This window comes from Littorina saxatilis, linkage group LG2 (genome assembly GCF_037325665.1).
Source record: "Littorina saxatilis isolate snail1 linkage group LG2, US_GU_Lsax_2.0, whole genome shotgun sequence".
Classification (NCBI taxonomy): Eukaryota; Metazoa; Mollusca; class Gastropoda; order Littorinimorpha; family Littorinidae; genus Littorina; species Littorina saxatilis.
The window spans coordinates 21,272,257-21,385,032 of record NC_090246.1 but is presented as its reverse complement, the minus strand read 5'-3'; the positions used below and the strand labels follow the sequence as shown (position 1 = coordinate 21,385,032).

Here is a 112,776-nt window from a genome sequence, read left to right as displayed (position 1 = left end):
CATTGTCTGTTAATCAAAATACTGTCATTTTAGCAAAGGAAACATGCCCACTTACGCACGCACGCACGCACGCACGCACGCACGCACGCACGCGCGCACATTCACACGCACGCACACACACACGCACGCACGCACACAAACCCTTTTCTTGGAAAATGTTACCTAGAAAAAGTGGTATTACCACCCAGAGTGGTGAATGCTCCGAGGTAATTTTTTGATGTTTCTACGTTAAGTGCTGATCGTATGGGTGGCAAAAACCAATACTCTCCACAATTAATACATTTAGTGAATTTTGACGATTTTCCAAAGTTTGGTTGCCTAACATAAAAATATGCATCAATCAATCTCAGATTTTAAAACCCAGATATTGAAGGCAAATGGGTCGTAAAATTGTATTTTGAAGTCAAAAATTTTGTGTGTTTATTCCATTACCACGACATTTTCGTGGTAGTAAAAAACATGCTCACCTGGTATACACATTATATTGGCCTTGTACTTGAAAAACGAAAAACTGAAACTTGTTGGGAAAACAATTATAATTCTACTTTGATAAAAGATTTTGCCAATCTTTTTTGTCAGTGTGTTCTTTAGGCTTAATATCAACTTCGGAAAAAGTCCCTTGTTTTAAAGTTTACAATAAACTGTCTTTTTTGAGTGTTTTACTTTGCCTCAAAAATCCGTGGTAATAACTTGGATTGGTTACTTGGGAATTTCGAAGATAACCGTTTCAAATTATATTTTCCCACACCCATATCAGTTTGACATCAAGAGATTAGCTGATCAAAGCATTCTACATTGTCTTTTTTTGAAATGGTAATTTTGTATCCTTTTAATCGTGCTTAAAGCATTTCACAGGTGACCAAATCCAAGCAAATTTACTACAATGGACACAAAATTGAAAATAATACACTTTTTTATCAACCACCTGTACCCATTTAGTTTTTTCTGACTTCCAAATCAATTCAGTTTTCAATGTAACAGTTGAAAATCAGAGGTGGTCATTTCAAACTTTGACAAAAAAATAGTTTATACGTATAAGGCAACCGTTGTAATGGAAAGGAAGAAAGGCGTGCGCATTCTGCAGTTTTGTGAAGTTGTGATTCTTAAAATACCTAGTGCTTCTCAAATAGTTTCTGTAGACAATATGAATGAAAAAACTTCTTTCTGTTACACTTTATCCAGTTATAGTTGGTTTAATGCAAGAAAATGCATTTTGGATGATTTGGGGGGGATTAACAAAAAAAGCGGGAAAATTTGATTTTTTAAAAATAATGAAATCTGATAGAGAATCGTTTGTAGAGCATAGGCATGGTCTTGGTTTTAAAAACAAAACAATTTTTGCACGTTTAATGTGATATTTTGTGTTTTATAGGTAACCGTGGTAATGGAAACAAGTTAGGCCTATCTCCCTGAACATATAGGCCCCTACACATTAAAGTTATTCTGTTCTTTTGAGTGCTGTTCTTTCTATTATTCTATTTAGGTACACTGTGCATAATACTTTCAATGATTAGAATTGATTTTTGAACATTTGATGCAGTTTTTGTTTTCCAGATATTCTGGTATTTAAACGTCATGACTCGAGAAACGTGACTGTAAAGTCGGATATCAGAAGGGAGAAAAATTGCTCAAGATTCAAGACGGTTTTTTGTTCGGTTAACCGTTATACTTTTTTGGGGGGGGGGGGGGGGGGGAGAGGTGAGAAGATTGCACATTTAGTTTTGATTTTATCAAAAGATGAGACATTCTGCCCGGCGACCGTGAGCTGGAGTTTTTTGATAAAGTAAATTCATTATAAAATCTGTAGATTTGTTACGAAATGTATTTCGTTCAATTTCATCCTCAATTTAGAAAAAAAAAACCATTCTGATTTGTTTTTAATTTAGATAAAATGTATTCCATTCATAAACATGCATACAAATATGGATCCGATTGCTAAATGACGAGATTAGCAGCACTAATATATATATTTGTTATTACTTTATAAGCTTGGCTACTGAGTGTGAAGGCTTTCTTCATATAACTAAACAATTATCATACAATATTTTCGTGTGAAGTTTGAGCTGTGAGAGATATATATCATGAAAAGACGAGCTTTCCCAACCGGGCAAAGAAACCCATCGTGTCCACGTTTTACGTGACCTATATTTCGCGCATGCGTTATAGGGAGCGACGCGCCGGTGACTGATGAACAGCCATGGCTTCTGGAAATGAGAGGTGTTTTCAAATCAAACAAATTCTTGCCAGACGACATGATAAGGTAAGACAGTTTTCTCTTTAAACTATACATTTTCAGAATTGAATGTTTTTCCTCTTTCGGTAATTCTAACAGTAAGGAATTTTATCAGTAGTAAACAAGCGTTCTCTCAAGTTTCCTTGGGCGAATCGATGATTACGTGAAGTGACACCATTTTTAAAGGCAGAGTAAGCCTCCCGTAAACCATCACAGATACGGTCAGGCTTTTACACACAGTACAAACACCCTTTCATTTAAACACTCACCAATTGAGAACATCCTAGGTGCCCTCCGTAAAGAGCGAACAATTTTCAAAGAATTTATTTTTGCGTGGTTTATCTTACCCCTGAGCCATCGTGAACCCGTGTGATCCAGTTTTCCCTTTTCACAATGCAGTCGTCATAGTTAGTCATTTGAATGCGACTCGACGTGAGCTTATCTACAATAGCACGTTTTTTTATGCACGAAACAACGGCTGTGGTTCACAAGAACTCTAGCGATGGCTTTTGACTGTTGAGAGGAACGGCGATTTGCACTGATAAACCGGCCGTCGTCTGCTACGACCCTTGCGTGACCCTGCTTCCGGGCTTTTCTTTTTATATTTAGTCAAGTTTTGACTAAATATTTTAACATCGAGGGGGAATCGAAACGAGGGTCGTGGTGTATGTGCGTGTGTGCGTGTGTGTGTCTGTGTGTGTGTGTGTGTGTGTAGAGCGATTCAGACTAAACTACTGGACCGATCTTTATGAAATTTGACATGAGAGTTCCTGGGTTCGAAATCCCCGAACGTTTTTTTCATTTTTTTGATAAATGTCTTTGATGACGTCATATCCGGCTTTTCGTGAAAGTTGAGGCGGCACTGTCACGCCCTCATTTTTCAACCAAATTGGTTGAAATTTTGGTCAAGTACTCTTCGACGAAGCCCGGGGTTCGGTATTGCATTTCAGCTTGGTGGCTTAAAAATTAATTAATGACTTTGGTCATTAAAAATCGGAAAATTGTAAAAAAAAATAAAAATTTATAAAACGATCCAAATTTACGTTTATCTTATTCTCCATCATTTGCTGATTCCAAAAACATATAAATATGTTATATTCGGATTAAAAACAAGCTCTGAAAATTAAATATATAAAAATTATTATCAAAATTTTTTTTTCGAAATCAATTTAAAAACACTTTCATCTTATTCCTTGTCGGTTCCTGATTCCAAAAATATATAGATATGATATGTTTGGATTAAAAACACGCTCAGAAAGCTAAAACGAAGAGAGGTACAGAAAAGCGTGCTATCCTTCTCAGCGCAACGAATACCCCGCTCTTCTTGTCAATTCCACGTGCACTGCCTTTGCCACGGGCGGTGGAGTGACGATGCTACGAGTATACGGTCTTGCTGCGTTGCGTTGCGTTCAGTTTCATTCTGTGAGTTCGACAGCTACTTGACTAAATATTGTATTTTCGCCTTACGCGACTTGTTTTAAACTTTCACAACTTCGAATTGTTCTGATCTTGTCTTGATGAAAAACGAATTCTTTTATGATTAAAGAATGTTTGTGTAACAAGCTGTCAATTTATTATTTAGATTTTAAAAGTTAGGTCTAGCGCAAAAACGAGGCGCCGTTGTTGTTAACGGAACAAGTCTACGAAAATAAATTCTTGGAAAATGTCTCACGCTCGACAGAAAGCAGCCAGGATGTTCCCGTTCGGTGAGCGTTCAAATGGAAGTATGCTTGTACTGTATTTAGACGCTCGGGGAGCTCTGTGATGGTTTACGGGAGGCTTACTGTGCCTTTAAATTGGTAGGGGCTACTGTTACGCCTTTTCAAGTCGTAATTCGACTCAGAAATTCTCTAGTTACGGCATCATGTCATTTTACTGTCGTTCCCCGCTCATTGCAGGCTTCGGTTACACATTTTCCACGAGTCGTAGAGTCACTCGGCCAGACTGCTTTGATAACGGCGCGGCGTGATCCTACGTTATGTGACTTGTAGTTCAGTTGTACCTATGGCTATGTACTGGTGGTTGATTTTCCATGTATATCCTCTCAGTGATTGAGGCTTATATGAGGCTCAGTCAGTGATTATAGATTTCACTGTTCCTTTAACGGGTTTATTCCGTATTCTTCTTCTTCTTCCATTTAACGCCCAGGGTCAACATTCTGACTATTAGTGGCGCATAGAGACTTAATGCCGTGTGAGATGGAATTTTTTTTTAACTTTATTCCAAGTCCCACGGGTATTTGATGGACACTTTTTATCTATGCCTATACAACTTTGCCAGGAAAGACCCTTTTGTCAATCGTGGGATCTTTAACGTGCACACCCCAATGTAGTGTACACAAAGGGACCTCGGTTTTTCGTCTCATCCGAAAGACTAGCACTATTTTTGGAATTATCTGTACTAATGGTACAGGTGAATGTGGGGAGTGAAGTAGACTAGTTGTTTGTTCAACCCATCCTGTTATTTTGTTTCTCCAAACAAGGAATTAAGGATTGAATCATTTGTGTATGATTTGTGGTGGAATTTCCTCCATGGTGAGTACTAGGATGTACTGTACTGAATGTTGGGTTATATTTTCCCTGTATGTGTACTATGCGTACAGGTTAATTGGAGGGAACATGTAGTGGTTGTTTGTTTACATCAGATGGTTTCGTCCTCCATTGATGCAGGCATAGTCCAACTCGCCAAACTGCAATGCTTCGTTGAAAGTCTTTCTACTGTCAAATCTGCTTCGCTGTGAAGTCCGCTATCCATGACTAAAGTAAACGGGCCTGCATATGGGTAGAAACGCACAACCACTACTAATGAACTGTTGAACACGTCTGTCCTCACTCGACCCACGCTTTAAAATGGCCGCCCAAACCGGAAGTAGAGCGCGGCCCTGGCGGGGAAATGCTTTGTGGCATAATCAAAGCAAAGAAGGGAAAAGTTACGGGCGGCGTAAGTGTAGCCACTGCGTTTTAAATTTATGAACGTAGGTGATAGTACTAGTTTATACTTTTGTGATTTAAAATGCGTGTGATATTTATTTGTTGCAGCATCTAAGTACTATTACAAAGTACGTTGGGAAGGTTACTCTCCAGCAGATGACACCTGGGAGTGGGAACCAAGAAAACACTTGCCCCAACATATCTATCGAGCATTTGATGAAGTAAGTACCAAGTAGAATCATGGCTGCATAGGAATTATGGGAGGAGGGGTTTGTTTTCATTTTCGTTCTGGTTATTTTCATTTTCGTTCTGGTTATTTTCTACATGAGTGTTAAAAGTCAGTCAGTCAACCATTTTGTCCAGATTGTACGCAAACTCACAAGGAACTTATCGAGTTGATCGACTTAATCACTTAGTGGCATTAGCCCCCCCCCCCCCCCCCCCCTCCACACACACACACAAATAAATTGGATTAGGGTAATATGACCCCTAAAAATAGAGTTGTTAGGTTGGTTGGAGTTAAAGAAAAAAGAAGAAAACTTAGTTGAAGATTTTGACTGCATTGTATTGCGACGTGGAGTGAGGTTACTATTATGATTGTTTACTTCTCTTAGTCTTATTCTCAATCTCAGTAAATATCCCTGTGGGGGTGTAATTATTCCTGGTGCATTTCCTGGAGGTAGAGTTCCTGTGGGAACATTCCCCGTATACGCTAATACAGGGAATGCGGCGAGAGCATTTCAGTCTGATAGTGATATCGCGCCAAACACGCGACTGACTCAAAGTCAAAGTCAAACCAATTTGAATCAGTTCAGCATTACATCTAGGATGTGCCAACTGCCATAGTGACTTACTGACTACACTACAGTGTGTGCCTAACACTCTTCTGACAGTAATTTTACGCTTCAAATCCCTCTGTGTGTGCCAGTGCCGTATGTATGCAATAGAAAATACCCAGCATGCCTCCCCCGAAATCTGCGTATGACGGTATGCTGCCTGAATGGCGGGGTAAAAACGCAAACAAATCCACTTGTGCTAAAAACATGGGTGAACGTGGGTTTCTAAGCCCAAGAACGAAGAAGAAGAGAAGTATGGTGTGGAAAATAAGCCAAAAGCTTTATTACATTTTTCAAACTTTTTTCTTCTGCTTTGTTGTTAGAATTAGAAATGGAAAAAGTTTAAGGGTCGCAGAAAATAAATGAAATTTAAGTTGAGGAGTTTAGTTACAGGTCCCAAGACCGATCCCACTTTATTTTGAGTCCACTGGCCTAGTCCACCTTTCTTGTCATGATAGATTCGCTATCAAGGGTCAAGGCCACTTCTCAAAAGGGACGCTACAACACTGACAAGTTCCCGCAGTGGGGCACTGCGGTTATGAAATTAAAAGCCCCTCCTGTTTTTGGAACCGCAGGAGCTTTCTAGTTTGCTGTTTGGTAGATTTTTGGTTCCTCTTTCCTGTCATGCTCTCTTTTTCTTCATGAATTCTTTTCTTTTTTCTGCCTTCTTGCTCATTCGCCTGTATTTTTTCCAAAAATCTCTTCTCTTGCCGCTTGTCTCGCGATTCATGTATAGTTTAATCTGTTAGTGTTCTGATGTAAGTCCAGCAGTAGATAGGTTAAGCCTATTTTAACATACTGGAAACTGGTAATCTTCCAGTAGGTATTAATTTAGTTTTACTAAAGCCTGCTGGGACACAAGTAATGGGTTAGTGCATTTGTAAACAGGAATCGCTTGACAAGTGGCCCCCTTCATCCCCCCCCCTTCCTCATCCTGATATGGCTCTGCGTGGTCGGCTGGACGTTAAGCAACAAATAAACAAACAAACAAACAAACACTGACAAGTTGTTTCATCGAAGGGGAGATTCGACTTGGTTCGAAGGAATAAGTACTGAATTTGATGTTTTTATGTGGTCAAGTTATAACTTGTAAGGTGTAGGGGTGACTGACACAATTGTTTGGGGAAAAACTGTGGTTGCAGTGTAGTTAGCGCTGTGCATAACTCCAGGTCTTCGTTCCGAAAACAATGGCTAGATCAGCGGAATCTGGGTCATCCTGCAAGTGTGGAAATATCATGGTGTACAGTCATTCGTTTGTGCGAAGACTTAGCGAGCGCGGCTATTTTTAGCCGCGCTGTGTTTGCAGGAGATTTTTGCAGAAGCACGGGCCGGCGATCAGCGACCTACTTTCAGATAGGTTACACGTTGAAGGCTCCGACTTCTTGGGTGGTACTTACGCGTGGCGGCTATTTGTAGCCAGGGCCACGCGACACCTGATATTTTGTGTTGCGTTGCAGGGGGGATGGACGCAAGCTTTAAAATGGCAGTCTACCAATCCAATAAGTATAATTATGTTTTTTAAATATTTTAACAAACTTCCGACATGTAACATTCCAATGTTGATAACATGCCAATGTTGATAATGAATCTTCGGCCGGTGTCTTCACGGCACCGGTTGGTTGAAAGCGCCGCAAAGCAAAGCCCACGATTGGGCCTCAGAATTTCGCGGCGAGGGGCTGGCCCGCTGTCGTCAGCGCGCTACGTCACAGACATTCCCCTAAAGTAGCGTATAGCGCCTATGATTGGTCAGGAACTAGCTATCGCTCTGTAGCGTATGAATGTACTGTGTTGTACGTCTTGTTTTATTCATGTACCTCTTTTTATCTTCAGGCAAGCCAGTCATATGTATATTATTATTATGTATATTATAAACATTCAGTTTTTAAACTGCTGCGGCAGAACAGATGCTTTTGCAATCTGAACGTTTTTAAAACCAGTGGCTCTGATTTGATCACTTTTAAAAAAATCTATTGGATCGAATAAAAATTGAACTCTTTTATACCCCCTTTCCCTCTGACACAGTATAGGCACAGCAACAATATTGACCACGGGCGTTACTGGTACGTGCCCAATATCGAATTCTTAACAATTTTATCAACGTAACTTTTAACTTTTACAGTCCCTCTCCCGTCATCCTCCCGGCCCCACCCCCACACACGCATCTTTTTCCTGGCATATAACCACGTTAAAATAAATAGGGTTGGTCAGATTACCCTAATCCAACCTACTTGAACGCTCTTTTTTTGCATCTCAGCTTGTATGTAAGTGCATGCAACAGTTGTCACAAAATGTATGGAAACATGTGGTGGTGATGCAGAAATATATTACACAAAGATATTAGAGTATAAAACTTGATTACAAAGGGGCATCAATCATTGCTTACATTCATTTTTATAATAAGAACACTTGTTTTTGTGTGTGTGGTACAGAAGCTTGCCTGTGAATCCAAGAAGGCAGAGGCAACTCACTCGTCTGTCGCTACAGCCAGTACAGGTAACATTGATTATTTGGGTGATCACACTATCTTGATTATAACTGTGTTATTAATATGACTGTCATACTCTTATGAGTCATAATGGTTTGAAGCTATTGTGAGCATTATATCCTTGAGAAAAGCTAAATTATATTGGCACTGACCATCTTGATTTAAAGGCAGAGTAAGCCTCCTGTAAACCATCACAGATACGGTCAGGCTTTTACACACAGTACAAACACCCTTTCATTTAAACACTCACCAATTGAGATCATCCTAGGTGCCCTCCGTAAAGAGCGAACAATTTTCAAAGAATTTATTTTTGCGTGGTTTATCTTACCCCTGAGCCATCGTGAACCCGTGTGATCCAGTTTTCCTTTTTCACAATGCAGTCGTCAGTTAGTCATGAATGCGACTCGATGTGAGCTTATCTACAATAGCACGTTTTTTATGCACGAAACAACGGCTGTGGTTCACAAGAACTCTAGCGATGGCTTTTGACTGTTGAGAGGAACGGCGATTTGCACTGATAAACCTTCGTCTGCTACGACCCTTGCGTGACCCTGCTTCCGGGCTTTTCTTTTTTTAAACTTTCACAACTTCGAATTGTTCTGATCTTGTCTTGATGAAAAACGAATTCTTTTATGATTAAAGAATGTTTGTGTAACAAGCTGTCAATTTATTATTTAGATTTTAAAAGTGAGGTCTAGCGCAAAAACGAGGCGCCGTTGTTGTTAACGAACAAGTCTACGAAAATAAATTCTTTGAAAATGTCTCACGCTCGACAGAAAGCAGCCAGGATGTTCCCGTTCGGTGAGCGTTCAAATGGAAGTATGCTTGTACTGTATTTAGACGCTCGGGGAGCTCTGTGATGGTTTACGGGAGGCTTACTGTGCCTTTAAACCACTGTAAACCAAGCACAGATCCCCCTATGGTCACTATGTCGCGTTACGGCTTGAGCTGAAACTTTTACAAAGATCTTTGATGTTACACCGTTGCTAGATTTGTTTGCCAGTGCTTCAAGTTGAGGGTATTTGTTTTGCAGAGGTTTGCACCTTGTTTATCGGCCAGCTGAACAACACGACATCAGAGGGCGATGTCAAGTGCAAGGAGGTGCGCAAGGTGGAGAACAAGACGTTCTGCTACGTCAACCTTGCTGGCGTTGATGACCTCGACAAAGCTATCGGCCTCTCCGGTGGTGACATTGATGGTGCCACGGCCACCACTGAGAAGGCCCGACCCAAGAATAACACTTCCAACGCGAGACCACCAAACACACCGCATGGTGGTAAGGACTCATCGGGTAAGAAGTTTAACTTGTCGTCATGCGTTGGATACTTTTTTGAAGCATGGTACTAGAATAATAATAAATCTGATTTGACTATATTGTGATGAAAACATGACTCCATGGATATCGTCTGTTTAAAGTCACAACCACACATCTCAATTTTAGCCATTTTGAGTAATGCTCGATTGAAATGTTCAGCCACACTCCAAAATTCCAGTTTTTCAAATAAATACACAGATTCCGCACATTGGTAGATATTTATGCATTTGTATTACTGATACAGTTTTTTTTGCTGAAAATGTGTACAAGAAAGATACACAATATACATTTAAAACTTATATTTGGTTCTGATTCTGAGAAGACAGCATGAACAATGAGTTGCTGTTATGCCACAAGCAAACACCTCCCCGTTGTGGGGTTGTGCCTTTTCTGTGAGCACCCAGCTGAGATCGGGCTGTTAGTGTTATGCCACAAGCAAACACCTCCCCATTGTAGGGTTGTGGCTTTTCTGTGAGCACCCAGCTGAGATCAGGCAGTCAGGCCACAAGCATCGATCTCCCCGTTGTAGGGTTGTGGCTTTCAGAATTTTACCTCACTGTTAAACTGGTTTCTGGTCAATAACCTACTAGTGTAGAGAAATATGACTGTGGTTTAAGCAGAATACTGATTAATTTGGGGTGGTAACAACAACAACAACATTACAATGAGTCGATGTGGGCTTTATATTTCATTTCCACGGACTGTCATTGACAGAGTCAGAACCTAACACGAGACAGTTGCAGGGTTATGGTTGCAAACTTTACTTTGATTATTATTGTTTACTTCTCTTAGTCTTATTCTCAATCTCAGTAAATATCCCTGTGGGGGTGTAATTATTCCTGGTGCATTTCCTGGAGGTTGAGTTCCTGTGGGAACATTCCCCGTATACGCTAATACAGGGAATGCGGCAAGAGCATTTCAGTCTGATAGTGATATCGCGCCAAACACGCGACTGACTCAAAGTCAAAGTCAAACCAATTTGAATCAGTTCAGCATTACATCTAGGATGTGCCAACTGCCATAGTGACTTACTGACTACACTACAGTGTGTGCCTAACACTCTTCTGACAGTAATTTTACGCTTCAAATCCCTCTGAGTGTGCCAGTGCCGTATGTATGCAATAGAAAATAACCAGCATGCCTCCCCTGAAATCGGCGTATGACGGTATGCTGCCTGAATGGCGGGGTAAAACCGGTCATAAACAAACAAATCCACTTGTGCTAAAAACATGGGTGAACGTGGGTTTCTAAGCCCAAGAACGAAGAAGAAGAGAAGTATGGTGTGGAAAATAAGCCAAAAGCTTTATTACATTTTTTAAACTTTGTTCTTCTGCTTTGTTGTTAGAATTAGAAATGGAAAAAGTTTAAGGGTCGCAGAAAATAAATGAAATTTAAGTTGAGGAGTTTAGTTACAGGTCCCAAGACCGATCCCACTTTATTTTGAGTCCACTGGCCTAGTCCACCTTTCTTGTCATGATAGATTCGCTATCAAGGGTCAAGGCCACTTCTCAAAAGGGACGCTACAACACTGACAAGTTGTTTCATCGAAGGGGAGATTCGACTTGGTTCGAAGGAATAAGTACTGAATTTGATGTTTTTATGTGGTCAAGTTATACCTTGTAAGGTGTAGGGGTGACTGACACAATTGTTTGGGGAAAAACTGTGGTTGCAGTGTAGTTAGCGCTGTGCATAACTCCAGGTCTTCGTTCCGAAAACAATGGCTAGATCAGCGGAATCTGGGTCATCCTGCAAGTGTGGAAATATCATGGTGTACAGTCATTCGTTTGTGCGAAGACTTAGCGAGTTCGCTGAGAGGGATGGTCTAGTGGATAATCACTTTGGATTTTAGCAATGCATGTGCAAGGTGTCCATGTAGGGGGTCGGAGGCTGGAAGATAACACATCTTTTTGAGGCTGCCGACCATATCATGATCAGTCACTCGACTGAGTTGTTGATTTTGTTGAGGGCGGTCGGTCATAGACTCAGAGCATGTGTGTGTGCTATGGAGCCAAAGCCGGGTGTGTGCTGATGACATGAGACCAGGTAGCAGCTGTAAGAACATTCAGGGCGGTCAGTCATGGATGATAGACTAAGACCATGTGTGGTTGCTTATGACTAGTAGAGTTAATGGAGACAAATCTACCAATAAATTACATCTGACATTGACTATTACAGGGAGAAAGCAGTTGGCAGCGGTGCAAAATTTTTGGATTTGGTGAACATTTTTAATTCTGTGGTGTTTTTTTTTACGATGTTACAAGCATTGGTTTTTGGTCATTCCATTTGCAGACGTTTGCGGGAATACATTGAGTCGGGATGCGATCCTCGCATGCGTCCTGATTTCAAACTTGATAGCCAAATGTACGTTAACATTGTTGGCAGGGAAGGCTTACGCCTCCAGCAATTGGTTGCGAAAAAATGGCGCCGGATCCAACTACTTACGACAGATGTTTCGCACTAGACCTGACATTGTGATCTTACAACTTGGGGGGAATAATTTCAGGTTTTCAGAACCTATGAATGCTGAGGAGTTTGCCTTGTGGCGCCGGATCCAACTACTTACGACAGATGTTTCCCACTAGACCTGACGTTGTGATCTTACAACTTGGGGGGGGGGGGGGGGAATGATTGCAGGTTTTCAAAAACTATGGATGCTGAGGAGTTGCCTTGACGATGCTGGCATTCCCAAGTTGTGGTTGGTGGCAGTCTCCCTTGCTTCTTGCCAACCGCCGATTACAGAGGATTGCGGGGCTTATCGACCACAATAGAGCAAGTTCTATCACGCCTGGGGTCAAGATATTAACGCCAGGCTGGCAGAACACAGTGCTGACTTGCATGACGTTACGGTTTGGTGCCATGACAAAATTTCAATTTCAGGAGGAGAAAAGAGGCTTGTTTGCGGCCGACGGCGTACATTTGTCTCAACAGGGCAGTTACCTAATGTACAAATCGCTACAGGGCTGGGACTTCTGGGGTGGGACTTGCGCGTGGCGGCTATTTTTAGCCAGGGCCACACTACACCTGATATTTTGTGTTGCGTTGCAGGGGGGGGGGATGGACGCTTAGTGGCGTCTGAAGCCAGCGGTCATCGGGTGCCTGTGGTCGAGCATTACATTACCGTTTGGTGCTATGACAAAGTTTCAATTTCAGGAGGAGAAAAGAGGCTTGTTTGCGGCTGACGGCGTACATTTGTCTCAACAGGTCAGTTACCTAATGTATAAATGGCTATGGGGCGCTCTGATCGCGGCCAGCAAACTCTGGGGGGGAGGGGAGCGGGCTATCGGCGCTGCTAAGTAAAGCTTTCTGTGCAGGCAGCCTCAGTGCAGCGAGCAAGAGCACTGTATACATGCTCGAGACGCGCGGACAGCGTGACCTGTTGGTTGGAGGCAGACAGTCTCCAGCGCGGCTATTTTTAGCCGCGCTGTGTTTGCAGGAGATTTTCGCAGAAGCACGGGCCGACGATCAGCGACCTACTTTCAGATAGGTTACACGTTGAAGGCTCCGACTTCTTGGGTGGTACTTACGCGTGGCGGCTATTTGTAGCCAGGGCCACGCGACACCTGATATTTTGTGTTGCGTTGCAGGGGGGATGGACGCAAGCTTTAAAATGGCAGTCTACCAATCCAATAAGTATAATTATGTTTTTTAAATATTTTAACAAACTTCCGACATGTAACATTCCAATGTTGATAACATGCCAATGTTGATAATGAATCTTCGGCCGGTGTCTTCACGGCACCGGTTGGTTGAAAGCGCCGCAAAGCAAAGCCCACGATTGGGCCTCAGAATTTCGCGGCGAGGGGCTGGCCCGCTGTCGTCAGCGCGCTACGTCACAGACATTCCCCTAAAGTAGCGCCTATGATTGGTCAGGAACTAGCTATCGCTCTGTAGTGTATGAATGTACTGTGTTGTACGTCTTGTTTTATTCATGTACCTCTTTTTATCTTCAGGCAAGCCAGTCATATATTATTATTATGTATATTATAAACATTCAGTTTTTAAACTGCTGCGGCAGAACAGATGCTTTTGCAATCTGAACTTTTTTAAAACCAGTGGCTCTGATTTGATCACTTTTAAAAAAATCTATTGGATCGAATAAAAATTGAACTCTTTTATACCCCCTTACCCTCTGACACAGTATAGGCACAGCAACAATATTGACCCCGGGCGTTACTGGTACGTGCCCAATATCGAATTCTTAACAATTTTATCAACTTTTAACTTTTACAGTCCCTCTCCCGTCATCCTCCCGGCCCCACCCCCACACACGCAACTTTTTCCTGGCATATAACCACGTTAAAATAAATAGGGTTGGTCAGATTACCCTAATCCAACCTACTTGAACGCTCTTTTTTTTGCATCTCAGCTTGTGTGTAAGTGCATGCAACAGTTGTCACAAAATGTATGGAAACATGTGGTGGTGATGCAGAAATATATTACACAAAGATATTAGAGTATAAAACTTGATTACAAAGGGAACGTCCATGTTCATGGCATCCTCCAGATTCCGAGTCTGACACAACCGTCGTACGAAGAAGAAGAAGAAGATTACAAAGGGGCATCAATCATTGCTTACATTCATTTTTATAATAACACTTGTTTTTGTGTGTGTGGTACAGAAGCTTGCCTGTGAATCCAAGAAGGCAGAGGCAACTGACTCATCTGTCGCTACAGCCAGTACAGGTAACATTGATTATTTGGGTGATCACACTATCTTGATTATAACTGTGTTATTAATATGACTGTCATACTCTTATGAGTCATAATGGTTTGAAGCTGTTGTGAGCATTGTATCCTTGAGAAAAACTAAATTATATTGGCACTGACCATCTTGATTTAAACCACTGTAAACCAAGCACAGATCCCCCTATGGTCACTATGTCGCGTTACGGCTTGAGCCGAAACTTTTACAAAGATCTTTGATGTTACACCGTTGCTAGATTTGTCTGCCAGTGCTTCAAGTTGAGGGTATTTGTTTTGCAGAGGTTTGCACCTTGTTTATCGGCCAGCTGAACAACACGACATCAGAGGGCGATGTCAAGTGCAAGGAGGTGCGCAAGGTGGAGAACAAGACGTTCTGCTATGTCAACCTTGCTGGCGTTGATGACCTCGACAAAGCTATCGGCCTCTCCGGTGGTGACATTGATGGTGCCACGGCCACCATTGAGAAGGCCCGACCCAAGAATAACACTTCCAACGCGAGAACACCAAACACACCGCAGGGTGGTAAAGACTCATCGGGTAAGAAGTTTAACTTGTCGTCATGCGTTGGATACTTTTTTGAAGCATGGTACTAGAATAATAATAAATCTGATTTGACTATATTGTGATGAAAACATGATTCCATAGATAATTATGATGAAAAAAGCCTATGAAGCCCCCGAACCCCAATAAATTTCAGCTGATATTTTTAAAAGCCAATTCCCATGCCTGAACTTGCATAGTGTTTCATAATTTACTACTTAGTTTGATTCACTAAACGAGTGGTTGACCTCAAAGGCCAAAGGCTGTTTCATTGAGGATAGATGTATAACAAAACTTGGCATCAAATTTAATGTTTAATAACCTGGCTTGTTCCAGTGATGGACATGGACACGGACACTGAAGACTCAGGTAAGAATATCAGCCTGGAAGCCTTTAGTTAGGCTGAAGTAGTTATCATCTCTCTGTCACTCTCTCTCCCTATGCTTGAATTTGAGTATGAAGCTCCTTCGGTCATGAACAATTATTGTTTTAGGTTTAAAGTTGGGGGGTAATGATGTGGAGGAGATATGAGACCGTTTATAATGGGAATTGCTGCTTATAACCTCTGACCTTGCTTATAGAATTACTTTATTTCCCCCCTAGTTGTTGCCATGGGCCGGTATGTATGAGTCGCGGATAGATAGTTTAGCACCATGATAAACCATACTGGTGCTAAACATTTTAAGTCTATTTGCAGCTAGTAAGTATAGCGCGGAGATAAACTATCCCGGTGCTTAACCCTCTCGTCCAGTTTTGCACATAACGGCCATTGAATTTTTTTCATTGAGTTAGATCTGCTTTTTTGACTCACCTGTCAAATTGGTCGGCTGGAAACTTTTAGGGTTTGATGATCTCATGAAGAGAGGTATGCCAAGTTTGGTTGACCCTTGTCAAATTTTGGGGTCACAGCTGTTCATGTTCGTTACATAAAAACTTAACTTGAAAGGTTATTTCGGATGTTTTTGAAGTTAGAACTGTGATACTATGTACACTTTTAGGGTTTGATAAACTCCATACTTGAAGTAACGTTTGATTGACCCTCATCATGTTTGATTCATGATAAATTAAATTTGAAGTTATCTCAGGCGTTTTTGAAGCTATAGTGCTTTGGTTCTTTGAACACTTAAGGTTTAATAGTCTACCGACATGACCATAGTTTGGTTGACCCTCGTCACATTTTTGGGTCACAGCGGGTCATGCTCTTAAAAGTTCATGGGTGCAACTCTGCCGGCTACATGCCGGCAGCCGGTTTTTGGTTTCATCGGCTGGCCGTGCCGGTTTTTGAAAAGTTGACGAGCATAATAAAAAAAAAACGCGTTAAAATCGGTCAATTTTAGGATGAATAGTATGGTTTACTTTGTATGTTTTTGTTCCAGGAGAGGTTTTTTTTTGGCATTTTAAATACTAAAAAAGCTTCAGCTTCTGGGGGGCTTCGCACCCCAGACCCCCCCAACGGGGCGCTGCCCCTGTACCCCAACTTTTGCAGGTTTTTGGAATTTTCCAGGTTGCACCCATGAAAGTTTTATGTTGATGTTTTCTCAGTTATTTTTTGTTGAGATGGGATGTTCCACTTCGTATATAATGTAATTTAGTGTCAGTGTAATGGGACATGACAAAGGGGAGTTGTAATAAGCATTTGTTCTTCAATTGTTCTGTAAACCCGAACCGAGGCGGAGTGTGGCTTTAATATATTTCAATAACCAGGTCACAAGGAACTGACTATACATTTTGACATATTTGGTGCAGGCCAACATTTAATTTTTTTTATACCCGGAACAGATTAATTTTAAAGGTTATAATTCTTTGGCTGACATGTCACGTCTCCACAGAACATGAACACTACAGAATTTTGTCTTTTAAGCCCATTAATATTGAGTTTTAACTCAAAGTCGGTGAGCCATGGTGATCAATTTTTTTAACATATAATATAGCTTTTATGTTGATTGGTGTCTGGGTGGCCGAGTGGTAACGCACTTGCACTCGGAATCGAGAGGTTGCGTGTTCGACCCTGGGTCGGGCCGCTATTTTCTCCCCCCATTCCTAACCTAGGTGGTGGGTTCAAGTGCTAGTCTTTCGGATGAGACGAAAAACCGAGGTCCCGTGTACACTACATTGGGGTGTGCACGTTAAAGATCCCACGATTGACAAAAGGGTCTTTCCTGGCAAAATTGTATAGACATATATAAAAAAAATGTCCACCAAATACCCGTGTGACTTGGAATAATAGGCCGTGAAAAGTATATACTCGCCTAACACGCTTGAGATTTACTGGCCGATGTGAATGCGTGATATATTGTGTAAAAATTTCCATCTCACACGGCATATTGTAAACGCCATGAGCCTCCCTCTGGGAGGGTATGTGCGTAGAAATACTCACTAATAAATAATAAAAAAGATTGAGAATGTACAGACTCACAAATATAATCAGGGTCAAAGTCACAGTAAATTGAGAAAACAAGGTGCATCATTTGTATGTCAACAAAGATATATTAATTTTATGTCTGCAGGAAATGGTGACCAGGACGAGACAGAGCTGACAAAGTAAGTTTGTTTACCTACTTACTGTGATGATAAATGAGCCTGGTGGTAAAAACCTTTTTTTCTTAGTGGGATTTATGTGGTTAGAGTGCCCCTTTTGCCTACCGTACTTTTGGGACAATAAGCCGCAACAGTTTTCTTGAAAATTGACCCCTGCGTCCCATTGAAGCAGCGGTCTCATCTTGTTAATCATACCAGTCCGATCTGTGCAACGTGTGGCAGGGCTTCTTATTTTCTCCTATTTCATGTTATTTTGTGTTCCATAGGCGAGTGTTATTCCGAGCGTGTTCGATAATTTCACAGCGTGAACATAGCTCAGAACTGACCAATGAGATGTGATGCTGGCTTTGGTGACCTTGCCAGCATCACGTCTGATTGGTCAGTTATTTCGCCCGATGCAACTGTGTTACGCGCAGGTGGGACCACGCAGCTGATACTTATGCTATGAAATCACAATAAGGTGATATAAGCTGGTCGGAACAACGTATGAATAACAAAATGAGACCGCTGCTTGAACGGTAGTGCCTTTGTGTAACTACAGAAGAATAGAGCCACAAATACAACAAAAACATTATTTCCACTCTATACTTCCTTTTTCTTGCGCCCTATTGTCTGGAAGCGCCTAATATGTGTTGTTTTTTTCATCTTATTTTTACCCCAAAAGTGGGGGTTGCACTGTTTACAATGAAGCGTCTTGTAGTCCTTTGAAAAAATCTCACTCTCAGAAATCGGTCAGGATGTCCCTCAGCGTTATGCGTTCAAACGAAAGTGTGTGTGTAGTATATGTGAAAGCTTGCGGTGCTTTGTGTCACGCGACTTACATTATGTGGACCCCTGACTCTCGCATTAGCTGATTAAGTTCTCACAAAACAAGAATTGTCCCTTTTACTTCCGCTGAATCTGGATCAGTGGGTCTGGACATGGATTACATGTTCTTCACTCTCTTATTGGCTGACGGAGTTCTCATCTGGCCAGAGTTGCCAGAGTTCACTTCCTGTATCCGTAATTGGGTCATGGAACAGCCCTGTGTTGCCTACACGCATCAGCTTTGGTCTCTTAAACTAAGTTAAAGTAAGCGAATCATTTTGAATGCTTAGCCTGAGCGGCCAATGAAAAAACGATTGCTTAATCACAGCATTGGATTGCTGCAGGTAGGCAACAAGTGGCAGACAATGACAAGAGCACAACTAAGCAACACGTACTAAGCTTTTACACAATGAATTCAATTTCTTTAATAGACAAAGACAACATTCATGATGACTTTCATTCTAAAGTTTCAAACACAAAACATTAACAGTTTGTTTGCGTATGTTTGTGAATAGAATGTGAATCGTCGAGTTTTAGAGACGTAGATCTAGATCTCACCGACACACCAGTACTAAGAAAAAACCAGAACATTATAGAGAAACAGGTGTGTATAGCAAATTGGAGCTGATCGGGTTTTCCAGTTATTAGTATTTAATTCATTGTATCACTCATGTTTTTCATTTGATTTAATGTCTGTCTGCCTGTCTGTCTGTCTGTCTGGCTGTGGGTCTCTCTACATGTCTGGCTGTTCTCTCCAATGTCCTCCCAGATCACAACAGCCAAGCTCGCTTGTGAAATGAAGAAACCAGCCATCTCAGTCATGGTTTGTTTGTTTATTTGTTTGTCTGTTGATGCTCATAAAACGTGTTATGGACATATTTCAAACTGAACTTTAATCTTGTATTTCCAGATGGCGGTCATCTTCAGTTCTATTCCGGGTTTCAGCAAGACGATTGTCGGGGAATTTGTGCTAGAGTGAGTATTCATCAACACACTAGATCCCTTTATACAGACCTGCCACATAAACAGCTTGATATTTTAACACTCTTCAAGAAAGACATGTGTGTTTAACAGTTCATGAATTTGAATGTTGGTGTTTGATAACCAAAGAAATCAAAACAAAAGAAAACGCAAAACAAAAACACCCAACAACAACAACGTCACCACCACTAACAACAACTACCACCACCATCACAAACAACAACAACACAACCAACACCTGCTTTCTCTCTCTTTGCAGGAATGGGAGACTCAAAGCGAGCGTGACTTTAGTCCTCGACGGCAGTTCTCTCAAGGTTTCAGCTAACAAAGTGGGCGAAACCAATCTGGAGGAATTCCTGCTGAATTCCCTCAGAAACGCAGCCTTTCCCCAGTACAACACAAACATCACCATCAACTTAAATGGGACGGACCTGAACAACACTGCACATTTTCTACTCTCCACAGATTGAAACAAACAACTTAAGGTTGTTGATTTTCACTAGTTTTGATAAACACTATGCAAGTAATTTTTTTTTCCTAGTTTACCTTTGATTTCAGAGAACTTCAACAATCTTAGAGACTTGAGTGTGCTTGCGTTGTGTATTGCTTTTGTCAAAGCTGCACACTGAAGATTTTTCTTGGAAAAGGACCTGAGGTGTTAATGTTAGTTACTCTTGTTTATGTTTCATAAAAGATGCTACAGTGTAACTTTGAAGTTTGCTTCACTTATCACTTGGAATACCCCCGTGGGCTAGGCCAAGGGGGAGTCCCATATTGGTTGGGACGAGAAAAAATTTACCCGGATGCTCCCCAGCATGTCGTAAAAGGCGACTAACGGATTCTGTTTAAGACTCAAATCATAGGGTCTTAAAAGGGAGCGAGTCTTAAATCATAGGGTCATAAAAGGGAGCAAGTCTTAAATCATAGGGTGTTTAATGGGGAGCGAGTCTTAAATCATAGGGTCTTAAAGGGAAGAGTCTTAAATCATAGGGTCTTAAAAGGGAGCGAGTCTTAAATCATAGGGTCTTTCATGGGGAGCAAGTCTTAAATCATAGGGTCTTAAAAGGGAGCGAGTCTTAAATCATAGGGTCTTTAATGGGGAGCGAGTCTTAAATCATAGGGTCTTAAAAGGGAGCGAGTCTTAAATCATAGGGTCTTTAATGGGGAGCGAGTCTTAAATCATAGGGTCTTAAAGAAAAGTCTTAAATCATAGGGTCTTAAAAGGGAGGGAGTCTTAAATCATAGGGTCTTAAAAGGAGCGATTCTCAATCATAGGGTTTTAAAAGGGAGCGAGTCTTAAATCATAGGGTCTTTAATGGGGAGCGAGTCTTAAATCATAGGGACTTAAAGGGAAGAGTCTTAAATCATAGGGTCTTAAAAGGGAGCGAGTCTTAAATCATAGGGTCTTTAATGGGGAGCGAGTCTTAAATCATAGGGTCTTAAAGGGAAGTCTTAAATCATAGGGTCTTAAAAGGGAGGGAGTCTTAAATCATAGGGTCTTAAAAGGAGCGAGTCTTAAATCATAGGGTCTTTAATGGGGAGCGAGTCTTAAATCATAGGGTCTTAAAGGGAAGTCTTAAATCATAGGGTCTTAAAAGGGAGGGCGTCTTAAACCATAGGGTCTTAAAAGGAGCGAGTCTTAAATCATAGGGCCTTAAAAGGGAGCGAGTCTTAAATCATCGGGTCTTAAAGGATCTTAAAAGGGAGCGAGTCTTAAATCATAGGGTTTTAAAAGGGAGCGAGTCTTAAATCATGGGGTCTTAAAAGGAGCAAGTCTTATATAGGGTCTTAAAGGAAAGTCTTAAATCATAGGGTCTTAAAAGGGAGGGAGTCTTAAAAGGGAGGGAGTCTTAAATCAAAGGGTCTTAAAAGGAGCGATTCTCAATCATAGGGTTTTAAAAGGGAGCGAGTCTTAAATCATAGGGTCTTTAATGGGGAGCGAGTCTTAAATCAGAGGGTCCTAAAGGGAAGAGTCTTAAATCATAGGGTCTTAAAAGGGAGCGAGTCTTAAATCATAGGGTCTTTCATGGGGAGCAAGTCTTAAATCATAGGGTCTTAAAAGGGAGCGAGTCTTAAATAATAGGGTCTTTAATGGGGAGCGAGTCTTAAATCATAGGGTCTTAAAAGGGAGCGAGTCTTAAATCATAGGGTCTTTAATGGGGAGCGAGTCTTAAATCATAGGGTCTTAAAGGAAAGTCTTAAATCATAGGGTCTTAAAAGGGAGCGAGTCTTAAATCATAGGGTCATAAAAGGGAGCGAGTCTTAAATCATAGGGTCTTAAAAGGGAGCGAGTCTTAAATCATAGTGTCTTTTAATGGGGAGCGAGTCTCAAATCATAGGTTCTTAAAAGGGAGCGAGTCTTAAATCATAGCGTCTTAAAAGGGAGCGAGTCTTAAATCATAGGGTCTTTAATGGGGAGCGAGTCTTAAATCATTGGGTCTTAAAAAGGGAGCGAGTCTTAAATCATAGGGTGTTAAAAGGGAGCGAGTCTTAAATTATAGGGTCATGAAAGGGAGCGAGTCTTAAATCATAGGGTCTTTAATGGGGAGCGAGTCTTAAATCATAGGGTCTTAAAAGGGAGCGAGTCTTAAATCATAGGGTCTTAAAAGGGAGCGAGTCTTAAATCATAGGGTCATAAAAGGGAGCGAGTCTTAAATCATAGGGTCTTTAAAGGGAGCGAGTCTTAAGTCAAAGGGTCTTAAAAGGGAGTCTTAAATCATAGGGTCTTAAAAGGGAGCGAGTCTTAAATCAGGGTCTTTAATGGGGAGCGAGTCTTAAATCATAGGGTTTTAAAATCATAGGGTCTTAAAAGAGAGCGAGTCTTAAATCATAGGGTTTTAAAAGGGAGCGAGTCTTAAATCAAAGGGTCTTAAAGGGGAGCGAGTCTTAAATCATAGGGTCTTAAAAGGAGCGAGTCTTAAATCATAGGGTCTTGAAAGGGAGCGAGTCTTAAATCATAGGGTCTTAAAAGGGAACGAGTCTTAAATCATAGGATCTTTAAAGGAGCGAGTCTTAAATCATAGGGTCTTAAAAGCGAGCGAGTCTAAATCATAGGGTCTTAAAGGGTCTTAAAAGGGAGCGAGTCTTAAATCATAGGGTCCTAAAAGGGAGCGAGTCTTAAATAATAGGGTCAAAAAAGGGAGCGAGTCTTAAATCATAGGGTCTTAAAAGGGAGCGAGTCTTAAATCATAGGGTCTTAAAAGGGAGCGAGTCTTGAATCAAGGTCCTAAAAGGGAGCGAGTCTTAAATCATAGGGTCATAAAAGGGAGCGAGTCTTAAATCATAGGGTCTTAAAAGGGAGCGAGTCTTGAATCATAGGGTCTTAAAAGGGAGCGAGTCTTAAATCATATGGTCTTAAAAGGAGCGAGTCTTAAATCATGGGATCCTAAAAGGAGCGAGTCTTAAATCATAGGGTCTTAAATGGGAGCGAGTCTTAAATCATAAGGTCTTAAAAGGGAGCGAGTCTTAAATCATAGGGTCTTAAAGGGAGCGAGTCTTAAATCATAGGGTCATAAAAGGGAGCGAGTCTTAAATCATAGTGTCTTTAACGGGGAGCGAATCTTAAATCATAGGGTCTTAAAAGGGAGCGAGTCTTAAATCATAGGGTCTTAAAAGGGAGCGAGTCTTAAATCATAGGGTCTTTAATGGGGAGCGAGTCTTAAATCATTGGGTCTTATAAGGGAGCGAGTCTTAAATCATAGGGTCTTAAAAGGGAGCGAGTCTTAAATCATAGGGTCTTAAAAGGGAGCGAGTCTTAAAGTATAGGGTCATGAAAGGGAGCGAGTCTTAAATCATAGGGTCTTAAAAGGGAGTGAGTCTTAAATCATTGGGTCTTAAAAGGGAGCGAGTCTTAAATCATAGGGTCATAAAAGGGAGCGAGTCTTAAATCATAGGGTCTTAAAAGGGAGCGAGTCTTTAATCATAGGGTCTTTAATGGGGAGCGAGTCTTAAATCATAGGGTCTTAAAGGGAAGTCTTAAATCATAGGGTCTTAAAAGGGAGGGAGTCTTAAATCATAGGGTCTTAAAAGGAGCGAGTCTTAAATCATAGGGTCTTTAATGGGGAGCGAGTCTTAAATCATAGGGTCTTAAAGGGAAGTCTTAAATCATAGGGTCTTAAAAGGGAGGGAGTCTTAAATCATAGGGTCTTAAAAGGGAGCGAGTCTTAAATCATAGGGTCTTAAAAGGGAGCGAGTCTTAAATCATAGGGTCTTAAAAGGGAGCGAGTCTTAAATCATAGGGTCTTTAATGGGGAGCGAGTCTTAAATCATTGGGTCTTATAAGGGAGCGAGTCTTAAATCATAGGGTCTTAAAAGGGAGCGAGTCTTAAATCATAGGGTCTTAAAAGGGAGCGAGTCTTAAAGTATAGGGTCATGAAAGGGAGCGAGTCTTAAATCATAGGGTCTTAAAAGGGAGTGAGTCTTAAATCATTGGGTCTTAAAAGGGAGCGAGTCTTAAATCATAGGGTCATAAAAGGGAGCGAGTCTTAAATCATAGGGTCTTAAAAGGGAGCGAGTCTTTAATCATAGGGTCTTTAATGGGGAGCGAGTCTTAAATCATAGGGTCTTAAAGGGAAGTCTTAAATCATAGGGTCTTAAAAGGGAGGGAGTCTTAAATCATAGGGTCTTAAAAGGAGCGAGTCTTAAATCATAGGGCCTTAAAAGGGAGCGAGTCTTAAATCATCGGGTCTTAAAGGATCTTAAAAGGGAGCGAGTCTTAAATCATAGGATTTTAAAAGGGAGCGAGTCTTAAATCATGGGGTCTTAAAAGGAGCAAGTCTTATATAGGGTCTTAAAGGAAAGTCTTAAATCATAGGGTCTTAAAAGGGAGGGAGTCTTAAATCAAAGGGTCTTAAAAGGAGCGATTCTCAATCATAGGGTTTTAAAAGGGAGCGAGTCTTAAATCATAGGGTCTTTAATGGGGAGCGAGTCTTAAATCAGAGGGTCTTAAAGGGAAGTCTTAAATCATAGGGTCTTAAAAGGGAGCGAGTCTTAAATCATAGGGTCTTTCATGGGGAGCGAGTCTTAAATCATATGGTCTTAAAAGGAGCGAGTCTTAAATCATGGGATCCTAAAAGGAGCGAGTCTTAAATCATAGGGTCTTAAAAGGGAGCGAGTCTTAAATCATAAGGTCTTAAAAGGGAGCGAGTCTTAAATCATAGGGTCTTAAAGGGAGCGAGTCTTAAATCATAGGGTCATAAAAGGGAGCGAGTCTTAAATCATAGTGTCTTTAACGCGGAGCGAATCTTAAATCATAGGGTCTTAAAAGGGAGCGAGTCTTAAATCATAGGGTCTTAAAAGGGAGCGAGTCTTAAATCATAGGGTCTTTAATGGGGAGCGAGTCTTAAATCATTGGGTCTTAAAGGGAGCGAGTCTTTAATCATAGGGTCTTAAAAGGGAGCGAGTCTTAAATCATAGGGTCTTAAAAGGGAGCGAGTCTTAAAGTATAGGGTCATGAAAGGGAGCGAGTCTTAAATCATAGGGTCTTAAAAGGGAGTGAGTCTTAAATCATTGGGTCTTAAAAGGGAGCGAGTCTTAAATCATAGGGTCATAAAAGGGAGCGAGTCTTAAATCATAGGGTCTTAAAAGGGAGCGAGTCTTAAATCATAGGGTCTTAAAAGGGAGCGAGTCTTAAATCAAAGGATCATAAAAGGGAGTCTTAAATCATAGGGTCTTAAAAGGGAGCGAGTCTTAAATCATAGGGTCTTTAATGGGGAGCGAGTCTTAAATCATAGGGTCTTAAAGGGAAGTCTTAAATCATAGGGTCTTAAAAGGGAGGGAGTCTTAAATCATAGGGTCTTAAAAGGAGCGAGTCTTAAATCATAGGGTCTTTAATGGGGAGCGAGTCTTAAATCATAGGGTCTTAAAGGGAAGTCTTAAATCATCGGGTCTTAAAGGATCTTAAAAGGGAGCGAGTCTTAAATCATAGGATTTTAAAAGGGAGCGAGTCTTCAATCATGGGGTCTTAAAAGGAGCAAGTCTTATATAGGGTCTTAAAGGAAAGTCTTAAATCATAGGGTCTTAAAAGGGAGGGAGTCTTAAATCAAAGGGTCTTAAAAGGAGCGATTCTCATTCATAGGGTTTTAAAAGGGAGCGAGTCTTAAATCATAGGGTCTTTAATGGGGAGCGAGTCTTAAATCAGAGGGTCTTAAAGGGAAGAGTCTTAAATCATAGGGTCTTAAAAGGGAGCGAGTCTTAAATCATAGGGTCTTTCATGGGGAGCAAGTCTTAAATCATAGGGTCTTAAAAGGGAGCGAGTCTTAAATAATAGGGTCTTTAATGGGGAGCGAATCTTAAATCATAGGGTCTTAAAAGGGAGCGAGTCTTAAATCATAGGGTCTTTAATGGGGAGCGAGTCTTAAATCATAGGGTCTTAAAGGAAAGTCTTAAATCATAGGGTCTTAAAAGGGAGCGAGTCTTAAATCATAGGGTCATAAAAGGGAGCGAGTCTTAAATCATTGGGTCTTAAAAGGGAGCGAGTCTTAAATCATAGGGTCTGAAAAGGGAGCGAGTCTTGAATCATAGGGTCTTAAAAGGGAGCGAGTCTTAAATCATAGGGTCTTAAAAGGGAGGGAGTCTTAAATCATAGGGTCTTAAAAGGAGCGAGTCTTAAATCATAGGGCCTTAAAAGGGAGCGAGTCTTAAATCATCGGGTCTTAAAGGATCTTAAAAGGGAGCGAGTCTTAAATCATAGGGTTTTAAAAGGGAGCGAGTCTTAAATCATGGGGTCTTAAAAGGAGCAAGTCTTATATAGGGTCTTAAATTAAAGTCTTAAATCATAGGGTCTTAAAAGGGAGGGAGTCTGAAATCAAAGGGTCTTAAAAGGAGCGATTCTCAATCATAGGGTTTTAAAAGGGAGCGAGTCTTAAATCATAGGGTCTTTAATGGGGAGCGAGTCTTAAATCATAGGGTCTTAAAGGGAAGTCTTAAGTCATAGGGTCTTAAAAGGGGGGGAGTCTTAAATCATAGGGTCTTAAAAGGGAGCGAGTCTTAAATCATAGGGTCTTAAAAGGGAGCGAGTCTTAAATCATAGGGTCATATAAGGGAGCGAGTCTTAAATCATAGGGTCTTAAAATCATAGGGTCTTAAAAGGGAGCGAGTCTTAAATCATAGGGTCTTAAAAGGGAGTCTTAAATCATAGGGTCTTAAAAGGGAGCGAGTCTTAAATCAGGGTCTTTAATGGGGAGCGAGTCTTAAATCATAGGGTTTTAAAATCATAGGGTCTTAAAAGGGAGCGAGTCTTAAATCATAGGGTCCTAAAAGGGAGCGAGTCTTAAATCAAAGGGTCTTAAAAGGGAGCGAGTCTTAAATCATAGGGTCTTTAAAGGGTGCGAGTCTTAAATCATAGGGTCTTAAAGGGAGCGAGTCTGAAATCATAGGGTCTTAAAAGGGAGCGAGTCTTAAATCATAGGGTCATAAAAGGGAGCGAGTCTTAAATCATAGGGTCTTAAAAGGGAGCGAGTCTTAAATCATAGGGTCTTAAAAGGGAGCGAGTCTTGAATCATAGGGTCTTAAAAGGGAGCGAGTCTTAAATCATATGGTCTTAAAAGGAGCAAGTCTTATATCATGGGATCCAAAAGGGAGCGAGTCTTAAATCATAGGGTCTTGAAAGGGAGCGAGTCTTAAATCATAGGGTCTTAAAAGGGAGCGAGTCTTAAATCATAGGGTCTTAAAAGGAGCAAGTCTTAAGTCATGGGATCCTAAAAGGAGCGAGTCTTAAATCATAGGGTCTTAAAAGGGAGCGAGTCTTAAATCATAGGATCTTAAAAGGAGCGAGTCTTAAATCATAGGGTCTTAAAAGGGAGCGAGTCTTAAATCATAGGGTCTTAAAGGGTCTTAAAAGGGAGCGAGTCTTAAATCATAGGGTCTTAAAAGGGAGCGAGTCTTAAATCATAGGGTCTTAAAAGGGAGCGAGTCTTAAATCATAGGGTCTTAAAAGGGAGCAAGTCCTAAATCATAGGGTCTTAAAGGGTCTTAAAAGGGAGAGAGTCTTAAATCATAGGGTCTTAAAAGGGAGCGAGTCTTAAATCATAGGGTCTTAAAAGGGAGCGAGCCTTATATCATAGGGTCATAAAAGGGAGTGAGTCTTAAATCGTAGGGTCTTTAATGGGGAGCGAGTCTTATATCATAGGGTCTTAAAAGGGAGCGAGTCTTGAATCATAGGGTCTTAAAAGGGAGCGAGTCTTAAATCATATGGTCTTAAAAGGAGCAAATCTTAAATCATGGGATCCAAAAGGGAGCGAGTCTTAAATCATAGGGTCTTGAAAGGGAGCGAGTCTTAAATCATAGGGTCTGAAAAGGGAGCGAGTCTTAAATCAGGGTCTTAAAAGGGGAGCGAGTCTTAAATCATAGGGTCTTAAAAGGGAGCGAGTCTTAAATCATAGGGTCTTAAAAGGGAGCGAGTTTTAAATCATAGGGTCATAAAAGGGAGCGAGTCTTAAATCATAGGGTCTTTAATGGGGAGCGAGTCTTAAATCATAGGGTCTTTGATGGGGAGCGAGTCTTAAATCATAGGGTTTTAAAAGGGAGCGAGTTTTAAATCATAGGGTCATAAAAGGGAGCGAGTCTTAAATCATAGGGTCTTAAAAGGGAGCGAGTCTTAAATCATAGGGTCTTAAAAGGGAGCGAGTTTTAAATCATAGGGTCTTAAAAGGGAGTGAGTCTTAAATCATAGGGTCTTAAAAGGGAGCGAGTCTTAAATCATAGGGTCTTTAATGGGAGCGAGTTTAAATCATTGGGTCATAAAAGGGAGCGAGTCTTAAATCATAGGGTCTTGAAAGGGAGCGAGTCTTAAATCATAGGGTCTTAAAAGGGAGCGAGTCTTAAATCATATGGTCTTAAAAGGAGCAAGTCTTAAGTCATGGGATCCTAAAAGGAGCGAGTCTTAAATCATAGGGTCTTAAAAGGGAGCGAGTCTTAAATCATAGGATCTTAAAAGGAGCGAGTCTTAAATCATAGGGTCTTAAAAGGGAGCGAGTCTTAAATCATAGGGTCTTTAATGGGAGCGAGTTTAAATCATTGGGTCATAAAAGGGAGTGAGTCTTAAATCATAGGGTCTTAAAATCATAGGGTCTTGGTTTAAGCGTGTTTTTATTAATTCCTTGTATACTGTTATATACAGTAACAACATTAAGAACGTTAACAAGCAGACTGCTTCTGGACACGTTCCAAAACTAATAATCAATACACATTCTGATAACAAGACATGGCGAACAAGTGATAACTTCAACCCTTTTATTTCATATTTTATACAAATAAAGAGAGAGAGAGAGAGAGGGTCTTAAAAGGGAGCGAGTCTTAAATCATAGGGTTTTAAAAGGGAGCGAGTCTTAAATCATAGGGTCTTAAAAGGGAGCAAGTCTTAAATCATAGGGTCTTAAAAGGGAGCGAGTCTTAAATCATAGGGTCTTGAAGGGTCTTAAAAGGGAGCAAGTCTTAAATCATAGGGTCTTTAAAGGGAGCGAGTCTTAAATCATAGGGTCTTAAAAGGGAGCGAGTCTTAAATCATAGGGTCTTTAATGGGGAGCGAGTCTTAAATCATAGGGTCTTTAATGATGAGCGAGTCTTAAATCATAGGGTCTTAAAAGGGAGCGATTCTTAAATCATAGGGTCTTAAAAGGGAGCGAGTCTTAAATCATAGGGTCTTAAAAGGGAGCGAGTCTTAAATCATAGGGTCTTAAAAGGGAGCGAGTTTTAAATCATAGGGTCTTAAAAGTGAGCGAGTCTTCATAGGGTCTTAAAAAGGAGTTTCTGGAAGTTTTCAGACAAAATCGCGATTGTAAGGGAGATAATTGTGGGTTCGATGTCAAAATAAAAGCTGACTCATGGTTCCTGTTTATTTCAGGTAAGAATTAACTTGGTGCGTAATTACACAACAGGTAAAAGATAAATGTAAGTACAAAATCGGAAATATATTTAGTTTGATAATCTAATTCAATAAAAAGCCTGATTTCTGTATTTTTAAAAAAAAATTTTCTTGTTCTTGTTTTGTTTACCCATGCATGTTTTTCCTTCTTTGAAAAGTAAGGTCATATATTGTACTACATTGCAAGCCCCTGGAGCAATTTTTTGATTAGTGCTTTTACCCCCCGCGGTTTAGGGGGAGTCCCATATTGGTTGGGACTAGAAAGAATTTACCCGATGCTACCCAGCATGTCGTAAGAGGCGACTAACGGTTCTGTTTCTTCTCTTCTTCTGTCTTATTTCTGCCTTACCAGTCCTTTCACCTATATTTCCTTCCAAGAAAACTCTCCCTACTATTCCCTGCAGTTTTCCAATTCTTTTCTTGTTGTCTTATTTCTACCTGACCGGATCCATCACCTTTATTGACTCACATGCGAAGCAAAAGTGAGTCTATGTACTCACCCGAGTCCGTCCGTCCGGACGTCCGGAAAACTTTAACGTTGGATATTTCTTGGACACTATTCAGTCTATCAGTACCAAATTTGGCAAGATGGTGTATGATGACAAGGCCCCAAAAAACATACATAGCATCTTGACCTTGCTTCAAGGTCAAGGTCGCAGGGGCCATAAATGTTGCCTAAAAAACAGCTATTTTTCCCATTTTCTCTGAAGTTTTTGAGATTGAATACCTCACCTATATATGATATATAGGGCAAAGTAAGCCCCATCTTTTGATACCAGTTTGGTTTACCTTGCTTCAAGGTCAAGGTCACAGGAGCTCTTCAAAGTTGGATTGTATACATATTTTGAAGTGACCTTGACCCTGAACTATGGAAGATAACTGTTTCAAACTTAAAAATTATGTGGGGCACATGTTATGCTTTCATCATGAGACACATTTGGTCACATATGATCAAGGTCAAGGTCACTTTGACCCTTATGAAATGTGACCAAAATAAGGTAGTGAACCACTAAAAGTGACCATATCTCATGGTAGAAAGAGCCAATAAGCACCATTGTACTTCCTATGTCTTGAATTACCAGCTTTGTGTTGCATGACCTTGGATCACCTTGACCTTGGGTCAAGGTCACATGTATTTTGGTAGGGAAAATGGGCAAAGCATGTGAGTCGTATGGGCTTTGCCCTTCTTGTTTCACTTACCAAAAGTCTTCTTTTCCACATCCTTATTTCTCTGCACCCCGCATCTCGTATGAGGCGACTAACGGATTATGTTTCTCCTTAACCCTTGTTAAGTGTTTCTTGTATAGAATATAGTCAATGTTTGTAAAGATTTTAGTCAAGCCGTATGTAAGAAATGTTTAGTCCTTTGTACTGGAAACTTGCATTCTCCCAGTAAGGTCATATATTGTACTACGTTGCAAGCCCCTGGAGCAATTTTTTGATTAGTGCTTTTGTGAACAAGAAACACTTAACAAGTGGCTCTATCCCATCTCCCCCCTTTCCCCTATCCCATCTCCCCCTTTCCCTCGTCGCGATATAACCTTCGTGGTTGAAAACGACGTTAAACACCAAATAAAGAAAGATTAGTGCTTTTGTGAACAAGAAACAATTAACAAGTGACTCTATCCCATCTCCCCCCTTTCCCCTATCCCATCTCCCCCCTTTCCCCGTGGCGATCTAACCTTGAATGGTTGAAAACGACGTTAAACACCAAATAAAGAAAGAAAGACAGAGAACTTCAACAATCTCAGAGACTTGAGTGTGCTTGCGTTGTATAATGCTTTTGTCAAAGCTGCACACTAAAGTTTTTTTCTTGGAAAAGGACCCTTTTTCTGATGTGTTAGTTACTCTTGTTTATGTTTCATAAAAGATGCTACAGTGTAACTCTAAAGTTTGCTTAACTTATCACTTTGTTGAATACATTTTTATTGCTTTGTGCCATCACAGAGACCTCTCTGTAAAATAACATATTTTGTACATTCTCTACTCTCCACAGATTGAAACAAAGAACCCAAGGTTGTTGATTTTCACTAGTTTTGATTAAAACTATGCAAGTAATTTTGTTTTTCCTAGTTTACCTATAATGTCAGAGAACTTCAACAATCTTAGAGACTTGAGTGTGCTTACGTTGTATATTGCTTTTGTCAAAGCTGCACACTAAAGTTTTTTTCTTGGAAAAGGACCCTTTTTCTGATGTGTCACTGTTAGTTACTCTTGTTTAGGAACAAATCTGCACCAAAGTGCGAACAGAAATTCGAAAAGTGTCTGTGTGCTAGAAATCAGATATCAGATGTCACTTGATTGAGATTTGAACTGTACAAGTCATTTCTTTGGATTGTATTTTGATGGTGCCTATTTTGCTTTCAACTAGAATTGTATGCAAAGCCTTTTGTCTCTGTCAAATTGAGTGTGCTTGCGGTGTGTATTGCATTTGTCAAAGTTGCACACTGAAATTTTTTTCTTGGAAAAGGACCCTTTTTCTGATGTGTTACTGTTAGTTACTCTTGTTTATGTTTCATAAAAGATGCTACAGTGTAACTTTGAAGTTTGCTTCACTTATCACTTTGAATAATTTGTATTGCTTTGTGCCATCACAGAGACCTCTCTGTAAAACAACATATTTTGTACATTCTCTACTCTCCACAGATTGAAACAAAGAACCCAAGGTTGTTGATTTTCACTAGTTTTGATTAAAACTATGCAAGTAATTTTGTTTTTCCTAGTTTACCTATAATTTCAGAGAACTTCAACAATCTTAGAGACTTGAGTGTGCTTGCGTTGTGTATTGCTTTTGTGAAAGCTGCACACTAAAGTTTTTTTCTTGGAAAAGGACCCTTTTTCTGATGTGTTAGTTACTCTTGTTTATGTTTCATAAAACATGGTACAGTGTAACTTTGAAGTTTGCTTCACTTATCACTGAATAATTTTTATTGCTTTGTGCCATCACAGAGACCTCGCTGTAAAACAACATATTTTGTACATTCTCTACTCTCCACAGATTGAAACAAACAACCCAAGGTTGTTGATTTTCACTAGTTTTGATAAAAACTATGCAAGTAATTTTGTTTTTCCTAGTTTACCTATAATGTCAGAGAACTTCAACAATCTTAGAGACTTGAGTGTGCTTACGTTGTATATTGCTTTTGTCAAAGCTGCACACTAAAGTTTTTTTCTTGGAAAAGGACCCTTTTTCTGATGTGTCACTGTTAGTTACTCTTGTTTAGGAACAAATCTGCACCAAAGTGCGAACAGAAATTCGAAAAGTGTCTGTGTGCTAGAAATCAGATATCAGATGTCACTTGATTGAGATTTGAACTGTACAAGTCATTTCTTTGGATTGTATTTTGATGGTGCCTATTTTGCTTTCAACTAGAATTGTATGCAAAGCCTTTTGTCTCTGTCAAATTGAGTGTGCTTGCGGTGTGTATTGCATTTGTCAAAGTTGCACACTGCAATTTTTTTCTTGGAAAAGGACCCTTTTTCTGATGTGTTACTGTTAGTTACTCTTGTTTATGTTTCATAAAAGATGCCACAGTGTAACTTTGAAGTTTGCTTCACTTATCACTTTGAATAATTTGTATTGCTTTGTGCCATCACAGAGACCTCTCTGTAAAACAACATATTTTGTACATTCTCTACTCTCCACAGATTGAAACAAAGAACCCAAGGTTGTTGATTTTCACTAGTTTTGATAAAAACTATGCAAGTAATTTTGTTTTTCCTAGTTTACCTATAATTTCAGAGAACTTCAACAATCTTAGAGACTTGAGTGTGCTTGCGTTGTGTATTGCTTTTGTGAAAGCTGCACACTAAAGTTTTTTTCTTGGAAAAGGACCCTTTTTCTGATGTGTTAGTTACTCTTGTTTATGTTTCATAAAACATGGTACAGTGTAACTTTGAAGTTTGCTTCACTTATCACTGAATAATTTTTATTGCTTTGTGCCATCACAGAGACCTCTCTGTAAAACAACATATTTTGTACATTCTCTACTCTCCACAGATTGAAACAAACAATCCAAGGTTGTTGATATTCACTAGTTTTGATAAAAACTATGCAAGTAATTTTGTTTTTCCTAGTTTACCTATAATGTCAGAGAACTTCAACAATCTTAGAGACTTGAGTGTGCTTACGTTGTATATTGCTTTTGTCAAAGCTGCACACTAAAGTTTTTTTCTTGGAAAAGGACCCTTTTTTCTGATGTGTCACTGTTAGTTACTCTTGTTTATGTTTCATAAAAGATGCTACAGTGTAACTTAAGATTGCTTCACTTATCACTTTGAATAATTTGTATTGCTTTGTGCCATCACAGAGACCTCTCTGTAAAATAACATATTTTGTACATTCTCTACTCTCCACAGATTGAAATAAACAACCCAAGGTTGTTGATTTTCACTAGTTTTGATAAAAACTATGCAAGTAATTTTGTTTTTCCTAGTTTACCTATAATTTCAGAGAACTTCAACAATCTTAGAGACTTGAGTGTGCTTACGTTGTATATTGCTTTTGTCAAAGCTGCACACTAAAGTTTTTTTCTTGGAAAAGGACCCTTTTTCTGATGTGTCACTGTTAGTTACTCTTGTTTAGAAACAAATCTGCACCAAAGTGCGAACAGAAATTCGAAAAGTGTCTGTGTGCTAGAAATCAGATATCAGATGTCACTTGATTGAGATTTGAACTGTACAAGTCATTTCTTTGGATTGTATTTTGATGGTACCTATTTTGCTTTCAACTAGAATTGTATGCAAAGCCTTTTGTCTCTGTCAAATTGAGTGTGCTTGCGGTGTGTATTGCATTTGTCAAAGTTGCACACTGAAATTTTTTTCTTGGAAAAGGACCCTTTTTCTGATGTGTTACTGTTAGTTACTATTCTTTATGTTTCATAAAAGATGCTACAGTGTAACTTTGAAGTTTGCTTCACTTATCACTTTGAATAATTTGTATTGCTTTGTGCCATCACAGAGACCTCTCTGTAAAACAACATATTTTGTACATTCTCTACTCTCCACAGATTGAAACAAACAACCCAAGGTTGTTGATTTTCACTAGTTTTGATAAAAACTATGCAAGTAATTTTGTTTTTCCTAGTTTACCTATAATTTCAGAGAACTTCAACAATCTTAGAGACTTGAGTGTGCTTGCGTTGTGTATTGCTTTTGTGAAAGCTGCACACTAAAGTTTTTTTCTTGGAAAAGGACCCTTTTTCTGATGTGTCACTGTTAGTTACTCTTGTTTAGGAACAAATCTGCACCAAAGTGCGAACAGAAATTCGAAAAGTGTCTGTGTGCTAGAAATCAGATATCAGATGTCACTTGATTGAGATTTGAACTGTACAAGTCATTTCTTTGGATTGTATTTTGATGGTGCCTATTTTGCTTTCAACTAGAATTGTATGCAAAGCCTTTTGTCTCTGTCAAATTGAGTGTGCTTGCGGTGTGTATTGCATTTGTCAAAGTTGCACACTGAAATTTTTTTCTTGGAAAAGGACCCTTTTTCTGATGTTTTACTGTTAGTTACTCTTGTTTATGTTTCATAAAAGATGCTACAGTGTAACTTTGAAGTTTGCTTCACTTATCACTTGGAATAATATTTATTGCTTTGTCCCATCACAGAGAATTCAATAAAAGAAAATAAATATTAAAAAAAGGGTTTTCTGTACAGTTTTCTTTGTGTGTGTTTTTGTGTCACTCGTGATAAATTTACTAATAATTCACCCAGTATGACGGCCAACTGGAGCATGCAGAATGATCACCAAGGCCAGCTTCTGTAACATGCATTCACCAATAATGCAAGCAATCAAGTACCCCAATAATCAGCTTTTAAACAACACGGATCAAGTAACCCCTTTTTAAAACTTAGCTGGTGGTACAATACAACACTTTCATTTATCTCCTCATTGTGTCGATCACTGATTGTGTTTGCACATATTTACACACACAAACAAGAAAAAGAACAACACACGGGGTGGTTGAGTGTGTTCCTTCAGTTTGAGTCGTCTCCTTCAGCAACATAGCCTTATGCTCTCTCTCGAGGGGGATTTAGGTCCGTAAAATTTTGATCCAAATATTTTCCCTTGGCTTTTTTTAACCTTTACGCTGCCACAGTGCCAGCCTATTATTTCTATTATTTTGTGTAAGTGCTTTCAGGTATGCATACTCTCAGGTTCCTAATAAGCGTACATGTACGCATATCTATTTTAGAAACAAATGCAGACCTGTACGGCCTTATTTGGGTCCGTACGCTTATTTATTTTAATTTTATGATTTTATCATAAATTAATTTATGTTCTAAATATTTTTTGGAGAAAGACCAGAGCACAGCTTATTGAAACAGACACTCCCAAGCCACTCGCACTACACAATTTAAATGCACAACTTACACGCATCTTGCACACCCTTGTTCTCATCACTTGTTCAAAACACATTCATAACACCTAAACATTGATGTTTTTGTCGCTGAAGTTTATTTTCAGCGACTACTGTTTTTGATAGAGCAAAAGCTCTACAACAGTAAAATCATAACCAAAGAACACATATATATAGCAAGGTGTAAGTTTTAGTGTACGGGTTGACTACATTTCAAAATGGACATATCAGGCCCTAATTTATCATTCCCGTCACTAAAACACCAAAATACCTGTACATTGAGACCACGACATTGGCAGCCGTGGATGTTATCCATACATTTGTCAAGAGACAATATTCCAGTACACAAAAAAAGATGCATAAAATGGTGCCACTGCGGCGGTAAAACGCCGCGTCCAGAATGGTTCACATGTGGAACACAGCAAAAAGTATAAAAACGGTTCAATTGCGCCCTGATCTCTCCCAAAAGATGCAAGAAAAAAGAAATGTAACACTGTAAAACGCAAACAAAAATGTTAATAAAAATTTCGAAGAGCTGTATTTTCACTTGTTGCTGCTTTCGAGTGGTGGGCGGAAGTGACCTTTTAGGATTTGCATCTTGGTTAGTCAATGAAAACTTGGATTGGATATGGATATAACATCTTACTGCTTTTCATCCTAGAATTTAAAACCCCCATCAGAAATATTTTTCCACATAAATTATATTTATGTTTTCATCACAATTACATGCAGTTTGTACGCTTATTCAAACCCTGTATGCTTACTTAACTTGTTTCTCACAATTTAAGAGAACACAAAGAGATGAAAACTATAGACTGCTGGTGAGAACAAAAAGCAAAATAAGAATGTCTATGTACAAAATGCAACCCCGGCCCCGTACTGTTATTTAATCCCGTACTGTTATTGATTTACAATTTATTTACAAAATTCCACCCTGTAGTGTTATTCAAACCCGCACCGCTATTAAGAACCCGAGAGTAAGTTAGGCGCGATAAATGTTAACTACAGTATTATAAATATTATAAAAGGTTAATATTAATTGTTTTGCTGGAGATGCTTTGCTGTCTGCCCTGCAGTTCCTCAACGCATGTTTGGTGCCCAAGACACGGTTCAAGTGTGCCAATAAGGAAAAGGCGTTTCCAGAAATTTCACCAGGCAATGCTTGTGGAGTTGAACGTCTTGCCGCTTGAAAAACTGTTGTGTCCCTTCAGTGCCACAACAATGGCTTTCGCAGTGTTTGAACTGTTGTTGAAAAGAAACTGCGATTTGAAAAAACAAACCCAATCTAACAACGGTGATGAAGTGCCTGAGGGTGAAGTTGGGATTGTTGAACACATAGCAGGTTTTGTTTTGTTCAACCTCAAGAAGCAGGCAAAACGCATTAACAATGTTGCTGAGAGAGAGTTGGTTGAGGACTGTTTGAATGCACTGGAAACTCCAGAGGTAGTTTCTACTTCCAAAACAAATCTGCCCTCCTTGACACAACGCAAAATATTTGTCAGATGTTTGTGGCTCTGGAGTCCATTTTCAGGTCTACTTTTGGAGACGTTCAAAGCTTTGATTTTCAGATTTACTTCTCCAAATGTGTTACTTCAGATAGTGTGTCAACATGTCTTTATGAAGGCTTATACCAGGTGAATGCCAAGGAAAATACAAAAGAAAAACTTTTGAGTGGAATTGTAATAGTGTACTTCAACGTTAGGGTCCATCATGAATGCAAGGTGTACATGGACAGACACAAACTGTCAACTAAAACAGGCAAGCAGAAGAAAAGCCTGCGCAAGTCTCTGCAAGAATAGCACCCATTCTTACCTGATTGCTGGATAAAAGTAAATGGACTCCAGATTCTCAAACGTCTGGCAAGTTTTTGTTAGTTTTAGAACTCGTCCACAATTTTTTGGGAAGGGGGTGAATCCAAACTTGTTAAAATAGTTGATGTACAAGTTTATTAAAGCTACTGTCCCTACGTTAAATTCTCTCCTATCACCCCTAGACTAGCGCTATGCAACTCTAAATATAATCTTCTTTCACGGCCGAAAGAAGTTTAAATATTCCCATTGGAAAACGTGCACACCCTTCAATAACTTACGTCATTGGTTGTAAAAATATGTCTGTTCATTACCCTCGTCATTACAGTTTATGATTGGTGGAAAGCCTCGGAAAAAAAATGTGACTCCGGAAAGTAGCAGCAAATCTTTACCCCCAATGACATAACATACACGATTACTTTTTATCACAGTTTACTTTTAACATGGAAAAAAATGAACAAGCAACCTTATAGTTTGAGTTGATTTAATTAGTCATGACATTCTTATGGAAAAAATAAACATGACAACAACAAAGTGACAATTGTGATCAAAGTTATGAGATGTTGCTTTTCCGTGCTTGTAGAAATTAAAAGTCAGCAACAACAACAAAAATCGTACAGCAATCCATGAACAGTACACCTAGGAATATAATATAGAGTTTCGTGACTGAAAATTTGACAAGTTGCCTGCCTTTGACTCGGTGACATGAGGAAGCAGCTTGTCACGTTATTAGTTGCTGAACATATCGACAAGGCTATATATATGTGACCCGACACAACAAAAGGACAAAAAGTCAATAGACGTATTGTACTTAGAATCAAAAGGTATGTCCACCGACTTAAATGTCCCTTTTGTCGTGTTTGGTCACCTATAGCCTTGTCAAAATGTTCCGCGACTAAAATCGTGACAAGCTGCTTCCTCATGACACTGACTCGAAGATAATCAACTTGTCAAATTTCCAGTCACTAACTTCTAGACAAGGCTGTACAAAGGGTCCATCAAAAAGTTCTCGCCAACTCTTATTCATTTTCATTCTTGTACAAAAGCAAACATGAACAGTTGCTGCACACAAACAAGCAAGATGCAGCAATACATATTTCACAGAAAATCAGCATAACATTATTTTGGTTTGGACAATCATGACTTTTCAGAAATATATGGTATTCAGGTGATACATGTAAATAAGATGAAAGTATTGTGCATTATGACACACACATGCTTGCACATGCGTGAACACACTCTTGCAAACTCATCATCGCAACACATGAAGTGGCTAATTTGGTACATCCATGGGCTTGCAAGCTCAATAGATAGCACACATGGATTTGCAGCGATAAACATGTTTTACGTGATTTGTGTGCCCCTTTAATCAAAATACATAAGACCAAGGCGCCTTCATCTTTTTTGACACAGTTTAGAAATTAGATTGTTCAGATCTGCTTCACCCATTTTGGCAAACCTATCGCGGCCTTGAAATCTTCTTTAATGGGCTTGTTGAAATCACAACTTCCTGCTCTTTCTCACCTGCCCTTTTTCTAGATACATTGCCTTTTGGTTCAATCATGAGGGACATACTCCTCCCAATCATTAATTTGCTTTCATTGTAGCCAAATCGCCACAAGCTTGGGTTGGTGTTTCGACGCCCCATTCCTCTTTGCCTCCCAAAATGGTTCTCAAGCGGATCTTGGCAAAATCTGTTGCTGAGGACAAAGCTAACTCCATGGCGCAGAAGGAAACGTGTTGCCTCGGGAAAAGCTTTCAAGGTCATGCAGAGCCCCTTGAAGGTCTGATGGGACAAAAACATCCTGTTTCGTTCAATCTTACTGAATTGCCCTGGTCGTGTATCAACCGCATGTTTCCAATCAACCAAAAAGTTGTAGAATTCTTGCAAGAATGCAAAGCGCTCGTCATTCACACGTCTATACGGTAACATATCAGGCTTTCCTTTGAGGTAGCCTTCTTGAATGCTACGAGAGTTCAAACAATCAAAGAATCTGTCCATTTTCAAAATGAAGTCTGCAGTTTCCTGGCACTCGGGGTCCCCATATGCTGCCATGACACGACCAACACGAAAACTCAGCACCTGTGCGGCCAGTCTTACTTTCATGGTTGACGAGGGAGTCAAGTACACATGATCATAGGTCAGTTTTGTGTTGCGAAGTGTGCCAGCAACAGCCCTGTCAAAGACGTCAATAATGTGTTTCCACAACAAGTGTTTGTCGTTTAACCACAAATATCGTGTTCTTTTACCTGAACCAGAATTGTACAGGTTGTTTCTGACAGTTTACACAAGGTGTGGGACATCAGAAAAAAAGAATATATCCCTGTCACGTGCATACAAGTTGACCGTTTTGTTACAAACATCCGTGCCATTGCCATGGAGATCATATAATCTCTGATTAGGCGAAGCCTTGTCACTAGTAGAGGCTATTACTTTCAAGCCACATCGTTCAACCACACAAACAGCACTCCATAACAGAGGGTAAAGTACATCTGCAGTCACCGTCTGCGTTCCAAAAAAACCGACACTGGCCTTAATGTTTGTGTTCACACCAACCACATAAAACACAAGGGCATGTGTTGCCAAACCTGGTTCAGAAGTTCCATCCTTCACAAAGCCAACAAGCTCACCCGACCGTTTATCAAACACAAGGTCTGATTTGATAGTCATTTCATCATGAAGAAGAACAACACACTTCTCATTATCCTTTAAACCTTTCGTTTTTTTGGTCAACTCATCAAGTGTATTCTTTTGAAAGCCAGGTTGTGGATGGTACACATTAGTGTAGTCCCTCAAGGTGGACTCTCCTGGCAATTTGAGAACCCCAGTCTTTCGCAGAGTGTCATATGCGGATGCACTCCTTCTGTGCAAGAAAATTGCTAGACGCAACATCATGGGATGCCAACGCATGCCTTTGGGCCCACTTTCAAACGCCTTTACTTGCTCTTCCCAAAAAAGTTTCTGAAGAGGCTCTTCTGAAGTATTCTTTTTCATCACCTCGGTCAAAGATGAATGCATTTCTGGATTGATTTGAACACCTGTTTCTAGAGAACTTTTTAACTTTTCTAATTCCTTTTCCACATCTTTCTTTTCTTTTCTCACTTTCTTGAAGTCGTTTACTAAACACTCTCTTGGTGTCGAGTGCAAAGGATAGTGTGTGGATATTGGCTGGGTTTTGCTTGTCTCAACACGCTGAAACTTCAGAAGCAACTTTGTCTTGACACAGTGTTGACAGACTGCAGACGATGGTTCTAACAAAAGCAAACAAGAGGTAGATCGAACAGTGGAAGTGTGCTGAATGGAAATACCAATTTCCCCCTCTTGACCAGTGCAAACAATGTGCCTGTAGTACAGTTGACTGGGGTCACCACTTGGGAGTTCGGCGAAGCCTTGTAAACCAGCTTGTGGCACTCCTTCACATCGTCGTAGACTGGAAGGTCCTGAAGTAGTTTTTTGATGCCCGCCTGTAAATACATAAAAACAACCAAATAATCAAGGTAGCAGATGAAAAGTCTTGTTTTAAAATAAAAACACAACACAACATTGAAAAATACACCTGGTGGACTGCACACAACACAACATTGAAACATTCACCTGTTGGACTACACACAACACAACACAGGAACATTCACCTGGTGGACTACACACAACACAACACAGGAACATTCACCTGTTGGACTACACACAACACAACACAGGAACATTCACCTGTTGGACTACACACAACACAACACAACATTGAAACATTCACCTGGTGGACTACACACCACAACATTGTAATATTCACCTGCTGGACTGCACACCACACAACACAACATCGTAAGGTTCACCCGTGTTCAAATAACAAACAAAAAACTTGTTTCCTTTTATCATCGCGATAGAGAATTGTCAACAAATTGGTTCACTTGAAGCCGTTTTTATCAATTTTGTTGTAATTTTAACAATAACAATAACAGCACTTTATTGTCCATTAAAATATTACATAAAAATGGAAATTTTAAGGTCTCAATAACTGAATAAGTCAATTTTTTAAATTTTTTTCTCAACTTAAGTTCAAGGGGTGCTGCCCCTGGACCCCACTAGGGGACTACGGCCTTCAGACCGCCAGGTTTTTTTTCCAGTCCCACCCATTCCTTTAATATATATGCGGCCATCTTCCATGCAGTGAAAATGGGAGATCCAGTGAAATCTGCATTGTCTGAGTACAATAAAAATGATTTGAGGCCAGCACGGGACATGATTTCTGCGTTGGTCACTTTGTTTTGCCAGGTTTAGTGATACGGAGAATGCTTTACAGATGGACTGTGTAAAGTTTCCTCTCCTGTCTGGCATATTTATAAGTAGTGAATGTCTTGCAGCCAAAACAGCAGTCTGTGGAAGATACATGTTATGAAATATACTGCAAATAGAATTACCTTTTGTACATTTGATGTCAGATGAGGAGCTGGGATGTTCATTACAAACACCTGAGCAGTGAAATCAGGAGTGATGCACACTCTAACCATCAGTTGCTGGCTGTGTGTGTCCAACAAAGCCAAAACAATCCTCTCTGGAGTGCTTGATAGCAGGCACCATGGTACCGGTAGTTCCCGAGTACAAGCTGAACAAAGGTCACCAAAGTGGAGGTATTGAACTCTTTCCACAAGCTGTGGTGGATGCCGTTCAACCTGTTAACAAAAAAATTAAACAAGTTATATCTAAATCAACAAAAGTTACAGTTTTGCTGTATAGGTAACAGGTTCAGTGTTAGTACTAGCAGTGTTTACCATAGTAAAAATGTGCATGACTCGCTCAGCTAATTTTAATGGGTCCTGTCATTTTCATGAGTCCCAATTTTAACATCAAGCCAATAATTATCAAACTGAACAAGTTGTAAACAAAACAACACTCATCCTCACAGTGTTCCCCATAGTAAAAATGTGTAGGGTCACAGGGACCCCCATCAGCTATTTTTAAGAGGTCCTCCTGTCATTTTCAAGAGTCCAAAATGTATGCGACAAGTCAACAACGCAAAGCAAGGGCACAAACTGACAAAGTGCTAAGCATTGCTTTGGGGGGTCCGGGGGTATGCCCCCCTCCTAGAATTTTGTTCTTCCAAAGAACCCAAATGATGCAATCTGGTGCTATCTGAGCTTAAGATTTGCCATTAGATTAAGTCCATTTATGGGGTTAGTGCTAGGACAGGTTGGTCCGGTGTCAGAATAATGTGGGTGAGACATGAAGCCTGTGCTGCGACTTCTGTCTTGTGTGTGGCGCACGTTAAATGTCAAAGCAGCACCGCCCTGATAGTGATATAACCCTTCGTGGTGGACTGGGCGTTAAGCAAACAAACAAACAAACAAACACAAGAGTTGGCAGACTCCAAATGGCGTTTTCACTGATGAGCACCAGAAGAAATTCTAAGATTTCCTGAGTTTGCCAGGATAAAAAAATCATAATGTACTCACTGGTGGTTTTCTCAGTGTTGGTTTTGACGTTTCTATGCTGCGTTGGGGCATGAACTCTGTGGGCAAACTTCCTGGAAGTAGTGTGCGACCAGTTCCATTTCCTTTATAAAATAAAAAACAATGTTTACAGTTACAAAGCTCAAGTATTAAAAAATGCATATTATGTAAGGGATCACTCTTAGTCTTAAAAAACTATAGGTAAGTTTATTGACCACCTCATGAATACAAGGTCATTTTGACAATCTATTACTCAATATGTCAAATTTTAAATACATAAATACTATTACTTCATAAATAGATAATATTACTGTAGAAAAGAAATAATGTACTTTCACTTCTCAAGTCTTAGACAACTTGAAATTGTAGTGTACTATGTAGTGCTCTAACCAGTCCAGTACACACATAGACCGGTCACCACACTCCACAGACTGTGCACTCAGCACTGTTTAGTGTGATTGTGAACAACACTGTGTCAACTGAGAGTACTTTACTAGCTGTGGAGTTGTGGCCTGGCGAAATACAGCTGTGTTTTTTTTTATGTATGCAATATATAGTTGGGTAAAACTGCAGTTTACAGTATTTGGTAGAACAGCCCAAATTCATGGGGAGGAATCAAAATTACGGATTGAACTTTGAAGCAAAACAGTTGTAGAATTATAGTTGAAGATGGTGTTCAATCCGTAATTTTTGTTCCTCCCTATCGGCCTATGAATTTGGGCGATTGTCTTGGGATTCTACTCAGTATTTAATTATTCAAAACCACAAAATCAAAGTTGCTTACCTTCTATTAAACACTTCTCCTTGAAATGCCGAGAACAAATATTTGCATTCTGTCGATTGAAACTTTTGTCACTCAGATCGGTTCACAGCTGCCACAAGTTTGCATTCCCACTCAGGATTTTCTGGCCTTCGAATTCGGAAAAATGACAAACCTCTGCACCTGATAGAGCTTGCAAGTGCACAATTCTTGCCTGGATTCTTGCCTGGCATGATGCAGATTTGAAATGTCAAAGAACATACGTGTGCTCTAATGCCTGTGGACTTATCGTGTTCCACCATAACCGGAAGCTGGGTCGCTAAAAGTCGGGTCAAAGGTCGGGAGTTCTTGCGCCGTCTGCTGCAGCAAGCTGTCCTCTTGTTGACAGCAAACGTTGAATACTATCATTCAAAATACACCGAAGTATTTTATATGTGTGTAGTTATTGCAGTTCTGTTAATAACAACTGTTGTCTCTAGAATGGTTTATTTACTCACGTGATAACTAAATATTTTCAAGGATTTTTGTTTTCACTGCGGGACTATTATTCTGCCCTGTTCAGTTCCGCGTTGGGCCTGCCGATACACCACTAAACAGTTCCGCGGCCATTGCGACAGTGCGCATGCGTAGGATTTTTTTCGAGTAAACAACGCGTCGTGCTAGCTTCTCAGCAACTCGAAACATGTGCGATTTGAGCGAGATTTCCATCCAGAAGGTGCGACTGTGGAGCACTGAAGCATCGAAAACCTTGTCGTGTGTACGGAAAACGAGTGTGGAAGGTGCACACGAGGAACTTGTAGCTAGGTAAGTTTTATTTCTTTCGTTATTTACTCTTTGCAATGATGCGATGTGTTGTTCATTCCCAAGACCGGTTTTCCGCCCTGTAAGTTGTAACACTAACAGTAACTTAGTAAGTGCTCTCTCTTCAGATACGCTTAACTTTTCAGTTGATTAAAGTCAAAAACTTGAATAAGTGCCGTTGATCTGTCCACGGAATCTAACTTACTATGAAGCATAACTATATTCCGATTCGTGATGCACAGGCTACATGTTGCGATAGTGTATGCAAAAGTTTTCCATTTTCAATCTGACGTGTGGGTAAGATATGAAACAACAAACATGCATACTAAGTTGCCACTGCCAGTTTGTATAGCTGCTAAGCTTACCTCAGGCTGAGTCAGTGAGTATTTGGTACGTTTACATACAAAATGGTGATGAGGGGGCCAAAAAGAATGCCTTCCACAGGTGCGAAAAACTGTGATTTGATCTCAAGGCCTTTTTGTTTTAGAGCTGTTCCTGCTTTGGAACTTGGGAGATGGGATTCCTGTCGACCGTGAAGCAGAAAATGCAGAGAGGGTGCTTCTTCGGGAGTACAAGCAGAAGTTGTATGTGAAAGGGGTGCTTTATCCTGATCCATTCATCATCACAACTGGATTGAAAGGCAGCAAGATGGGCGATTCCTGTGGCCAAGCGTCTTCATCGCCGGCTGCCTGTGAGTGTGAGCTCGACCTCATGCATCGCCTCGTCAACGAGTTTTAAGGAGGAAAGGCTTACAGGTAGGAAACCTCTCTACTTTTTTAAATAAGTCATATTTGCACTTTACTTTTGAAAAAGAGAATGGTTCAAGTTGAATTGCAAGATGGCAGTGCAGCCTAACAACATTTTGGTTTCAGTGAACAGGGAATGTGTCAAAATCTGAAAAACCAGCATACTAGTATTAATACACACTAAAATTATGCCTGTCGCTGTCATATATACATATAATTTTTGAAAAGTGCAGTGATACTGATACAGTTAATCAGCAATGACTGAACCGACTTTCTAAATTCAGGGATGATCAAATCATCTGACTAATGGCCAGGGGCGAGTACAAAAAATCCGCTGTGCTAGTTAAAACCGCTTGGCAACTCGCCTGGTTGGCTAGTGAAAATTCTCGTCAAATGCAACACTTCTGGTTGTATACTCTAGTTTCAAAACGTTATATAAACAATGCAGTTATAGCAACTGTGGTTTGTACCCGGCAAGCAATTCTTTTTGGTGGACTGGACTTTCTTGAAATGACTCACCTGTCTGGCAAGTTAAGATTTTGAGATCTGGCCATCCCTGCAACTGTCTTAATTTTGCAATGCTCTTCATGCAAGTTGCACTCAAATTTGTGAGCAATTTGTTATGTACAACTTGGTAAATTGTCCTAAATGATGCTTTAGTAAAAGTTGTTGTCTCCTTTCTCTTTCTCATATTGATTATTTTCTTTTTTTCTCCCTTTTGGCAGTGTTTTGACCATATGCAACATGCTGCAAGTCATTTTGGAGGAGGAAGCCCCTGATTGCATCTTTGTCAAAACCAGAAAGAGACTTCTACCTGTCTCCAAGAGTCAGCCATCACAACCACCTGTTACCCAGAGCCAGCCATCACAACCTCCTGTTCCCAAAGTAATCCAATCCTGTTGCCCGTTTTGATACAGGCAGCAACAGGATGCACTTAGGAGGAGGAACTAGTAGAAGTAGGGAAAGCGGTATTAACAAAACAGCTTTTTCCTCTTAACTATGAAACCACACAGATAAACAAGGAGAGCAACCTTTCCACAAAGTAAACAATCCTGACGACTCTAATAATTTGAACAATTTGTCAACTCATGTAAAAGCTTTGCCAGATCCAGGCATTAAGCTCTACTCGTTACACATGTAATGGGCATAGCTACATTGTTGAACAGCTGCTTCGTTTCTGTAAGTTTTCAGCCTGAAAGGTAGTAGGGTGGGTCGCATCTAAAATATAAATGTTTGTCTTGTCAAAACCTATGTTAATTTTCCTACATTTTAAGACTCCCTCTTTTTCTGTAGTGGATTTTTTTTTTATCAGATTATTGTTTGGAGTTCTGAAAAGGAAGGCTCCTGTGTACACCATTATAGATATGACTTTTACTGTACTACATGTGTGTTTTTGGTATATATATATATAAAACTAGATATCTGTCTTCCCAATATGTTCATTGCCAAGTGGATGAAGTCATCAGATTTGATCTGCTGCTAGTGATAACGTTTATCAACATAAGTAAAGTTTTTTGAGCTGACTGGATTGTGTGCATTTTGTTTGCAAGTGCTGATATGTTTGACTTTGTGCTGTAATGCTTTGTCTTGTCTCTCATTCTCCCTTTCAAAGTACGAGAACTCAGATTTTGTTCTGACACACTCATTGCATCATACAAACATCAATAAAGACACACACAGAAAGTGAGCCAAACAAACATTTTTCCTCAGAACATGTTATGGTATGCACAGGGGACATGAAAATTATGGAGAGAAGACTGTGCGCAGGAAGAAGAGAGAAACATTCAAACAAATGAAAACAAACCACTCTGGTGACATGTACTTTATTCTACCTATATTAGCGAAACCGATAGGCTAGATCCTGAAGGTCTAATCCTCGTCTCTATTGCTTAAACAACATCTCATCTATACTATAACGTTTAGGGTCAATACTCATTGGTTGATCGCTAAAAATTCTTGTCTTTTTAGAATTTTTGACTTTTTCCTGCCATCTTCTTGTTGCAAAGGGTGACACTAAAACCATGAATTAATTGTAAGAGACTGGTCGTGGCTATACCAATGCAATATGATATGTTCTGCGAGAAATCAGATTTCTGAATAACCATGGATTTTTCCTGTCTGCGTTCTTTTTCTTAGCCATGTTTGCAATCTGTAGTTTGAACATCAGTCTATTGTTCTCCTTAGTCAGCTTAATCATTGCAATAAGATTGCGCATAACGGGTGTGCATTAAGTTGGCATCTGCTTATACAAAAAAACTATCAACAAATAAGCAAAAACAAGAGCACCCAGAAATGTTTCTGTTGTGAATGGGTCTTGTTCAGGGCTAGTCACACTTTTCTGGCAATCAACTAGCTGCACCATTCCTCTCCCTTGATGATCCTTGGGCCTGGCACGTCTCAAACTGGAATTCCAGATCTCGCATTGCCCATTTTCTTCTGCCTAGCCGGTGCTCTGGTCGGGGTATGTCTATCAGCACTCTTGCTGTCTGAAACATTGCCAAACAGGGTTCATTCTGTCAGTATTTATGGTAGTATTACATCTTCATGCAGGGTTCTCCACATATGTTGTCCGTTTGGGTTCCATGCCCCCAACTTCAACTTATAAAGGTGGTCATTTGGACCCACTGTTGTTATTTTCAGTGCAATACAGAACTCCCCCTGTGAATTCCCCGGTACACTTGTTTTTGTTCCTTTGGCTTCTATGGAGAGCTCTCCTAATGTTGATCAAATCGCACTCTGGAAACAAACCACCCACATAAAACTTAGCTTGGCTTCCAACATTCATAAGCCTCATATATTGATATTGATTGATATTCATTCTTGTTCAGATTTCAAAACACACGAACAGACGAAAAGTCAATTAAATAACTCAAGCTGTAAGGCACAGACACATCATAGTGATACTAGGAACAGCATGTGTGAACAAATACATTCAACACCTTACCATCTTCTTTACTGCGTACCGTCACACACAAAATATAACAAGAAAGTTATTTAAAAAACAACTTACTCTGTGTTGAAATCCAGGGTATCCCAAGTTTTGTGTTGGGAAAGAGTTCTGTGCAGTTGGTGTGCCATCAAGAAAGTGTTGAGAACAAACCCTTGCAGGTGAAAAAAAAGCTTGTGCTGGGTTCTTCTTGTGTGTTGGATGCGGATGCAAGCTGTTGAAAACAGACAGATGCATATCAGATTTAACAATTTATGGCTCTACAAAGCAATTTTTTATTGCTTTTTAATCACAGCCATGCTCTAACAACATGAAGTAAAACAAAAAAAACAAGAAACGGAAACACACTGACACAGAAAGTGAGCCACATTTTTTGATCTCATGCACGGCAGATTCAAACAAGTATTTCATGCAGTGCCGGTGTGCAGTTTTTGTAACGTTCAAAGCTGTATAAATGCAGGTCTAGCTAAACGGTTTTGTAATCATGCTATGGAATTTGCAGAAAAAAACAATAAATCGCATGAACGTCAGGCAATAAAATAAGTTGATCAAGAACTGTTACAGTGTTGCGCTTACCTGAACGGTGGTTGGCATGAACAGCCTACACAGACTCGTGTGGATCCTGGTGAATTTTGCAAAGTTTAGCTTTCCACTTTGAAGACGGTAGCTTCCGTTGTCACAATCAATCATCGGGCAGTGACATGCCATTGTTAAAATCGATAATCGCTGAATTTACATCGACAAAACAACAAAATAAACACAAGTGTCGGACTTGTCAGTCGCAGAACATACGCAAAGCTGTGTTGCAGACGATTTGTTTCCTCGAAAAAATGACGCAGCCAATGAGAGGCGTCTGTGCGGTCACGTGATTTTCCTTCTTTGTTCCATGTAAACGTCGGAACTGTTTAGTGGTGTATTGAGAGTGTGTGCAATTTGCTACAATTGCCGGCGAATAGACTGTGAATACGTTCCGTGCGCGCGAGTATTGCATGTGCATGGATTAAAGATTACATTTGAAGAACACCGAGTAATATAATGGCGGTGCTTTATATTCAACAAAGCGAAGACGATCAGTGGGATTACTGTCAAACTCGAAGGTTGATAAACGCATCAACAACACGGCTTTCCCACGGCTCGATGACTCGATTTGAGTGATTAAAAACTAGTGTGTGTGTGTGCTTGAATATGCAGGGGCGGACGAGGGGGGGGGGGGGCACAGGGGGCACGTGCCCCCCCCCCCCGAAAAAAAAAAAAAAAAAAAAAAGAAGAAGAAAAAAAAAAGATTTTTCTATGCTGATTCTATGACCATTTCTAATTTCAAATGGCACCAAATGGCACCATTTTGCTTCTTTGGGCAAAAATTTTTTCCGGGGGGGCATGCCCCCGAACCCCCCTAGCAAATTCAGGCGCTTCGCGCCCATCACATTCACTTTCGATTCAAAGTGCCCCCCCCCTTACAAAGCAACTGATCCGCCCCTGATATGTATCTGTGTGTACGTATCAGTTGTTCTTGTTTTTGTTTTTCTTTATACATTGATGATTTTCAAATTCGCAAGACTCTTGAGACGTTCGGAAGAACCCAGTCCTCTACGGAAGTCGACAGAAGAAGAAAAATTAAGAAGTCCCACACGTTTCCGATTTAAACCCCACTTGTTTCCCACCCGAATCCCACTTGCTTCCCACCTGAATCCCACTCGCTTCCTACCTGAATGAATCCCACTCGTTTTCCACCCGTGAATCCCACTGGTTTCCCACCCTGATCCCACTCGTGCCCTACACGTTTTCCAGTCGTGTCCCACTGGTTTCCCACTGGTGTCCCATTTACTTCCCACTGGGCTCCCACTGGAAGTCGTAATCAAATCCCACATGGCGCCCATGTGGGACTTCCCACAACGTCACCATGTGGGATCCCACTTGGGGCCCACATGGGATCCATGTGGGAAGGTTACTTGGGTCTGTTTACGGTATCCCGACCGACCCTAATTTTTCGGCCCGACCCTAAACTTGTTTTTCGAAAAATGGAAAAGAAAAAAAAAATTGGGGGGGGGGGGGGGTGTCTTTGTCGTAAAGTTGTCGTGCTTTGTGGTGTCAAACCGGAGCGTACTTAGCTATATTGTAATAATTTTTGCCTTGTGAGGAAAGACGATAAAATTCCTTTCGTTTTAAAAAACAATTGAACAAAATCGGACAACAATGGACCAAACGAGACGGGGAAAAAGAAAGAAAAAATCCGACGGACCAACCCTATTTTTTTCGGCCATGTTACCGTAAACAGACCTATTTTTTTATTTGGCCTAATGGGATCTTCACTAGTCATCCTATTTTTCATTATTGAGTGGTACCTTCAATTAGAGGACACCTCAGTTTGGACCTACACAAACTGTCCCTAAATTGCAGGTGTCCTTTGACGAGAGGCAAGCTTTATTATTAAAAAGCAGAGAGAAAATTATTTGTCTCTTATTGGAAGGTGTTCTCTCATCGGAGGAATCCCACATCGCAGCGACCGCTGTGTTTATACTCAAGAGACATTTCCAAAATGTAGGTAACATTTCCACAATTTCCACACACTTCTTAAGAAACATCCCATTCTGGGTAACAATCCACATTTAAAGTAACCATCCATTTTTTGGGTTGGGGTAGCCATCCACTTTTCAAGAGACCATCCACCTTATATGCAACCATCCACACGTGGATGGTTGCCTAACTAGGGTTTAGGTAACCGTTGGTGTGGAAAAAAAGGAACAAACACACACACACACACACACACACACACACACACACACACACACACACACACACACACACACACACAGGTGAACACTTTGAAGGATTGTTATGGGCGAATGCGTTCTTCTTACCCGTTTGTTAAACCTAAGCATTTGGTTTTTTCCAGATATATCCTATTTGTCTATGTCTTTTTTCTGTCGTCTTTCGAGTAAAAATTACTATTAGGAACAGAAAACGGTGGCTCTCTTAATATCTTTCATGATATAATTAATTGCTTAAGGAGAAAAAGAAACAAATCGAAACATAATCAACGAACAAGAAATACAATACAACCCTACTATGAGAAATGAGATTTATTTTTTAAAGCCTGGGAAGACCGCTTAAAAAAACACGTAATCTAACTTGTGTATTGCCTGAAAGTCTTCTGCATTTTCAAAACTCAGGTATCAGCGATGCATGAAAATGAAGGTGCATTGGTCGGGTTAGTTACACAAAATAAGACAGATAAGAGCATCAGTAATTATTCTGCAGCCTGCTGCTGGCATTGCATGATTACATTGACACTTTTGCATTCTCAGAACTCTTGGTAACAGTGGTGACGTGCAGGGCGATGGCGCAATGATAGGACAATCACACTAAAATGAGAGCAAAAAGGTTATTTTTGCTTGCTTTCCTTTTTATTCATGTGGGAAATGTTATGTCTTTTGTGTAATGGAGAAGCTTATTTATGGATGGCGAATGCGTCAGCTGGAAGCATGTTGGCGATAATGCTGTTTTATGTGTAGAGCCCTCATTATCACTTTAGTGTGAGATCTCTCTCTCTGCCTCTCTATCTCCCTCTCTATCTCTCTCTCTCTCTCTCTCTCTCTCTCTCTCTCTCTCTCTCTCTCTCTCTCTGCACGTTCATGTGTGTGCGTGCGTGTGTGCGTGCGTGTGTGCGTGCGTGTGTGTGTGTGTGTGTGTGTGCGTGTGTGTGTGCGTGTGTGTGTGTGTGTGTGTGTGTGTGTGTGTGTGATTTTACAGTGACGTGCGTGTCTGCCTGCCCGTCTGTCCGTGTGTTTGTCTGTCTGCATGAGTAATTATATGTCTGTCTGCTTGTGTGCTCGTCTGTGCGCACCTCTTCCTGCATTCTATCAGTCTGTCTGCCTATTTTTCTGTCTTTTTGCATACGTCCCAGTTTATCTGTGTATTTGTCTGTTTGTCAGCCTTTTTTTTAATGTCTGTTTATGTGCCTCTGTGCCTGCTTTTACTCTGTCCGCTTTATCTTCCTGTCTATGTATTATGTGTGCCTCTTTGTGTTTGACACCCCCCCCCCCCCCCCCTTAAGGCCACGGCCCAGTTTGCCATCGTTTGGTTCCGGTGCAGGGTGTTAACAGCAGCTGGGGCAAAGATCGTGTACCAGATTTGATAACCAACCTACCAGGTCGCGTTTATGCTCACGTCATCTCCCGAGTCAGCGTAAATATCCATGTTAACGCCCACCCCCTTGATAGTATGCAATAATTTCGCCCAAATGTGATACAACTTACTGTTTTGAATACAAAATGGATTGTTCTTTCCAATGATATGCAAAACTTGTTCAGTTTTAGCTGTTGTGATTGTTGGGGGTGTCTGTATTGTCTGTTCCACTGTATAAACACAATCTGACAAAAAAATCAATTTGTCTGCTGAATATGGTAGAGGAAGGAACGGCCTTTCCAGTTCTAGTGTAACTTCTTTTTTTCTTCTTTTTTTGTTTTTTGTTTCAAATATCAGCAACACAGTTCCTAAGCATGTTCCTGCATCAGCAACGTTTTCAGAACTTGACAGGGCTTCGCGGAGCTATATGTGCCTACATCTCTACGGTTCCTAGATGTCCAAGGATTGTTCCTGCTTCTAGAACATTAGTAACACATCCAGAACAGGGCTTTGCGAAGCTATGTGTGCCGATAGCTCTGTTTCCAAACAGCTCCACAGTTCGAAGGCGTGTCCTGGCTTTTCAGAACATCGGCAACATGTTTCGAACAAGGCTTCGCGGCCTCTGTTTGCCTATAGCTCGGTGTTCCCAAATATTTCCCATGCTTGTTTCTGCTGTAAAGAACATCAGCAACATTTCCAGATCAAGGCTTCGTGGAGCTATAGCTAAGTTTACCCACAGTTCGGTGTTCCCACAACTCCCAGGCTTGTTCAATTAACACATCAGCAACATTTTTAGAACAAGGCTTTGCGGAGCTATGTGTGTGTCCAGAGAGCTCTCCGTGTTGCCATGTGAACAGTTCCGAGTTAAAGATTTAGTGCGCCCACCGAGCTGCAATTTCTCTAGGGTGGTATAAAAGTTTACGAACAGACATACAAAAAAAGCACTTACACTGTATGGGTGTCCGTAGACAATGAGATCGGAGCTAGATACTAAGCATCATCTGAAATATGAGCCTTTCAAAGTGATGAATGTGGAACAAAAGAAACATTCGGAGAAAAAAAAAAGGCGAGGTCATGGTATACATGAGAGATGTAGCCCTGATATAGGATATAGCTCTGGGGGAAAAACTTCAGTGTTTATTACTTGTTTTTACTGCATGTGTACCCTTGTTTTCGGGGAAAAACAGTTAATGGCCAAATGTCAGCCAACCTTGTAAAGATCAGGCAATACTGATAAGGGAGATATACACACTACAGTAGAATCCGCTTAATAAACACACGGTTAATAAGGACAGCCGCTTTTAAAATACACTTTAGTCCGGTCCGGATATATCACTATATGGCCCATGTAATAATCCTTCGGTTAATAAATGCAAAACTCCGGTTGGCGAAATTGGGTATTTTTTCCGTGCTGGGACGCTCACTTAACACAAATTTGACAATGTATTGTCAAACACGGAGCGATATCTACTCACCCAACAGACGATGCGAGCATTTGCTGAAGCTTCGTGAGCTAAGTTCAGCGAAAATTGTGATTTAGGGGGAAACGAGATCACGAGATGCCGACATCCGCGCATTTCTGCGCAAAGAGCCACTGAAACAGCTGACAATGGACAAGTTTTTCAACTGAATCGTACAGGTACATTTACTTCATGATCGCTTCCTTCACAGGAGAGGAAATTCTTTTTTTTCTGTTTTTTTTTTTTTTTAATTCGGTTAATATAAACTTTGGTTAATAAATACAAATTTGCCAAGTCCCGATGTGTTTTTATTAAGCGGAGTCTACTGTACTAGCAAGAGTTACTGATGTACGGTCTTCTTGTTTTTTAGTATTTATGGTTGTTGTCTTTTAGTTGTTCTTTTTTTCAATTATATTGTGTTCTCTTCATTTCTCGCTTTTTTCTCTTCTTCTCGCTTTCGTTGTTTTTCCTTCGTTCTACAATAATGGGTGGTTTTTTTTATTCACGGCATGCGCACCACATTTGCAACAAGAATCCTAAATTGATGCTAACTGTGAGGGCCCCACAGGGGGGGTATCATCACGATCACGGGAAGGGAAATTTTAGCTTTCACGATCACAGTTACCTTGATTTTTGTTTTCACGATCACGAACACCAGTGGCAAATCACGGTCACGGTAAAAGTTGCATGTACGGAAAGCACGTGTCAAACTCAAAGTAAACACAACCACACAGTAATTCGCTCCTCTGGATCTATTGTTTATTCAACACAAAGTGAGAACTGTTGCACTTTTTTTATTATCATTTTTTGAATTCCCTTTTATACACACATAGAAATACATATCATGATTTGTAATCAGTAACAAGAATGTTGTTTTCATTGTTCTCTCTCTCTCTCTCTCTCTCTCTCTCTCTCTCTCTCTCTCTCTCTCTCTTTCTCTCTCTCTCTTTCTCTCTCTCTCCTCTCTCTCAGTCTCTCTCTCTCTCTCTCTCTCTCTCTCTCTCTCTCTCTCTCTCTCTCTCTCTCTCTCTCTCCACTCATACACATTCAACTCCCACAGTGACACCCTCACTCACACACATGAATATAATTATACTTGCACAATTTCACATTTCCACAGCTAAATCTTGTAAACCCATTTTCTCAAAAACTATTGGGTGGATTGAAATTAAAGTACATGTATGTGTGATGGGCTCTTTATTTTCAACTTTGCCATACAATTTGAGGTAGGCCTACACCATCGCCTGGTTTCGTGGCCTTGAAAAACAAACAGGAATGCTACAGGCCAAAAATGGTTTTACCTGAAAGAAGCGCGCAGTGCCAGTGGCGAAGCCACAAGTCTGAGCCTGCGAAGCAGGCGAGCCAACTAGGGGGTTCCGGGGGCATGCCCCCCTGGAAATTTCAAAAAAACCGGTTAAAATCTGTGCAATCTGGTGCATTCTGGGCATCATTTTTAGGGCTGTAATAGTGTTGTGATTTTGTTAAAAATCCCATTTTAGCCTCCCCCCACCACCATTCAACACACCTCCAAACTGGTGAAAACAACACTACTGTGCGCTGGCTTCATTGAGACTAGCGCCCAATCGCGTTGCGCGAAATTCACACGGATCGTTTTTGCGGAAATTTTTCAACTTCACCGGAAGAAATTTGACTTTACCGGATTTTGAAAACGGCTTTATCGGATTTCCGGCAAATTCCGGAAAAGTAGCATGCCTGACAAACTTGAATCCCCAACGAACAATGAACATGACTTTGATCGTCTTTGAGTCTGACATGAGGATCAAGTGACCCAAACTGGCACGTCTCCCCGCCATTGTTTCTGAATTTAACCCATTGTTGATATTAAAGTTTACAGGCGCTAAAATAAATCCAAGCTTAATGCAAAGAAGCGACAATTAAAATCTATGCCAAGCGTGTCCACGTTGCTGGGATAAAAAACACATTTCTAGTTTCGGTTTTGGCTACACGCAGACTCGATCTCGAGCCAGTCGAGGTCACACTGAGCGAGTGACAGCCGGACGTGGCAATGTCGACAATGTCAATGATCTCACTCAAACTCAAAGATCTTGAACAAATGTCAAGATCTTTGCCTACATTCAGAACAGTCATAGAGCAACATAGATCAACACTGATACCTTGATATTTCGTCTTCGGAAAGACCGACCCGTAGCCTGACCTTTCCACCAAGGAAGGCATTCTCGCCGCCTGCTTTGGTCTGGCTTGAATCCACAAAATATAACAGAAGTTCGATGACAGTACCGCTGCACGCCATTTTTGATCGTCGAATTCGAATTTGACTGAATGCACTCAATACTTGTGCACGAAGCCCTTCCATTGGATGAAGTTTGGCAGACTTTTGCAATTTGCCTTCTGATTGGATCTTTTTTTTGTGTGTGATTGGTTCTTTTAAAGGGAAGCAATCGCTGTCAAAATCATATTTCTGAATGTGTTGTTGCTTCCCTTCAATCGGGATTGACTCCTTGACGAATAGAGGATCATAGAGTGATACAGCTGTGAAAAATGTACGTTGAAAATAAAATGCTTTGCAATAATGCCCATCACGATCACGAAAACAAATGACGATCACGATCACGAGACTTGATTTTTTTGTCATCACGGATCACGGGCAAAGTCCCATCACGATCACAGAAATGGAAATTTCGGCAATCACGGTCACAGAAAGGTCAAAAAACGCCAATCACGATCACGATTTTAAACCCTTTGGGGCCCTCAACTGTAATGGGTACCAGTGTATCTTTTCTTTTCTACTTTTCCCCCCTTTTATACTGGGCGGGAAAATGTGCAGCTTGCCTTTGCATGGAACTTGATATACTGGTCTCTATCATGGGTCCAGACCTCGCTTTTCCATTTCCGAGGGAATGGCCAACCGGACAGGCTGCATACCACTCATGGTCGTGCATTCATTTACATTATCTGGTTACCGCAGCTGTTGGACATATGCGCCGAGGCCGCAGTGACCAGAGGAACATACTTGTGTGTTAGGGATACATTTCTATTTCCATTAAAACAAACACACAAAGAAACAAACAAAAATGTGTTGTCCTTGTCAGCATTATTCATTTTCGTTTGAATTCGAAACTTAAATCAGTTAGTCGTTAATCTTGCAAGCCAGCAAGTCTTTCAGCCAACCGGTCGATCAACTATCTGTCTGTCTGTCTGTCTGTCTGTCTGTCTTTCTGTCTGTATGTTTGTCCGTCTGTCCGTCCGTCCATCCGTCCGTCCGTCCGTCCCTCCCCCTCCTCTCTCTCTCTCTCTCTCTCTCTCTCTCTCTCTCTCTCTCTCTCTCTCTCCTCTCTCTCTTTCTCTCTCTCTCTCTTTTTCTCTCTTCTCTCTCTCTCTCTCTCTCTGTCTCTGTCTCTGTCTCTCTCTCTCTCTCTCTCTGTCTCTCTCTCTCTCTCTCTCTTGCGCTTGCTCTCTCTTTCTCTCTCTCTCTCTCTCTCTCTCTCTCTCTCTCTCTCTCTCTCTCTCTCTCTCTCTCTCTCTCTCTCTCTCTCTCTCTCTCTCTCTCTCTGACCACGTACCTATCTTCTACCCTTCTGTATATATCTATCTTCGCTTGCCCAGTGTTTTCCTGCATTCAGTGGAAAGTGCATTCCAGTCTGATTTGCTAGAATCAGATAAGGTCGAACAAAACTGTAAAGAACTCAGCAAAGCCAGTTTCCACCCTCTCTCTAGATCTGGCAGGTAAATAACCTGCATATGGCAAGTATAAAAACAGTAAATCAGCATGCAGCTAGGTACGCTGGGCTGTTTTTTCCCCATTTGTACATACCACTATCGGAGCAGGTCGTTCTAATGGAACAAGAACACGTGAAGCATCTGTAGTATGGTAAATAAGAACGCCATGGAGCCATATCTCAGGTGTGTTTTCACAAACATGATAATTATAGAAACCCACTGTAAACTCTCTTCCGAACACTAAAAACAGATGCCCATTAAGAACACTGAAAAAAGATACACATTCAGAGCTCTGTTAACAAATACCCATTTAGAACACTGAAAACTGATGCCCATTTAGAACTCTGAAAACAGATGCCCATTTAGAACTTTGAAAACAGATACACATTCAGAGCTCATATAACAAATGCCCAGTAAGGACACTGAAAACAAATATCTATCCAGAGCTCTGACAACAAATGCCCATTAAGAACACTGAAAACAGATGCCCATTTAGAACTCTGAAAACAGATACCCATTCAGGGCTCTGGCAACAAATGCCTATCTAGAACACTGAAAACAGACGCTCATTCAGAGCGGCACGTGTCGATAAAGGATTACGCATGGGCATGAAAACATTAAGACGCATTGGGTGAAAGGTGAAACTGTAGTCCCATAACCACGTTTGGCCGTAAGGGAGCGAGATGTAAGAGATCTCAACTTCTCTTGAGCCAGCTTTACCTTGCTGCATTCGCCTTCCCCAGCACCGATTAGGTACCCATTTACAGCTGTGTGGAATGGAGAGTACTCGGGGAAAATCGGGTACTGTGTTCGCCCCGAGTGGGGTCGTACCCTGATCGCCACCATTGGCAGTGAAATTGGCATACAACTTTGATGGCAACCATTGTAAATGTATAATGTGCCCGTGTTGGCTTCAGTTCCTGTGGCTGATCCTTTTTTCTATGTGTCTTTTCTTACGCTTAATTTCAGCCATATCCATGTAATGTACAGCGGTGGTGCAGCTGTTTCTGAACGCCGTAGTCTCAGGAACGTGATACCGCGTTGCACATGAGCTGCAAATGTTGGGATATTTTCCATATCGTCGTTGTTGTTTGGTAGTCTAGGACGGCGTCAGTGCTGTCTGCATGTTTACTCTGTGTGATGGCTTCAGTTCCGGATCGTATTTCCTTTGTTGTTCTTACTCATGATATGGTAAATGTCACCCATTTTTCCCAGCTGAGTTTCTGTTCCGATGTTTTCAGTCTAGAACAACGATGGTGCCTGAATGACGGCCAAGCAGTCCCGTGTGTTCTCCGTGCTGGCCTTACATACATGTGGTGGGGGAAAAAAACAACCCACCCCATACATGTGGTGGTATCTATATATATATAAGACGTGTGTGTGTGTGTGTGTGTGTGTGTGTGTGTGTGTGTGTGTGTGTGTGTGTGTGTGTGTGTGTGTGTGTGTGTCCGCAATGCACGGCCAAAGTTCTCGATGGATCTCTAATTTGGTGGCCATAGTCAGGTACACCCCGGACACAACCTGGTCGATGAGATATTTCAACACGTGCTCTCAGCGCGCAGCGCTGAACCGATTTTGCTTTTTCTCTGGATCCATTCCCAGTAACTCTTCCTTATCTTCTCCAGTGTTTTCAGCGTTTATCTCCCTTCCTTCGTGTGGCGTCAATCCACATTCCCGTTTCTATTTTTAGAAGGTCACTGTCGACAACGCTCAATCCATATTCCCGTTGTACTATTTTTAGAAGGTCACTGTCCCGGCGAAGCCGGGTATTACTCTTCTCCAGTGTTTTGCGCATTTATCTCCCTTCCTTCGTGCGGTGCGCCGGCAAAGCCGGCGTACACCCGGCAAAGCCGGGTCCCCGGCGCAGGCGGGTATTCGGCTCGACTTTTTCCCGGCGAAGCCGTACCCGGCGAAGCGGGTATTCATCTGGTCTTGTATACATACTGATCTTCTCTGCGTTATCAGCCTAGGGAGACTATTGCACCTGTTTTCCGTACGTCATGTCTTTAAGCCTAATATTCATACTTAGTTGTGATAGTAGACCGAGAATAAGTTCGATGCTGAAAATCGAGACAAGAACCAACTATAAGCAAACAAACAATATCCGTACTGTATTTGTTATTTACATATTATTTGTTATCTCTTTTTGATGTTGATGATTAGTCAGTTACATAAGACCTGCGGATATGTGGATGCTGTGTTGTATTTAAACGTGATTAAACAATGTTTAAAACAAACAAACAAACAATACCCTTAGTATTGTCGTCGTCGGGCGACTGTTCTGATCATTTTTCATATGCTGGTTATCATCTTTATCTTTCTTTCACTTGTGTTTTCAATCTACGACAACTGTGGTGCCTGTGTCAGTACGCCGCAGCGTCGGGGATGTGGTTACTGACCATACTAGTGTTTGTGCTGAATAATTATGTTAGGCAACACTGCGCGAACATTCCATAATGATGCCAATCATTTTTGACACTTAGTTTGGGACGGCAATACTGCTTGTTTTAGAACACCGTATAGCTTCGATGCTGGCGTTATTGTCCATGTTGGTATCAAACATGACAGGTTTGCTGGGCAAACGTTGCACACTTTGGGAGTGCATTATTACACTGGTATTTGCACTCAACTTTCTTTTCATGCTAGAACGTCGGAGGTGTTTGTTTCTGTACACCGTATCGGGCGCAGTGGCGTGGTGGTAAGACATCGGCCTCCTAATCGGGAGGTCGTGAGTTCGAATCCCGGTCGCTGCCGCCTGGTGGGTTAAGAGTGGAGATTTTTCCGATCTCCCAGGTCAACTTATGTGCAGACCCGCTAGTGACGTAACCCCCTTCGTGTGTACACGCAAGCACAAGACCAAGTTCGCACGGAAAAGATCCTGTAATCCATGTCAGAGTTCGGTGGGTTATAGAAACACAAAAATACCCAGCATGCCTCCCCCGAAATCGGCGTATGCTGCCTGACTGGCGGGGTAAAAACGGTCATACACATAAAAATCCACTCGTGCTAAAAACATGAGTGAACGAAGAAGAAGAAGAAGAAGAAGAAGAAGGAGAAGGAGAAGGAGAAGGAGGAGGAGGAGGAGGAGGAGGAGGAGGAGGAGGAGAAGGAGAAGGAGAAGAAGAAGAAGAAGAAGAAGAAGAAGAAGAAGAAGTAGTACACCGTAGCGTCAGGCCTCGTGTTAATGTCCGGTGCTGGTGTTAAACATGACTGGCATGTCAATCACACGTTAAACACATTCGGGATATATTTCATATACTGATCTACATTTACTTTTTTGTTTTAATTACTATGCTTTCAGTCTAGGACGTCGGTGGTGCCTATTTCTGTACGCCGTGGCGTCGCGGGGCTTGGTGTTACTGTCGGTACTTGCAGTAAAACATGACGGACATGTTAATCAAACAGCTTCGGGATCATATATCATATACTGATTCCCATTTTTGTATCTTTATGCTTTCAGCCTAGGACGGCGGTGGTGCCTGTTTCTGTACGCCGTAGCGTCAGGCCTGGTGTTGCTGTCGGTGCTGGTGTTACACATGACGGGCAACCTGTCCCAGGTGCCCTCCATGCTGACCGGTATGGCCGTGTTCGGCAAGATCGGGGTCAGTGCCTCCCTCGGCCTGGTCTTCGTCATCGCCGTGGAGATGTACCCCACTGTGGTCAGGTAGGTCATGTTGAAATGTTTGAGATGTGCTCCTTTGGCGTGGGAAGACGTACATGGTTTGATAGCTCAAAGTGCTGACCGGCACGGTTGGCCTAGTCGTAAGGCGTCCGCCCCGTGATCGGGAGGTCGTGGGTTCGAACCCCGGCCGGGTCATACCTAAGACTTTAAAATTGGCAATCTAGTGGCTGCTCCGCCTGGTGCTAGGACTGGTTGGTCCGGTGTCAGAATAATGTGACTGGGTGAGACAGGCCTGGTGCTGCGACTTCTGTCTTGTGTGTGGCGCACGTTAAATGTCAAAGCAGCACCGCCCTGATATTGCCCTTCGTGGTCGGCTGGGCGTTAAGCAAACAAACAAACAAACAAAAAGCTCAAAGTGCTGTTCGCATGTCAGATGTTCAACCAACTTTCCACCAACTGCAGTTAGTTTGAAGTAGATCATGAGTCACTGAGGCCAAGTCGACGAAAAGTGTGCCACGTGAACGGTACCGACGATTTAGTTCCGATTCAGTTTCGATTAAGCAGCGACTTGAAAACTTATTCAAGCGCTGCTCGATTCCTCAACGATTTACAAGAGACTTGCTGCAGACTTTTTTTAAATCGCAATTACTCATTGGGACGGAAAACAACGAAGGTGACAAACCCGAATGTGCAAGTCAGCTTTCAATCGTTTACATACAGTGGCAGCGATTTCCACTGACTTTGTTCTGACAAAAATGGCTTGAAAGTTGCCGGAATGCTGGTTGTAAGTCTGCCACTTGAACAGCATTCAAAAGTTCTCAAGATAAACTTCACTTAGGTATTGGAATCAAAACCCTTTAGGTTCTATATTTCATCTAGTGGTCAAAGAATATTCACATTCTGTGTTTGTATAGAGTTTAGCCCTGAAAGTCCAACAAATGGTGTACTCGCCTTTGGCTAGTGATTCTGAAAATGTACTAACCAGAGAGCAAACTTTACTTGCCAAACCAACCATTTGTTTCAGCAACTTTAACATTTCTACTCGCCAGTTACATGTTTCTATACTCGCCACTTTCAGGCCTGGGTACCATGTTCACTGCCAAGGTTTACTATCCAATTCAAGTTTCACCAACTGTCGTCGGCTAACTTGGTGTTATGTTTATATTGTAGCGCAGTGATCACACACTTTAATAGCTGTGGCTGAGCTGCAGTCGGGCGGTCACTATCATATTGCCCCATACCTGTCCTAAAGAGGCTAACAATATATGCCTGTAGGACATCAATATACCTTGTCTTGGTCTGCAGTGGGGATTCAGTTTAGTAGAACCTACCTGTCATGGAGTAGTCGAATTGCAGCCACAACTTCGCATGACCGCGATAATAATAACATTATAACATTATAACAGAGAGTGTAATAATAAATCACTTTTCTATAGCGCAAGTCCCTATAACAGTCCCTCGCGCTTTACAAACATGGAAACCACACACAGAAATGCATCCTAAACTAACATAGCAACAGGACAAAGCATTCGTGTACTTATATAACGTATTGGCCAGTCAGAGACTAATAGTCCTGCAAATATACCCCCAAAATGTACCCCCCCAAAAAAAAAAATATGCACAGTTTGGCTTTATAATACAAAGTTAGCCTTTTCTTTGCCACATCAGAATTTGACATCAAAACTTTGATTCTAACGTAGCGATTGTAGAAAATTGAAGGAATGTGGGGTAACTGTGGGTATCTCTAGGCATTTGCAGTGCTATAAGCAGTCATGTCTTCTTTCTAACATGTTGACAACAGTCTGCTGTAGTGTAATTTTATTGCTGCTTTGTCGTGTCAACAGATGCATGGGGGTTTCTGTGGCTGTGATGGCCGTCTCGGGTGGTTCCATACTCGCTGACGCCTTCGTGTTTCTGGTAAGTATGTTCTACTCTGGTGCAAATAACAACTTTCTGCACAAAAGCTGTGGGCAGGTTTCACAATCTTCAATCACAGACTTCCTTTTTTTTCAACAAAATCAATCTTGACAGAGATCTTTGAAATAGTGTTTTTATTAAAGCCTTACATCCTCCTGGATGGAATCAAGACAAAAACTTGTATGGAGACGCATTCTTGTCGACATCATGTGATAGCTTGTTACAGTACTCTATCAAACAAAGGGATTGACGTAAACAGAATTGGGTAACGATTTATTCAAAGAATATTGTCCAGAGGCTTTAATAAATTAAGCAATAACAATGCAAGCAAAATATCATTTCCGAGCTCAGTGAAAAAAGCAGCAAATAAGGACTAATTATGGGAATTCCGTTCTTCTGAACTGCTATTTCGCTGTGATGCACGTCATGAGCATACCTTCAAAAGTAACAATGTTAATTGCACTCCATTTCTCACTTTAAAAAAAAAAGTAGAATCATTGACCAATAGAAAAAAACGAGTTTGGAATTTTTTTGGCATATTCTTGGGGAATAAATACCTGAAAATGTAACCCTACCCTCTAAATGGTGACATCATGACAGCGAAAAAAAATATACAGAACAAGTCATGTGAAGCGATAATAAAACATTAAGTTGGTTTGAAACTAAAAGATCAACATTGGAATCAGGGACGAGTCATTAACAATGCTAGTGAGATTTGGCTAGCCGAAACCAGAAGACCGAGACGGGTTGCCTCCGCGAAGCATATGAACAAAACGGGCGATTTTTCTCATTTGAGCAGATTTTCACACTAAGCATGACATATCTGTTTATACATTGGGATCCAGGAAATCCAAAGGATACAATGCAATAACTTTTGAATCTGTAATCAAAAGTGTTATTGTTATTTGCAATTTTTAGAATGTTATGTACCAAATTTTATAATACATTTCATAACTTGACGAAATGTAAAACAAGTCGCGTAAAGCGATATAAAAACACGTAGTCAATCTATAGGCATCAAATTGAAGGATAAACTAAAAAAAAAAAAACCAGTCCGATCGGCGAGACTAAATTCAGATAGTCTCGGCTAACCATACCCGAAAACCGTCACGGATCACATTCATCTCCGCGAAGCATACTCAACCTGTTTTCTTTAATTCTGAACGCGTTTTTAAAGTAAACATAACATATGTATATATATATATATATATTTTAAATCAGGAGAAGATAAGAAGTACAATGCATTAGTGTTTGAATCTGTAATGAAATATTAGTTTTTGATGACAATTTTAATGAGCGAACTAATTCACTTATTTTCAAGCTACCTGGCTCAAATGCAATATCAAAGTCCCGACTTAATCAAAGATTACTTAACAGGTCCGCCTCAACCATAACAAAAACGGAAATGACGTCATCAAAGACTGTGGCAGAGTACCTTAACGCAGTCCTAGTATATCCACTACTGACTGAACTGTGGCATAGTACCTGGACGCAGTCCCAGTATATCCACTACAGACTGAACTGTGGCATAGTACATGGACGCTGTCCCAGTATATCCACTACAGACTGAACCTTAATGTCTTGCATTTTCTACAACAACTACTCTGCACACATAAGAAAACCCAACCCCTCTCGCACGCACACATGCAAGTACGCACGCATCAACACTCACGCATCAACACTCACACACACACACACACACACACACACACACACACACACACACACACACACACACACACACATAAGCTAACAAACGAACACGTGCGCACAACGCTCGCGCGCACGCTTACACACACACACACACACACACACACACACACACACACACACACACACACGCACGCACGCACACACACACACACACACACACACACACACACACACACAGAGCTAGATAATACATCATCTGATATGTTTCCTTGTTCATATGCTTTTTTCAAGTCATAAACGTAAACAATGAATGGTTTTACTGGGATTTTGTGCAGCGTTTTGTATTATCTGCGTTGTTGTCGGATTTAAATACTCTCTCAAAAACTGGGTATCTAATTACGACCGATAAGATTTTCCCCTTTTCGATTAAAAAGTACAATGAGATTTAGTCAGAACCATAACATTATTCTTTCAAAAACACTTATTAACATCCATGTAAAAGAAACACAACTCTGTTCATCAAATTATCTCACCCTTTGCAAGAAACGTATGGCGAAGGCACATTTCGCGCCGCGGTGCAGATGACGCAATTAACTCTCGTGACGAAACGATTGGTTCGTGACGTCGCGTCATCAACCGTTCATGAATGGCCCTTGTATGAATGGCATTCTTTCTGTTGGGATGACGTGTGAACCTCATCATTAGTGACTTGGAAAATCGGTCGGATTTAGGTATCCCCGAAGTCGGTCGGAATTGGATACACTTACCCTACACTCTTCCACACTGACAGGCGCGCGCGCACGTACGCACGCACATATGCAACAATAACCATGACAAAAATCAAACTTTTAAAAGCACTTGAAAGTTAATAAACAAAGCAACTATTGATTCCCTACGATTATATGATCGTGACTGGCTCTCTTTCCAAGTTGGAACGTTTTCAATCTGCTGTCTGACGTCATCAAAGTGTTGAAAAACGTACGGCGATGTCTATAAAACTCTCACTTGACCACAACATTCACAATGCAGTGCATTCAAGGATTGACAAAAAACCACTGGCGTTGATCAGACACAGTCACTGAATGTTGTTATTTTACAAATGAATCTGCTTAACATTTGGTAAGAAGTGACCGTCAATAGTGCCGGGCGGTCGTGAGAATTCAAGGTTTTCAGAGACAGACAGTAAATAACGTGCTCTGAAATAAACACATGCCGAAAAATTCTTTAGTCAGCCAGTTGATCATCTGCCTGACAACGGATAGGAAGTATAAAATTGGTCGCATCATGGCAATTTGCTGTGTATGGCGGTCATAGCAGACGATTTGTCTTCAGGACGGTCGTGAGAAAAAATGAGACAGACACCTTGCCCGAGTGACTAGACAGTAAATGACGTGCTCTGAAATAAACACATGCCGAAAAATTCTTTAGTCAGCCAGTTGATCATCTGCCTGACAACGGATAGGAAGTGTAAAATTGGTTGCATCATGACAATTTGCTGTGTATGGCGGTTATAGCAGACGATTTGTCTGCAGGGCGGTCGTGAGAAAAAATGAGACAGACACCTTGCCCGAGTTACTAGACAGTAAATAACGTGCTCTGAAATAAACACATGCCGAAAAATTCTTTAGTCAGCCAGTTGATTATCTGCCTGACAACGGATAGGAAGTGTAAAATTGGGTGCATCGTGACAATTTGCTGTGTATGGCGGTTATAGCAGACGATTTGTCTGCAGGGCGGTCGTGAGAAAAAATGAGACAGACACCTTGCCCGAGTGACAAAATGACCAAGCGCAAGTAGAATAAGCCGTAGTTAGCCTTTCAAAACCTTTTCATGTCGTGATTTGATGGAAATTGCTACTTATTAAGAGCATGTTACGTCCAAACCTTTTAACAGCCATTCCAACTGAACAGATTTGTAATTAACGTTTTTGAGACAGACACATTTAGAAAAAAGACCGTTTACTTCACATGCGATTGTATCGACTAAACATAAACACATTCATTGTTTTTTTAACTAAGTGTGTTCATCTATCTCTGTTCTTTGGTTTCTAATGTACTTTTCACTGGATTTCTTTGTGTGTTTTTGTACTGGTGCCTTTGTCTATTGCAATGTGGCTAAAAAGGGAAATCGTGTCTGTCTCATTTCTCACGACCGACCTACCTTTTTCGCTGGTGGGGAATACAAACTTGACTTAAATTCGATCAAAGTTTATTTTTCATATGTAAATTCCGAAGACATTCGACACAGACCAGTGAAAATTCACGACTAAACAAAACGAAACATTTTATTTAATATCAAAGTCAGGGACATACCCGACTCTGAAGACTGTGAAACCTGTCTGTAGCGTGCTTAAAAAAAACTCAAACATTATTTAATTTACATTAAACAGATTTTGTTCAAAACGTTTCGCTCTTTGTGATTTTCGTTTTTACAATTTAATCGAACAGCAGAAATTTAAGCGGACAGCACAAATCGAATGTCTTGATGTCTAGTCAAAAAGTGATACAGCAGGCATTTTGTTTGTGTGTGAAGCAAAATGTGAGACTTCCTTTGATGGCTGTTGAAAGACTGTTGGAAATGCCTCACAAGCAGATCTTAAGTAAGTATTAGGCCATGTTTGTCCTCTGCGTGTACCACTCTTCTCTTCTGTGTTACACCAACACTTAACATTTCCTGTCTGTTTTATACAGGAGGCCTACCACTACACCGTGCCTTTTGTCGTGTTCGGAGCTATGATGGCCAGCGTAGGCTTCGCCGGCCTGCTCTTCCCGGAGACAATTTGCCGCCCTCTGCCAAACATCCTGCCGTGCCGCCATCGAACCATCCCCCTGCATGAGGGCGTGCGGCTTGTCACCAACCCCTGGGATGTCCTCTGACCTTTGGCTTCTGAACTTTCCACCTATGTCTGGTAGACTTCTTTCACTGACTCGCACTAAACTAGGATGTACGTTACACCATGTGTTGCAAAACCACCACTTCATTTTCGTCCTTGACCTTAAATGTGAGGCCAAAGTTCACTCTGCCTGAAATAATGGCTGCCGATTGGTCCTTGTCTTCTTGACTCTGAGGAGAACGAGGGGAGATAATCGTACTCCGCCCTTCCTGTGTGGTTTTTTGGAGGGATATGCTTCACACTATTTCATCGTCTGCTAAAAGGACCGAGTTTTGAATTGTACTGGTGAGAACCAACATGTTTGTACAGCCTTAAAGGAACAAGATTCCCGTGAAAACAGTTCGGTTCACCGTCTCAGATCAGGACAGGCTTTTACACTGCATAAGATCATTCCTCGACTTGGTCGCATGCGAAAAATAAACAGCCTGGGTGCTCTCTGCGCACACTCGGAGTTTCGTTATGAATTAATCAAAAGCCAGTACATGTAATATGTTTCTGGAAAAACATAAATTCACACAAAAAAGTCCAGCTCACTACAGCAAGCAGTCAGGGTGTTGGTTGGTCGTATGTGACAAAGTGGTGGTATGGTTTTATACAATTTAAAAGCCTTGCCAGACCCGAGACAGCGAGCCAAACTTTTTTTTCTCGAGAATGAGTGTATTTAAGGACTCTTTAATTAAAAGGTGCCAGAAGTCTTGCAGTTCACTTGACTGCTATGAGCCTACGTCAGTTAACTAAAAAAAACAAATAAACAAACAAAACACGTCGGAACTTCTTTTGAGGCAACTGACAAAACTTGTCAAATCCAATGTAGTCAAGTGACAGGCATCACCACTGGCAACACTGGATTCAGACGTTGCTTTTCCCTCCTGTTAATTTTGAGAATGAGGTCATCTAGTTCATACGGTGATGTAAAGTAACCAAGTATGATATTTATGTAAAGTAACTGCTGTAGATGACGTTTGTGTAAATTGATTGAAGAGAACTAGGCCTAGCTCGTAGAAAAGTCACGGCTTTGAATGTTTGTGGATCAAAGGATGCAAATGTATGGATCTTACACCTTACCAAGAAAAGATCAAGTACTTTAATTCGAACTAAAGCGAAAAGAAACTGCATTGGCAGAGGGAAACAGAGAGAATGCAAGGATGATGGAAGCAGAGCTATATCTAAACATAGGTTTACCATCTTGTTTCTGTAACTAAATAAGCCGAGATTGGGGCCGCCAACCATGGTTTAAATCTCTGCTTTTGTGCGTTTGCTTCGACATAAAAAGAAAGGGTTCAGATTGTGTAAATGATATACAGTGGAGCCAGCCCTGCCTTTTAACACCCCAAAAAGCTTAGATAATGCACTGCATCCACACTTGTACTTCAACATTCGTGTTCTTTGTTGCAGAGAGTTGTGCCTAGAGAGTGTCGAAGAGCAGGGATGCCTGTTGAACAAAAAGCAGAAATGAGACACGGTCGTTGTCATACAGACTTTACCAGAGATGAGACACGGTCGTTGTCATACAAACTTTACCAGAGATGAGACACGGTCGTTGTCATACAGACTTTACCAGAGATGAGACACGGTCGTTGTCATACAGACTTTACCAGAGATGAGACACGGTCGTTGTCATACAAACTTTACCAGAGATGAGACACGGTCGTTGTCATACAGACTTTACCAGAGATGAGACACGGTCGTTGTCATACAGACTTTACCAGAGATGAGACACGGTCGTTGTCATACAGACTTTACCAGAGATGAGACACGGTCGTTGTCATACAGACTTAACCAGAGATGCTTTCGGGGAAAAGGAACAGACGTGCACAGTATAGTCAACCACAGTTTCAACGTGTTGTACAAAGTAGACGTGTCTGAGACATGCAAGACTTTGATAACCACGAAGAAATATTATTATTTGCCCTGTGATCTTCTCCTGTGGATAATGTGACTTTCTCTTTTGGAGTATATTGAGGACAGTGACATAATTCGATTAACCCGATGAAGTGCATTCAAATAAGGATGCTTTTGTTTTCGACTATAGCAATAGAAAATGTGATTTTCATGCACATAATTATATTTGCACAAGTTACAAGCACAAGTGTGTGTTTTTTCTAACATAAAGACACCTTTGGATCGCCTTGTTATTTTGTAGTGTCATTAGCGGAGGCTCCTTGCGTCATACCTTGCAACAATTTTTACAATAAGAGGGTAAAGACAGCAAGGAGGACAAGATATCATCAGCAAACTGTGGCTTACACGAATGAAGAATGAAAGCATTGATGAGGGAAGCGGGGGAGGGGATGCATCGACTGCTTGCAATAAAAAAAAACCCATATATAAAACTCATCAACCAAAGACTATTTAATATATCATCTGTATCAATTAGAGTATACAGCCCGGATGAAAGACAAAACAAACATTATGAGTGTAAAATAAAAATTTAATGATTTAGAAAACGTGTGACTTTGCGGAGAAACAAGAAGTCAATATTCCTATGTACATGATGTACAGTGAATTCGACGAGTGTGTAGCCAAGGCCGTACAAGGGTCTGTGTGGGTATATACTCGTGCTGGACAGTAACTTCTGTGTGTCCCTCTTTGTAGTGTGTACGTGTGTCCATTTAGTAGCTCACCTTACCTATAATTATTATGATGAATCCACACACTTCAACAGCGTCCTTGGTTAAAGGCACCATCCTTCTCGCCTACATCGAGATGTTCATCCACACAGATCTTGTCAGACTTGTACATGGGATAAAAGCTTCCACTTAGAAACATACCACATATCCACAGCCTCACTGTTTTCTGTTTATGGTGAGAATTTGTTTACGAATCAGCTTGTTGAATGACACCTGTGTCAATCTGCAAAATAATGTCAACAAGAAATTCCAGCTCCACACAGGAAGGAACCATGCAGTAGATTGTGGAGGGTGCTCAAGAGCACATGAGCTTGTATCCAACCACCGGTCGATAATTATTTACTCCTGCATGCTTATTATTTACTGCTGCATGCTTACCCTTCCTACTACTACTTATTAGTAAATAGTAGTAGTAAGGAGACTGTATGGAATAAGGAGTAAATATATGGAATAAGGAGTAAATAATGATCGACCGGCGATTGGATACAAGCTCCTGTGCTCAAGAGGAAGGATGCTCTTCTCCCACGTAAAAGCATAGACAAATCTCAGTGTGTCTGTGCAAACGATAATTTACGCGAGAAGGAAGGTATCTTTTAACATCAGTGTAAATAGTTGTGTCCACAAACTAACGGTCTTTCAGAGGATGAACGTTTGTCGGGTCCATCGATGGAGATTTCAACACCTTTGTGCCGTTTTACCTTCTGTGATGATGATATGGACGAACAGTCCCCGAGTGTGTTAGTGCCGCTGATTTTTTTTCTCCACTGCTGATATGCACAGACACCAGGCGTAATTTTACAATGTATACCTTTTAAGGTAAATGGTTTTACTGACTCGAACAAAAAAGACGATTGTCTATTGCTGAATCGAGCGAAAACGACGATTGTGTATGACTAAATCGGACTGAACAAACGAGTGTTTACAGCTGAAGCGGACAATGAAACGGTTGTGTTGCCGATGTACGTCATAGAAGTGTATCATTTCTACTGTCATCGGGTAAGGACCTGTGGTTATTAGCACGAGCTTACAAAGCCTTTCGTTGATTTTTGTTTTTGCTAAAAGAGCAGCCACCGCATTGCTGCAATCTTAGCACAAAAATTAAGGAGGCTTTCAGCAAAGTTCAAGCATGCCGCACCTGGTTTTGGAAGTTCCTTTGCCGCTTCTACGTTCTGTATGTGTGTCTGTCTGTTTAAAATGACTTAAATCTTCAAGAGTGAACTTATTGATGATGTTTTGGCTTTGAAAGATGCGTCTGTTTATGTTATTCAACAGCTGGAATGTTGTTGTTTTGTTGTTGTTGTTGTTCTTGTCGTCAGGTCTTGGAGTTCCGTACATTTGTCGCTGCACAAGTTTTTCTTTGCTAAATGTTGATTGAATTGTTACTGCAGTGCTCTCAGACATAACAAGGGAAGCTCATGTAGCCCATACAAAGCTTTTAGAGTGTGTTGTGTTTTGTCTGAAGTTACATTGTTCTCGGCACTTTGGCATTGATTGTTTCAGCTTATGGCTTTCGATGCATACATTTTCCCAGGTGATATTTGTCGCGGTGTGACTGAACTGTCGTTATCGTTAGCTAATGAATGTGTTTAAATTATCGTTAGTAATAGCTGAGATCGGCGTTTATGCATTCTGTTTACCTGTAACTATATAGCATAGACTGTTTTGTTTTGTATTTTTACCACGAATTGAATAACAACAAAGCTTAGTTTAGTTCACAACTCATCTACTACTACCTGTATCACCTTTCCTAACTGAAACTGGTTGAAAACGTTTGTCGCCGTCTTACGCGGCCTACGCTTGAATTAACATTGGAAAAAAAAGGGGGGGGGGGAGTAGTTGTTATTTGGATTTAAGTTATTAGCGAATACGTAGGGAGAACTTATTATTCGGAAATTATTATTAGGGAATAGTTGTTATTTGGAAATATGTAAGCCTACTCGTGTTAATTACAATTGCTGCGCAATAACTATTCTGCAACAAACATGTCACATCCGTATTAAATCACGCTGTAAATATGTCGTGTTTGACTAATGAAATATGTGGAAAATTATCTATTTTTACCTTTTGTTAACGAAGAGCTGTACTTGTGACACGTGTTGTTTATAATACGCAGTAAGTGTTCGTGCTGTTGACAAATGTTGTTCTATTGTAGCTCTTGCATGGAGACTATTACTTTGCGGACTATACTCTGCTACCACTGTCATTATTCCCACCACAATATACACATTATTGGATTCTTGGATGGCTTTGGAGAGACGTTGAAAAGTTGTATGTTAGAGCGCACCGAAACAGTCCTCCGCAGAGAACGAGAAACGTGATCGAGATCTGCGTTTCCTGGATTAACTCAAACGGTGAAGACTGTCTGCTAGTACTACTACAATCTGCAGTACAGTACATAGTATTGCGAGATAGTTTAGTGTAAGGGAAGCGATCCCATGTCGTCAAACAAGTACGCATTTAGCTCCCTTTGCATCATAAATCTTTAGTTCCTGTTCAGTTGAACCGTAGCTTTGTTGAAGTTCGCTGTCTAATTTTAATCTCGTATAACTTTAAATCATTGCGCATTTACTCTCCTGATAGGATTTTCCTCAAATAGTAGATTCTACAATCAACTGAACTGGACTGATACAACGATACTTAAAGAGAGAGAGAGAGAGAGAGACAGAGAGAGAGAGAGAGACAGAGAGAGAGACAGAGACAGAGACAGACAGAGAGAGAGAGAGAGAGAGAGAGAGAGAGAGAGAGAGAGAGAGAGAGACAGAGACAGAGAGAGAGAGAGAGAGAGAGAGAGAGAGAGAGAGAGAGAGAGAGAGAGAAAGTATGTCTGCTTGTCTGTCTGTCTGTATGCCTGCGCGTCTCTGAACAAATGTGACTGAAGTATTGCCGCCCGGCAGTTTCTAATCAGTACTACATTTTGGACAACTTCCAGCGTACTACAGTATTAGTATTGCTTTACAGACCCGCAAGAATATGCCACTAACAAAAATCGTTCAGTGTTTTGAAAACAAGGATGATGTGGGGAAGAAAATCCAGCAGGAGAAAAGAACGTAAAATGATAAGCTGTCAAATTAAAAACAAAGATTATAACAACAACTTAGACCATGCCTGAGCTGCAGCGGTTGAGACGCCAACGACGACGACGACAACGACGAGGATGATAATGGTGACGACGATGACGACCTTACGACGACGACAGTGTGGAACTTTTCGTAACAAAATCATAATGTCCGTCGCGGTTCGATCTGCGTTATTTTATCGTCAGTGACAAACCATTTTTCATTACTATATAGATTTCATTTCTAAATGTTAATACCGTACCAGCGCAGTGTGCAAGTCACGGCAACAAAGAATCGTCTGAATGTTTCATTGAAGTTATCTGTGGGTTACGCAACATTTTAGGTGTACATAGAGCTTTTCCAAGTTGATGGAGAAAAACATGTGTCTGTTGCCAAGTAACCTCTTTTGTGTGAATGTGTTTCTGAAATTCTTATGGCAGTCTTTGTTTCGCCGTAGCAATAATGCCGTATTCCTCAATAAGCTGATGGGATAGTGTTTTCTTCTCTTTCAATAGAGACATTTGGTACATGTACAAGTTTTGAAACAACATTAAAAACCAGTGACCGTATGTGAGTTGTTTTTTTTTTCTTGTTTTTTTCTATAAACAATAATTATACCGTTGTCATTGGTCTTTTTTCTTTGGACAGAAAAAAATAATGCGGAACTGCGAACTTCCTTTCCGTTCTGTTAGTCATGCATGTTATGAATTTATTGTCCAAAGTTGTATTTGACATCAATAAGGTTTAATCAAACCTAAGGGTTTTGTGCGTATTGAATAAGAATGAAAAGTTTTGAGGATGAAATGCGAGGTATATTCCTTTTGTTAAACAGACCATGTTTGCATGTACATAACATTGATTGTTTGATCTGTTTGAAAATGACAGAGACACACGGAGAGATGACATGATTTCGTATTTTGTGTGTGTGTGCGTGTGTGTGCGTGTGTGTGTGTGTGTGTGTGTGTGTGTGTGTGTGTGTGTGTGTGTGTGTGTGTGTGTGTGTGTGTACGTTTGTGTGTCACATTTTTTTTTTATGACAATGGGAGTGTGTCACACCTTGCCTGCCTACCTGACTGTATGTCGATCTATCTGTCTGTCTGCCTACCAGTACTATTCGTCTACTAGTCTGAATAAGAACCCTGCTGCTGCCAGGCTCAAGGGCATTGCAAGGTTTTTAGAAACTATCTGAAAACTATCTTAGAAACACACGCGGCCTCGACGACCAGACTATTCTACAGCCACCCCCCCCCCCTCACTCACACACACACACACACACACACACACACGCATACACACACACACACACACACACACACACACAAACACCACCTGCACGCACACTGTGACACACTGACATGCACACACACACACACATATACACACACACACACTAACACACACGCACGCACGCACGCACGTACACTTGCACACACACACACACACACACACACACACACACACACACTACTTAGCAACACAAAAACGGCCTAAATGTATCTTCACATATTACATGAATGTATTTCTGTTAATAATCCATGGCTAAATGTGAAACTTTTATCATTTTCATCGTTATTACAATGAATTGTCGTCGTCATGGTTGGTTTCAGTTTGTTCTTGTTGCCGCTTCAGTTTGCACACATGTAATAGAAGAGCTTTCAGACTGCCACAGGCAATGATTGCACAAAAGCAAAGTTTGTTACAAGTTACCCTACTGACCTGTTGTTACAACTTAACCTACCTATGGGGCAAGTTGTAACATGTTTATTGGCACTGATGGCATCTTAGTCCCGCGGCGCTGTCCGCTGCTTTGGATAAAAAGACATTATTAGCTTAAAGGGGAGGGATTTCTCATCATACCGATGCAAGGAGTTAGGTAAGAGCAAGCTAGAGGACGGTTCGAGTAAAAATTGTTACAACTTACAACTTACTCCGCTCTCCTCTACTGACGGACGTAGCTAGCTTCGCGCAAGACAAAAGTACTGTACCACCCCAGAACTGGTACAATTGCTGTTGCGGCTGTAAGCTATAGGCCCTTTTGGTCTGAGTCCTTTTACACCTGTATGCGTGGGAGACAGCTTACGGGAAAATCCGTATCCCATTTATAACGTGCTGGTTTGCCCTTGACTTGCCATTCACTGCAAACTGACACAGAAACATGTCATGGAAGTGAGACTGGAGGTTGTGATGCTTGATGGTCTTAGTGAAAGTAGGATCCTGTGATAACACTGAGGTTTTTTTTCTCACAAAAAAATGAATTTGTTTGTCGTGTGCATGCCCATCGTCTGCATGGCATTCGTTGCATGCAGTAGCCAAGCCGTCACGCTGGACATTACTGTCGAACCTGGCAACACCGCTTGCGAACTGTTTTACTTCCTTGACCCAGGAACGGGTAAACGCAAGCCTTTGAATTGTGTCAACATCAACATCAACATCTGCAACACTATCAACGTTGCAGGAAGGGGGCAAACAGGTGAGTACAAACCGCCATCAATGCAGGGCACTTGTTGCGTTTATTCGCTTCCTTTGACATTTTTCGTATCTTACGACGGAGCAGGTGTATTCTTTGACAAACTCAAGTGCATCCTTTCTGCTTTTGTCCGGCGATTCGTACACGCGAAGAGCGATCTACCCTGTACATGCAAGTCGTTTTGTTAGTGCGACGGATGGGGTCGGCCCGCTATTGCGCGGGGCCGCTATTGCGCGAATCTTTAGGGTTAGGGTTAGGGTTGGGGTTAGGGTTAGGGTTAGGGTTTGATTCGCGCTATAGCGGCCCCGCGCAATAGCGGCCCGCGCAATAGCGGGCCGACCCCATCCGTCGCACTAACAAAACGATTTGCATCTTGCGCGAATCTTTAGGGTTAGGGTTAGGGTTAGGGTGGGGTTAGGGTTTGATTCGCGCTATAGCGGCCCCGCGCAATAGCGGACCCGCGCAATAGCGGCCCAGCCCCCGACGGATAGCGTGCACCTAAATGCATACCGCAATTACATTGTGATCGGCACTTCAGTTCCAACTTGAGTTGCTGTCTTTCAACCCAATGACTGACTATTAGAGTTTAACGTCCTCTGAGGTAACTAAGTGACCTATATGGGATGATGATATTTCAACCCACCAAGCAGGAAGTTGTTTGTTTTTTTTATCCGGCTGCTCGATCGGGATTATCCGCTGAGAAGTGCGTGTGCTTAAGTTGATACTATTTTTGTAATTGCATCATTTAAGGTTATTTTCCTTATGTTGGCCTTATTCAAGTTGCGTTTGTTGCTATGTTGTTCTATAACATTATGTGGAAAAAGTTCATCTCAGTAACAAATTCCTACCTGTTGCTTTCACTTTCAGTTGTTGCACAACTTAGGGTTTGTGGTTTTATTTATATAAATTGTTTGGGATCGACAATTTTGAAAGTGAAATACGGTGAGGATGTAGCCGTAGCTCGGAAAACATCCCGTGGTCTGCTTTTTTCTGAAGAAAGCTCTCTGTCAAACTTCAAATCGCAAGCACATTCTTAGACAACAATTATTGTCAGTTGTCCTGTCTGGGTGTCATGCACTTGAAACTTCAAACTACCCTGCCCCCACCCCATCCCCCCTTAAGCACAGTTCACATGACCGATTTACAACCAACTTTCAACCAACTTCCGAGCGATTTTTATCGGAACTGAGTTTGTTGAAAATCACTGCCCGTGTGAAGAAAGCAACGCGGGTCATTCTAATTTTAAGCCAGCAGTTGAATACTTGTCCTATCTGGGCCTGGGAAGAATGACAGAGTGAGCTTGCACTAACTGAGACAGCTAGATATAGCCTCCAACTATAGAGCGCGTCGGGGTAGGCTAAATCACTTGAGAATCGTGGGGGAGTCATGGCCGAAGTAGAGCAGCGCTCGACTAAGTTTTGGAGTCGTTGCTAAATCCGTACTAAATCGGAACTAAAACGTTCACATAACACGTTTCGCCGACTTGGACTCAGACATTTCTGAGCAACTTCAAACCAACCGAAGTTGGTGGAAAGTGTGTTATGAGTCTGGCAACTGAACAGCCCTTGTGCCCTATTAATGTGCAGATATTTTGCGATCTGGAACATCATGATTGTTGTTGTTGTTGTTGGTGTTGTTGTTGTTGTTGTTGTTGCACGCCGCCATGAGCTCACATGCGAACTGGCGTTTTAAAAATCTTCGTTATTATTTGTTATCTCATCATTTTCATCCAGGCTACTCCTGTCATTTCAGATGAACAGAACAACGCACTGCCGTCATCTCTGTACGTGCACATGATTGTAGCACAAATCGTGCTTGGTGCCATCGTAATAGTGGCAGGAATTATCTTCGCAATGGCTGCAGGAATAAAGATGATCAACTACATCAGAAGATGCCAGCACGGATGTCCTAACGGAGTCCCTCCGGCTGCAAATAACAACGTAAGGCAGAATGCAGAACATGGCAACAACCCGCCCATCCAAGAAACTGAGCCTCATGCTGTTTCTCGGTTTTGTTAATTTGCGAAGAAGAAAACAAAATGACCACACTCGTCATTTTGGTGACCCCTTACCACTACCCGCGCGTCCTGCTTACAGATTGATGACTTTTCAATGACTCCGAACACTATTATTTCATCTCTTTCAACAAAAAACTCAAAAACAACCAAATCTCTTGAAATTGAACTTGAACCATAGATTTTGCAGTTGTTTACTTCAGCATATTTTTCCCCCGTCAAGAGTTCAATGTTTAAAGATGTCTGTGTAACTTCTTCAGGTTAGTTGCACATGCATACACGTTTATCAAGGAATTAATGATGGTATGAAAACATCGAACATCTTCCATCAGTACACTGAAAAATACACCACTTCCTGTGAGACGTTTTGGTTGGAAAGCATTATACATGTACACGCTTGTTGATGTTGCTCTTAGATAAACGCCGGTGTTTTTTTTTTAATGATTTAGTATATATTGTCTTTCAGTGGTTTTCATTGTACGCGTGCTTTTTCAATTGCTTCTGTGTGCTTTTGTAGTGCCATACACTTGTAACAAAAAAGTATATCTCTGCAGGTCAAAGGTTACTTAACCAGATCGTTCTGACGATGTATGTGTATAAGGTGATGCAGCCTGCTCTAATGCAGCAATAACATGTCAGAAACGTTCTTACTTGGGAGTTTGCTGGGTATTTTCATGTTTCTTTTACCCACCGAACTCTGACATGGATTACAGGATCTCAGTTTTCGTACGCACTTGGTCTTGCATGTGCACTAGCAGGTTTGCTCATAAGTTTACCTGGGCGATCGGAACAATCTCTACACTTAACCCACCAGGCGTCCGTGGCCAGGAATTGAACTCACGACCTACCGATTAAGAGGTCGATGTTTTATCCACTACGCCATTTCGCCCATCGTACGTGTGTCAAACAGCCCTCAACCGATCTGTATGCGTCATGAAATGTTGCTAAAGGCAATAACTAGTGTTGGTATTGCTTTTTTGGGGGGAAATTTCAATCGTTTGTAAATAAAACCTCATGTGAGAAGAAACTTGGGGCTTAACATCAGTGCGCTGGTTTGCACGGGTAATAATTAATGCTTCATTTATACTCAACATATACTGCGTTAAAATCCATTTGTGAAAGACTTTAGTTCCAGAGACTTGTCACTGGCTGGGCTTTTAATGCCATTGCATGTGTAAATCCTGCTGGACAGGCGTTAAAATCCATTTCTGGAAGACTTTAGTTCCAGAGACTTGTCACTGGCTGGGCTTTTAATGCCATTGCATGTGTAAATACTGCTCGACAGGCGTTAAAATCCATTTCTGGAAGACTTTAGTTCCAGAGACTTGTCACTGGCTGGGCTTTTAATGTCATTGCATGCGTAAATCCTGCTGGACAGGCGTTTTGTCAAATTTCACAAAATCTGTGTCACAAATCAGTGCCGTTGCTGATTTCTATTTGAAAATACCAAAACAGCCAATGGTCGGTCATAAAGATGCATGTTTGTTTTTTCTACGGTAAAACATCATGCTGGACAGGGTGTTGTCACATTTCACCAAATAACAAGTAAAAAAAAAACATCGTTTGCAATTATATTTGTAATTTCAAGACAACCAGTGCTCATACTGATGCACATGTTGATGGGTGTTGTTTTTTATGTTTTATTTTTTATTATGGCAGTACATCCTGTCTGCATGTGTCAATGCTGTTCGACAGACATTTTGTTAGAATGTCACCAACTCTTTGTCCCAAATCAGTACCAGTGCTGATTTTTGTTCGAAAATAGTAAACAGCCATATTGGTCATACTGATGAACATGTTTTTTCCTGAGGTGAAGCATCATGTTTGCATGTCTTGATCCTGCTGGACAGGTGTGTTTTTTAAATTTCACTACCAAATATTTGTCCCAAATACATTGCTCCCTTTTTACATTGTCAGGTTTTGACTTAATGTTATAACATAGACTGGAAATTGAGACGGGTGGTGATCCATGTGTGTGAGTGCATGTAGAGCGATTCCCAGAAAACTATTAGACAGATTTTACATAAAAAAAAATTCTTTCAGATAATTTCCCAAGATCATTTTGTTTTCCCTTTTTCGATAAATGTCTTGTATGACGTCATTTTCATCTTTCAGTGAAATTTAAAGAGCCCTCATTTTTTGTATTTATCAAATTGACTGAAATGTTGGTCAAGTAATCTTCGACGAAGCCCAGACTATGGGATTACATTTCAGCTTGGAAGACTACAAATTAATTCATGAGATTGGTCATTAAAAATATCAAAATTCTAATTAAAATCAATATTTTAGTAATCGACTCAAAAATGATTTCAACTTTATCTTTATCATTTCCTGAATTTAAAAAATAAAAGATATACCATGTTTACTCTGAAAATGTACTCACAATTAAAGAAAATAAGTTAATTAGGCACTACCTTTGCAGAGACGGGCTGGACCCGGCTCAGTCTTCAGGTTTAGGCTAGCGAAGCCTTCGTACATATAGTCTCAGTGTTGATCTTTTAGTTTCAGGCCGTCAGATTGACTAAATGATTTGATATCGCTTCACGCAACTTGTTTAATTTGAAACTGACTTCCAGACAACCATTGCGTCTGAGGATTCACATAATATGGCTTTTATACATGTCTATATATATATAATATATATATATATATTGAAATGCATCATGTTAATCCTGCTAGACAGGTGTTTTTTTCTTCTAATTTCACTAAACATTTGTCAGATAAAAATTGCTTCCTTTATCTATAATTTCATTGGAAACTGATTTCCCCGACAGCTGTTGCTCAATATGGATGTACATTGGATTGTTTATTGTCATGCATCATGTCTGCATGTATAATCCTGCTGGACAGGCGTGTTGACAGATTTCACACAATCTTGGTCACTAAACAGTTCTGTTGTGTGCAAATAGACCTTACTGTGTGGGTCAAAGTCTCCATTTTGAAGGCTTTTGGATCTAATGTGGAATTGACTGTTCTAGTGCATGTACCAAGGTCGAGAAATCGCTGGTTCAAATTCTGGTTTTGAGTGAAAAGGCAACTTAATATGGGTACACAGAGAGTTTGAAACTTCTCGGTGTGGTTTTTTTTCCAATGCCTTTTCCAAAAGTTAGGTAAATTGTTGGGCAGTGTAAGATTTCCAAAAACAAACTATCTCAAATGCTGATCGGTACATTCGCGTGTGAAAAATGCCAAAAAACAACTCAGTGCGTCTGAATTCACACATCAGAGATGTCCATATATGCACCCATGATTAAGTGTACTTCAAGCTCAGTTGTGACCATTCAGAAATGAGTAATCACTTGTGGTTATAAGTTTCACGTCTGCTGTGCAGACAACGCTTGGCATGTACTGTGGAATACTGTAAGTCCGTAATAGATAACTTTTTATGCACATGCTGGCATGTGGTTCTGAAAGATTCTTTTCTGATCTTGTATGAAGAACACGACATTGATCTTGTATGAAGAAAACGACATTGACTCCCTTCTGTTAGTGATTTTAAGTATGTAAAACACACACACACACTGCACATATGAAGTAACATGCTGCAGTATATAATGAAACCACCTTTTTTATTAATCCAAATGTTAACTCTCTCATGAACACACACACACACACACACACATGATATGACACAGACCTAACGCACTGAACAATATGTATTCATGAGTAGTCATAAGCACTTAAGAAAAATTGTTTGCTGTTGTTGTAGATCAACATATTCTTCTCAGTTTCTGTTTTTATTTCATGACTTTATAGAAAAGGTTCTTGCGCTTTTTGCTTTAGGTTTTGTATGCTTTAATATTATACCTTTATAACTGCTTTTAAATAAAATAAACAGAAGCTGAATATTTTCATACTGTGTTAATTCAAGTTTTGTGTGAGCTTCAGTCTGACAAACGAGCTTTCAAAAAACAAAAAAAGAATAGTCACTCCCGTGAGGAACAATACCATGCAAACAGAAAACATAAATCAAACTCACTCAAAATGTCCAACACATATTGAACCACTGGCAGCTTTCATACCTCAAAGGGAACAAAACTCACAACTACATTTCAGAGTCCACATGTATACTAACATCAATGGAGATTTTGCAGATAGCATGCACATATTTGACGGCACTTAACTTGGTGAAAGCCCATCAGTCCTGTGACGGAATTTTCAGCTGTAGTGGAACCCCCATTTTAAGAAGACAAAAAATCTGAAAAAATCAGGTCTTGTGAGGTTTGTTTGTTTGCTTAACGCCCAGCCGACCACGAAGGGCCATACCAGGGCGGTGCTGCTTTGACATATAACGTGCGCCACACACAAGACAGAAGTCACAGGACAGGCTTCATGTCTCACCCAGTCACATTATTCTGACACCGGACCAACTAGTCCTAGCACTAACCCCATAATGCCAGACGCCAGGCCAGGCGGAGCAGCCACTAGATTGCCAATTTTAAAGTCTTAGGTATGACCCGGCCGGGGTTCGAACCCACGACCTCCCGCTCACGGGGCGGACACCTTACCACTAGGCCAACCGTGCCGGTTGTCCTGTGAGGTAGGAAGTCTTACAATGGGGCTAGAGTTTAGAGGTAATAATAACAGACAATCTGAAAATGCTGGGTCTTCAAGGAGGGAAGTCTCAAATGAGGGGTTTCTCTCTCTCTCTCTGTCTCTCTCTCTGTCTCTCTCTCTGTCTCTCTCTCTCTGTCTCTCTCTCTCTCTCTCTCTCTCTCTCTCTCATGCACACACATTGACAAACACATACACCTCTGTCATTATCAGTTCAAAAAAGTTATGAATATATATATATCATTAATGCCCTGTTCTCACATCTTCATGATACAGTCGACTCCGGTTAATCGGCCACTTTTGGGACTGACTGAACTATGGCCGATTATCCGAAGTGGCCGATTAACCGAACATTTTAACACATAACTACGTATGAAGAAAAGATTCGGTCCCAGGGAAAATTGGCCGATTATCCGGAATTGGCCGATTATCCGGATGGCCGATTAACCGGAATTGACTGTAACAAGACCGTTTTCTCACCCCACACAGTCTCTACAGCCTAATTGCTGTCTGAAGTTTGAAGTAAAAAATAACAAAGAAAACGTTTGCACTACTCCGCACTGGACATAACAGACTAAACCATCATATGGCCACAAAGCTGAAGCTAGTTCCCTCCCCCCTATGTCCGTGTGGCAAGAATCAGACAGCAGAGCACATCCTGCAGGCTTGTGGATACCACAGTGCTCTGAGGGACACCACCTGACCAGAGGAGACAGCGCTACAAAAGAACCTATACGGCCCCAAAGAGGACTTGGAGAGGACAGCACGTTTCGCCCTGCAGTCCGGACTGACGATCTAACAGCGAACGACAAGAAGAAGAAGAAGAAGAAGAAGAAGAACCTGCCCTTGGGACCATCTCTCGATAACAACTACTTGTCCATAACAACCGACTCCAGGATCACCGACAGGTTTTACTTTAATTATATTTCCACTTTTGATAGTGACCGCGTGCAGCTGTTAAATGCGATCATCAACATTCAATTTCAGTCTCAATTAAAGGTTTGATCCTGTCTCAAGACGACTATCCATTATCTTTTTATTTATCTAAACTGTGCCATCATTCCTCCATAAACTGCGAAAGGTAATACATGTGCACCACATTTTCTTCTCAGACTGTTAACGGTTACCAGCGACTTCCGACTAAAGTGTGGGCTGGCGGTACTGAATGGACGCCACCTTTGAAGCTAGTCTTTCGGATGAGACGAAAAACCGAGGTCCCTTCGTGTACACTACATTGGGGTGTTAAAGATCCCACGATTGACAAAAGGGTCTTTCCTGGCAAAATTGTATAGGCATAGATAAAAATGTCCACCAAAATATCCGTGTGACTTGGAATAATAGGCCGTGAAAAGTAGGATATGCGCCGAAATGGCTGCGATCTGCTGGCCGATGTGAATGCGTGATGTATTGTGTAAAAAAATTCCATCTCACACGGCATAAATAAATCCCTGCGCCTTGAATATGTGCGCGATATAAACTGCATTAAAAAAAAAAACTAAAAAAAAACCTGCGCTTAGAATTGTACCCACGGAATACGCGCGATATAAGCCTCGTATTGATTGATTGAAGTGCGTTGAAAGGAAGAACATCACGTCATAGCAATGTTATTGTCTGACAAGATATCACTCATCTCCTATATACCACAACAAAGCATCTTACTGTTCCTCAGTTTCCCCAGAAGTAGTTCATAATGATAACTTTTTATTTAATTCAACATCATAAGTGACTTCCAGCAAGGTCCGAATTCATCTTCTTGCTATTAGTTCATTTAGGTATCAGTCTGCCTTACATGCTAACTCCATATGTTTAAAGAGTAAAATCTGCATAATTGTTAGACCATTATTATGCTAGTGTAACCGAGCGTTGGAACACAACAATTACCTTTGCAAGCAAAGTCCAATCAAACAGGATTGAGAATTTTAGAGCTAGTTTCTTAGCCCTATAAAAACTGTTATGGTTACACAAAGGCAACCAAGAACACTACAAGGAGACAGACTAGCAGCCAGACCCCATCACAAACAGAACTCTACAATTCACAGGTGTTTAGCTGTTCAATCTATACATCGGCCTGATAGATAACTCTGCAGAGTCTGCTGTGAAGGGTGACACAGTAGTCACCCTGTCACACTAGTTCAAATTCTGACTATCTAAGCCTGTGACCCCACCACTCAACACCCCCACTTGACCCAATCCTACCCCTTTCTCTCCTTCCCTGTCCATTTCCTCCCCGTCACAAATATGACATGAGTGTTATTAATGCCCTGTTCTCACATTCAAAATGTGTCCTCCCAGCACTGCTTGCTGCTCAGTCCACAGTCTTCAACACAGAAACTCAAATAATCCAAGAACGAGCTTTCTTTCTTTCTTTAATTGGTGTTTAACGTCGTTTTCAACCATTCAAGGTTATATCGCGACGGGGAAAGGGGGGAGATGGGCTAAGGGAAAGAGGGGAGATGGGATAGAGCCACCTGTTAATTGTTTCTTGTTCACAAAAGCACTAATCAAAAAATTGCTCCAGGGGCTTGCAACGTAGTACAATATATGACCTTACTGGGAGAATGCAAGTTTCCAGTACAAAGGACTTAACATTTCTTACATACTGCTTGACTAAAATCTTTACAAACATTGACTATATTCTATACAAGAAACACTTAACAAGGGTAAAAGGAGAAACAGAACCGTTAGTCGCCTCTTACGACATGCTGGGTAGCATCGGGTAAATTCTTTCTCGTCCCAACCAATATGGGACTCCCCCTAACCCGCGGGGGGTCAAGAACGAGCTCCACAACAACACATGTATAATAATTGAGTATGATTACTGCCTTTTTCTCACAATCAAAATGTCTCCTGTTTGCACTGCTCTCACACTTTCACAATCCTCAGCACAGTAACACAAATAATCCCACAATGAGCTCCGCATGATTCATTTCATTTCCTCAATTTGACTGTTTGCATACTTTTACAATCTAACACAAATAATCCCAGACTGAACAATGCATCAACACATATGTGAATGACTATGATTCATATCATTTCCTCAAATTCAAAATTATGGCAACACTGCTTGCACATACTTAAAGGCACAGTGCGCCTCCCGTAAACCATCACAGATACTGTCAGGCTTTTACACACAGTACAAACACCCTTCCATTTGAACGCTCACCAAACGGGAACATCCTAGGTGCCCTACGTAAAGAGCGAGCAATTTTCAAAGAATTAATTTTGCGGATTGTCTCAAAGACAATCGGACCGTGGTGCGTTTTGGCACAAGACCTAACTTTTAAAATCTAAATAATAAACTGACAGCTTGTTACACAAACATTCTTAAATCATAAAAGAATTCTTTTTTCATCAAGACAAGATCAGTACAATTCGAAGTTTTGAAAGTTTGAAAAAAGAAACGCCCGGAAGCAGGGTCACGCAAGGTCGTGGTTCTCGTAGCAGACGACGGTTTATGTCTATCGCCAGTTCCTCTGAACAGTCAAAAGCCATCTCGAGAGTTCTTGTGAACCACAGCCGTTTGTTTCGTGCATAGTCAGAGGTACATAATAACGTGCTATTGCAGATAAGCTCACAGAGAGTCACATTCAAATTACTAACTGACGACTGCATTGTGAAAAAGGGAAACTGGATCACACGGGTTCACGATGGCTCAGGTGTAAGATAAACCACGCAAAAATAAGTTCTTTGAAAATTCCTCGCTCTTTACGGAGGGCACCTAGGATGTTCTCAAGCGGTGAGTGTTTAAATGAAAGGGTGTTTGTACTGTGTGTGAAAGCCTGACAGTATCTGTGATGGTTTACGGGAGGCTTACTGTGCCCTTAAACAATCTTCAACACAAAAACACAAATAATCCCAGAATGAGCTAAGCAGCAACTGTCTGTCATGAGGTGGCTTGGCTGCGGCCCTGCATCTCTTTCCTTTTGTTTCTCTTCAACGTTTTAGCCTCAAGATCAGCGTGTTCGTCCGCAAAAAGTGTCTTCAGTGCTGGGATGAAGCGAGGCAAAAGAGGTAACTCCTGCATACTCACCTGAAATGTGAACAGAAAACGAAAATGTAGATGGCACATATATGCATCATATTGATCCTCTTTCTTTCCCTCTTTTTTTGCAAATAGAAATATTCATAGTTACTCTACGAGGACGAAGGACTTTCTCAAATGTTCAAAAGAAAACAGTTGTGAACTGAAGAATTTGAACCCAAATAAAGCAAAATTATGGTAATGGCCAGAAATATTCTGAATGCCATTTCAGTAATACAATCAGTAATGAAAACCGACATATATAAATAGCAACCACAACAACAAAAATGTCATCTCTGAGATACCTTTTAAAAAGCCAACACCAAACGTCATGGTGTAAAACCCATGACGAATATATTTTGACACTTCAAGGAGCACCGCCAGAACTAGTAGCCGACACAGAGATTGTCAAATTTTCTGCGTCTACTTACAACCCATACACAATTATTGGCTAGCAATTCACTTTCTATACAAAGAAAAAAGTGTGGATTTTTTCTCACTTACGGTCATATTATCGAAGGAGATCCCCACATTGTCAGGAACAGCCTTGCTGAAGATGGGGATCTTAGCGTAGCGCTGACTGAAATGATTCAACAGGATGAACTTGGCTTTCATCTGTTGGCCTATGTCCACTGCTTGAGATGTGGTGCTGGAAAGGCATCATGAACGAAAAAACTATACACTGAATGTATGTAAATTGGCTTTGAGTACATATGTCCGTCCCTTTGTAACATATTAGGTTTTGTCTGTGAGAGTCTATTTAGAAGCACACAAAAAAGAAGCATGCATCTTATTCTTAAATGACACAAATGTCTCATGAATCTTCATGCTGTCAATGACAAGGAGTGAGTGAATATCCACAAACACACAAACAAAAACTCTAAAATATATTCAAAAAGAAATACCAACAGAAAAAGAGTTCCTTCTTTGTTTAAATTTATCCAGGTTCCCTAAACAGGAAATGCCATCATTATTATGCGAAATTACAGCAACATTTTTGTAAAACAGTGAGTACCGTATTTTCCGGGTCAGGGTCATAAGGCGCGACTTTTTTCCTCGAGTTTGACCCCTGCGCCTTGTATAACAAGCGGCTAATCCGTGTATGAAATAAGAAAAGAATTAAAGAGACCGCCTGAGTACCAGTCAAACAACTTGTGATAATGCATGTTTCAGCTACTAGGTACTACCCTGGCCAAGTTTCCTCTCAAGACATCAAAGAGACCGCCCCATAGGTTAAACTCGGTCACTGACCCCGGTGCAGGAAGTGTTTCCTCTTTCAGATATGACAGAGGAACCACCTCTCATAGCTAAAACTGGGTCATTGACCCCTGGGAAGAAGGTCAGTGTCTATAAACAAGGCAACCCAGCTATCACAATGGACCTGCCTTTGATCTAGCCACACACACAGAACACACATATTTCCACTCTGTATTCTTCCTTTGATGTGCGGCTTATTTTCATTCTTCGACCGTTTGTTACCGGTATACTTTTTCAATTTTGGTGCGCCCTATCGGCCCCCTGCGCCCAATGGGTGACTGGATTACCTGCGGTACTTCAGCATTCTCAAAAAATAACCACACAAACTTCTTGCAGAAAGAAGCGAATTTTTGCAGAAGACAAACAACATACATTCATCCAATTACACAACACTAACACTACAGACATTACCTATGGCGTTTCATCTTTGCTTCCTCTTCCAAATCATCTTCATGAGTTGCTTCATGCACCAGTATGTCGCAGTCAGTTCCTGCATTGGTCAACACATAACAGGTCAATATACATGATCTTGCTTACACAATTTCTTGCATATATTTGCCAACCAAAGGAACTGTACACTCACCATTCTACATGCATGCATGTATGCACGCACGCACTCATATACACACACAAACGCACGCACTCATACACACACACACACGCATGCACACACACACACTCACCCAATGCAGTTTTAACAAATCTGAACTTTAGAGCTAGCATGCAATAATTTAGTATGAAGAAAATCAGTAAAGCCTCTTTTCCAACATCTTGGGCTATAAAACAGCATCTCTTGCATTTTTCTCTCAGAATCTCTCTTCATACAGTTCCCATGCTTCATTTATCTCATAGGAAGCTACAAACTTAAAGATTTTCCATATCTACGGACCTCAGTGTCTCAGATATTTTAGAGTGGTTTCTAAATAGCATAATGGTAAAAACTTACATAGGTATTACTTACCTGCAACAACCAGCCGCTGACAAGGCATGGTATCCCCAGAGAACACCAGTTTCCAGCCGTCACTGTGTGTCAAGGCCACACCAAATGCATTTGGGCAGTGCTCAACTTCCACTGGCAAAATCTGCACAAAAAGAAACCAAAAACTTAGCTAAATTATCTAAAGTATTGCCTGTATAAATCGAGAGAAAGGAAAAAAGTAGCATCCATCTAATTCTTGATTTACATAAATTTAAATTCTCACAAGTCGATCTTTATGCTATCAACATCAAGGAGTGAGTGAACAGGATTGGGCTCATGTCTGGCTGTGACAGTGTATCACTGACACGCACACACTTACTAATATTTAGTCGTATTATCTCAGAGAACTGATATCTACATATATCTAAATAAATACATGTATCATGTCATTATAATACAAGTGTTGTTGAGAGTGTGTTGTTTTACAAAATACAACCAACTAAACAATCACTCAAACAGAAAACACCAACACATCAACCATTAATCAAAGAGTGCAATCCACACCTACTCTTACCTTGGTCAATGAGACTTTTTGCAAAACTTCTTGGTACATCTCTTCATTCTCTGGTAACTCCAACATGTGAGGTAGCAACTTCTGTAGAGGAATGTGCCTGCAACAGACACCATTACATACAGTAAATCAACAGAATGATATTCAATTAAATGTATGTACTTATGTGACACAGAAGATTCAAATCCATACTTTCAGCCTTAGGCTGACATACACGTTGTCAATAGCATGTACATTCCCCAGTTCACTTCAGAGGTATTCTTCAACTATTTTCAATCTTTTAAGAATCATTAATAAAAGAGATGACATTTATGTAGTCAATGGTGAAATTGCTAAAATTACCTGAATTTTAACAGATGTACACTCACATACAGAATGACACAAAGAGACACATTACCAATAATACACCTTTGAAAAGAATGCACATGTGCACACATGCACGCGGACATAGACAGGCACACGCACACATGCACGCGGACATAGACAGGCACACAGACATTGACAGGCACACAGACATAGACAGGCACACAGACATTGACAGGCACACGCACACATGCACGCGGACATAGACAGGCACACAGACATTGACAGGCACACAGACATTGACAGGCACACAGACATAGACAGGCACACAGACATAGACAGGCACACAGACATTGACAGGCACACAGACATAGACAGGCACACAAACATTGACAGGCACACAGACATAGACAGGCACACAGACATTGACAGGCACACGCACATTGACAGGCACACAGACATTGACAGGCACACAGACATTGACAGGCACACGCACACATGCGCGCGCACATGCACGCACACACACAGCTCCTACCTGAAGAGTCCCTGTATGGGCTCCACCTGGTTGTGATAAAACTGAAGCCAACGAGCGATCTGAAAGGGCGCCAACAGCAGTGCAGGAGTGACCTCTTTTCCTGCTGCCTCCAGTGCTGCTTTGCGGTCACGCAGCAAGCTGAACAGTCCCTGCAGCAAACAACGGATAACATCATAATCTTCATTGCTGGTTCTCTACGTCTTGGAAAAGAGCTTCCTATATAACAGCAAAATGAACAGACAATCAATTTGAAAGAGTTTGACACAGTAGATTTACAGAGGCCTTAACATGGAAGAAGAGATCCTAGCCATTTCAGCACATATACCAAAAGTCAAAAGCCTGGTTTTGTACTATGCAAATTGAATTTTTGTTTGTTTGCTGGATTGATTCGGCATGTTCACACTGCTGTCTGTTACGAAATTAATTCAACAAACAATTTTCACTCTTTCCTGAAAGTACCCAGGCCCTTTAAATGTTGGCATGTGTACACGTAGAATAATGCTGTTATTCAATGTAAAAGCCGGAACAGATTTGTGGTGGCTTACATACTGAGTTACATGAGAAGGAAGCTACCTTTCAACTACAAACTTGACAGAACTTCTTCTTCATCTGCATTCCGGTCGTCATGCTATATAGACTGTCAATGTCATTAATGAAATAAAATATGCAGTTCGCCGCAGGGACTCCATCGGACACTACAGTTTTTCAGTCAGGTCCACCATCTGCGGCCAGAATTCATGTCTCAGGTCCGCAAAGGTTGGGCGTGTCTGGAGGACATGTCAAATCGTCTATGTGAGATCTTGAATTTGCCAGAACATTTTGAAGAAGATAATAAAAATGTCCACCCACCATGTGATGGTCAGCGTGAAGATGGGACACAAACACAGCTTTCAGGTTTTGCAGGACATCTGCTGCCTGGTCGCCATAGTGACGGTACAGCTGACCTGATGTCCCCTCCCCACAGTCCAAGATCATGGTGGCATCCTCTCTAAACGAGAAACAAAATATATCATAAGATTAAGAATCTTGAGAAAAAAACAGTTCTGTGGTGTCTCTCCAGTGTTCTCACCAGGCTCTGAGAATAATAGCCTGCATGTCAAAACTATCGGATGGTGGACCAGTCAGGGGTCACAGTAATGCGAAGACCGAGATCTAGGAGCAACACTGCTCTTCTTCTTAATGTTCTTATGTCTTCTTAACAAAAGCATAGAAACCACAAAAGACCTCAGAGGCACACACAAAACTCAAAGATCCCAAGCTGTTTCCTTGTCTAGAGTTCATCAGTTAAAGTAAATAAAACAGCTTGTAAATAAAGGTAATATCAGTAAAGCAGTATACAATAACAATACAAAAACATAAACAGGTAAACAAACAAAAACAAGCACACCTTTGCTAGCACTTACCTCAGATGAACCACCAGCCCACTGACATTGCGACCTTTGCTGGGAATGGACGACCCTGTGCCGAGGAATGTCAAGCGAGGATACGCCCCATTTTCTTGTGTGCTGTCACTGTCCTCAGTCCGCTCTTGGCTGCTGATGTCTTGATGAAGATCACGCAGGACTTTTTCTGCATCCTGTTGCTCTAACACTTCTGTTACGTAAGTCTTGTGATCCAGCTGTACGCACTGGTCTCTGCAGATAAGGTGCAAGTCAAATGAAAGCCATACCAATTCTGATTGGCAAAAGCTATAATAATATACACTCCGAGTGTATACAGAATCGATAGGTCTGTATACACTCCAACAATGAAAAGCTCTGTTACAACTCTAAGCAAATGAAATGCCCCCTTACAAGTCGTTTGGAAGTAGCCAATGAAAAATTAGTCTGAGGTATTAACTTCCGCCATCTCTTTTTCGGAGTGTACACAGGGCTGGCATTAATGTACACTCACATGGTATTCAAACATTTCTAGGTAGATACACACTCCAAGTGTGTTCCAAACTCCGACAATAAACTGCTGTATAGCATCAATTTTATGTGTGTGTTTGTTTTTGTCTGTGTTTGTCCCTAGCGTACGTTGATACCATGAATAGAAAGTGAAGCGTTCCTTCGCAAAATGGCGTCGAATGACGCTCCCAGTGTTGATGCGGTTCAGTGTCTGGTCTTTTATCCCGAGAATGTAATCTACGTTACAGCATAGGTCATGCAGCATCAGACTGTTTTTTTGGTTTTTTTTGTACTCTTATAATCAACTGCTCTGCGTTCCTATCGCAAAGTGGTGTCAAATGGCAAATTCCCTTCGCGACCGGAAGTTACCGCCAGAGCGTATACAGGGGTCAGAGTCTTGTGTACACTCTGAGTGCGTATAGCCAGTGTGATTCTGATTATATACAGAGCCATACAACTCGAGTTATATTCAGAGATGAGTTACAAATATACAGAGGTAAAATTTATACAAATTATTGAGGCATATTCTCCTGGCAAGGTTGAATTACTGGACGAAGGGAACGACAAATGTTGGTTACTTGGAGTTGTCTTCTCATTGGAGGGGCTATACATCACACACATTACTGTATAAACACATAACTGCAAACACACAGACTATTAGTCACTCTCACACACACACACAAACACTCATGCATGCAAGCACACAGATATATATACACACAGACATCACCCCCCTCTCCCACGCACACACACTCAGTCACCATTAAACAATAAACAAAGAACAAGACAGCCCTGGAAGATGGTACAAGAATGAAAAACCAGCACGTCTTTTCTTTATTTGGTGTTTAACGTCGTTTTCAACCATTCAAGGTTATATTGCGACGGGGAAAGGGGGGAGATGGGATAGAGCCACTTGTCAATTGTTTCTTGTTCACAAAAGCACTAATCAAAAATTTGCTCCAGGGGCTTGCAACGTAGTACACTATATTACCTTACTGGGAGAATGCAAGTTTCCAGTACAAAGGACTTAACATTTCTTACATACTGCTGGACTAAAATCTTTACAAAAATTGACTATATTCTATACAAGAAACACTTAACAAGGGTAAAAGGAGAAACAGAATCCGTTAGTCGCCTCTTACGACATGCTGGGGAGCATCGGGTAAATTCTTCCCCCTAACCCGCGGGGGGTAACCAGCACGTAAGATAACAGTCAAACAATAGCTACCAGTAATTTTTCAATCTCTGTGAGTGGTGTCACCATTGCACACACAACCAGACCCTACAACTAACCTAAAAGCGTCTCACCTGCTGAAACCTTTGGGTGGTCTGTACAGGTAACGCAGGTTTGCACAGCCAGCAACAACCTTCTCTCCTTTCAAAAGTTGGTCTCCGTTTTCTTTCCTGAACCCATATTCAGTGGTTGCTCCTGGCCACCGTTCTGGCGGCAGATGTTTCAGCTGGGGGAAGATGGTATTGTGAACGAGATGCAGTCGAGACTGGTAACGGTACACACCTTCAAACGCTACCTCCGACGTCAGCTCATTCAGTACGAGGTGTTCTGTATCACAGCCAAATCTAAAGAAGAACAAAAAGTTAAATGAAGATAGAAATACAACGCTAAATACAGATACCTGAAAGTAGAATAAAAGACTGGAAATTAACAAGCCCGAAGGATACAATCATAAATAAGAAATTATTGGCCAGACTAAAAAAGGTGAACAGAACTTCAATCAATCAATCAATATGAGGCTTATATCGCGCGTATTCCGTGGGTACAGTTCTAAGCGCAGGGACTTTTTTAAAAATGTTTTCTTATGCAATTTCTATCGCGCACATATTCAAGGCGCAGGGATTTATTTATGCCGTGTGAGATGGAATTTTTTTACACAATACATCACGCATTCACATCGGCCAGCAGATCGCAGCCATTTTGGAGCATATCCTACTTTTCACGGCCTATTATTCCAAGTCACATGGGTATTTTGGTGGACATTTTTATCTATGCCTATACAATTTTGCCAGGAAAGACCCTTTTGTCAATCGTGGGATGTTTAACGTGCACACCCCAATGTAGTGTACACGAAGGGACCTCGGTTTTTCGTCTCATCCGAAAGACTAGCACTTCTTCTTCTTCTTCTTCTTCTGCGTTCGTGGGCTGAAACTCCCACGTACACTCGTGTTTTTTGCAGGGTTTCATGGTTAAACGCATGCAGGGCAAATTTAATGGAAAGAAACCATCCCCCACATTAACACTTACATTCTTCTCACATCATGATAAATCTATTCCCCCTTTCAACAACCATACTTTTTTCAGTAAACGTGTTGTATTTTGCGAGTCAGAAATTCATCCCTACTCAGACTCCAAATAAACATTATCAGCACACCATATTTAAAAAACAAAAGAAAACAAAAACCAAAATCAAGAATATATGCAACTATAGGTATGCTCTCATACTGCACCCAAGGTATTTGCTCTTTCTGTTACATTTGTACCTTTCCATCCACTGCTGATATTCCTGTGTCTGAAACACCTGCAAAGGTGTCATGTGAACAACCAACGCTGGCTTCTGAGGGTTGTTGCCGGCACAGCCTTGGTGAGACGCCAACTTTTCATTGGAGAGGAAAGTATCCATGTATTCTTCAGTGGGACAGTCCACAACTGAAACATAAGTGACCAGGTTCAGAAAGCATGCACAATTAAACTGTCATTAAATTCATTAAAGTTAAACTTTCAAATGCAGAGTTGAACACTCAGTGTGTCCATTTCTTGTTTAGCAATGAGGCATAATCACACTTCTAAAGTTCCAGAAGCTTGATTTATATATATATATATATTTAAAAAAATAATAGATTTTAAAAAATCGAGAAAAAAAATGGGATTTCTAAAATGATACCTCAGCACAGCTCAAAAGTCAAAAATACTGACCAACTGAATTAAAATGAAAATATTGGAAGTTCCAAAGAAGTGCAACATTCTCCTCTCCATCCCCTCCCACAGCATTTCTACTTACCTACCTCCTCACCCCCAGCTCTCTCAAGACCGAGCCCTATTCTTTTGGTAACAAACCATATGACTGCACTATGGGCATCTAAATGGACAAAAATACTCACTCAAAATAGGGTGTGCTATTTCAGGATCGCTTAAGACTTGGTCTGGGTGAACCTGGAAAAAAAAAAGCATAAGTATCTTGAAAAAGTTTTAGGTTTTTTTTTAACAATCAAAATAAACAAATTTTTTTTTACAGAGTGAGACAAACACAAATCATTATTAAAAAAATCTGAACTTACAACTGTCCCATTATCCAGCGTAATCGACTCCCCGTTTTTCAGTTTCCCAAGGACTGGTCCCCTAAAGCACAAATAGAAAGAAAAATATCAAGAAGAATACTAGAAAATGACAGAAGGATTTAAATCACATCGCATGATCAATCAATATCAATCAATATGAGGCTTATATCGCGCGTATTCCGTGAGTACAGTTCTAAGCGCAGAGATTTTTTTTTTATTTAAAATTTATTTTATGCAATTTATATCTCGCACATATTCAAGGCGCAGGGATTTATTTATCACATGAAGTACATGCACACAGCAACATTATCATGATGAATGCAAAAGGGGGGTATTATTATCAATAAAATGCAAAACTTATACATGTACATGTATCGCAAATAATGATACACATTGACTTGAAAATTAAAATTCAGATGATGCAAATTTCAGCCATGTTTCATTTACACAGTGCCTCAGCTGGCACAAAAAAACACCAAAAAAACCAAGAAATTCCTACGAGGTAGGAAAAACACCCCCGTCAAAGGGAAATAACCTTCTCAGTTGGTGGCAGTGACTGAGTGAGAATGGTTATTTCCCTTTGACCATGAAGATGTCCCTGTATAAGTCCTTGTATAATTTTAATCCACCAATAACTCCCTAACCGTGTGTTTGACTGGTCCCAATTTTTGTAAGGACCGTCTCAGGAATGTATAGAACCTGTTCACCAAGTTTGGTGACGATCGGTCCGTTCATTCTTGAGATCTATATGCGAACACAAACACACAAACAAACACACAAACACCCAAACAAGCACATCGAGCGAAACCTATACACACCCCTATACCGGGGGTGTAAAAAAAACAACGCACACACAAGACACACAAAAACAAAGTCAAATGAGTGCTTACCTTTCAATACCCAGATCCACACACTTTTCTAAAATAATCTTCCTTTGTGTTGACCGTGGCTGAAAATTTTAAATAAATTTAATTAGTTTGAAAAATATTAAACAAACACACACACATACACACACACAAACATACATGCGCGCACACACACACACACACACACACAGTCAATTCAAATCAATAATCTCGGTCCTGTAGCTCAACAACCATTGATTTTCCAGCAGGCAATTATTTTCTGGAAATAAGCCATTCATGCTGCTTTGAGGATTGAAAAATAAAGTAAGATCTTTAAATAAAATTAAAAAAAACATAAAATATCTCTTTCTTTTTGGTTATTTATTGATTTACTTTTATTTTTTTTTCTCTCCTTTTATAACAAGTTGGACCAATTATCAGTACATACCCAGCACACATAGGACACTGCCACTGCATTTTCTACCAGAGGCTTTTTATGTCTTTTTCTGTCTGGAAGAAAAAATCATTTCACTTTCAGCATTATATTAATTGTAAGGCTTCTTTTTAAGCCTACTGTCTATATGATACTTACCGAGACAGTACTATTCTTGCACATTATCTATTATAGGCCGAAAAAATTGGACAAAACGCTGAGTGGGTACAATTATCTCCCATAACCATGCGCCACCGTGGATCCCAAGCACTGTCCGAGTGCTTCCCCCTTACAGGATGTAGGTGGCGCGTCCTCTTTCTTTATGAGCTGCAGACCCTCAAAAAGCCCATAACATATCAAGAGGGGAGGCGGGAGGGAAACTCTAATAGTACTGTCTCGGTAAGTATCATATAGACAGTAGGCTTAAAAAGAAGCCTTACAGTCAATATAACACTTACCTCGACAGTACTATTCTTGCACAGAATACCAGAGTGGTGTGAGGGTGATATGTAGAGTATTAAACTCCTTAATCAAAATCACTTAAATCCAAGGATTAAGATACCCAGGCAATTTTCGAACAGTACTACCGTACAAGAAAATATACCCAAGAAACATACCTTAGACTGACGTGACCATGCTGGCAACCACTGCTGTGTGGTGAACTCAATGTCAAAGTCCAGGCCACTCAAAGCTTGAATACCACTGAGTCTACGGCAAGTGGCTAAAGCGATGAGGAACAATTAGTCTTAAAAATCAGCAACTTGATACTGATGCCTGCCAGGGGTTCAAACTCATTGCTACGCAGGAGTTTGAGGACCAGAAAAACATCCCCCTTGGGAAATGAAACCCGAGGTTTAGACACCGCTGCATTGCTAATACCCGAAAGGACATTAGCGATGAGGGAGGACCTGATCAAGTGTTCAGGTCTGCGACCAGTAGCGGCCGCAATCGTGGAAGCGATGGCAGGTCTGTATCCAAGAAGAGTCTTAGAAGAAAGACTCTTCTTTTGATACACTTCCACCAGGAAGTTGGCCAAGTCCTGTGTTGAGGGATAAAGCGGCTTTATCCCCTTGGACAAGGCGAAGGTGGCCCAAGCTCTCCAGCGTAAGTCGTAGAGCTGATTAGTTGATCGCCTCTTAGCGTTCAAGAAAAACTCTACTGAACTCTTGTGCAATCCTAGTGCAAGCAGTTTGGAGCGCACAAGAGCCATGCGGTCAAGCACAGACTCTCTGGACGTGGATGAGGGAGGCATGATCGAGGCTGGAGCAGACCTCCCCCGTCCAGATCCAGAGGTAGAGGGTCTACGTGGGTGAGACCGCGAAGATCTGGAAACCACAGAGCTGTTGGCCAGTAAGGCGCGACCAAAATCAGTCTTGGTCGTTCCTGCAGATATTTTGCCAGCACCCTCGGAATCAGAGATGTCGGGGGATAGGTGTAAGCATCGAGGAGCCTCCACAAGAGAGTGAATGCGTCCAAGTGGAACGCATTCATGTCTCGAAAGGGGCTGACGTACCTGGGAAGCCGAGCGCTGAATCGAGTTGCGAACCGATCGATCAGAGGACGGTCCCACCTTGCCCACAGACGCTGTAGAACGTTGTGAGCGATGGTCCAATCTGTGGAGAGAACCTGATCGCCCCGACTGAGAATGTCGACCAGGGCGTTCAGTTTCCCCGGAACGAACTGGACTGACATCCGGACCTGATTGGTCTGGCACCAGAGCAGAATCTCCTCCGCCAACAGGGAGAGGGACCGAGAATTGGTGCCCCCCTGGTGGCGAAGGTAAGCTAAGCATGTGGTGTTGTTGTCCCTGTTGAAAATCAGAGGGGCCAAGGACAGGCCGAATGGGAGGGCCTGAAACTCGAACACTGTGCCCTCCCAAACGAACCGGAGCAGATGTCGGTACCCCGGGGCCACCAGGATGTGGAAGTAAGCATCCTGGAGGTCCCAGACATGGCCCAATCGTTTGGCCGGATGGCCAACCGGACCGACGAAGGGGTTTCCATCTTGAACTTGCACCTGTGAAGGTACAAGTTCAAGGTGGAGAGGTCCAACACCGGCCTGAACCGGCCGTCCTTTTTGGGGACGGTGAACAGGCGGGAGCAGAACCCTGGAGAAGGCTGAGAAAGGGGGTAGACCGCCTTCTTCTCGACCAACGAGTTCACCTCGTCCTGAAGAGCCTGCCATCTGGCAGGGTCTCGAGGAGGGGGGAACGTCCAGGGTAGAGCGGACAATGGAGGTTGTGACGACAGCGGTAGAGAAAACCCCGACCACACCACCCTCAAGAAAAACTGGTTGGAGACCAGTCTGCCCCACATGCCGCGGGCCCGAAAAAGGGAACCGACGGACGAAAGAGGGGCAACTTGAGGGGGCGTCAACGTAGGACCGGGACTCACTGAAAATTCTGCTGGCGGGCAGGCGCAGGCTTGCGACCACCCCCCCTGGTGGTGCTGCTTCCCCTTACCTGTCTGAGCACCCTTCGTCTTGCTTGGGAACGCAACAGGCGCCTAAGAGGAGGAAGAAGGAGGCAGTGAAACTGGCTTCTTCTTCTTCTTCTTCTTCTGAGGCTGGGAGCTGGAGGTGACTGTAGCACTTCTCTTACTCCCCGCCGCCGTCGCCGAAGCAGCGAGGCCAACCATCAGAGAATCAGTGTTCCTCTGGCGTGTGGACTCCACCACAGAACGAACAGTGTCCGGATGAAAGAGGGAAGAAGGCTGAGGAAACGTGTTCCTCAGACTCTTCCTCATATCCGGAGGCACTATAGAAGTAGGCAGAAAATGATCACGGAACAGGGCCAATAAAGTGGACCCGTGTTCCAATGGCCAATTCTGCCGCAGACGTCACGCACGATCGCACGGCATGCAAAGCCCGATCCACTCGAACCGTGACAAGGACCCGAGTGGAATCGGACTCTGCCCGATCGGGAGGGTCCAACAGTGTGGACAGCGTGCTCATCCATGTCAAGGCCTGTGATTGGGCCTCGACTGTGGAAGAAACGGTGGCCTCAAGATTGTGGAACGAAGCAGAGCTCAGTTCCACCTTCTTGACCGAAGGCACCTCCCCAACGAACACATCACCGTCAGCCCCACCCTAAACACTCGAAGTCTGGAAAGTGAGAGTTCGAGAGTCAAAGGGAAAAGGGAGGGACGAAACAGATTGGACACGAGGAAACAGTGGAGGTGCGCCTCCCGAAGGAAAGCATGGCACTGAACCCGCGTCCTCCCGAGGAACATAGGTCGCGTTTGCACGTGAATCTGTACTCCTCAGGCGATGTGCTGCCGCTTCCACCGTGGCACTAAGACTAGGGTGGAACGCGAATTGCCGGCGGACGGATCGTTCATAAAACGAGCCGCCGGCAGACGCGGCGTGAGCCTCCCGCGCCCGGGCCGAAGCGGACTCAAAGGACGAGAGGGCGTCTCAGGGAAGGACGTCCTGAAACTGTTCAAACGTCCTTCTAGCTGTGCGAGGACGAGCCTCCTGCCTCTCGTCCTCAGACCCCGGGTCCAGGTCCTGTGTGTCAACACTAGACGACAGACGCTTAAGAGAGGCATCCGTGACGTCAAGACGCCGCGTGATGTCTGTCATGTACTGTTGCAAAGTACGAAGCATAGCTTCGGAAGTTCCATCAGAAACCGGCAAGGGTAGAGGATCAGTGTTAACCTCAGGGCGACCCTGATCCTCCTCCCTATCATCCTCCGACTCACTCTCCTCTTCACTTCCCGACAACTCCTCAAAAGCAGGAGTGTAGGGAGCTTGAGGGGGAAGAGCCGAAAGCGATGAAGCAGGCTGTGAAGAAACGCCCACAGAAGCAAGAGGCCGCGAAGACCCCTGCCCCAAAGACGAAACGTCTCCAGCAGCCGAAGGGGGAGAAAAACAACAACCCTGCGACTGTTGGGTCAGCCCAGCCAACGAACCCCCGCCATTTATAGACTGAACAGGAACCCATCGGGTCTGATCAGAAAAGAAATGGTCCGGTCCGGTCGGGGGTGCCGATCCGGTCCGGTAGGGTGGTCCGGTGTTCCGGTCCGGTGCCGGACCATCCGGAGGTCCCGTTCGGCACCGAACCATCGTACCCACAGAAGTGTTCGGGTGGTTAGGTCCGGACGTGGACATACCGTACCATCCGGACCCGTGGTCCGGTATGGTCCGGTTCGGTGCCAGACCATCCAGACCAACAGAGGTGGTCGGGTGGTCCGACACCGGGCCATCCGGACCCGTAGGTCCGGACCCGTAGGTCCGGTACCATCCGGAGGTCCTGTTCGGCACCGAACCATCCGTACGCACAGAAGTGTGCGGGTGGCTCGGTCCAGGCGTGGACGTACCGTACCATCCGGACCCGTAGGTCCGGTTCGGTGCCAGACCATCCGGACCAACAGAGGTGGTCCAGACCGGTCCGGTAGGGTGGTCCGGTGTTCCGGTCCGGTCCCGTACCATCCGGAGGTCCCGTTCGGCACCGAACCATCCGTACCCACAGAAGTGTTCGGGTGGTTCGGTCCGGACGTGGACACACCGTACCATCCGGACCCGTAAGTCCGGTGGTCCGGTATGGTCCGGTGCCAGACCATCCGGACCAACAGAGGTGGTCGGGTGGTCCGGTCCGGACCGGACCACCGGTCCAGTACCGGACCATCCGGACCCGTAGGTCCGGTCCGGTCCCGCACCATCCGGAGGTCCCGTTCGGCACCGAACCACCCGTACCCACAGAAGTGTTCGGGTGGCTCGGTCCGGACGTGGACATACCGTACCATCCGGACCCGTAGGTCCGGTTCGGTGCCAGACCATCCGGACCAACAGAGGTGGTCGGGTGGTCCGGACCGATCCGATAGGGTGGTCCGGTGTTCCGGTCCTGTGGTCCGGTCCCGTACCATCCGGCGGTCCCGTACGGCACCGAACCATCCGTACCCACAGAAGTGTTCGGGTGGTTCGGTCCGGACGTGGACCTACCGTACCATCCGGACCCGTAGGTCCGGTATGGTCCGGTTCGGTGACAGACCATCCGGACCAACAGAGGTGGTCGGGTGGTCCGGTTCGGACCGGACCACTGGTCCGGTACCGGACCATCCGAACCCGTAGGTTCGGTCCGGTCCCGTAGCATCCGGAGGTCCCGTTCGGTACCGAACCATCCGTACCCACAGAAGTGTTCGGGTGGCTCGGTCGGACGTGGACATACCGTACCATCCGGACCCGTAGGTCCGGCATGGTCCGGTTCGGTGCCAGACCACCCGGACCAACAGAGGTGGTCGAGTGGTCCGGCCCCGACCGGACCACTGGTCCGGTACCGTACCATCCGGACCCGTAGGTCCGGTGGTCCGGTGTGTTCCGGTTCGGTGCCAGACCACCCAGACCAACAGAGGTGGTCGGGTGGTCCGGTCCCGACCGAACCACTGGTCCCGTACCGTACCATCCGGACCCGTAGGTCCGGGGGTCCGGCAAGGGCCAGAGGTACTGTCCCGCACCGGACCCTAAGGTCCGGTACGGTCCCGTACCATGGGTCCCGTCCGGACCAAACCCGGAGGTCAAGTCCAGTCGGGACCCGTGGGTCCGGTTCGATCCCGACCCGTAAGCCTGGAACGTTCCGGACCCTTGGTCCGGACCATCCGTCACCCGAACACCAGACGCTAAGGAATGGCGTGGGGTCAAGACGGTCCGGTCGGAGGTGTCGGTCTGAGCAACAGAAACAATGTTCCCGTCGCCCTGACCATTCGACAGAAGTACCACGTTCTGTCGAACACCTCCACGTCCAGTAACTAGTCGGCCGGAGCGTTTCATAGAGGGACAGCCACCAGTCACACGGACGTCAGAGGGAACCGTAGTAGCAGTGGTCGTAGGCACGAAGCCTGAAACCCCTGCCCCCACAGGACCGCCCTGAACGGGGTCAATTCGCATCCCAACCCCAGCGGGGAGGGAATTCAGAGACCCCGTCATCTCCTCCGATCTCCCCCCCCAGGAGGCCGAAACTACTGTCGAAACAGCAGCAGACGACCCAGCGAGGGAGTTCAGAGGAGGACCCGTGTCCCTCCTGGCTTCCACAGCGGTGGAAACCGAGGAGGGCACAGGAGAGGCACCGGAAAAGGAAGATTTTAATGCCAACTGCACCCGGTGTTCCCAGGCGGTCACCCATCCAAGTACTAACCGGGCCCGACGTTGCTTAACTTCGGTGGTCGGACGAGAACCGGTGTTTACAACGTGGTATGGCCGTTGGCTGTCAAAACCTGAGTCTCTCCAGTAGCCCCTAGATCGGATTCACCAACCCCCAAAGAGGGTTGGGAATCGACCTGCCCCCGGATTCGAGCCAGGGAGGAGAAGGAAACCTTCCCCCCAGGCTTGAAACCGGGAGGAGCTGAAGCCTGAGACTGAGGGCCGGACAACGGCGTCGAAGGGGGGGAAGCTTGTTCCACTGAAGGAGAAGGAGAAAGAAGCTTTTTCTTTCCCCTCGACCTTCCCCGAACCTTCGACGGCGCAGCCCCGCCCGAAGTCCCAGGCTCAAGCCCAGCCTGTTTGAGCAAGCTCGCATTGAGCTTGCTCAAACAGGCTTTCTCCGCCCTCCCTCGCCGCAAACGCAAAGCGTTTGGGGAGGGAGAGTCGGAGCGCCGAAAGATCCCCTTCTCCGTGCGTAAAACATGACGCTGGGCGCCCGGAGAAGGGTTGCCCCCGGCAGACTCTGGTTCCGTAGAACCAGAGCCCAAAACAGGACGAGACATCCTACCTCGCCCTGTACGTACCCTTAAAGACCGAGAATTAACAAAATTCAAAGAAAATTTAGGTCAATACTCAAGTGAATGCGGCGAAACGAGAAGCAGACGACCGGTCACCACGAAGTAGGACGGGAGGCACGCCGAGTCCGCCACACAAAAACGGAGGCACAAGTTGAAGGAAACACAACGTAGCCTCAAGCCAGAAGTGGAATAACACACAATAATCCAACAGGTGATAGTCCACACAGAAAAGAAGCCTCTTAGTCCAAAATAATCCGGGAGCGTAGCAGAAACACAGCCGGTCTGACACGCGCGAAAAAAGAAAGAGGACGCGCCACCTACATCCTGTAAGGGGGAAGCACTCGGACAGTGCTTGGGATCCACGGTGGCGCATGGTTATGGGAGATAATTGTACCCACTCAGCGTTTTGTCCAATTTTTTCGGCCTATAATAGATAATGTGCAAGAATAGTACTGTCGAGGTAAGTGTTATATTGACATTATGGTTCAGTAAAGCAAGTGTTTCTCAAGGCACCATTGAGATTTCACTTTGAATTCAATGCAAATAAAACACAAAATTAGTTCACAAAAGATAGAACATTTTATGATTGTGCAGATCATTTTGTTTATTCATTATTGTCAAAACCAACAGCAAAAAACATGCACAAAAAACAAAGTTTACAAAGGAAAACTGTATTTGTTCTGCCTCTGTGTTGTGCATGCGTATGGCATGCATGCTCATGCATTTATGTCTTCTTTGTCTTTGCGAGTTAGGTTTTTTTTTCCGATTTGTTTTTCCTGCAAGGTAAGCCCTCTTTATATTTCTGATACTATTATCACATAATGTATAGAAAATCTAACCTGGTTCTTTCGCTTCCTTTTCTTCTAGCAGTTCCCGGAATTTTTCTGGTTCAAAACCTTTCTTGCAGAATGGAACATAGTCGATCTTGAACGCAGAGTCTTCAAAGTGTCCGTCTGCAAGTGCCTTCTTTTCTGCAAACAGCAAGATATTCTTTGTTAGAAATCATACAAGATTTCACTTCTCTGCCCAATATAGATAAGAAACCAAGGGCAAATTTTCTAAATCTGATCTGTAATGTTAAACCTTATCAAAAACAAAACAAAAGTATTAACATGTAATTTATTGCTTAATCTCTAAGAAACTGTAAGCTTGTATTCAACACATTTTTGTCTACATTCTGCAAATGGGAAAACACATGGTTTAATCTTTTAAATGTGTAAGTTTGTATTCAACAGTGCAATTTGTATACTACGCAAATGAAAAATCAGATAAACGACAAAGACAAGAATATGTCACATGTAGTACAAATGAATATGTCATTGTCACCTATCTTATCAGTTTGAATATAAAAAAAAAAGAAGCAAAGAGGGGGAAAGGTTCGCTTACCAACAACCATTGAAGTAGATTCAGCAAACCCCTTTGCCATCATCGCAACATTTTCCTGTAAAAGAAAAACAAGGAAAAGTAATCTTCTCTCTTTCCCTTTTCATTATTTTCTTTCCACTTCCAACAAATAAAATTAAAATGCTGATCCAACAAAGCTTTATATGGTCGGAATCCCTTTTAAAGCCCCACACCCTGTCTCCCATTTTATTACCACCCTCATTTTCTAGACGTCAGTAAATGACCACCCTCTTAAGACACCCCCCAACAACCACCATCCCCCCTCCCCCATAAGTTTTATGACCTGATTTTCTCAGATTTATAGATGTCTTATAAAGGGAGGTTCTAATGTACATCAATATGAAACACAAAGCTCACCACTCCCGGTGGTCCATGGATGATGATCTTTGGCAGCTTCATTCCTTCCAGTGTTAATCCCATTCCTGACAGCACACAAATGATTACACCAGATATAGAGAATCAGACCAGGTTTTCAAAACATTTAATGTCATAAACATATAGCCTTAAATGTAATTGTAATGAAAAGCTCATCCCATGTTAAGGATAAGATTTCATATAGTCCTGTTAGGTTGACTTCACGGAAATTCGGGCAGCTTTCTCTCTGGGGAAACCAAGCTGCTATACATTGCGGAGCTACCCATTTTTTTTTATTTCATGCATGTGTGTATTCATGTTTCCAAGCCCTGACACCACCAAATACACTTTCCAACTGAACAGAACAGTCCGCCTCAAAAATAAACCATCATCACCGGCATCACAATTTTCTTATTTGCATGCCCATTTACAGGGTTCATACAGACACCTGACAGTGAAATTCAAGGAGTATTCAAGGAGTTTTCAAGGAGTATCTCCGGTATCCCAGCTCCACCATGGCAGGCTCCAGAGAATCAATCAGGGTGGTTGCATAAGCATGTCCAAGAAATTTGGAAGCGTAGTATTCCGTTTGGACTTGCTGCCCGTTCCAGCAACGAACAAAAATGTCAAGTTGCTTCATTTTGATGTGCTTGTTCAACGTTTCGTCGAACAGAAGAACGTATCCGGATTCCTCCTTCACTCGTTTTTTCAGCAGCGAATGAAAATATGGCGCAAGGCCGAAAGTACTTAGATACCTGGTCTTCCCCTCGCCACATTGATATCCCTTCGCTACTTGGCTGTCGGGGAACATTGCCTGGAACAGTTTGGAGTTGTTCTCACACGACTTGAAACTGTAGTGCGAGTTCACAGCGTTCATTGTCCACATGACTTCCGATTTTAAAACATCGGTCTTGGTGCAAAATGATGAAAGAGTCCGAGAGGACGTTGGCATCGCGGGACCCGGGGTTGCAGTTACAGAAGCAGACTGAGAGCTTTGCGATGACGTTACAGAAAAGAAGTTTGCAATCGGGACTACAGGTGCAGACGCTTTTAAATTATTTGTGTGTTTCTTTCCTTTCCGTGGCTAACCAGGGCTGACTCGCCCATCACTGAAATATCCACACGTGCTTTGCAGCATTTGCAAAAAGCCTTGTATTTGTCGCAATCCCGCTGGATCCAATCCTTGTATTCCTTTTCCTCCAGCCATCGTGGGTTAAAAAAGCACTTTCCACCCGGCATGACTACGATTTTCGACCGGCGATGGCTTGAAACGCTGTCACAATGAATCGACACACTGCTTCTTCAGAAATGGCGCTAAAAGCTACCCGGATGAAGGGGAAGTAATCGGTTTCAACTTCCCTTCGCACGATGGCAGACGACACACGACTTGCACACAACACGCACACAATCGATATAAATTGCTGAAAAACTTTAATATTAACATTTTTTTTGTGTGCCTGCACTTCAGAATTCAAGGAGGTTCAAGGAGGTTAAACACAAGAATGACCATTTTCTCCAAATTCAAGGAGATTCAAGGTCCTTGAAAAGGGGGTTGAAAATTCAAGGGGATTCAAGGAGATTCAAGGAGCGTACGAACCCTGCATTTACTTAAAGCGCCATGCAACTGCCATCAGCAAATGAAGGGGGACAGAGAGGCCTGTCAGATGGGAATACAAACAATTTCCACCAACACCTTCCAGGGCAAAAATGTGACAGATGGCTCAATAAAGGATATCTGTGACCGTCCCATGAAAGGGTATACCAGCAATGTAGGGACACTTGTGGCTGGTCCAAAAGACTTTCTTTCTTTATTTGGTGTTTAACGTCGTTTTCAACCACGAAGGTTATATCGCGACGGGGAAAGATGGGATAGAGCCACTTGTCAATTGTTTCTTGTTCACAAAAGCACTAATCAAAACTTTGCTCCAGGGGCTTGCAACGTAGTACAATATATTACCTTACTGGGAGAATGCAAGTTTCCAGTACAAAGGACATAACATTTCTTACATACTGCTTGACTAAAATCTTTACAAAAATTGACTATATTCTATACAAGAAACACTTAACAAGGGTAAAAGGAGAAACAGAATCCGTTAGTCGCCTCTTACGACATGCTGGGGAGCATCGGGTAAATTCTTCCCCCTAACCCGCGGGGGGTGTCCAAAAGACTGTCCTTTCAATTTCATTAATCGAAACAATGTACTATAACATTATGCCGTGCTGTTTTACCCGTTTGAAATTGTGGCCGCCTCACGGAGACACAACTGATCGGTATTTGCTCAAATGTTAATGATTTGACCAACACTATCAACAGCAAAACAACTAATGAGCATTCAGATTCTTACCAAGCAGTCCTCCGATATTTTCCCAGTTCATGTGAGTGATGAAAATATTTTCCATTTTTGAGATCTTCAATCTGCAAGTGGAAAAGCAATACATAAGAAAACAAATGAATTTGAGAATGAATTTCTCAACAAAAAATAAAGCTCTATCTGGCTGTATGATTGAATGTGAATGAACCACCAAAAGACACATCTGAGAATAAGAACATAAAATATACAAACAATCCAAGAATCATATACATGTCAGAAGTGATGAAAGGATTGGGAAAGACCGCATTTTGGATGTAGGTTTAAAGATGAGCAGAGTGGGGCAGAAACAGAACTATGGAAAAATGTGAAAGGAAAAACCTAGTTGTTGCAGTAGTTTCAGTTTAACCAAGAAATACACGTCATCACAACATAAACCCTCAGGAAAACTGCCCTGTCATACTTGAATTCTGTTGATATTCTCTGGGTCCCTTCTCCACAGTTGAAGAGGTATCTGAAAAGAGAAGACAATTCATATAATATTTTGCTGCATCAGAACTAACTAGTAACTGACCTCAAGTAGAACTGCACTCCAGCTTAGACACACACAACAAACAGAAACACACACACACTATCCTCACACAAGAGAATAGCCTCACATCAAACCACATAGCGTCGTCGAACCAAATTTTGGCGTAATTAACTTGATTCTTGGCGATTTTGATGTTTTTGAGCTTTAGACTAAGTATATCATTCTCCATTGAAAATATTCTCTTAAAAATTGATTGACAATGCATGATTAAACATTCTTTTATCTTTCTATCCATACCAGCATCAAATATAAACACTATTTCATAATGAAAATAATCAGTTTTGTCCTTCTTCGGAAAAGCTGTTTAAATTAAGTTACACCAAAATTCCATGACGAATTTTTTTTAATTTTTTTCCAGGAAGAAGACTGCAGGGGAAAATGTACATGAATTCATTGCCAAACATACTTGCTGTGATCTGTAGCCAGCATTACTGCCTTAGGGACACCCTTCCCGCCACTGCCCACCACTTGAACCTCGATGGTTGACGGCACAGGAAACTTGCCACCAATCCTGTCTCGGTACTTTAAGTGTCGCAGCTGCGGTGCATCTTGTTTCTTCATGCTGAACAGAAGGTCATGAATATGTCTCCCACTGCTTTTTGTGTCTGAAAATATATGTCAAAACAGGTATTTCAACACAATGTCAATGATATCCACATTATATTGGATCAACCTTGTAAAATTTGTAAGCAGATCTGCTCATGCATGATCACGATGATATATATGTGTTCTGCGCGAACTTAGAATCCGGTTTCATTCTAGAATGGACCGGGTCCAGGTTGGAATTCTAACCCTGCGCAAGTACAGGGGTGCCATTCTAGAATGAAACCCTTGAATAAAGGGGGCCGTAATGTTTGTAGGTAAGACAGAGTTGTCTTCCCTTGAATTATCTCCACCTGCACCTTCCCTTTGATAAAATGGGGCTGATTTGTCTACCCCTGAAAAAAATCCTTTGGCGATCTTGCGATGTCATGTCATGTCAAGAAAGTTGACACTCCTGAGTACGCAATAAACAAAGGCAGACCATAGCAAGGGGGACTACCAGGGCGGTAATGTTTGCAGGGCAGTTGTTTTTGTGATGAGAGCCGGTTGCGGCCGCTTGCAATGTCAGCGCTGTCTCCCTCTCGGAAATGTCCGGTTTTTTGACAATTTTTTTGACAGACAGACAGACAGACGGTCAGACAGACCAACAGAAGGACAGAGTGAGTTATAGAGCTGTTGTCACAGGTTTAAAAAAAAAGTTGACATTATATCTTCACAATTCAGAAGACCAACTTCATGTATATGAATAAGATTAAAAGTTACAAGCGAGATCGGCAAAACACTGTCAGTCCGGAAATTTCCGTTCGTAGCGATCAGTGCTGAGTGTCTCTCAAAATCGTAATCACTTTCAGAACATCACAATCCCAATTCACGATGTCTTTGAGTAAAGTGTAAAAAACCCGGGAAAAAAACCCAACCAAACACACAAAAAACAAAAACAAACAGAAAATCCACATTTGTGGCTTTGGCTGTGTGATAGTCTAACTGAAATGACTATTCCAACTTGGACCCAAATTCCAACCTTGCGCACGGCCGATTCTAGAATGGACCAGCAACAAGGGTTTCATTCTAGAATGGCACCCCTGTACTTGCGCAGGGTTAGAATTCCAACCTGGACCCGGTCCATTCTAGAATGAAACCGGATTCTAAGTTCGCGCAGAACATATATATCGATATTGTATTGGATTGTAGTTTGTACTTAATTATTAAAGAAAAAAATTACCTGATCGACCTTGTAATTGTAAGCAGATCTGCTCATGCCTGTGACAAATGTTTATTAGAAATGGTACATCTCATGTTTTTCAAGATATCAAATAGGTCTACTATACACCTGTAAACTGAAGAATGAACTGATAGTACAGTGACTGATATCAATATTTACATCTCAAGTTAAACCTACCGGCACGGTTGGCCTAGTGGTAAGGCATCCGCCCCGTAATCGGGAGGTCGTGGGTTCGAAACCCGGCCGGGTCATACCTAAGACTTTAAAATTGGCAATCTAGTGGCTGCTCCGCCTGGCGTCTGGCATTATGGGGTTAGTGCTAGGACTGGTTGGTCCGGTGTCAGAATAATGTGACTGGGTGAGACATGAAGCCTGTGCTGCGACTTCTGTCTTGTGTGTGGCGCACGTTATAAGTCAAAGCAGCACCGCCCTGATATGACCCTTCGTGGTCGGCTGAGCGTTAAGCAAACAAACAAACAAACAAAAAAGTTAAACCTGAGAGTGAGAGAAAGGCGGGCAGGACCCTTCTCTAAATGTATGAGATACGTGCATACAGTATTTATGTACGCTAGGCAGTCCTCTCTGTGTTAGTATCCCCTCTTATTTCATACTGTCCTGATAATGAAACACGAGTAAAAGACACTTTCGCACAAAATGCAGTTCTCACGTCCTCTAACTTGTCCAAGCCAAGGTATGTGACAAACGCAGTCACAGGACAACACCACTGCTGTTGCCAATATTGTGTGGCCTGTGTTGCTGCGGATGATACAAGACATAAATAACTGCGTTCGCTGCTTGCTCAGTGGTTGCTTTGTATTGCATACATGTGCTTTCAGTCGAACACTGATGGTGCAAAACATGTGCAACTTGACAGAGCGGAAGTTGACGAAAGTGTGGCAGTGTGACTGAGAGTAGCGTCCCTTGCAGGCTAAAGTTTAGGACAACTTGATTTCCAAGTCAGCTTAGTCCTTACCGTTCGATGAGCCTCCCAAACACAAAACAAAACAAAACATGTTCACGACCTTTCATAAATAACGAGCTGGGTATCACAATGGCTGTAGTTGCGTTCTTTGCACCGGCAGCTTCGTTCGGACTGATTTCAGCACTGACCGTTGAGCGGACCGAAACACGCTTTAGCAGACCTCACAATGACGAGTTTCGCCATAAAATATTGCGGCGGTGCATTTTCCCCCCACGGCGCACTCGAGGGCGTACTCGTGCCAAAAGCGCGCTCGTGTGTTTCAACCACAGCAAACAGACTTTTTGCGTCACATACACACACACTGACTCGACACACCCAGGACACACACACCGTCAGTGACAGACACCGGCACACAGTGACTGACTGACAGGTTGACATACACTGCACACACTGTCACACAGGCTGACACGACACTGATACACACTGGCACATCAGTGTCACACACACACTGCACACACACACCGTCACACACACACACACACACACACACCGTCAGTCACACACTGACTGTGACCGTGACGAACACGGCACATCAGTTCATAAAATACGCACACTGGCTCACGGTGGCACCGACACACCGTCAGTGACACGCCTGGGACACACTGACCGGCACACACACACGCCCGGGCTGGGACACCGGCACACACACACACCCGCCCATGGCGGCACACACACACACAACACACACACACTCACTCACGCACTGACACGCAAAAACACGGCTTCATAGCTAACCATTAATTGTACCCACATGGGAAAGTACAGCTGCTGGCCTTGCGGTCGATGACTGCGATTTGTGTTAATGGTTTAGCAGCGTAATGTACATAATCCGGGAAAATAGTACGGTACCTACTTCAATTTCTCGTACCGCAAGTTTGACGCCTTCAGAAATGGTTAATTGCGAGCTGTTAGAAGCTCTCTCTCTCTCTCTCTCTCTCTCTCTCTCTCTCTCTCTCTCTCTCTCTCTCTTGTGTCGGTACATTTTTGGCTAGATTTTTTAATGTTATTTGATTATATTTATATTTTGTTTACATTGAGTAAACTTTGTCTGATATACGCGCGCGTGCGCGTCAAGTTCGTGCGTGTGTGTGTGTGTGTGTGTATGTATGTGTGTGTGTGTGTGTGTGTGTGTGCGTGGAGCATTCCCAGAAAACTACCAGACAGATCTTCATTAAACTATACTTACAAATTCTTCAATATGATATCCTCAGGTGTTTTTCTCCATTTTAATCAATAATGTCATATATCGAGATTTTACTTGAATAAAAACACACACGTTGACGCGGCACTGTGGCGACGTCATTTTGAATTAATTGAAGTTATGGTCTGAAACATATTTATTTGACACACGGCGCGGACTATGGGATTGTTCGTTGTTTGTTGCGTGGTCTGTTCGCCAACGATATTTCTCCTACCTTTTTTGTGCGTCACACACACACACACACACATACGCACGCACACACACGGAGGTCTGTTCCCCAATGCTCCTACTTTTTTCTGCGTCACACTCGCCTGCACTTAACGTACGCCCACACACCACACATGAACACACACACACACACACACACACACACACACACACACACACACACACACACACACACACACACACACACAGAACGAAATATGCTATGGATATACAACTCTTATTTAAAAACAAGACACGTGAAGCTCGCTTTTTTCACGATCCGTTTATTTCAACCGTGAGACTCGGCATGCAAGCTCTATCTATCTATCTATCTATCTATATATATATATATCTATCTATATATATATACGACTTGTGTCTGTGTGTGTGTTTGTGTATCTGTGTATTTGTGTATTTGTGTGTTTGTGTATTTGTGTATTCGCCATGCACGGCCAAAGTTCTCGATGGATCTGCTTCAAATTTGGTGGGCATATTCAGGTAGACCCGGGTCACGACACAACCTGGTCGATATTTCAACACGTGCTCTCAGCGCGCAGCGCGGAACCGATTTTGGTTCCACCTCAGCTATTTTGGTTCCACCTCAGCTACCCGTGCCCCCATACCGACACACCATAGCCGCTACACCACATCACAACGCCAAAGTTCTCGGTGAATCTTTTTCAAATTTGGACTTGACATTGACTTGACTTGACTTGACACCGTATTCAGCTACACCCCGGACACAATATCATCGATGAGATATTTCAACACGTGCTCTCAGCGCGCAGCGCTGAACTGATTTGGGTTTTTGTGTTCATTTCACCATTATAAGTAACTCTTCCTTATCTTCTCCAGTGTTTGGCGTTTATCTCCCTTCCTTCGTGTGGCTTTCCCGTTCAGTTGTAAGTTACTACTATTTTTAGAATGTCACTGCGCTGTCCACTGCGCTGAGCGTCTTCGGATATTCCCGGCGTTCTGTTACTGTTACTATTTT

The 112,776-nt window shown here is 42.0% G+C and overlaps 3 protein-coding genes, 3 long non-coding RNA genes and 1 other non-coding gene across 8 annotated transcripts; 3 read left to right on the top strand and 4 right to left on the bottom strand.

The window, feature by feature from the left end:
* The first annotated feature begins 1,718 nt into the window (after nucleotides 1-1,718).
* On the top strand, nucleotides 1,719-24,726 carry LOC138958462 (uncharacterized). 2 transcript variants are annotated; one of them, XM_070329630.1, is made up of 10 exons: nucleotides 1,719-2,260; nucleotides 5,272-5,384; nucleotides 8,429-8,492; nucleotides 9,518-9,775; nucleotides 14,419-14,482; nucleotides 14,783-15,040; nucleotides 15,380-15,412; nucleotides 17,551-17,584; nucleotides 19,299-19,363; nucleotides 19,629-24,726. In XM_070329630.1, the coding sequence occupies exons 4-9, from the start codon at nucleotides 9,569-9,571 to the stop codon at nucleotides 19,360-19,362; spliced, it is 660 nt and encodes a 219-aa protein (XP_070185731.1). In that variant the 5' UTR covers nucleotides 1,719-2,260; nucleotides 5,272-5,384; nucleotides 8,429-8,492; nucleotides 9,518-9,568; the 3' UTR covers nucleotide 19,363; nucleotides 19,629-24,726. The 2 variants fall into 2 exon arrangements, with proteins under 2 accessions (XP_070185731.1, XP_070185732.1); XM_070329631.1 differs by lacking the exon at nucleotides 19,629-24,726 and having other exon boundaries at nucleotides 19,299-19,608.
* Nucleotides 24,727-41,747: 17,021 nt separating this feature from the next.
* Nucleotides 41,748-44,170, bottom strand: LOC138958465 (uncharacterized). Its single transcript, XR_011453411.1, has 3 exons — nucleotides 43,632-44,170; nucleotides 42,851-42,951; nucleotides 41,748-42,070 (listed from the first exon to the last, which is right to left on the bottom strand). It is a non-coding gene; the product is annotated as an uncharacterized lncRNA (long non-coding RNA).
* A 91-nt stretch (nucleotides 44,171-44,261) lies between these two features.
* Nucleotides 44,262-46,951, top strand: LOC138958463 (uncharacterized). Its single transcript, XR_011453409.1, has 3 exons — nucleotides 44,262-44,411; nucleotides 44,896-45,163; nucleotides 45,880-46,951. It is a non-coding gene; the product is annotated as an uncharacterized lncRNA (long non-coding RNA).
* Nucleotides 46,952-47,027: 76 nt separating this feature from the next.
* On the bottom strand, nucleotides 47,028-49,021 carry LOC138958464 (uncharacterized). The gene is made up of 3 exons (XR_011453410.1): nucleotides 48,678-49,021; nucleotides 48,165-48,315; nucleotides 47,028-47,640 (listed from the first exon to the last, which is right to left on the bottom strand). It is a non-coding gene; the product is annotated as an uncharacterized lncRNA (long non-coding RNA).
* A 946-nt stretch (nucleotides 49,022-49,967) lies between these two features.
* On the top strand, nucleotides 49,968-73,725 carry LOC138952273 (solute carrier family 22 member 15-like). The gene is made up of 6 exons (XM_070323908.1): nucleotides 49,968-50,045; nucleotides 50,499-50,515; nucleotides 60,846-61,049; nucleotides 62,852-62,924; nucleotides 67,268-67,755; nucleotides 68,866-73,725. The coding sequence occupies exons 1-5, from the start codon at nucleotides 49,968-49,970 to the stop codon at nucleotides 67,451-67,453; spliced, it is 558 nt and encodes a 185-aa protein (XP_070180009.1). The 3' UTR covers nucleotides 67,454-67,755; nucleotides 68,866-73,725.
* Nucleotides 73,726-81,189: 7,464 nt separating this feature from the next.
* On the bottom strand, nucleotides 81,190-110,424 carry LOC138958470 (zinc phosphodiesterase ELAC protein 2-like). Its single transcript, XM_070329633.1, has 21 exons — nucleotides 110,060-110,424; nucleotides 108,034-108,232; nucleotides 107,499-107,549; nucleotides 107,072-107,142; nucleotides 104,730-104,794; nucleotides 104,355-104,409; nucleotides 103,808-103,939; nucleotides 96,271-96,332; nucleotides 95,868-95,926; nucleotides 94,978-95,038; nucleotides 94,801-94,852; nucleotides 94,183-94,348; nucleotides 92,995-93,264; nucleotides 91,201-91,431; nucleotides 90,647-90,785; nucleotides 89,798-89,946; nucleotides 88,963-89,059; nucleotides 88,431-88,551; nucleotides 87,881-87,959; nucleotides 86,717-86,861; nucleotides 81,190-86,221 (listed from the first exon to the last, which is right to left on the bottom strand). The coding sequence occupies exons 1-21, from the start codon at nucleotides 110,250-110,252 to the stop codon at nucleotides 86,075-86,077; spliced, it is 2,544 nt and encodes an 847-aa protein (XP_070185734.1). The 5' UTR covers nucleotides 110,253-110,424; the 3' UTR covers nucleotides 81,190-86,074.
* LOC138960576 (5S ribosomal RNA) lies at nucleotides 102,337-102,455 on the bottom strand. Its single transcript, XR_011454050.1, has one exon. It is a non-coding gene; the product is annotated as a 5S ribosomal RNA (ribosomal RNA).
* Nucleotides 110,425-112,776: the final 2,352 nt, after the last annotated feature.

Excerpts from the sequence above, each read along its gene's own strand:
- LOC138952273 (XM_070323908.1), top strand. The coding sequence starts at position 49,968 with ATGGCGCCCATGTGGGACTTCCCACAACGTCACCATGTGGGATCCCAC. Across the intron at positions 61,050-62,851 it reads ATGTACCCCACTGTGGTCAG|ATGCATGGGGGTTTCTGTGG; the intron begins GTAGGTCATGTT and ends TCGTGTCAACAG. Across the intron at positions 62,925-67,267 it reads CTGACGCCTTCGTGTTTCTG|GAGGCCTACCACTACACCGT; the intron begins GTAAGTATGTTC and ends TGTTTTATACAG.
- LOC138958470 (XM_070329633.1), bottom strand. The coding sequence starts at position 110,252 with ATGTTTTGCACCATCAGTGTTCGACTGAAAGCACATGTATGCAATACA. Across the intron at positions 93,265-94,182 it reads TATCAGCAGTGGATGGAAAG|ATTTGGCTGTGATACAGAAC; the intron begins GTACAAATGTAA and ends GTTCTTCTTTAG. Across the intron at positions 88,552-88,962 it reads AAAAAGTCTCATTGACCAAG|ATTTTGCCAGTGGAAGTTGA; the intron begins GTAAGAGTAGGT and ends CTTTTTGTGCAG.
- LOC138958462 (XM_070329630.1), top strand. The coding sequence starts at position 9,569 with ATGTCAAGTGCAAGGAGGTGCGCAAGGTGGAGAACAAGACGTTCTGCT. Across the intron at positions 14,483-14,782 it reads TGTCGCTACAGCCAGTACAG|AGGTTTGCACCTTGTTTATC; the intron begins GTAACATTGATT and ends TTTGTTTTGCAG. Across the intron at positions 17,585-19,298 it reads GACGAGACAGAGCTGACAAA|ATGGCGGTCATCTTCAGTTC; the intron begins GTAAGTTTGTTT and ends TTGTATTTCCAG.